The sequence below is a fragment of the Xenia sp. Carnegie-2017 genome, unplaced genomic scaffold (genome assembly GCF_021976095.1).
Source record: "Xenia sp. Carnegie-2017 unplaced genomic scaffold, XeniaSp_v1 HiC_scaffold_23, whole genome shotgun sequence".
In the NCBI taxonomy this organism is placed as follows: domain Eukaryota; kingdom Metazoa; phylum Cnidaria; class Anthozoa; order Malacalcyonacea; family Xeniidae; genus Xenia; species Xenia sp. Carnegie-2017.
The window spans coordinates 3,361,119-3,486,063 of record NW_025813486.1 but is presented as its reverse complement, the minus strand read 5'-3'; the positions used below and the strand labels follow the sequence as shown (position 1 = coordinate 3,486,063).

Sequence of the window (124,945 nt, the reverse complement as noted above, 5' to 3'; positions counted from 1 at the left end):
AAGAACAAAACTTTAATACCTGATTTCCAAATGTTTTCGTGGTCAGTCTGATTCAGGTGAATTTGTAGGTCTCCTCCTTTTTTTTTCACCGCGCAGTTTTTACGTGTATATCATAGAAATTTGTTGTAACATTCTTATTTTAGAATTCAATGAACCCTACTGGCAGCATTGCAAATTTCTTTATAAACGTTTGATGTAATTAGAAAAAGTGGCAAGTGAAAGCCAGATATTTTCTCAAAGCAAGTGACATTTTTTATTGACATTTTTTCCTAATTTGGGTGTTTTTCGTAATTAAGGCTCAAATTATAAAAATAGACCATCAGGATCCTTTTTAACTATCTCATGCAGTTACTCATACAGCATTTATCTACTGAACTTACAAACCACAAGACATGGATCGTGTTTTTCCATTCGCTTGTTTTCCATCTTTGTAGAACAGTCCAATCACGTCAATGTTTTGTTCATACGTACATATGCCATTATGCGATGTCCATTCAATATGTTTATACCATTTCATACACTAAGTAACCAAAATTTTAACCAATAAAGTAGCTTCTATATCATGAAACGCCATTTCGATCGTATACAATTTACAATGCACTCTTATTGTAACTTCGTGCGAAGGAAAAGGGACCACTTGAATACTCCAGTTATATTATCACTCAAAGAATGCTTAGTGCAGAGTTGATCTTCTGCGAGTATCAGTTGACCACCTTTAGGTGGGTTCATATAACAATGGGGCCCATCATCATTATATGATCAAACAACTGACATCAAGAAAGAAACCAAACTACAGATAAATATTCTTGGCCATGAATCACCATGACACATAAGTAATGACAAACTAGTAAGAGTAATCGAAGTGAATGACACAGGAGATAAAGAGACTTTCATAACTCCATCCATGTGGGATCTACAATATAAGAAAATACGAAACATATGTATGAGATTTCATGATGAATAACTCTACATAATACGATAGTTTGCGTTTTTAAATTTTTAATCAGATATATTGAGAATAAGAAAATTGTAATATGTTTTCTGTTAGACTATCCAAATGGTAGAACATTTACCTACATTGCACGAATAGCTTTAGTCAGTTGACTTTGAACGATGCAACAAGAAATTTCAAACAATTAAAGGCTTAACATCGCGATCGAAGCATTTTACAGTGAAAGCTTTCATATTTGGAATTCGAGGAAGACTAGTTGATTATTCCAAGTAACTCATACTTACTTTCTCAGTAAAAAAAAATTACCTTTCTTACGACAAAGTTAAAGTGACTAATTTTCCGTTGAAGTTGAAGTTAAAACACACGAATTTAAATATGTTAAAAATTTTTTAATTGACGTCATGACTAAAATTTTTTATTTTGACTGGCCCCTTTAGGAGCTTGTCACCTCTCTTAAAGACAATAAGTAATCCTTGAATGCGTTTAAATAAAAAAAGTTCATAAGAATTTTCAGATATTTCGCGTTTTAATGTCGTTATGCAAAATAACGAAACATGATGTGGTAGAGTGAGATTAATGACACGATAATGAATTTAGAAAGTACACTTTAATTTTGTCCAAGTATTCATTGAAACTTGCAGTCCTATACCTGGCTTAAGAGAAGATTTAAAGGCAATCTCTTTGCCATGAGGTTTCTCAACTGCTAAAAATATCGCAGGGAGTCGTAAAAAATTGATCAAAAGACAATTACGGCTTTTGTTCTTTGCAAGTCTACACCACAAGCTGTGAAAACTGTACCTCTGTGCACACAACCACATGGTGTGTTCGAGACAGATGGCAAATTTAGTGTATTTGTATTAATTGCATAGTAATGACCAATGTCACATTGAAAAATCAAACCAAAAATCAGTAGCATCAATAAAAACCATTGAGATATTTACGAGAACAATAGAGATAAATCGAAAAGCAAATAATCATTTATAAACTGACTAAATATAGCGAGGATTTTATAGGTGCATGTATGCAAAAACCATCGGTAACTGCTTGAAATATTGTCTGATAAACAGACATCCACATAAATTCGCTGATTTGAAAATACCGTCGTTGACAGTTTCGTGTATTTAGTGTAATATGAAATGTATTTCGTCTATGCATTTGGTTTTGTTTGGAATGTGTGATACAATCTCATCGAACCGGCGTGAGTAACCGTCCCCCGAGGCAATGTACCCTTGTGGCGCTGACTTATACCGATAGCGACCCCAAGGAGTGATAAAAGTGGTGAGGTGTCTATCGTCTAGGTGAAGGGGAACGCTGTGATAACCGTTCCAGCAGTGGAACACTGATTTCTTTTTGCCACTGGGGACAGAGCGGGCCTGGTGAAAAGGGCTCTGGGTGTGGTGGGTCTCCCTAGTGGCGTTTGCATTTAGGCCTGTAGGTCAACTGTTCGTCGTGGTTTACAGTTATTTTTCTTACTGGTCGTTACAATCACAACTTGAACTGATTCTGCAGGATAATACTGCTGCCCAGTATCTACTTAACCAACCTGTAAAGCATCATAATAATGATTTTATAACTGATGCCACGGATGGACATGTGTACAAAAAACTTAAGGAAGTTCATGGTTATGGACCAAATAATATTTCTTTGCTGTAGAATGCTGTTGGTATTCCTGTTTTTTGGTAGGTAATTTTCTTTGTTTAATTTGCATGGTTCTCTCGCTTTGCATTTAATTACATAATGCGTCTGTTGTATGAAGGAAAAGAATAATCCAAACTTCATAACGTAGTGATATTTGAAGCTAGTGATTTGAGCATTTGCAATTTATGTAAAATGTGCAAATCATTTATAGTGTATGAATAAATTTAATTAGTAAGTGCTTGATCTGCTTAGCTACCTTCAGATATGTTTAAATTGTCTTTGATGAGAAATTTCTAATAACTATTTTACGAATTGAAAATGTGCTAGCTATAATAAACTATTTTATTATCTCATAAAGACCATTTGCTATTTTTGTGTAAAAATTTTATTGCTTATTTTATGGGTCATCTAATAAAGATCTATGGCCAATACAGTGTATCATTTTAGAACTGCCAACAGATCTTCGTAAAAAGCATATAGTCATGCCAGCATTATGGTTTTCAAAGTGCAAATTAAACATGAATCATCTGCTGCAACATTTTGTTGAAGAAACTGAACAGCTGGCAACTAAAGTAACAACATCATGTGCATGTACAAGGTTCATTTAAATTTGGGCAGTTTAACAATATGTTAGACCAAATAAGCACAGCGCCAAAGAGGGAGCTTGATTGACCACTTCCCCCACTACTTTTTCTCTAAGGTAAAGTTCATTCTAACATTTATATATTTTAGCCTAACTTGATGCAAGGTATGACACAGTAAGTTTGTCTACAGTAAGTTTAGCCCTACAGGCTCACTTTTGTTGTGCCGTTTTTACCAAACTAGTGAAAGGTACTCGCCTCTTTATTAAATGAATCAAAAAGATTTATTTTCGTGGTTCTGATAAGTTCAATCCATGCTAAAAAACTGTATCAATTTGTCTTAGGATTCTTATTCCATGGTCATCGTATACGGGTTTTTGCCCCTATTTGCTCTGCTGATGCCCCTGCAAGACATAAACTGAAAAATACGAGGCAGTTTAATGGCGTTTGTGGGTGCGATTGGTCTCTCCATGCAGGTATACTGTGTTTTATTTTTATCATATGCGATTTAAACTGTGACATTTGATTCTAACCAAATCTGCAAGTTTACTCTCAACGACATTTCTCCCATAATCTTCCTTGTACAGACCCAGAAATGTTTGTCATTTGAGACGGCAAGGAAATTTATCGAGGAAAACTATTTAAGTAACATTCATTCTATGAAATTTGCCAAATACAGATACGGCTTAACTAGTTTCCTTTAGAACTTTCAGACAAATCTTGCCCTTTTCAACTAGTTTTGCCATTGCGAGAATGAATCAAATTGTGTGATGTGCACAGGCTCAAATGACTGACATTTCTGCGTAAGTCGTTGATTCAAAACTAGAGTTAAAGCCATGTGACTACATGTAATTTAATAAACAACTTGCAAGCAGGATTATGCTATGCATTGTATTCATATTATTTGGATACGTTTCGCGTTTTAGGAATACAAGTAGTGCGTGGTAGAGGGAGCACGCGAGTTTATCAATTTGACGCGAGGCTCAAAAACAACGCACCCCATCATGAAATGGAATTGTGGGTATTAGAAGCTTTGGAAAAGAAACTGTAATAATGGGTGTGAAAGGGCCAAGTATGTTTTCAAAGATTGGTCACTTTTACATGGTTGATGATTTTGTTCCTGACTTTTTACATTGTGCTCTACTTGGAGTGGCACGTCAACTTATACAGATGAGGTGGTGCACAAATTCACAATATATGATTGTGGAACTTTAGCTCGTTTTAGTTGAATAAGACAAAATAGGCGTTTGTCGCCTTTAATACAAATGGGAAAAGTAGATCTCATGCTTGGATATAAGATAATTATACATTACATGATGATCTAATAAACCAAATGGAGGGAAAGCTGATAGAGAATCCTTTGGTAAAAATTGCAATGATTTGTAGAGATCAAGTCCAATGTTTGGTTGTATGTCCATTGCTGTAATTGGATTAAATAATTAGTTTCTGATTAGTTGATTGACCTAATTTTAACCCAAGGAACCTCAAACGTGGCGGGACTAAATTAGTCAAGAACTGTAAACCAAACAGAATTTTTGTCTTATAGACATGCACACCACCATGTGGTTCAAAGCTCTGTTTTTTTTACAAACAAGGTTGTCGAAACGTCAGTCAACAACAACAAAAACAGTCCTTCTCAGGACTATACCAACCTGGACGATCTACATTTACAAACATGGAACGATACTCCCGGGTTCAAGCCATTTACTATGTATGTGAACTGTGAAGCGTCTGTTTTCGTACAAAGATGAAGCAGAAGTTATATGCAATAAGCAAAGAATCGTCGGTGACATAATCCTGTGAAAATTTTGTTATTTTGAGAAATATCTAGAAACATTACGACTCAAAAATTGACTTGTATAGAATTGCATGTTGCTATTTATTCGGAACTAAACAAAATTAGCACACCGATGTAGTTGTTCGAACAAATACAGTATTCATCGTTACGGAGAAAAGCGTTCTCTGAGCGACATCTAAGACACGTCAGAAAACGTTTTTAAAGTACAATCATAGAAAAAATGGTTTTCAGTGAAAAAAACCCTTTAAAAGTCGCAAGAAATCTAAATGACATTACTTTCCTTGTTGCGATTCTTGTGAGCACATGCATTTATGAGGCTTAGGTGCAATCTAAGGTAAAACGTTCAAAAAATGCAGAAATGGTTAAACACTTACTTAGTCATATAACTAAAATTAAAATTTAAATATTGAACGAATTTGGTGTAAATGATATTAAATATACAATTTTGTTTCAATTATTTTCATTAACCAACTTCATTTAGCCCTATTTACTTGATAGGCTACCTACGTGTACGCATTGCGCACCTATTTTTTATAGTCAATGATTACAAAAAGGTGTGAGTTTTGTTTGATATATTTGTTTCTCTCTTCTAATTTACTCTCTGCGAAGTTTCGTGAAGTTTTGTTCAAATTCTTTTATGGGCAATCAAATTGTCAAGTCAGGATTAAATCCATGAGTGGATAATCCATGATCTAAGAAAGAAACTTTTAAATTTGCAACGAGCAAACTGTTAATCGGATAGAAGATTATGGAATCAAGTAAAGATTAAGGATTACAAAGTAACCAAATCCCAGTCTCCCAACGCTCTCGTCTAAACAAAATAATTTGAAGCAATATTAAAAAAGCAAAGAAATGATTTTTGTTTTTATTAGTTGACTAAGTTAAAGGAAGCTTAGTGTTTTCCGTGTTTACAAAACCCATGTTCAGCGTTCATTAAACTACAGTGAAGTAAACATATTAAAAATTGCTCTTGAAAATACGGCCGATTTATCCGAGAAATACGAAGTAGTTATGGTTCTCAGTGGAGTGGGAGATGCTCTAGGTTATAAAAATGGTTTGTGGGAATTCTGTTACAGTGGTACTAAAATTCATGAAGAACTAGAAAAACTCGGAGGACTTGATAAAATTGACATTAAAGGATGGAGGGTTAGTGACGACACTGTACTACACATTGCTACAGCAGAAGCGTTGGTTTCTGAATGGGCAACAACGGAAGAGTTATTGTGCATTATGGCTACGAAGTACAAGAAGACATGTACTGTGGATATGTTTGAAAGAGCTCCTGGGCAGACCACAACTAAGGCATGTTTCATGTTACGACCTCTTGAGGAAAAAGGTTACATTATACCATTTAATGCACGAGGTGGTGGATGTGATGCAGCTATGAGATCCATGTGTATAGGTTGGATGTTTCCTTGTGAAGATCAAATTGAAATGTTAATTGAAATTACTGTTGAAAGTGGAAGGATGACTCACAATCACCCTACAGGTATTCACCATTGACTTCTATAAGACCAGGGGCTGTTACTGCAGCTTTATTTACAGCCTATGCTATACAGAAGATACCTCCGAAAAATGGGGTGCAGGACTTTTTAGTGTTTTACCCAAAGTTTGGGAATACATTGAGAAGGTTGGTCGTGATGTAGAAGAAAACAACAAAGCTTGGAGCTACTTTAAAAATAGTTGGGAGTCATGTCTTGAACTACGGGGATTAGCAAATGGAACCAGCGAACCAAAGTTTCCAGTGACATATAACATACCTGAACGTGATGCTTTTTATAAATCTGTGAGTTATGCAGGTTGGGGTGGATCCAGTGGTCATGATGCACCTATGATTGCTTACGATGCTTTGATGATGGCAAAGATTCTTGTTTTCAATTGTGTTCTTGTTCTATGTTTTATGGTGAAGATAGTGACAGCACAGGAATATTGGCTGCAACATGGTGGGGTGGTATGTATGGTATGAAAGGTGTACCCCTTGGAAATTATAGGAACCTGGAATATGGTCTTAGGCTTATGGAGCTGGGTAAAAACTACTGAATGCATCGAAAAATATGAAAATGACTGGATAATTTTTATCTAAAATAATTTATGTCATAAAATTCTGTCATCCCAATACACTTTAGTATGTTTGTGAATCATACAATAAAAATTACTACTTGGTTATAACATAAAAACAAATTACTTTAGAAATAAAATCTAAAGGAAAATGTCACATTCAGAGCTTGGGCAGTTCTAAGTTCTACTTAGGATGATTCCTGGGCTGTAGGGTAAGTTTATTGACTAGATATCAGGGAAACTATATATAGACAAGGACCGTTACATCTTTAGATTCATTTTACCTCACAAAATGCAAACTGCAAACGTTTTGTTCAGTACCAAAAATACCTTCTCAGGGAGAGGGGAGTTGACTTGGTAGGTGGAAGCCTTGCACCTACGGCCTATGTGTTAAAAATAGGCTTAACATAATTTGGAAGGTACAATTTTCTTTAAAACACGTAGCTACCAAAGTGTAACTGTCAAGCTTTGTTATATTCCCAAGTTTCATAATATATCACACCTAGATTGTTTAAAAGACTTAGCGACATCAACATGACTAGTTCCTGACGTTTTTTTGCGAATTTCCTTAGCTTTTTTATGGAATTCTATAGCTTTGTCTTAATTTCCAGTTTTATCAAACACCAAACCAATATTGTTTAAAAACGCAGCGACACTAATATGATTTGGACCTAACGATTGTTTTTTAATTTCCAGAGCCTTTTCGTAAAACTCTACAGCTTTGTCGTAATTTCCAGTTTTTTCAAACACATTACCAAGATTATTTAAAGACGAAGCGACATCAACATGATTTGGACCTAACGATTGTTTTCGAATTTCCAGAGCTTTTTCGCAAAACTCCATAGCTTTGTCGTAGTTTCCAGTTTCATGATACAGAGTACCAAGATTGTTTAAAGACGAAGCGACATCAAGATGGTTTGGACCTAACGATTGTTTTCGAATTTGCAGAGCTTTTTCATGAAACTCTATAGCTTTGTCGTAATTTCCAGTTTTATCAAACACGACACCAAGATTGTTTAAAGACATAGCGACATCAACATGATCTAGACCTAACGATAGTTTTTGAATTTCCAGAGCTTTTTCGCTAAACTCTATAGCTTTGTCGTAGTTTCCAGTTTTTTCAAACACATTACCAAGATTATTTAAAGACGAAGCGACATCAACATGATTTGGACCTAACGATTGTTTTCGAATTTCCAGAGCTTTTTCGCAAAACTCCATAGCTTTGTCGTAGTTTCCAGTTTCATGATACAGAGTACCAAGATTGTTTAAAGACGAAGCGACATCAAGATGGTTTGGACCTAACGATTGTTTTCGAATTTGCAGAGCTTTTTCATGAAACTCTATAGCTTTGTCGTAATTTCCAGTTTTATCAAACACGACACCAAGATTGTTTAAAGACATAGCGACATCAACATGATTTGGACCTAACGATAGTTTTTGAATTTCCAGAGCTTTTTCGCTAAACTCTATAGCTTTGTCGTAGTTTCCAGATTTAGTAAACACCTCACCAAGATTGGTAAAAGACGCAGCGACATCAACATGATTTGGACCTAACGACTGTTTTCGAATTTGCAGAGCTTTTTCATGAAATTCTATAGCTTTGTTGTAGTTTCCAGTATCATTATACACATTACCAAGATTGTTTAAAGACCCACCAACATCAACATGATTTGGACCTAACGATTGTTTTCGAATTTCCAGAGCTTTTTCATAAAGCTCTATAGCTTTGTCGTAGTTTCCAGTTTCATAATACACCGAGCCAAGATTATTTAAAGACAAGGCTACATCAACATGATTTGGACGTAACGATTGTTTTTTAATTTCCAGAGCTTTTTCATGAAATTCTATAGCTTTGTGGTAGTTTCCAGTATCATTATACACATTACCAAGATTGTTTAAAGACCCACCAACATCAACATGATTTGGACCTAACGATTGTTTTCGAATTTCCAGAGCTTTTTCATAAAACTCTATAGCTTTGTCGTAGTTTCCAGTTTCATAATACACCGAACCAAGATTGTTTAAAGACGCAGCGACATCAACATGATTTGGACCTAACGATTGTTTTCGAATTTCCAGAGCTTTTCGTAAAACTCTATAGCTTTGTCGTAGTTTCCAGTTATATAAAACATTACCAAGATTGTTTAAAGAGGCAGCGACATCAACATGATTTGGACCTAACGATTGTTTTCGAATTTCCAGAGCTTTTCCGTAAAACTCTATAGCTTTGTGGTAGTTACAAATATTATAATACACACTACCAAGATTGTTTAAAGACTGAGCGACATCAACATGATTTGGACCTAGCGATTGTTTTTGAATTTTCAGAGCCTTTTCATGATGATTTTTAGCTTTGCTAAACTTCCCGGTGTCTTCGTATAAAATACCGAGGATACTAAAATACCAAGCTTTGTCATAACTAGATTCTTCTGATTTAAATTTATCCAATAGTTCAAGAGCAAGATCGTATTTTCCAAAATGTCTTAATCTCTCAACAAAATATTCGAAAACTTGTAAAGTGTTCATGTTGATTTTGTCTTGTTGGTCTTTAATAATTGAACAATTTTTTCAAGATGTGGCATTAATTTGATTTCGTCGTCTCTCTCTTTAAACATGTAAAGTGCTTTTGATATTTGATCAACGTTAGTCTCCATTTCATGTTCTTCATTTGAATGTTCAGATTGATAAACAATAATTGCTTTGTGAACAATGCGATGTAGACTAATGTCATTATTTTCTGAATGCAAGAACAATGAGCAGTCCTTTAAACAAAGACATATATCTTCTTTTGAGTGTTTGGGATCAATTTCTTGAACATAAAAAACAATAATGTCTCGTAGTATAGGATCAAACGATATCACGGAAAAAAAGTTTATAACATTTGCCAATATTGAGGATTCTTCAGCATTTTGTTTGACAGCTAAAAGTGAAGCTTGTAACATACTTCTAGGATATACGGAGTTAAATTTAACAAAAGTGGCGTCCATGTTTTCTTCTTCTTGTGAAGATATTTTCTTTAAATATTGTCTCCAAGTAAATGAGCAGTTTGCTTTGTTTACACGACTGAAATAATAACCTGCAGCAGCCAAAGCCAGAGGTTGACGATCTAATGCGTGCGATACTTCATTCAACAATTGATCATCAGCATGTTCAATAGTGTAGTGCTTCAACAGTTGAAAACATTCTTCATCATTCATTCCACTTCCGATAGAAATATGTTTGTTAAACTCATCGTCTTGAGGTACGGCATCTGTGTTCTGGATAGTTACTATGATTTGTCCATTTATCCACATGGGATCACCAACTTGGGGAAGTAACGAAGAAATTTTGTTGAGCTGTACCACGTTGTCTACAATGATCAACCAATTTTGCCAGAATTTTATTCGGGTGGATACTAACGATCGCAATTTCTTCACTTTGTCTGTGGTGGAACAGTTTTCATTTTCAAATTTGTTAATCATATACTTGTCACAGTTTAAACCGTATCCAAGTTCAGAGTAAGTATTTAAAGAGATTCCTCATTTTTCCATCAAGAGTCATTACAAACGAAGTTCTATTTTTCCAATCACACGATAACTTTTCACAAACCTGTTTTGCAAGTTGCGATTTACCACAGCCAGGATTACCAGTGATGTAAAAATACGTCAGTTGATCATTGTTATCATTCCTTAATTTTTCAAGATCTTTTATAATTTTATCTCGTAGTTCAATGCGTTCAACGAAAAAATGATTAGGTTTTGAAGGAAGAACTTGGAATAAATCATAACTGTCACGATGATTTTTTGTTTTATTGATTTCATCGAGAGAAAATTTCAAATCTTGAAATGATTTTTCAATGATACTGACCATATCATCAAAATCATCATCTGAACATTCTCTTTCATACCAATGTGCGTATTTGTTTCTTTCACAACGAAGTGCATGAACAGCATCCTTTGTTTTTTTGTCAAGAAGCTTTCCAATTGAATTTGAAAAAAGTATAGCATCAAATAATATCGTACAGTCCCACTTACTGGTGTCTCCATCTTGATATTTGAACTGTAGTTTTTTATCCAACTTCCTACCTGATTCTAAAGTGCAAAATTTTTGCCACTATTTTCGTATCGTCCCATTCTCCATGCGTTGATTTGTAACGAGAGTTCCATTCTTTGATGAAAAATTGAGCAAGTTCCGTTTGTACCACATTAATTATTTGCTGAATGTAAGACAAATTTCTTGTTCCTCTTGATTCCATCTGTACACAAATTCAACATGATATGTCAACATGACTAAAATCAAGAAATTCTAAAAATTCAATATACAACATATGACATTTGAAATATACTTGTTTTGCAATAATTTGTAACAGATCACACATTGTCTTGATAGCACAATTGTGTTTTCCATTAGCTATGAAGATTGACTTGTAATGGCAAAAATTGTTTTTTAATTTTAAGAAACGATGAATTGTTTAATAAAACTTGTCAATTTAAGATAAATGATTAAGCATAAAATAAGATAAGCGATTAACTATATAAGTAATAAATTGTACGTGAAACGAAAGTTTTTACTTTGCATTGATGAAACAATGCGTTCCAGGAACGTAACAGGACAGTTTCCAGGAACGTAAAAACATAAATTGTTTTTTTTAAACGTACACCATGTTGAACACGATGGATATGGATTAAAACAAGTGCGTAGAAATTATTTTCTAAGAACAATAAAAGTGGTCATGAAGCGACATTATGAGAATGAAAGCCAGAAAAGAGAAGAAAGTAATATTGATGTTGTCGTATCTAAAAAAGAGCGAGCATTTAAAGGGCAAAATGAATCTAACTCTTGCTCAAATTAAGACAACTATAGAAAGTTTTCAAAACCATTTGGTAAATTTTATTCTTTTTTAGTGATTCCTTGCATGCCAGACTACTTGAATAAGAACGTGGTGATGCAGATGATGTTTTCAATAATGTATCAGGAGATGTGCTGAATATTTAGTTTAGATTGTCTACATTGACGAAGTTATTCAAGGTAAGATTGATGGGAAATCAGGGATTGCCCGTTTCTTTTTATTTAATGAGATAAAACTTTGCACGTGAATTAAATGACGTCACACAAAAAAGATCCGTCTTATTATTTTAACAGGTCACGGACTAGAAGGCTTGAATGCGTGTCTGGAGCGCGTTGTTATATGTACATTGAAGAGTATATTTTTTAAAATAAGCAGTTAGTATTTAGATTGGCCTTGTCGACGGATCTTTCGTGTTAAATACCGAAGTTCAAAAGAAAAAATAATAGAAATTGGGCAATTAATATGGGTTTGTTTCTGAAAATTATTAATTTAATTGACAATGTGGATGGATCACATGAAATCGTACCAGAAGACGCGTCTCTTTGGGTGAAGCGAGCATTTAGAATTGCTTCGAAGAAAGGATGGCCTTCCTTTTTTTTCATCATGCGGATGGGTCAGATGAAATCCTACCAGAAGACGCGTCTCATCGGGTGAAGCGAGCATTTAAAATTGCTTCAAAGAAAGGATGGACGTACATTGTTTGATCATGTGGATGGATCAGACGAAATCCTACCAAAGGACGCGTTTCATCAGGTGAAGCAAGCATTTAGAATTGCTTCAAAGAAAGGATGGACGTACATTTTTTTGGTCATGCGGATGGATCAGATGAAATCCTACCAGAAGACGCGTCTCATCGGGTGAAGCGAGCATTTAGAATTGCTTCAAAGAAAGGATGGACGTACATTGTTTGATCATGTGGATGGATCAGATGAAATCCTACCAGAAGACGCGTCTCATCAGGTGAAGCGAGAATTTAAAATTGCTTCAAAGAAAGGATGGACGTACATTGTTTGATTATGTGGATGGATCAGATGAAATCCTACCAGAAGACGCGTCTCATCAGGTGAAGCGAGCCTTTAAAATTGCTTCAAAAAAAGTATGGACGTACATTTTTTTGATAATGCAGATGGATCAGATGAAATCCTACCAGAAGACGCGTCTCATCAGGTAAAGCGAGAATTTAAAATTGCTTCAAAGAAAGGATGGACGTACATTTTTGAAATGGATGGATCAGATGAAATCCTACCAGAAGACGCGTCTCATCAGGTGAAGCGAGAATTTAGAATTTCAAACAAAGGATGGACGTACATTTGTTTGATCATGCGGATGGATCAGATAAAATCCTATCAGAAGACGCGTTTCATTGGGTGAAGCGAGCATTTAGAATTGCTTTGAAGAAAGGATGGACGCACATTTGTTTGATCATGCGGATGGATCAGATGAAATCCTACAAGAAGACGCGTCTCATCATGTGAAGCGAGAATTTAGAATTGCTTCAAAGAAAGGATGGACGTACATTTGTTTGATCATGCGGATGGATCAGATAAAATCCTATCAGAAGACGCGTTTCATTGGGTGAAGCGAGCATTTGGAATTGCTTCGAAGAATAGATAGACGTACATTTGTTTGGGAGACAAAAAGATCAAAAATTGTAAAAATAATTATCAAAAATTAGCAAAGACCCTTCTTCCCGGTTTGCCGGAAGACTACAAGCTGCTGATTATAGCTTTAGATACGATTGAAGAAAAATCTTATCAAAACGTTAAAGGTATTTTACTGAATGATGCAGATCTAATACTAAATACCAAAAAAGATGAAAAAATGCTACTCATTGATCATTCAAGGTGAAAGGAAATAAAGGACTACAGCAAAATTAAAGTGAACACCAGCATTCTTATATATGAATATGTCACTCATGAAGATATTTTACACGATATTGTCTACAAAGAAAGAACAATTTAATCTTTGATTTACACTACAAAGGAAAAAAGTCAGCACATTGTGCTAAAAAAGATAATCAAGAAAAAATTAATTAGGTGGCGTTTATCATAAATGTAAAGAGAATAGATTTGATTGCATAAATTATTCTGGTGCAATTTAGTATATGAAGTGTGAACATGACAATTTATCGGACTATGAAGAATTGAGAAAGCTAACGAAAGTAAATCTTGGCTATGAACGTGTAATATTGTCATATGGGAAAGAAAATTATCGTTTGACCACTGGTTAAATAAGTTACATCAACGTACAGCAATGAAAAACGTGCTCTATTTTCCCGAACTGAAGAGAAATTTGCCGTCTGTTCAAGCCAGGAGTAAAATTGGAGCAACTGTTGAGTTTAAAAAAAGTGAATACTGACAAGTTCTTCAAGAATTCTAAATTGTTGCGAGTTGGTGAGGTGTATGGAAAACTGTATATAGTCAAAGTCACTCAAACAGAGAAGGTGTACCCTGCAAAAGAAAGTCCAAATTTAGAACTATGGAATCAGAGGTTTGCAACCTAAAGAATGGACAACATTTCTAAATTACTAAAGATAGATATGATGGAAGGAATGGTCAGTGTAAAGGATGATGTACTGAAGCATGTGTAGATAGAAAAACTACTGAAGCATTTGTAGATAGAAAAACTACTGAAGAATGTGTAGATAGAAAAACTACTGAAGCATGTGTAGATAGAAAAACTACTGAAGCATGTGTAGATAGAAAAACTACTGAAGCATTTTTAATAGAAAAACTACATAAGCATGTGTACGTAGAAAAGCGACTGAAGCATGTGTAGATAGAAAAACTACTGAAGCATGTGTAGATAGAAAAACTACTGAAGCATGTGTAGATAGAAAAACTACTGAATGTGTAGATAGAAAAACTACTGAAGCATGTGTAAATAGAAAACTACTGAAGCATGTGTAAATAGAAAAACTACTGAAGCATGTGTAGGTAGAAAAACCATGGAAGCATGTGTAGATAGAAAAACTACTGAAGCATGTGTAGATAGATAAACTACTGAAGCATGTGTAGATAGAAAACTACTGAAGCATGTGTAATAGAAAACTACTGAAGCATGTGTAGATAGAAAACTACTGAAGCATGTGTAGATAGAAAAACTACTGAAGCATGTGTAGATAGAAAACTACTGAAGCATGTGTAGATAGAAAAACTACTGAAGCATGTGTAGATAGAAAACTACTGAAGCATGTGTAGATAGAAAAACTACTGAAGCATGTGTAGATAGAAAACTACTGAAGCATGTGTAGATAGAAAAACTACTGAAGCATGTGTAAATAGAAAACTACTGAAGCATGTGTAGATAGAAAAACTACTAAAGCATGTGTAGATAGAAAAACTACTGAAGCGTGTGTAAATAGAAAACTACTGAAGCATGTGTAGATAGAAAAACTACTGAAGCATGTGTAGATAGAAAACTACTGAAGCATGTGTAGATAGAAAAACTACTGAAGCATGTGTAGATAGAAAAACTACTGAAGCATGTGTAGATAGAAAACTACTGAAGCATGTGTAGATAGAAAACTACTGAAGCATGTGTAGATAGAAAACTACTGAAGCATGTGTAGATAAACTACTGAAGCATGTGTAGATAGAAAACTACTGAAGCATGTGTAGATAGAAAACTACTGAAGCATGTGTAGATAGAAAACTACTGAAGCATGTGTAGATAGAAAAACTACTGAAGCATGTGTAGATAGAAAAACTACTGAAGCATGTGTAGATAGAAAACTACTGAAGCATGTGTAGATAGAAAACTACTGAAGCATGTGTAGATAAAACTACTGAAGCATGTGTAGATAGAAAACTACTGAAGCATGTGTAGAGAAAACTACTGAAGCATGTGTAGATAGAAAAACTACTGAAGCATGTGTAGATAGAAAACTACTGAAGCATGTGTAGATAGAAAACTACTGAAGCATGTGTAGATAGAAAACTACTGAAGCATGTGTAGATAGAAAACTACTGAAGCATGTGTAGATAGAAAACTACTGAAGCATGTGTAGATAGAAAACTACTGAAGCATGTGTAAATAGAAAACTACTGAAGCATGTGTAAATAGAAAACTACTGAAGCATGTGTAGATAGAAAACTACTGAAGCATGTGTAGATAGAAAAACTACTGAAGCATGTGTAGATAGAAAACTACTGAAGCATGTGTAGATAGAAAACTACTGAAGCATGTGTAAATAGAAAACTACTGAAGCATGTGTAATAGAAAAACTACTGAATGTAGATAGAAAACTACTGAAGCATGTAGATAGAAAACTACTGAAGCATGTGTAGAGAGATAAACTACTGAAGCATGTGTAGATAGAAAACTACTGAAGCATGTGTAGATAGAAAACTACTGAAGCATGTGTAGATAGAAAAACTACTGAAGCATGTGTAGATAGAAAACTACTGAAGCATGTGTAGATAGAAAACTACTGAAGCATGTGTAGATAGAAAAACTACTGAAGCATGTGTAGATAGAAAAACTACTGAAGCATGTGTAATAGAAAACTACTGAAGCATGTGTAGATAGAAAACTACTGAAGCATGTGTAGATAGAAAAACTACTGAAGCATGTGTAGATAGAAAAACTACTGAAGCATGTGTAAATAGAAAACTACTGAAGCATGTGTAGATAGAAAAACTACTGAAGCATGTGTAAATAGAAAACTACTGAAGCATGTGTAAATAGAAAAACTACTGAAGCATGTGTAGGTAGAAAAATATGAAGCATGTGTAGAGAAAACTACTGAAGCATGTGTAGATAGAAAACTACTGAAGCATGTGTAGATAGAAAACTACTGAAGCATGTGTAGATAGAAAACTACTGAAGCATGTGATAGAAAAACTACTGAAGCATGTAGATAGAAAACTACTGAAGCATAGATAGAAAACTACTGAAGCATGTGTAGATAGAAAACTACTGAAGCATGTGGTAGATAAACTACTGAAGCATGTGTAGATAGAAAACTACTGAATGTGTAGATAGAAAACTACTGAAGCATGTGTAGATAGAAAAACTACTGAAGCATGTGTAAATAGAAAACTACTGAAGCATAGAAAACTACTGAAGCATGTGTAGATAGAAAACTACTGAAGCATGTGTAAATAGAAAACTACTGAAGCATGTGTGATAGAAAACTACTGAAGCATGTGTAGATAGAAAACTACTGAAGCATGTGTAGATAGAAAAACTACTGAAGCATGTGTAGATAGAAAACTACTGAAGCATGTGTAGATAGAAAACTACTGAAGCATGTGTAGATAGAAAACTACTGAAGCATGTGTAGATAGAAAACTACTGAAGCATGTGTAGATAGAAAACTACTGAAGCATGTGTAGATAGAAAACTACTGAAGCATGTGTAGATAGAAAACTACTGAAGCATGTGTAGATAGAAAACTACTGAAGCATGTGTAGATAGAAAAACTACTGAAGCATGTGTAGATAGAAAAACTACTGAAGCATGTGTAGATAGAAAACTACTGAAGCATGTGTAGATAGAAAACTACTGAAGCATGTGTAGATAGAAAACTACTGAAGCATGTGTAGATAGAAAACTACTGAAGCATGTGTAGATAGAAAAACTACTGAAGCATGTGTAGATAGAAAACTACTGAAGCATGTGTAGATAGAAAACTACTGAAGCATGTGTAGATAGAAAACTACTGAAGCATGTGTAGATAGAAAACTACTGAAGCATGTGTAGATAGAAAACTACTGAAGCATGTGTAGATAGAAAACTACTGAAGCATGTGTAGATAGAAAACTACTGAAGCATGTGTAGATAGAAAACTACTGAAGCATGTGTAGATAGAAAACTACTGAAGCATGTGTAGATAGAAAACTACTGAAGCATGTGTAGATAGAAAACTACTGATGTGTAGATAGAAAACTACTGAAGCATGTGTAGATAGAAAACTACTGAAGCATGTGTAGATAGAAAACTACTGAAGCATGTGTAGATAGAAAACTACTGAAGCATGTGTAGATAGAAAACTACTGAAGCATGTGTAGATAGAAAACTACTGAAGCATGTGTAGAGAAAAACTACTGAAGCATGTAGATAGAAAACTACTGAAGCATGTGTAGATAGAAAACTACTGAAGCATGTGTAGATAGAAAACTACTGAAGCATGTGTAGATAGAAAACTACTGAAGCATGTGTAGATAGAAAAACTACTGAAGCATGTAGATAGAAAACTACTGAAGCATGTGTAGATAGAAAACTACTGAAGCATGTAGATAGAAAAACTAGAAAACTACTGAAGCATGTGTAGATAGAAAACTACTGAAGCATGTGTAGATAGAAAACTACTGAAGCATGTGTAGATAGAAAACTACTGAAGCATGTGTAGATAGAAAAACTACTGAAGCATGTGTAGATAGAAAACTACTGAAGCATGTGTAGATAGAAAACTACTGAAGCATGTGTAGATAGAAAACTACTGAAGCATGTGTAGATAGAAAACTACTGAAGCATGTGTAGATAGAAAACTACTGAAGCATGTAGATAGAAAAACTACTGAAGCATGTGTAGATAGAAAACTACTGAAGCATGTGTAGATAGAAAACTACTGAAGCATGTGTAGGTAGAAAACTACTGAAGCATGTGTAGATAGAAAACTACTGAAGCATGTGTAGATAGAAAACTACTGAAGCATGTGTAGATAGAAAACTACTGAAGCATGTGTAATAGAAAACTACTGAAGCATGTGTGATAGAAAAACTACTGAAGCATGTGTAGATAGAAAACTACTGAAGCATGTGTAGATAGAAAACTACTGAAGCATGTAGATAGAAAACTACTGAAGCATGTGTAGATAGAAAACTACTGAAGCATGTGTAGATAGAAAACTACTGAAGCATGTGTAGATAGAAAACTACTGAAGCATGTGTAGATAGAAAACTACTGAAGCATGTGTAGATAGAAACTACTGAAGCATGTGTAGATAGAAAACTACTGAAGCATGTGTAGATAGAAAAACTACTGAAGCATGTGTAGATAGAAAACTACTGAAGCATGTAGATAGAAAACTACTGAAGCATGTGTAGATAGAAAACTACTGAAGCATGTGTAGATAGAAAACTACTGAAGCATGTGTAGATAGAAAAACTACTGAAGCATGTGTAGATAGAAAACTACTGAAGCATGTGTAGATAGAAAACTACTTAAGCATGTGTAGATAGAAAAACTACTGAAGCATGTGTAGATAGAAAAACTACTGAAGCATGTGTAGATAGAAAACTACTGAAGCATGTGTAGATAGAAAAACTACTGAAGCATGTGTAGATAGAAAACTACTGAAGCATGTGTAGATAGAAAACTACTGAAGCATGTGTAGATAGAAAACTACTGAAGCATGTAGATAGAAAAACTACTGAAGCATGTGTAGATATAAAATGTGTAGATAGAAAACTACTGAAGCATGTGTAGATAGAAAAACTACTGAAGCATGTGTAGATAGAAAAACTACTGAAGCATGTGTAGAGAAAACTACTGAAGCATGTGTAGATAGAAAACTACTGAAGCATGTGTAGATAGAAAACTACTGAAGCAAGTGTAGATAGAAAACTACTGAAGCATGTGTAGATAGAAAACTACTGAAGCATGTGTAGATAGAAAACTACTGAAGCATGTGTAGATAGAAAACTACTGAAGCATGTGTAGATAGAAAACTACTGAAGCATGTGTAGATAGATAAACTACTGAAGCATGTGTAGATAGAAAAACTACTGAAGCATGTGTAGATAGAAAAACTACTGAAGCATGTGTAGATAGAAAACTACTGAAGCATGTGTAGATAGAAAAACTACTGAAGCATGTGTAGATAGAAAAACTAATGAAGCATGTGTAGATAGAAAAACCATGAAGCATGTGTAGATAGAAAAACAACTGAAGCATGTGTACATAGAAAAACTACTGAAGCATGTGGAGATAGAAGAACTACTGAATTTAGTGTAATGAAGCTTGTCTGAATCATAGTTATGAGTTAGAAAGGACTGTGATGAGATGTACATTTGAGGAATTGTATCAAAATGAAATGATAGAAAAAGTTTCCTTTGTCAAACAAAATTCCTTTTTTCGCTTTGCATGCGCAGATAAGAGAGGCAAGTGTATGGTACCTTAAGCTTTACACAAAGTCGTCCATATTTGAATCACAAGTTTGCCATTTCTCAATGATGTCAGATAAAGTGTTTGTAGCAATAAAAGATGGTTTTATGAACCTAAATTAAATAAGAAAATGTGTTAATAAACAACAAAAACATTTGATACTTTTTTCACAGTGGCAGATCAAGGTAAGTCAGAATACAACATTATAGCACCTCATCATAGATTTAAAATATCATACCAATAATTCTGTTAGTTAAAGTTTCTAAAGAATATTTTGACGATAAATTTTTAACCAATTGAGTTGTTTATAAAGTATTTTGGTAGTTTAGAAAGAATACTTATATATTGAAAGGTGACATAAATATTCAATTTTAAAATAAATTTGTTTAATCAGGCATAAATGTGATTTAATACATCACAAAGTAAAAGAAATAACACATATATTTAACAAATAGACCGTCTTCATTGAACAACTAATAATTTATACCAGGTATTTAACTACTTTAACATACAAACACATCATCGTAAACATACCTGGCTTCAAATGACAGTGATTTGTTTTTAGTAAGCAATTGTTGTTGTTTGAATTTGTAACTTTGTTTGATTGATCTAAAACTACAGCATTACAAGTTGCTAAGGGTTATCTTTTATATAAAATTTATGGTATTAGGAAAGGGATGTTTAAACCTTGGGAGGGGTGGGGGAGGGGTTTGGGGGAGCTGAAGCTATTATTTTGAAGGTTTTAGTAAAATATTACAGTGGAACATATATAATTAAAGACTTAGCCTTTGCACTTCATACGTTGCTTCGTTGTAGGGTAAGACTAAATTTATAAAAAGTGTATAAATGACTTAACAGTTGGCGAACAATTTACATTTTAAAGTCACATTTATACACCGCGTAAACACGCATGATAATTCTTTGTTTTATGTCTTACAAACATTCAACTGTTCGACGGTTGAAACTTTCAGGTTCTGATATTTAACATTCTGGAAGTTGTATGAATAGATTGTTATGAAAAACAAAGAATGAAAGCAAAAGCGCATTAAATTGAGCACAATCGACATTGATAATGTTATGTCGTGACAATGTATAAAGATTACCAAAACTATTTTGCTGCATTGAAAATTAGGAACTTAAATTTAATAAGCGATGCTGTATATTTTAATGCAAAGATACACCGATTTCATCATTAAAATATTTGTATTTCTGCTTCTAAAACGACCTAAATATTTAACTATTCGATGATGACATGTTACAATTGCAATTTCAAGTAAATTTGCTTCCTCAAGCATGAATATAATAACAGATATTTTACAAATATAGCGACTGAACCGAACGACAAATAACTGCTATAATAAGCAATTTAACTTCCTTATATACAGACATATCAACACACATACCTTGTTGTAGATGGCAGTTATGTGTTTTTTGATAAGCAGATTGTTGTTGGAAATGTTGTTCGGATAAATTTTTAGGTTTTCATCTTTAACGTTCTGGAAAGCTAAGACTTCAGCAACATCATATGAACTTTTGAGTGGAGAAAGGTGAGAGTTTCAACAGTCGATACATGGCCAATATCCTATCCACTCTTGCGTGTCCACACTCGTGTACGGTGGCCGAGGAGTGCCAATAGAAATTAATGTATTTATTGTAGAAACTAAAGATCAATGAACAAGAATTGTATGTGTTCGTCAGTTCTTTGAAGGTTTCACAAAAAAATTAGCTGCTCATCGCTTTTGAGTTATGTAATAGTATATATATGTATCATGTGATTCGAGAAAAAGCTCATAATTAAAGGTAAAATTGGTTACAGTGACTATGTTAAAGTGGAACCCATTTGAGTTCAATCAATTAAATCAATCAAGTAAAGAGAATTTTCAAATCAATCATTAAAACATGGTACCTAAAAAACAAATATCTGTTTTGCACTTGTTATTTTATAAAAGGGAAAAAGATTTTTGACCTCCAGTCTTGAATTTGTACTCATCTGCTTTCAAGTTCCAACAAATATATCCTCGGTTTGTATAAACATACGCAAAGATGAAAGTAGTTTTTGCCATTGTTCATCTTCCTTTTGTCTCTACACTACAGCTGTCATAATCTTTGTCATAATGTTGCTATTATGTAAATAGGCTCATCATAATGTGAGAGATGTGAAATGAACAACTTTTAAAGATAATGATTTTGTCGTTAGATGGTCTAGGGGCTATTACTGCACCTTAATTTACAGCCTGTACTTTAAAAAAGGTACTTGCAAAAAGTTGGTTCAACCCTTACAAAAATAAACTATAGTTTTCAAGTCAAAACTATAGTTTTGAAAACTGTACTATTTTGGAACAAAAACTATAGTTGCGAAAACTATAGTTGTATGAATAAACTCTAGTTTTCGGAACTATAGTTTTGGGGATACTATAGTTATAGAAACTAAAGTTTTGGGAGAACTATAGTTTTACAATTTATAGTTTTGTTCCCAAACACTACAGTTTTCAAAACTATATTTTTCCTTGAACTACAGTTTTCCAATGAATCTATGTTATAATGTAGTTCATTAACTAAGGGTTTCATAAACGGAATTTAGCAAATTCCCTGTACAGGTTCTAGTAGTACACATTATTTTATACAGAATTCAACAAAACCATGAATCCACGATATTTTAATTATACATTGTATTTTAACCAGATAAAAATATTCACCAATTTTTTTCCTTTACAGAAAAATATCATTAAGTTGTATGGACAGAATTAATAGAAAAATATACTATAGACAGCTAATGTTACACTTTACAGGATTCGTGTTGTATTTTCCATGCTTGTTACTCGTTATTAAGTTTGAACTTTATAGCTTTTACAACATCTTCTTCTATAACCTGGCGTGGCATATTTGAATACTTCACACTCGTTGCATGCTCTAGAAAAAAGATAGAGGAATAATGTCCACCTCAACTCTAAAGGATATTTTCTGATAGATCATAACGTGGGAAGTCAGCGAAAAAGGTAATAAACTTGACTAAGTCTTCAATACAAACACAAAGTATCAAAACAACATAGTAGTTCACAGTAAGTTTAAAATATTAAAAATGCATTAAATTGTTGAGTCATGCTCATAAACCACAGAAACATGTTAAGGAAATAGTTTGTGCGTAGTTTGGTTTACCAATGTATCCGTTCCCACGGCTAAGAGCCAAGGAACAGTTATTGACGTTAGTTAAATTTCCTTATGTACCATATATAGCTTAAATAGAGGAACTATACCGACCAATAATAATATTTGTTATTTGTAATAAAGACTATAAATACTGCTCTGTAAAATAATAAAAATCAGTTCGATCATTAAGTTCACTCGTGGTTGTTACTGAAGGTATAGAGTATATTACGAAAAGAGATATGGCGAGTAACTCAAACTCAACATAAATTTTCATTATTACCACTTATTGTCCCATACAAGACATGGCACAGAGGATGTTTGAACAATATGCTATGTCTGCATAGGAGAACATGTAAAAAATAGATGTTTACGGCAGGTCAAACGTGCTTGAAAATGCAGAGTCTAAATATTTATACTGAAAAAAGTCCTTGAAATGTTTAAAGTTTAATTTCAACGGTACTCAGACTCAAATAACCATATATCTACTTACGAATTAAAGAAGTAGTGTATGTGGGATCAAGCCGAGGCTTCACCTGACCATTTTTCCCTTTTTGGCCCTTGTAGCTGTGGGTAGCCATGTGTTCACAGGATAAGGTTGCCCCCATTAAGTCAGCAACATATGATCCAACCTTCTTTGCAACGATTCTTTTAAAGACATGCATTTTGACAACCAAATTTCGTCCCAAATTGACCTGAAATAAATTGAAGAATAACAGCATGTGAAATTTATATTACTGGAGTTGCAAATGTTCCATCTCCAATTAAATGGAGCTATTTTATTTACTCAAAGTGTTCATGAAAAAGTAACCCTCAGTTACGATTCTAAAAACAAACGTAAATAATTTTAAAAAGGATTGCTGCACATTACAACTTGAATTATGTCCATTTGATGAGTCAGTTTTACATAATTAATTGATTCTAATAGATCTGTTTTAACTGCATGTTAGTTTATCAACCAAATCTAATGCTTAGTACCATTTAAAGCTAGGTACAGACAAAACACACCATTTCGGAGACAGAAGTATCTTCAGTTGTTGCATTTGAGCAATCCAGAGGGCTTTCTTCCAAAGTTTGGTTGGTTTCATTTGATAGTCAATTGATAGAGCTCTCAAACACAGCAGTTGTTATGGGGAAGGGTTTTCTTCTGGAAGATTTGAAAGGTTTGAGTAAGAGCTACTTCTCCCAGATGAAACTGGGGTGAATCTATTCTCCATCACAGGCAAACCTTTAATGAGTGAAAAAAAGATGTGGTGGACGGGGATTTACTGAGGGAAGTTCTGGTCAGAAATGATCTTTGTGGAAGTGACCTGGCGAAATCTTCCAAGGTACACACATATCTTCTTAACTTTTTTATGAAGTTCTTAAATCTATGAATTTTTAAATGATATATCATAAGCTTCTAAAGGTTGATGACACTACGTAATATTGAGTTGTTGTTTTTCCCAGAAATACTAAATTTCAAATCCAAAATATACTGTATAGAACAAGCAATTTACAAATTTCTCCATTTTGGAAGACAAAACTAAAAAGCATGGAAAGCATTGATTTGAAAATACAAATAAAGTAAATTTTCCTCAAGCTCACCATTGTCATTCTCAATTTTCTCATTAAGTCTTTTGATCTGATTTTCCAGCATTTTTACCCTCTCTTTGAGTTCCAAGGCTTTTTTATACTTGCATTTATCATTGCAAAGTGCACTACCTTCATCTGACTGACTCTCCTAAATAATCAACAAGAACTTAGGCAATATTTAACAATATTTTCCTTTTAGTACCAACTATTAAGGTGTACTTCACTAACAAGTACAATATATTATAATGATAATTCTCAATTTTTTAATTTCATAAGCCCCACTGATTGAAAATTCTTTTGTATGATTGCCCTATACAAGCCTTACACTGTACAATGTTTGCATTTTAAAAGATTTTTCACTTAGAAACAAGAAATGAATTTCAAATCAACAGCATTTTATGATTAACGGGAACATATCATACAGTATCAACTTTTTTAGCATTTAACCAAACAACATCCAAATTTTATTCTGAAAAATGACCTTAAATCCCAAGCATTACTTATTATTAATAAAATTGCGTAATTTAGAGATAAGAATAATTAGTGTTATCATTGTGTATAGTACATACCTTGGTTAATCACTCTTTTATAAGTGAAGCAAGACTGACTGAGCAGCAAGCCTCTGTTTTCTTTGCCCTGGATGTCTTTAGCTTTTTAGGAATACTGTGCTCCTGCTGGTAACAAGAACAACAATACAAAATTTCATACATGTTGTTTGAAAAGTTTGTTATTAGCTACTACTTCTAATTTAAATTCTTAGGCTCATAGCCTTGATCAGCAATGCAGACCTTCGAACATAGAATTAGTAGCGAATAACATTTGAATCATGAATACCATATGGAGTACTTAACAAATTTCCATGAATGCATCATCACATTAGTGACATGAGTGCTAACTATAGATGATGGCATCAATAATTGAGAAACATGCAGTAAACACCATATAAACAAAATGTGGTCAATGTAATATTTTGGGCAACTCACCACATCATCTGATTCAATATCACTTTCAATTTTAAACTTTGCTTTGTGAATTCTTTTGCAACACCCTTTGCCAGTATTTATAGAGAAAGTTTCTTCTTTACTCATTGTCTTGAGCAAATAATCTTTACTATCTGTTTATACAAAATAATGGATGACTATTTAACAACTATTAAAAAAAATAATTTTCAATTGGAAGCAGTAGCATGCCTGAAATTATAAGGAAACAACCTTATGCAAAGTTTGGCCTAATGTATTACTACATGTATTTAAAAGGAAACAAGTTAAAATCTGGGAAATAGACACATCCTTATTGTCAGTATTGTAATTGAACTATTGCTATGTAGAAGAAAGAACAACATTGGAGCAAAGGCTTTTTATCAGAAAGTATTTCCCTCCTAAAAAAGCAGTAAGTTGAATTAATAACAGCAACCTTCATATCAACTATGACTATTTCTACAAACAAGACAAAGAAATAAACAAATAGATTTTCACACAGAAATTTACAGATATATAGCAAAGCTAAGATGTTTCATGAAAGAAATGATAACAAAGAGAAGAGCTTGATGCACTAGCAATTAGCTTTTTGGCTGAATTATACAAGCTTTTAGAAACTTGACAAAAAATTCTACAACAGACTAAAAATACTAACCTGAAACCTCTATTATCTCTGCAGGAAATTTCCTCGACTTGCCGTTTCCCTTTGTTTTTCCATCGCCCCACATGACTAACGTTTTGAATCCTTTAAGTTCATCTTTGTCTTTCGACATATTTTTATCCTAAAAAATGATGTTAGAATATGGAATGATATCCCATGTATTTTCGTTGTAAAAATTCACCAATGCAAACGCCATATTTTCGAATATTATCGCTGAAAAAGCTTTTTCAACTCTTAACGTATCTTTGCAACAAGCAACATGTTAATCAGATTGAAGATCAAGGAATCCGGTAAAGATTAAGGATTTCAAAATAACAGTCCCAGTCTCCCAACGCTCTCGTCTAAATCTAAACAGAATAGTTTGAAACAATATTGAAACAAAGCAAAGAAAAGATTTTTGTTTTTATAAGTTGAGGTACGCCTGGTGTTTTCCGCGTTTCGAAAACCCATGTTAAGCCTTCATAAAAATGCCCTGAAGTAAACATTAAAAATCGCTTATGAAAATACGGTCGAATTATACCAGAAATACGAAGCAGTTATGGTTCTCAGTGGGGATGCTCTAGGTTATAAGAATGGTTTGTGGGAATTCTGTTACAGTGGTACTCAAATTCATGAAGAACTAGAAAAACTCGGAGGACTTGATAAAATTGACATTAAAGGATGGAGGCTTAGTGACGACACTGTACTACACATTGCTACAGCAGAAGCGTTGGTTTCTGAATGTACAACAACGGAAGAGTTATTGAGCATTATGGCTACAAAGTACAAGAAGACATGTGCTGAGGATATGTGGGAAAGAGCTCCTGGGCAAACCACAACAAAGGCATGTTTCATGTTACAACCTCTTAAGGAAAAAGGTTACATTATACCATTTAATGAACGTGGTGGCGGATGTGGTGCAGCTATGAGATCCATGTGTATAGGTTTGATGTTTCCTTGTGAAGATCAAATTGAAATGTTAATTGAAATTGCTGTTGAAAGTGGAAGTATGACTCATAATCACCCCACAGGTATTCACCTTTCATAATAAAACAACGATTTCAGATCGTGTCTCAATTATCAAGTCACTAATGTCAAGTGTTCTGTCTATCGACAAGTGTTGCTCAGTATACAGTTTGCTAGGTTTTCCTGTTATCTGCATTTGTTTTCATTTTGACACACCTTTATAGTAATTTAGCTTTTCAATTGTTTTCTTTTTCTTAGATGTTTAACCTTCAACTCTTCCTTCGATTACTTACTTGAACAAGCCATTACCATGAATGTTTCATATCCTTTTATCTATAATCAATTTATAAATGAAATAAAAGATAGTTGACCTTAGGTTTGCATAAGTCTATGCAATCCATCATTTTCAAGAATCACATCTCAAATCCCTCCATCCTTCTAATATTGCTTGCTATTAATGACCATATCTCTTTGATCCATTCTTTTTATCGCTTTTCCACATTTCCAAATTTCTGTCTTTTAAAAGCTGTATGAATTGCCATTGCAGTTCTTGCTTTTATATCTTCACTACTACAGCCATTGAATCCATGATCCATATCAAAATGCCGCTATTATGTAAATAAGGTCATCATAATGTAAGTGACCTGAAATTAGCAATCTTTAAAGATAATGATTTTAATTATAGGTTATCTAGGGGCTGTTACTGCAGCTTTATTTACAGCATATGCTATACAAAAGATACCTCCAAGAAGTTGGGGAGCAGGACTTTTAAGTGTTTTACCCAAAGTTTGGGAATACATTGAGAAGGTTGGTTGTGATGTAGAAGAAAACAAGAAATCTTGGGGCTACTTTAAAAATAGTTGGTAGTCATAACTACGGGAATTAACCAAAGGAAACAGTGAACCAAAGTTTACAGTGACATTACGTTTGCATAAGTCTATGCAATCCATCATTTTCTAGAACCACATCTCAAATGCCTTCATCCTTCTAACATTGCTCGCTTCAAATAACCATATCTTTGATCCATCCTTTTTATCGATTTTCCACATTTCCAAATTTCTGTCTCCTAAAAGCTGTTTGAATTGCCATTGCATTTCTTGCTTTTATATCTTCACTACTACGGCCATTGAATCCATGATCCATATCAAAATACTACTATTATGTAAATAAGGTCATCATAATGTAAGTGACCTGAAATTAGCAATCTTTAAAGATAAAGATTTTAATTATAGGTTATCTAGGGGCTGTTACTGCAGCTTTATTTACAGCCTATGCTAGACAGAAGATACCTCCAAAAAAATGAGGAGCAGAACTTTTAAGTGTTTTACCCAAACTTTGGGAATACATTGAGAAGGTTCGTCGTATATAGAAGAAAACAAGAAATCTTGGGGCTACTTTAAAGACAGTTGGGAGTCATATCTTGAACTACAGGAATCAACCAAATGGAAACAGTGAACCAAAGTTTCCAGTGACATATAACATACCTGAACGTGATGCTTTTTATAAATCTATGAGTTATGCAGGTTGGGGTGGATACAGTGGTCATGATGCACCAATGATTGCTTAAGATGCTTTGATGATGGCAAAAGATTCCTGGTTTCAATTGTGTTCTTGTTCTATGTTTCATGGTGGAGATAGTGACAGTACAGGAATATTGGCTGCAGCATGGTGGGGTGGCATGTATGGTATGAAAGTTGTACCCCTTGGAAATTATAAGAACCTGGAATATGGTCATAGGCTTATGGAACTGAGTAAAAAATTACTGAATATATCAAAGAATATGAAAAACTAACAGGATAGTATTTATTTAACAAAATTTATGTCATAAAATTCTGTCATCCCAATATACTTTAGTATGTTTGTGAATCATACAATAAAAATTACAACTTGGTTATAACATAACTGGGCTGTAGAGTAAGTTTATTGACTAGATATCAGTGAAACTTTGTATAGACAAGGACCATTACATCTTTAGGTTCATTTACCTCACAAAATGCAAACTGCAAACGTTTTGTTCATTACCAAAAATACCTTCTCAGGGAGAGGGGAGTTTACTTTAAAGTAGGCTTAACGTAATTTGGAAGGCACAATTTTCTTGAAACACGTAGCTACCAAAGAGTTACTGTAAAGCGTTGTATGTTCACCAGTTTCATAATACATCACACCTAGATTGTTTAAAAGACTTAGCGACATCAACCTGACTAGTTCCTAACGTTTTTTTGCGAATTTCCTTAGCTTTTTTGTGAAATTCTATAGCTTTTTCGTAATTTCCAGTTTTATCAAACACCAAACCAAGATTCTTTAAAGACATAGCGACATCAACATGATTTGGACCTAACGATTGTTTTCGAATTTCCAGAGCTTTTTCGTGAAACTCTATAGCTTTGTCGTAGTTTCCAATTTTAGAAAACACCACACCAAGATTGTTTAAAGACCCAGCGACATTAACATGATTTGGACCTAACGATTGTTTTTTAATTTCCAGAGCTCTTTCGTAAAACTCTATAGCTTTGTTGCAGTTTCCAGTTTCATATAACACCACACCAAGATTGTTTAAAGACGTAGCGACATCAACATGATTTGGACCTAACGATTGTTTTTTAATTTCCAGAGCTTTTTCGTGAAACTCTATAGCTTTGTCGTAGTTTCCAGTTTTTTTAAACACATTACCAAGATTGTATAAAGACCTAGCGACATCAACATGATTTGGACCTAACGATTGTTTTATAATTTCCAGAGCTTTTTCGTGAACCTCTATAGCTTTGTCGCAGTTTCCAGTTTCTTCAAGCACATTACCAAGATTATTTAAAGACCTAGCAACATCAACATGATTTGGACCTAACGATTGTTTTCGAATTTCCATAGCTTTTTCGTAAAACTCTATAGCTTTGTCGTAGTTTCCAGTTTTATGTAACACCATACCAAGATTGTTTAAAGACGCAGCGACATCAACATGATTTGGACCTAACGATTGTTTTCGAATTTCCAAAGCTTTTTCATGATGATTTTTAGCTTTGCTATATTTTCCGGTGTCGTGGTATAAAAGACCGAGGATACTAAAATACCAAGCTTTGTCATAACTAGATTCTTCTGATTTAAATTTATCCAATAGTTCAAGAGCAAGATCGTATTTTCCAAAATGTCCTAATCTGTCAACAAAATATTGGAAAACTTGAAATGTGTTCATGTTGATTTTTGTCTTGTTGGTCCTTAATAATTGAATAAGTTTTTCAAGATGTGGCATTAATTTGATTTCGTCGTCTCTCTCTTTAAACATGTAAAGTGCTTTGCATATATGATCAACGTTACTTTCCATTTCATGTTCTTCATTTGAATGTTCAAATTGATAAACAGTAATTGCTTTGTGAACAATGCGATGTAGACTAAGGTCATTATTTTTTGAATGCAAGAACAATGAGCAGTCCTTTAAAGAAAGACATATATCTTCCTTTGAGTGTTTAAGATCTATTTTTTGAACATAACAAATAATAATGTCTCGTGGTATAGGATCAAACGATATCACGGAAAACAAAATAATAACATTTGCCAATAATGACGATTCTTCAGCATTTTGTCTGACAGCTAAAAGTGAAGCTTGTAACATACTTCTAGGATATGCCGAGTTAAATTTAACAAAAGTGGCGTCCATGTTTTCTTCTTCTGAAGAAGAAATTTTCTTTAAATATTGACTCCAAGTAAATGAGCAGTTTGCTTTGTTTACACGACTGACATAATAACCAGCAGCAGCCAAAGCCAGCGGTTGACGATCTAATACGTGCGATACTTCATTCAACAATTGATCATCAGTATTTTCAACAGTGTAATGCCTCAACAGTTGAAGACATTCCCTGTCATTCATTCCACTTCTGATAGAAATATGTTTGTTAAACTCATCTTCTTGAGGTACGGCATCTGTGTTCTGGATGGTTAATATGATTTGTCCATTTATCCACATGCGATCACCAACTTGGGGAAGTAATGAAGAAATTTTGCTGAGCTGTTCCACGTTGTCTACAATGATCAACCAATTTTGCCAGAATTTTAATCGTGTGGATACTAACCATCGCAAATTCTTCACTTTGTCTGTGATGGAACAGTTTTCGTCTTTAAATTTTTTAATCATATGCTTGTCACAGTTTAAACGGTATCCAAGTTCACAGTAATTTTTTAAAAGAGATTCTTCATTTTTTCCATCGAAAGTCATTACAAACGAAGTCCTATTTTTCCAATCACACGATATTTTTTCACAAACCTGTCCTGCAAGTTGAGATTTGCCACTGCCAGGATTACCAGTGATGTAAAAATATGTCAGTTTATCATTGTTATCATTCTTTAATTGTTCAAGATCTTTTATAATTTTATCTCGTAGTTTTGTGCGTTCAACGAGAAAATGATTGGTTTTGAAGGAAGAACTTGAAATGAATTAAAATTGTTTCGATGAATTTTTATTTAATTGATTTCATCGAGAGAAAATTTTAAATCTTGAAATGACTTTTCAATGATATTGACTATTTTATCAAAATCATCATCTGAGTATTCACTTTCATACCAATGTGCGTCTTTGTTTCTTTCACCACGAAGTGCATGAACAGCATCCTTTGTTTTTTTGTCCAGATACTTTCCGATTGATTTTGAAAAAAGTATTGCATTAAATAATGTCGTACAGTCCCACTTACTGGTGTCTCCATTTTGATATTTTAACCGTAGTTCTTTATCCAACTTCCTACCCGATTCTAAATTGTAAAATTTGTTCCCACTGTTGTGTGTATCATCCCATTCTCCATGTGTTGATTTGTAACGAGAGTTCCATTCTTTGATAAAGAACTGAGCAAGTTCCGTTTGTACCACATTAATTACTCTTCTGATGTAAAATAGATTTCTGTTTTCTCTTGATTCCATCTAAAAAATTTGTTGTATCAACAAGACAAGTAAAAGCAAGCAATTCTAAAAATTTAATGTACAAAATAAATGTATCAGTTATCATGAAAGTCGAGAATTTTTACATTTTATGAAATCAAATATATTTACTCATACATACATTTATTTAGTTACTAATTTATTTAGCCAACTTCGCCTGCATCATGCTATAAATGCAAATGAACATAGGTAACTATTAAATAACTGGGTACGTGTACGAACTTTCGAAAAAGCCTGGCTCCTAGAGGGTTAATATAAGCAAATGCCACAAACAATAAAAACAACACGATATTTACAGCTCGCGTTTTCATTATTGTATCACTTGACGTCTTGAATAAGTTGATTGTGTGTATTCATGAAGCTATTAGATTGATGAGGAAACCGATGATTCTCAGTTTCTTTTTAATTAATGCAATGATACTTTGATTAACCACAAAGCAGCTTATTGATTTATTAAATCGTTTTTAAAATTTCAGCATTGATTACATTGCCAAAGGATTTTTACGTCGAGGCTCTTTATGCAAATTTTCATAAATATACATGTGCCATGTACTTAATAAAACATGGAGAACTTTCATGATTTAATTTTGAGGAAATTTATTTAAAGAGCGTAGTGGCTTAATTTATAGTGCAGATGATTAAAAAGAGTTGTTGTAGTAAAGTGTTTTTTTTTACAGCTGGTAATTTTATTTTAAAACTCATATTTAATGAGAAATATTATCATATTTTTATCATTCTCTTCATCTTACATTCACATAATATCCGGCTTTAAATACATATTAGGAAACATAAGAGCAATTGTATGATGAATTTGAAATTACTGAGATCAGATGTAGCTTTGACATGGGGATGAAAGCATTTTCTTTTGCCAAAAATTTGTTATAGAAGTATGAAAGACTATGAATTGCATCATTTTTTCCCTGACAATTCAAAAAAATCATAGAACATAGAATTTCTGCCTTTCTAAGTCACCTCAATTCAATATCAATGTCTCTGTCTACCCCTATTAAAAAGTCTAGACCATCAAAAGGAATGCCAGAGATTGTTGAACAAATCCTCTTTTGAAGTTAGAGTACTCTTTCCAGTTTTGAGGAAGTTCAGTCTTGTGTGGCGGTGACTAACACTAGTGAGAGACCAGAGGGTGGAACTGTGGAGGTGGTTAACACTAGTGAGTGAGCAGAAGGTGGAACTGTGAAGGTGGCTAATACTAGTAAGTGACCAGAAGGTGGAACTGTGACGGTGGCTAACACTAGTAAGAGACCAGAATGTTAAACTGTGACGGTGGCTAACACTAGTGAGAGACCAGAAGGTAGACTGTGCCGGTGGCTAACACTAGTGAGAGACCAGAAGGTGGAACTGTGGCGGTGGCTAACACTAGTGAGAGACCAGAAAAAGGAACTGTAGCAGTGGTTAACACTAACGAGAGACCAGAACGTGGTACTGTGGCGGTGGATAACACAAGTGAGAGACCACAAAGTGGAACTGTAACGGTGGCTATCACTAGTGAGAGACCAGTACGTGGAGCTGTGGCGGTGGCTAACATAAGTGAGAGACTAGAAGATGGAACTGTGGCAGTGGCCAACACTTGTGAGAGACCAGAAGGTGGAACTATGGCGGTGGCTAACACAAGTGAGAGACTAGAAGTTGGAACTGTGTCGGTGGCTAACACTTGTGAGAGACCAGAAGATGGAACTGTGGCGGGGGTTAACATTAGTAATCGTATCTTCATAAATATATGTGTATTTAATGAAACATGGGGAACCAAAACCTAAAGCAACTACTTTTCATAAGAAATATCATCGTCATAATATTTTTAATCTTTACAAAATCAGAGTCGAAATGATCCTATGGAAGGTGATCGATTTTGTTGAACAATAAATTTTAATATTTTATGCCTTAGGGGAGGATACGACATGGGTATATTGCAACAGGGAGAGGGTTATGAGTTATGACTCATTTTTAGCATGTAGAGCTTTCTAATAAAGAATTGTCCTGACATGATAATCTTTTGTTTACTGTTTCAATAGAATGATTTTACAGATCACAAAATAAAACTGCTATGTGAGCTTGATATGTGTCAACTTAAGAGTTAGCCTCGCAATCTCAAGCTAAAAAATAGTCTATAAACGTGAAGTCAAAATGGATCCCATTTACAATTATCGTGTATTAACAACAAACACCTTCCAACCCATCGAACAGAACTGTACTGCTGAATTTAAAGTGTTTTAAAAAAGACTTTCATTTATATTGTAATGTTCAGGAATTTCGTGTTTAATTTTAATAATCCATTATCTGTTACAAATATTTGCGGTCATCCTAAGCGAAGAAGCTTTGTTGTTGTTTTGACGAGCTTTTTACACTTGAACGAGTCCCCCACAATTGTTTCCGATTACATAGCGCAATGTAAAAGTTAAACATATAGTCTTGCCGTGCCTCTTGTATAACGACTTACCGATGCTGTATTTGTTTGCTGTTACATGTGTGTACCCGATTCCTAAGCTGGGTAAAAAATCAAACCAATGAAATTCTTTATTATCTTCGAACTAATCAATAATAATTCCGTTTCTAAGCCAACGTAGTGAAAATTAGAAGGAAACGTAGCAAAACCAAAAAGTAAAAAGGATAACTGGTGAAATTCTCCTTTTCACCGCTTTTCATAGAGTTCACTGCATAAAAGAACGTAACTTAGTTGACCATGGTTAACATTGCTAAATATTATTTTAATGATACATGAAATATGCATAAATTTTGAATATTTTCCGTTGCAGCGCTCGCCCATTTTGATGTACCTTAAAGAATTGTCCCTCGTTATGAGTTAAAAGTTACTGCGACAAGATGAAGAGCCTAACAAAATTTTTTTTGCTTCACAAGTTTGTAAGGCAAGTGCCTGGTATCATAAGCTTTGCACAAAGCCGTCTAAAATAAGTTCTCAATGATGTCAGATATTGTGTTTTTAGTATAAAGTCTGAAAGATTGTTTGGTATAAAATGGTATTTTTCAGGCACTTTAGAAAGCTGCATTTCTAAAGTAGTAGCATTATACTAAAAGTCAATGATCGCTCTATACTACGTACTTTACAGACTTGAATTAAATACGAAAAGCGATAATGAATACCAAAAACATTTGGCAGATTTCGACACGAGTTACAAGAACAAAGAGAAACGAAAGACTTGTATCGTTACAAAGATGAGCGACATTCTTTAGCTGCATAAAAAATCAGGAAATCTAAATTTAATGAGCGATATCATTTTAAAGATAAACCGATTTTAGGATCAAAATTTCTACATGTTAAACGACTTAAATATTTAAACAATTCAATGATGGCAAATGAGTCCATTTGTAATTTTGAAACGAATTTCCTTCATGAGTCATAAATGTCATTTATTAATATCAAACGGTGAATGGAATAACACATATTTGGCTAATAGACGGTGTGGACGCAACGAATAATATTTGCTTACAAAGGAATTGAAATTCCTTAACATACAAACATTATCATCATAAATACGCATTCTTTTGAAAGACAGTGATATTTGTTTTTGGTAAGTAAAAATTATTGTTGTTTGTCTTTGTAACTTTGTTTGATTGATTTGCAATTACAGGATTACAAACTTCTACACGCTACGTAAAAATATATAATTTATGGTGTTAGGGTGAGACTGAATTATTCAAAGTGTATAAATAATATGACGAGCAACTGATATTTAATGTTACATTTATACATCAAAAGCCCACAATGACATGTTGGTTATTTGTCTTTTTTTACAAACCTTTTACTCGTTAGTAGCTTGAAGTCTTGAACAGTTGAACTTTGAGATAAATTTAACATTTGGAAAAGTTAAGCGTCATGTGTCGTCGATACGTGGCCAAATGATTTTAATTATACAACGGAACTTAAATCATCTTACGAATATAGATTGTTATGCAAAGAAAAGATACGGTTTTATGATTTTTATTGTTTTTGTTCTAATGCTTGAATTTATTTTGGATGAAAATGATCAATAGAAATGAGAAGTGTAATTGTTAATAATTTACATCGTTTTCCAGGTGTTGTGACTGCCTAGTGTGTTTCTGCCGGGACTATTGAAATTTAGCGGACAACTTGGACGCTGACCCAAACTCTACCATATCATCCTAAATCAAAACAACCCGCGCTCCCCATACAAGCAATGTAAAAGTTAAACATATTGTCTTGAAGCGCCTTCTGTCATGCCTTGCCGATGCTGTAATTGTTTGTTGTACTAGATGACCTTGTTGCCTTGACGATTTCGCTAAGCTGGGCAAAGCAATTAAACCAACGAAATTCTTTGTTATATTCAAACTAATTAACGTCCTGTTTCTATGCTGATTTTGTGAGAATTAGCCATGAAATTAGCAGGAAACGCAGTAAAATGGTCGAAAAGCAAAAATGACAATAACCGCTGAAACTCTCTTTTTGACTGCTTTTCATTCAATATTCATTGTAAGATCTTGAAGCAGCGTTTAAAACTGGGAAAATAGAACAAAAATATCATAATGAATATAAAAATTACATAGTTGACTATGTTAACATTGTATAAGTATTATTTAAATCATACATGAAATATGCCTAAATTTTGAAAATTTTACGTGCAGCACTCGCCAGTTTTGCTGTACCTTAAATCATCGTCATTGGTTATGAGTTATAAGTGACTGCGATGAGATGAACAATTGAGCAATTGTACAAAAATGAAATAATAGAAAAATTTTCCACATATCGACGATACATGACGCTTAACTTGTCCAAATGTTAAATCTATCAAAGCTCAACTGTTCAAGACTTCAAACTGTTAACGAGTAAAAGGTTTGTAAAAAAAGACAAATAACTATCATGTGGGCCCTTGATATATAAGTGCAACATTCAATGTCAGCTGCTCGTCATATTATTTATACACTTTAAATAATTCATTCCCACCCTCACACCATAAATTATATAATTTTTTAGGTAGTCCGTAGAAGTTTGTAATCCCGTAATTGCTAATTATTTTTGCTATAAAAACATGCAAAGAATCCTGTGTAAAAGCCGAGTTTAAAATTAAAGACAATAAATAGTATTACACAATAAGTGATGCAACAAAAAGTAGATATGACTTTAATGTAACGTTACACATTTTTCAATTTTCAGTGAAACTTTATTAATTTAAATCTATGCTAGTGTGCAGTGTAATTATTGCAACAACATGCCATACAAGATAATGTGTATGAACTCTTAGCTTCTAACTATAATGTTGTTTGCTATAAATCTTACCTAAGAAAACAACAAGAAAAAATCTCTACATGCATTTGAGTTATCTATTTCTACATAAGTGCGTTTGTATATTGAGTTGTTCTCAAACCGTTAACCAACGAACGGCAAAAAAGCAACTGTGATTGTGATGATGAATTTAAAACCAATGTTTGGGGAAAACTTAGAAGATGCCGTATTACGTTCATTTGTACCTTCAACACAGACACTTGGATCACATTCTTTTGCTTTAATTTCAAATTCTGCTGAGTCACTGTTAGATGTCAGCGAGATGTAGATGGGTCGGAGATTTTCTTGACTTGATCGTTTTGATCGTCTCGTGGTGGCGCTTGCTGAAATCACACTAACTTTATCCTTCTGTGATGTTCGTTCAAATTTTAAATCGTTGTTGTAACGGTATGGATGTGGGGTCGTACGAGACACGTAAAGAATAGTACTGCCTAGGAGGTCTTTTACTTCTATTTTTAGGTTCAACTTAAGCTTGACTTTATAATTGAAGTATTTGTTTGCGCCTTTTTTAACATTGGCTCTAGTCGTTTCGTTATTTGCCACCACTCGAGGCTCGCAGCATGCAGACGACGTTATAGTGGAAATAAAAGCATTGAGATTTGAGAAAGAGCTCGATTTAAAGAAGTGTTGATTTGGTGAATTAATCTTCTTTAACTGTGTTATGTCGTGATTGGCAATCCCAATGGCATAAATAACAATTCATTATTTTTCACAATCTTTGCTGGTGCTGTGATGCTATCATGCGATTTTCCATCAGTTAGAACGATAAGTATTCGGGGTATTCCGTCTACCGTTGGACGAAGACCATGATTTGTTGTGAATTGATCGATTAAAATGCGCTGAAATGCTGCACCAAGAAACGTACTTCCACTACGATGAGCGATCGACGAAATTGCCCGACTATACTCCGATTGTGTAGTGTAATCGTTTAAGTGGAAGTGTGAAGAATAAACGAATGAAAAAGTTGATAAGCCAAATCTTGCACCGTTCTTTCCGGTTAAATTTTCATCGGGAAATGATTTGATAACATTTTTTACAAAGTCAAGACATTTCTGAAAGTTATTTTGTCCTACACTTCCTGATTCGTCAAGAAGAAAAACAAGATCCACCGGTTTACTGCAATTGGAAAACGTTGCTTCAATTAGGTCTGCTTCGTCGTCACGTCGGATCAAATCTCCACGTAATTGCGCATCGGAATTTTTATAAAAATTTCTTAGTTCCTTTACGGCTCCTTTCCAGTCATTTGTGGTCACGGCTTTCCAGAATTTTGGATAAGCTTGTGGATAACCAAATTGAAACCAGACGCTAACAATAGCTGTGCGAACACCACGAGGGAGAAAATCAAATGCTGTAGAATCAATGGTTTTATCTCGATCGTATCTACTCTTTGTTTCTTGCACAATCTTTGTCTTAATCACACTTGTTACATTCTTCGCCTGCTCTCGGGTAAGTTGGAAGGGATTTTCAATTCTGGTGCATGCTGCAGTGTCTTTTTACAAACCAAAATATGGCTGAAGTCTTGCTACATTTATTTAGTTAATTATTTTTTCATTCAACTTCGCCTGCATCATGCTATAAATGCAAATGAACATAGGTAACTATTAAATAGCAGGAAACATGCTACAGCTCTTGTTAATTAAAGCAGGCAAAATCACCAAACGAGACGTGTACGAACTTTTGAAAAGGCCTGGCTCCTAGAGGGTTAATTCAAACAAATGCCACAAACATTAAAAGCAAGACGATATTTACAGGATAGTTCACATTTTTTATCGTCATGAACAGCAAATATAGCTACCCTTTTAAGGATTGTTTAAAATGTTGTAATAGCCTTTTCTTGAATAGACTAAGGTTGACATTAATGCATTCTAGAGTCTAATGCACGTGTTTAAATACGACTTTTAAAATTCTTTTGTTTTGCAAACATTTGTAACAAAATGATAGATTATTTGGATAGCACTCAATCGTGTTTTTTATGGCTACGAAGATTGACAGTTTAATGGTCAAAATTCTTTATCAATTTTAAGACCATGAACTACTAATATCAGGCAAAAGTTTTTGTAGTCAATAAACTATTTTTATTGAATTTTACTTGAAATGAAAGTTTTTAATAAATGCTGAGGAAATAATGCCTCTGTTTTCGGGGGGGGGGGGTTAATTTATAAATCAGCCGCTGAATTTTTCCTTTTGAGGGTGCTCAAATTTTTAGGGCAACTATTTTAATTACTTTCAAAGTTTTTTAATTACTTTCAAAGTTTTCATCGTTTTATCTACAGTTTTATTACATTTAAAAATACAATTGCATCTCTAATCTGCAGAAAAAAAGAGCAAGATATATTAATTGTTTCTCAGCTTTTAATAAGGCTTTTTCATTGCACAAAATGCTAAAAAGCAGAATGCCGCAAGCCATGTAAAGTGCACGCTAAGACTTGAAATGAGAGATAGGAGGTTCTGATTATCTTGATAAGGGAAGAAATATTGTTTACGTATGTGTTTGTAAGGACAAATATCAGTAGTTAACTGCATGGTCATACTCCTTTCTGTTCGTGCGAATCCAAAACTTGGACAAACATTGAATGTATAAACAAGCATCATTTTTCTGATGATTTCAGGAAACATAAAATGAAATTTGTTTTTCAAATTTATAAAATGTTGAACTTGATGAACAGGGATTTTTACCAGTGTGTTGAAGTTTTATTTTCAAGAACAAAAAGAGACACGACATAATGAGGATAAAGGCATAATAGTAAGAAAAATGTAAATATAAATGAAGGTCAGGGGCGGATCTAGAGTATGTCAAATCCGTCGCGCGACTGATGTTTAAAACTCAAAAATTACCTGTTCATACTAATTAAAAATTCATTAATTATTCTTACTTTATTGTCGCATTTACTTCGTGATAAAAATCCAGCTTTATTTATCATTGAAAACTAATGACTAATCCAATGAATATCTCGTTGGTAACCAGATCAGTTGAATTTTAATTGATCTGGAATAACCGACTCATAAGCGGGGGGGCTTGCCTGGTTCGACTGATAATGGAGTCTATGAACGCCATAAACGCTTATTTCATTGGTCAATAGCCAGATAAGTGGACGATCTGGAATAATCTCGACCGATAAGCGGGGACCTATAAGGGAGTCCACTTGCTATGGTGTAATTGGTTCGCTTAAATTTTTGTCTTACTGTGATTGGTTTGACCGATTTCGACTGATAGCCAACTGAACTAACATAGTCAAGCTCAATGTCTGAATTGAATGTTTGATCGTTTCATAGTAATTTTCTAAAGCATGATAGAAACTAAATTACAATCAGATGGAATTTATGGAAATCTTATACAAATTCATAAATTGACATGAATGCTGCTGTCGAAACTGTGAATTTTTTCAAGAGGGTGAAAAATTTATGGATAAATTGTAAATGCTTGACAAAGACGATCTTGCGAGTGACCCCTTTTTTCCCCTTTTCAGTCATTGATGTTCAAAAGCAAGCCAAATTTGCTTTGAATTTTCTCAACAGAAATTTACATCCAATATCGCACCTAAAGGACAACTGAAGTGTATGCATGAATGTAATATATCAAAGTCAATTCATGCGAATGTGTGATGCGATTTATGTCAATATGGGCAATGGTAAGCAGATTGATGCTTCTAAAATTGTTGTTGCTGAAGGACTTTTAGCTATGATTTCTTTAGTGCTTGGGGAATTGTGTTCCGTTATATGGCAGCGAATTTGAAATCCTACATTCCTGCAAATATATTTCAATGGGCAAAAAATCTGTAGCCATAAGGCGCCATACTATCATTTACTTTATCATTAACAAATGTTTGGGGCTTTTCAGTTTATTATCATTGATCATTCAATCATTGGACAGTTATACAACATATTGTTTAAGATTTGAAAAAACTAACATTGATTACATGAGAAGCTGTTTACTATAACCTGTGATTTTGAGTCTTCTGATCCACGAAGCTTTTTATTTTGACAATTTGATTGGAATGGTGTTAAACCTGAGTATTCCACATACATGAAATGTTGTCCCATGTCACATATTGTCCCCTTTTCTAACTGAACACCTCATGTAGAGATGTAAAGGTGTGTTAATCTACGGCTCATACCAGATTGTTTGCCATAAATTCCAAAGGGCTATTGATGTATTAAAAGCATTTTCTATAAAGTAAAAATGTCTTCCTATGTATGCAGATAAACCTTGAAATTTGGCAAAACAGCAAAGTATTCTTCATGATGACTAGGTAATTTTTCTGATGATCATTAGGATTTCTAAACTAAATTAGTTCAGATTTACATTTAAACGAGTTTTGATCATATGAAAAGATATTTATCATAACCAGTAAGCATGACACATGAACCAATTTTAGTTAGAAGGGAAACATATTTATAATAATCACGGATTCAACATGACGGATGGTTCAGTTGCTGAGGAGAAGACATGAGCGTCAAAATCGAAGAAAAACATTACAAAAAAAGTCGCTTGTAATTTAAAAAATAATTTAAATTTCTTAACGCTTTTTGGCAATGATTAATATGGCAGGGAAACCTAGAGTCTCTAAAAGCGTTTGTTTTAAACGATCTACAAATGTCAGGTAGATGGTCGTCAGCACGTGGTGATACGCTACATTTTACAAATGCAGCGTATAGTCTAAAGTGGAATAGTTCTTCGGATAAAAAGCTCGTTGTAGTTGATGACGATGAGAATAATAAATTAGCAGCCACTCTTGCCAGCTTCGCATCAACGAATGCTCCTGTTCCGCTAACACTGACTCCGCTAAAATTGAGGCCAATCCGAAAACTATACTATCTAAAAAGAACATCAATTATGACGATGAACTTTTGAAATTAACGAATTCAATAAATGAACTAAAAACAAACCAAAAAGCAGAATGCCTCAAAGCGGAACAACGCACAAATGACTTGGAAAAAGTCGTTGCATCGCTGGTTGAAGACAAAAAGAATATGTTGGCGAAAATCGAAGCCCTTGAATAACTTGTAAAAGAGCTTACGGCAGAAAATACCACAATTAAAAATATTTTAGAAGTCAAACAAAATAATTGGATCAATGTACAATCAAGAAATATATCTGCGAACAAAAACATCTCGATCCCACGAGGAGATTCTAAACCGACCACTGATGGTACTTTAACTCTGTCGAATACGTTTCAAGTTCTCGCCAATGAGAATATATGTCCCTCTCCGGAGAAAGAAAGTCAGATTCAGAATAAAATTGCTGAATATAGATCTTTCCACAAATCCAAATTTGAAGTGATACAAAAGAAAAACCAAGGCGTAGAACATCCCATTTCATCAAAAAAGCCAACTTCAAAAGTAAAATTTAGAGCAATAAATAGGACCTTGATTATTGGGAACTCAATGGTGAAGCACATCAACCAGCCAAAGATTCAAAGAGCAGCGCGTGCACAGTCTACAGTACTGACAAACAGTGGAGCAAAAGTAGAGGACGTCCATACCAAAATGAACGAAACACTACAGAACGAAAACTATGATTCAATTATTATCCATATGGGTACCAACAATCTGGTAAATGAAGATGCTGAAAGTGCTACATCCAAAATGAAAGAGCTAATAATTGATGCCAAAAAACAAGTCAAAAGAGTTGCTGTATCAAGCGTAATTACAAGGTATGATGGCCGTGTTCAATCAAACAACGTGACTAAATTTAATAAATTGGTTAGTGATATGTGTATACAAGACAACCTAACATTTATAAATAATAACAACATTGATAAGAACCTGCTAAACAGGTCCAACCTTCATTTAAACATGGCTGGTGATAAAGCATTAGGGAGCGCATTTTGCACTTATCTCAAGTCAGCAAGATATGGCCAAAATAAGCATGTTTTAGACCAAAATTATCGGACAAAAAAGTGGAACGATTATCTGCAGTTTGTACGTCAAACATTGAGGCAGGTCTAACTATTGTAAAAGCAAATTCTATTGATGCAAATAGCAATTTTTCATATGATCTTAACAAGGTTTCTAGCAAAAGGTGTTTTAAAATGGTTTTCCTGAACATAGCCAGTCTCCCAAAAAATATTGATGAGATAAGGTGCTCCTTATCAAAGGGTCATATTGATTTAATAGCCTTTAACGAAACTAGGCTTGACTCAACCATTAACGATGGTTTGATGCATGTAACTGGAAATGATTTAATACCATCAGCTTACTCAATTAATCAATCATTCTACACGAAACACAAAATGCTCCAAAAGTCTGATTGACCACATAGTCACAAATACTCCTGAAAAACTATCTGAATCTGGAGTTATTCACCCAGGTATTAGTGACTATGATATGATTTTTGCAATTAGGAAAACTTCCATACCAAAAAGTAAAACATCATTGAAATAAGGAACATGAAAAACTTTAATGAGAAAAAGTTTCTTGATAAACTCAGGGAGCAACTATGGGATTTTATATATTTCTTCCCCTGTGATACTAATGCTATGTGGGAAATGTGGAAAGGTCTATTCCTTGAGATTTTTGACAAATATGCACCCATTCAAAATAAAAAGATTTGAGGAAAAAATTTTCCATGGATGACAAAGGACATAAAAGAACTAATGAAAAATCGAGACTATTTGAAGCACAACGCAATGAAAACAAATTTAGAAACAGACTGGCTGTTTTACAGGAAAAGCAGGAATAAAGTAAATATTAAACTAAAATATACAAAAAAAGAGTACTACTTTTCAAAGATTGTTGGTCAAAAACAAAACCCTAAACAGGCCTGGAAAACTATTAATAATTTATTGGGAAAACAAAAGAATGAAACAGTTATAAATGAAATGATTATCAATGACAATACTTTTACAACCTCAGAAAGCATAGCAGAGGGCCTTAATACATATTTTTCTAATATTGGCCCAAAACTTACTGAAGAAATAGACAACATAAAAACTAATTTTGAAAATTATGTAAATACAACTAAATCAGAGTTTGCTGCCTTTCAGCCAACTACTGTCCATAATGCATACCATCTCCTTTGTGGACTTTCTACAAGTAAAGCAACAGGTTGTGATGGAATTTCATGTAAAATTTTAAAACTAGCTGCACCTATCATATCTGAAATATTAACCTATATTTTCAATCAGTGCATAATTTTATCTGACTTCCCAGATGAATGGAAAACAGCAAGAATTATACCACTTTACAAAAATGGACACCATAAATTGCCTGGGAACTATAAACCAATTTCAATTCTTCCAGTTGTCATTATAATCATTGAACGTATACTTTACGATCAACTCTACAACTACTCTTCTAAATCTGAAATCCTAAGTGATTTCCAATTTGGTTTCAGAAAATCACATTCAACAACAACTGCCTTAATTGACTTACGAATTATTGGTGCACAAACATGGATAAAAGGTTGCTTGCTCAACCTTGTAGTCCAAATTGATCTAAAAAAGGCTTTTGATACTGTTGATCACAAAAATTTACTAAGAAAACTTGAGTTGTATGGAATTAAAGGACAAAGCCTACAAACTAATTGAATCCTATCTGTCAAAGTGAACTCAAAGATGCCAAATCAAAAATTTTATTTCATCCCAGCAACCCCTCACCTGTGGAGTTCCTCAGGGCTCTATTCTAGGTCCGTTATTTTTCTTAATATATATAAATGACTTACCCTCATGCTTAGAGCAATGTAAACCAAGAATGTTTGCTAATGATACTAGCATAACTACTTCAAATAATGATATAGTTGAACTAGAAAAGACAGTAAACTCTGACTTGAAAAATCTTGAAAAGTGGTTGATAGCAAACAAACTTAGTTTGAATTCAACCAAGACAGAATATTTGATCATAGGCTCTAAACAAATTATCAAGAATTTTTTGACTTCTAATTTACATATTGCAATTGGCAATTACGTTATAAATAGAATTTATGAGTACGAAAGTTTGGGTTCAATAATTGACCAACACTTATCTTGGAAGAGTCACACTGATAAAATTTGCAAAAAAAGAGCAGCCGGTATTTCTGCCCTTAGAAAATTAAAGGAATACACAGACAAACAAACACTTATCTCTATTTATAATGCCCTGGTACATCCTTACTTCACATATTGCTGTGAAGTTTGGGGTGTATTGGGGGAAACTCAGTCCAAAAGACTACAAAGCTTCAAAATAGAGCTGCAAAAATTATCATAAGCATGGGCAATGATGTCGATCATTGTAACGCATTACAAGAATTGAAGTGGGGACCTCTTGAAATACTTAGAAAAAAAGCTAAAGCCAAGCTGATGTTTAAATTATTAAAAAATGCAGGACCAAATTCACTTACTACATTGTTTACCTATAAAAAAGACATCACTGATTACAATCTACACAATATTACAAGTTGTCTGAATGTTCCTATGCCTAGTACTAACTCCTTGAAGAAAAGCTTTGCGTATGATGGGGCTTCTGTTTGGAATTCAATTCCACCAGAAATCAGAAATAGCAAAAGCGTGTCACTTTTGCTGCTTGCATTTTATGATTTAGTTTAATATGTAACTGATGAAATAAACTAAACTCTGTAAATATTTAAACTTATCTTTCTCTCCTATAGATTTTTTATTTCTTAGTAAATTTTGTAATTGTTTTTGAACAAAAGCACGCCCCTCGTGGAAATCAACCCTAGTTGACAAGGCCAGCGTGTCAAAATAAAGATTTTCATTCATTCATTCATTCATCGTGTCGGGGAAAAACGTTCTCTGAACGACCTCTAAGACAGTTCAGAAAGCTTTTGTAAAACACAATCATAGAAAAAACGGTTTTCAGTGAAAAAACCCTTTAAAATTCAAAAGAAATGTAAATGACGTTACTTTCTTTGGTGCGATTCAAGACCATTTCTTGTATCAAATGGTTGACGAGCCTACTCGTGGGAACAACATATTAGACTTAGTACTAACGACTAACATCGACCTGATAAATAACTTGGAAGTCTGTGAACCATTCTCCGATCATAATGCAATAACATTCATTGTAAACACTCTCCCCTACCAACAACGGTCTCAACTAAAGAAAATTATGCATTCAACAAGGCAAACTGGAATCATCTAAGATCTTTGTTCAGTTATTCACCCTGGTACTTTACAATAGAACAACAAGACATAAATGCTAACTGGGAAACATGGAAAGACCTTTATTTTGCAGCGGTAAACGAAAGTATTCCCAAGTACCGGCATAAAAGAAAAAACATCGCTCCATGGATTACGAAGGATTTAATTAAATTGTGCAGGAAAAAGAAACACGTTTATAAAAAAGCAAAAAAAACCAACAATGAAAATCACTGGGCCGCCTATCGTACTTTGAACAATTCTTTGAAAAAGAAATGTAACTCAGCCAAATGGAGACATCTTGAGGCACTCGCAGATAAATTGCAGGTAGAGAATAATTCCAAGCCTTTTTGGAACTACATGCGTTCAATAAGAAAAGGAACTAACGACCTATTGTTCCTAAAAGACGGAAGTGCAGAATCACTGGAGATCAGGAGATTGCACAACATATGAACGCATATTTTGCATCAGTATTTACACAAGAACAAAAGTCTCTTCCGGAATTTGATCATGTTCTCAATGATAAGTTGTGCAATGTATTATGTACACCTAGCGAAGTGGAAAAACATCTGAAAAACCTAAACATACACAAATCCCCAGGTCCTGATAACTTATCGCCTCGTATCCTAAAAGAAAGTGCACTGGAACTATCTACGTCACTTTGTAACTTATTTAACATGTCGTTCCAATCCGGCTCACTACCCAACGACTGGAAAATTGCACACGTTATTCCAATTTATAAAAAGGGACCAAAATATAGAAAGGAAAACTATCGCCAGGTCTCGCTAACATCTATCATTAGTAAAACGGCGGAGAAGATTGTGAAATCGAGAGGATTCTCATTTTGGACGGAACACCAACTACTAAACCCAAGCCAATTTGGATACCTGGAGGGCCGATCGACAGTGTCACAACTTTTAAGCTGTTATAATGACTGGTGTTTAACAAGAAATTCGTCTAAAGTGTCTGATGTAATATTTCTGGACCTGTCAAAAGCGTTCGACAGTGTCCCTCATGAGCGCCTACTTTTAAAACTTAATAGGTACGGGATAGATGGGCAGCTGCACCTGTGGTTCAAGAACTTCTTAACCAATCGAAAACAAAGAGTTATGGTACGTGGATCGTACTCGGATTGGTCACCAGTTACATCTGGTGTCCCTCAAGGCTCAGTACTGGGACCGGTTATGTTCCTTATTTATGTGAACGAAATACCTGGCATCATCACGTCTACTGCCAAATTATTTGCTGACGATACCAAAATCTACCGACAGATAAATAATATCGATGATTCTATTGCTTTGCAGATAGATCTGACAACCCTCGACCTATGGGCGGATCGTTGGCAGATGAAATTTAGTTCTACCAAATGTGAAGTCATGAGAATTACACATAACAGAGACAAAAAGTCCACGCGGTACAATATATCGAGTACAGTGTTGAGGAATGTATCTAATTACAAAGATCTTGGAGTTATTATGTCTAGTGATTTAAAATGGTCAAAACATGTTGAACAAATAGTTCACAAAGCAAATAAGGTTCTTGGCTTACTTAAACGCACAGTAGGCGGTAAAAACAAAGATATTTTTTCAAACTTGTACAAAACCTTGGTTCGTCCAATCTTGGAATACGCCTGCCCGGTGTGGTCACCACACCTCATGAAAGACATCGATGAAATTGAGAAGATACAAAGAAGAGCTTCGCGAATTGCCTTAGGCCAAAGAAGACAAGAGATGGCGTACACGGAGAGGTGTAAAATTCTTAAATGGAACTCTTTAGTACAAAGGAGAGATTTCCTTTCCTTAGTGGAATGTTACAAAACTGTATTCAATCTAAATGGATTGAATTTCAGCGAATATTTTGAACTTTGTAAAAACACTAAATCGAGATCTAACCACTCATATAAACTATAACTCAAACTCGCAAGACTGAACTGTTACAAAAATTCTTTCTTTGTCAGAATTATCAAACCCTGGAATAATCTTCCTAATAATTTATTTAATTTTTGTGACAGCCCTAACGTTCGTAAGTTTAAATCAAAATTGAAGAAACACATGAATATTTATTGAATCGTCAGTTAATAATTGATATTTAGCTGTTTCTTATTTGACATTTATTTATTTATTTATTATTTACTATTTATTTTTTTTTATTTATTATTTTTTTATTTTTTATTAACTAGTTCTGTAAGATTTTTTACATAAATAGGAGACCCTTGATATAGGGCTAACCTCTGGGTTTCCTTTTTCTTAATAATGATGTATTTACATGTTGTTCTGAAATAAAGTATTGTATTATAAGAGTAGATTGTTATACGAAAGAATGTTATATGCAGTGCAGTGTTTGAAATTAAATGAAGATATTATCTTCGCACTTTGCCGGGCAATTTAAGCAATTGTCTCATGATTTTTCAGGTTCATGAGACAATTAAGTAGATTGTTACGTAAAGCAAAGATACGGCCTTATGATTTTTATTGTTTTTGTTCATAAAATTGAATATAATTTGGAACAAAATGATCAATAGAAATGAGAAGTATAAATTTTACTAAATTATACCGTTTTCAAGATACTTTGGGAGTAAGTGGTGAAAAACCTCAACTCCTTACTCAAAAGTTCGCTTTATACAGATGATGTGGTACAAAAATTCACAATATCAAATTGTGGAACTTTAGCTCGTTTTAGTTGAATAAGACAAAATAGGCGTTTGTTTCCTTTAATACAAATGGGAAAAGTAGATCTCATTCTTGGATATAAGATAATTATACATTACATTATGATCTAATAAATAAAATGGAGGGAAAGCTGAAAGAGAATCCTTTAGTAGAAATTACAAAGATTTGTTGAGATCAAGTCCAATATTTGGTTGTATGTCCATTGCTGTAATTGGATTAAATTATTATTTCTAATTCGTTGATTGACCTAATTTTAACCCAAAGAGCCTGAAACGTGGCGGAACTAAATTCGTCAAGAACTGTAAACCAAACAGAATTTCTAATTTATAGACATATACACCACCATATGGTTTAAAAGCTCTGTTTTTTTACAACCAAGGTTGTCGAAACGTCAGTCAACAACAACAACAACAGTACTTCTCAGGACTATACCAACCTGGGCGATCTACATTTACAAACAAATAACGATACTCCCGGGTTCAAGCCATTTAATACATATGTGAATTGTGAAGCGTTTGTTTGCGTACAAAGATGAAGCAGAAGTTATATGCAATAAGCAAAGAATTGTCGGTGACATAATCCTGTGAAAATGTTGTTATTTTGAGATATATCTAGTAACATTACGACTCAAAAATTGGTTTGTATTATTTTGCGTGTTATTTTGCATTTTACATTCAGTCAAGCAGAACTAAACAAAAATAGCACTTCGATGTACTTGTTAGAACAAATACAGTATTCGTCATTACGGGGAAAAACGTTCTTTGAATGACATCTAAGACAGTTCAGAAAATGTTTTTAAAACACAATCATAGAAAAACTGGTTTTCAGTGACAAAAAAACTTTTAAAAGTCGCAAGAAATCTAAATGACGTTACTTTATTTGGTGCGATTTTTGTGAGCACATGCATTTATGAGGCTTAGGTGCAATCTAAGCTAAAACGCTCAAAAAATGCAAAAATGGTTAAACACTTACTTAGTCATATAACTAAAATGAATATTTAAATATTAAACGAGTTTGGTGAAAATGATATTAAATATACAATTTTATTTCAATTATGTTCAATTACCAACTTCATTTAGCCCTATTTACTTAATAGGCTACCCACGTGTACGCATTGCGTACCTATTTTTTAAAGCCAATGATTTAAAAAAAGTGGGAGTTTTGTTCAATATATATATATGTTTGTCATTTGTAATTTACTCTCTGCGTAAATTCGTGAGTTTGTTCAAATTCTTTTATGGGCAACCAAACTGTCAAGTCAGGATTAAATCCATAATTGGATAATCCATGATCTAAGGAAGGAACTTTTAAATTTGCAACAAGCAAACTGTTATTCGGGTTGAAGATCATGGAATCAGGTAAAGATTAAGGATTACAAAGTAACCAAATCTCAGTCTCCCAACGCTTTCGTCTAAACAAAATAGTTTAAAACATAATTGAAACAAAGCAAAAAATGATTTTTGTTTGTATTAGTTGGCTAAATTGAGGGAAGCTTGGTGTTTTCCGGGTTTCAAAAACCCACGTTAGGCATTCATTAAACTACGGTAAAGTAAACATATTAAAAATGGCTCTTGAAAGTACGGTCGAATTATCCGAGAAGTACGAAGCAGTTATGGCTCTCAGTGGAGTGGGGGATGCTCTAGGTTATAAGAATGGTTTGTTGGAACTCTGTGAAAGTGGTACTCAAATTCATGAAAAACTCGGAGGACTTAATAAATTTGACATTAAAGGATGGAGGGTTAGTGACGACACTGTACTACACATTGCTACAGCAGAAGCGTTGGTTTCTGAATGGGCAACAACGGAAGAGTTATTGTGCATTATGGCTACAAAGTACAAGAAGACATGCGCTGAGGATATGTGGGAAAGAGCTCCTGGGCAGACCACAACAAAGGCATGTTTCTTGTTACAACCTCTTGAGGAAAAAGGTTACATTATACCATTTAATGAACGAGGTGGCGGATGTGGTGCAGCTATGAGATCCATGTGTATAGGTTTGATGTTTCCTTGTGAAGATCAAATTGAAATGTTAATTGAAATTGCTGTTGAAAGTGGAAGGATGACTCATAATCAGCCCACAGGTATTTACATTCAGTTGCACTTCAGAACATCACAAAAAGGTTACTTAAAGTAATTTCTATACAATATTGTTTGTTTTTATTTACCAAACCTATGCAGACTTGAGTCTTTTTGAAATTTAATATGAAACTTAATTACAGAAAATCCGTAAACATCCAGAGATTTAATATTTACTATTTTAAAGAAACTAGTAAAAATCTTACAATTGTGGCGAAAAAAGCCATTGCCCATTGCATGAAAAGAAGCAAAATAGCAATGATAACAAATAAGCTGACTTCTCTCTCGTGAACCGTGGAGATGAACTATGTTTAATCTATGAACAGTTTAATCCGTCATACAAGTTTGACGCTGGTAAGAAAACGACGCACATCTGCATTCATACATGTGTAGCCGACATATAGCTCTTTCGTCGATAGTTATAAATGCATCCTCGTAGGAGCAGATATCTGACAACCACAATTGACTCGCTGTTATGAATTTAAGGTTTTTACCCTGATTGTCATCAAAAAATTGCTTGCCGAATCCCGAATACACACATACATTTTCCTTACTCTTTCCTCAGGAGGGAAATTGCGAAATTTTCGGAAAAGCGATCAATTTCGGTAAATCTCAGCGGCAACGGACGAAATCCGCCATTTTTTTGGCGGCATTAGATCAGAGAACTCGACATTTGAATAACTGGAATGATAACCGAAGCCAAAAATTGAAGTCAAAAAAATATTTGTCGTCATCATTCGTCATCACACGTCAGATTCTAGTCACTCGCGTGTTCATTTTATTTTTTTAAATCATTTGTCCCTTGGTAATGATAGAGTTCGGATCTTGATCAGAGCGTAAAAATAACAAAATTTTTGGAATCAAAAGATTCACGGAAATTGAATCAAAGTGATAAATCGAGAAGCAAGGTGAGGTGGACTTAGTCGATCTGCTCTTACGCTGCTGTTTTCCTTTAAAACATATCAAAGTCTTTAAGGATATTCAATTATTGATATCGAGATGAAAACCATTTAGTATTTCAAGCACTAACAAAATCGATGAAAAATACAATCGCTCTGTAAAAAGTAAAAATGCGAGTTATGGACTCAATATTTTTTATGAAACTGGATATTCAAATTTCTTTTTTCTTCGGAAAAATAGATCTTTAAATCCACTGAAATGACAAAAAAAGACAAACACTGTGTGACACCGTTTGAAAATTTACCTTCCGATGTAAGAAAATTTTTTGCTTGAATATTTTCTCGTCATACTTTCTTATTGTATTGTCTTTTTAGCATACAGTGTAATTTTCAGTAGGCTTTTCCTCGTTACAAGTTGTAAGTTACAATGAACTCACTGTAGTAAAGTTTCAGCTGTAAAAAATAACCTTTTGCGAAGAGTTGGCCTCGTGTGTTGTTTGTCGTGATGTTGTTTATATATTTATGCTATTGCAATTTGTATTCAAATTTATATTGGCCGTGTATGTTTGGCACTCAGGGGAATGAAACTAACGTACAAACCTTGTGAATATTTGACTTTGAAGGACTGGAACTGACGTACAAACCGCGCAAGAGACTTTGTACGTCAATTTTATATCTATAAAATGTATTGACGTTATCATTCCATATATATATATATATATATCAGTGGCGTGCGGTGACCGAATTTAATAGGCAAGCGCTGACAGTGATTCCACAATGCATTCAGTCATGTTGTACAGGTGTCGTGAAAATACCGAATGTAGAAGTAGAACATAAAAGGATGAAAATTCCTATGCTATATATTTTATAGGAACATCAATCTTATTTATACCTTACATCAGTTACATGATATCTACCGGATACAAATATCAAAACTACTACGCAAAAGGAAGCTCTTGTCAATATCATAATCTTGTATTACATGCTACAGATAATATCTTCTACATACATAAATTGCAAGACAATAGGCGCGACATGTATTGTAGCAGTCGTGATTATAACAATTAAGAACAGCCAGTTTCGCGCACAAAATTGGCACGGTGTGTTACAAACTGAGGCCATGGCGTTGTTTAATGTTTATATTTGGGATTTACTATTTTTACAGCAGTTCATGTCGTGACGTCACTTGTGCCGATTGCGTAATAACACGAAAACTACTTTTGAGCGATTAAATTAAGTCAATTTCAAGTTTATTTTTGCGCGATCATTTGCATAATGGCGGGTAATTTAAATCATGCAAACAATCGAGATATTCCACAGGTTATAAGCCGATATTTAAAAGAGGTCGTAGAGAATGGTGAATATTTCACAGGCTGGATTGATGGAGAGACTAACTTGAACGAGTTTTTACAAAAATACGAAGTTGCTGGATCGACATCTTTCAAGTTTCGTTCGTCTGCGCTACGAGGTTCGGCAAAGCGATATGGAAATGAAGGTACATAAATTAAACTGATACGACGTATTGCACTTGTAGTATTTTACACGTGAAAAATTGTATTGTTTCGACGAAAGTTCCACTTCTCACTCACTATAAAATTTGTTCATAACTCACGTTACTCATCAGTTGTTGTAAATATATAATTATAAATAAAATTATCAACATTTTTTGTAATAATTGTTGTTATTAAAGGTAGTTTGAGATGGAGCAGCAATGTTGGTGATCTATCCATACCATTTTTTGGCACTCCGTTTTGTATCAATAGAATACGGTTACTAGAGTGTATTTATGGACCCTGCAGGCCGACAAATAGAGATTCTGAGGAGGTACGTAGTCTTGAAACCTGAAATATTAAACTCTATAAACTCGAACCACACCTATAACGTAATTATAATAGATAACATACCCAACTACAATGACATACACAACTACCTGTAGCTTTATTAATCATGTTTGTTGTTTTATATATGGCAAAACTCTACTAATTATCTTAACACATTTTACTTTCTACTCACCATTTTCTAGAAACCATTGACTGGAGAGATGTTGATGAAAATTCCTGATTTTCGCCAATCATTCGATCATGCCGAGATATCAGCCATGCGAGGACGAGTCAAATCACTTTTGTCAACATTATAATTCTTGTATTTCGAACGATTTCTGAGCAAATCCTCTGTCGATAATTACTAATTTATCGCTAAATATACATGTTTATTTAAAAAAAGATATAAAAGTTATCTAAACAGTGTATTTTAAAATCAAGATACATTGTTTAGAGATTTGTTCACCCACTCATACTCATACTCATACACGCATATGATCTCTCAAAAGTAGTTTTCGTGTTATTACGCAATCGGCACAAGTGACGTCACGACATGAACTGCTGTACAAATAGTAAATCCCGTTTATATTTTGGTATAATGACGTCATGGCAACGTGTTCTCCCGTTCTTCAAAATGTGTCTGGCACTGACTCGTACGTTTCAGAATATCGGAGAGTCGTGTTTATTATTTAGTATCTTGTACCTTTTATTTTTAGTCATTAATTTACGAATTCAACGACACAAGACTGACAAGAGCATAATGTTTTGGTCATAATGCTAGTCATACTTTACCACAACACACGTTTGGGTGCATTTCGATAAACAAGCAGGGGCCGCAGACTGCGGCCCCTGCTTGTTTACGCATATTGTGCGCAGAAAATAATAAAATAACCAGTAAAGCACCTACTACTTTGAATTAGAAATCAGAACATTACCTTTCGCTCTCAGTCATCTTTTAATAAACGATAACATTAACGGCGTGAATAATTCGAATGTCCAATGTGTTGAATATACGAATATTATTCGTGCGCTGATATGTGTTTAAGATTGCGAGCGTACAAGACTGTTGACCAATCGCTATCAAGCGGCGCCCTTAGAAGCGCCGCTTGCCTTTTCTCGATATTCCTCGAATAAGAAGCCTACAAATCTAGATTAACGCATGCGCAAATGCTCAAATTGAGCTCTGAAGGCAAACGCGCTTGCCTTGGTTAATAAATAAGAAATTTTTAAGGTGTATTTAATCCACTTGACTCATCTTACAAGTGTAACAAAGTGAAACCGAAAACCACGACAGTAAATCGCGTATAAATAGCAAGCATTTCAACTGTAAAGACAATTTAACAAAAGATTACATTGACATTGTTTAGAACAGAAAAATTTAAACTGATTTTGCTCAGAGATTGATCCAAAAAATTTTTGTTCGGTAAAATGCTTAGGCAAGCGGCGCTTGCCTACGCTTGCATGACCGCACGCCACTGATATATATGGAGTTCACTGAATCAGATTCTCGTAACGTTGTAGCGCATTTTGATTTTGTTGTATTGATATATGAATTGGGCAAAATGCAAATAATCATCAAAACACTTATGCTTTCAATGGTGTTTATAATTCATTTGTAGTTTTAATACTTCTACCCTTCTTTTTCACTTTGTTTTGTTTTTTCTATATTTGTAATATAAGTGCACGATTTGAATGATTAACACAGTTTTCTCCTCAATAATAAATTTCATAAGCAGTTGGTAGTGCATTTTGTTCTCTGAGTGTCCACATCTGGTGTTTAGTTCATACAAGAATGATGAAGAGCAAGTAGATATGTCATAGCAAGGCAATAAAACCAAATGAATTAAATACCCATAGTGTACTTTTATGCTAGAAGCTTAAAAGCTTTTTAGAAACTATAAAGTTATTGGATTATATTACCTCTATACCATCAATCTCATGAAAAGAAATAAGAAGCAAAGAATTTGTAGAAAAGCTTTGAAAAGTGTAAAACTTTTCTTTAAAAAAGCAGCAATATTGCATATGCTAAATCTCCATTCTGTACTCTAATAGGTAAATAAGCTCAAACTGTTTCTTAAAGCAAAAACTGTAATGATGAATAAATATACAGAACAGTAACTTTAAAGGTTTCACCACTGAATCTTTAATGCTTCAGTATAGTGAATTACATTCAAACAACATTCAACTAAAATATTTTGATAAAGATATGACATGATTTAAACATTAAAATACATAAAACCCAATGGCTTATACAGTTTGAAGCTTCACATCTGCATCGAGTCATCATCAATCTTAGTACAACTGTTTACATAGACACAAACTTCATGGCCTTCCATTTTACATGTTTGTGAATTGACATTTCATTAAGCATCAAAACACACACAACCTTCTGGCCATCTTTCTTTGGATAATGAACTTTAACTTCAAAGCATACAAGGCACCCTTAGTGAATCCATTGTCTCCATCCATAGAATTTGACCACGATCAAATTAAATAACTCTGGATAGGGCAGATAATAAATCAATTATCTTTACAGCATTATCATTTTTTAAGACTCTGCCTGGTCAATAACATCTTCCAGTTATCTTTTCTCCTTGGTCTTCCCTTCATATTGTCAGCAAATAGAACATAACAAGCTCTGCTCCAAATCATGGGTACTGTTGGGGCTGATCATTTCTCTTTGATACTTTTCATGGAGTATCGGGTTGTGGTGGATCCAGTGGTCATGATGCACCAATGATTGTTTACGATGCTTTGATAATGGCAAAGGATTCCTGGTTTTAATTGTGTTCTTGTTCTATGTTTCAATGTAATATTTCGGGCAACTCACCCCATCATCTGATTCACTATCACTTTCATTTGTAAACTTTGCTTTGTGAATTCTTTTGTGACACCCTTTGCCAGTATTTATAGAGAAAGTTTCTTCTTTTATCATTGTCTTGAGGAAATAATCTTTACTACCTGTTTATACAAAATAATGGATGACTATTTAACTACTATTAAAAAATAATAATTTTCAATTGGAAGCAGTAGCATGCCTGAAATTATAAGGAAACGACCTTATACAAAGTTTGGCCTAATGTATTACTACATGTATTTAAGAGCAAGCAAGTTAAAATCTGGGAAATAGACACATCCTTATTGTCAGTATTGTAATTGAACTATTGCTATGTAGAAGAAAGAACAACATTTGAGCAAAGGCTTTTATCAGAAAGTACTTCCCTCCTAAAAAAGCAGTAAGTTGAATTGATAGCAGCAACCTTCATATCAACTATGATTATTTCTACAAACAAGACAGAGAAATAAACAAATAGATTTTCATACAGAAATTTACAGATATATAGCAAAGCTAAGATGTTTCATGAAAGAAATGATAACAAAGAGAAAGAGCTTGATTCACTAGCAATTAGCTTTTTGGCTGAATTATACAAGCTTTTAGAAATTTTACAAAAAATTCTACAACAGACTAAAAATACTAACCTGAAACCTCTATTATCTCTGCAGGAAATTCCCTCGACTTGCCGTTTCCCTTTGTTTTTGCATCGCCTCACATGACTAACGTTTTGAATCCTTTAAGTTCATCTTTGTCTTTCGACATATTTTTATCCTCAAAAATGATGTTAGAATATGGAATGATATCCATGTATTTTCGTTGTAAAAATTCACCAATGCAAACGCCATATTTTCGAATATTATCGCTGAAAAAGTTTTTTCAACTCTTAACGTATCTTTGCAACAAGCAACATGTTAATCAGATTGAAGATCATGGAATCGGGTAAAGATTAAGGATTACAAAATAACAGTCCCAGTCTCCCAACGCTCTCGTCTAAACCTAAACAGAATAGTTTGAAACAATATTGAAACAAAGCAAAGAAAAGTTTTTATAAGTTGAGGTAAGCCTGGTGTTTTCCGCGTTTCAAAAACCCATGTTAAGCGTTCATGAAAATACCCTGAAGTAAACATTAAAAATGGCTTATGAAAATCCGGTCGAATTATCAATTATCCGAGAAATACGAAGAAGTTATGGTTCTCAGTGGAGTGGGGGATGCTCTAGGTTATAAGAATGGTTTGTGGGAATTCTGTTACAGTGGTACTCAAATTCATGAAGAACTAGAAAAACTCGGAGGACTTGATAAAATTGACATTAAAGGATGGAGGGTTAGTGACGACACTGTACTACACATTGCTACAGCAGAAGCGTTGGTTTCTGAATGGGCAACAACGGAAGAGTTATTGAGCATTATGGCTACAAAGTACAAGAAGACATGTGCTGAGGATATGTGGGAAAGAGCTCCTGGACAGACCACAACAAAGGCATGTTTCATGTTACAACCTCTTGAGGAAAAAGGTTACATTATACCATTTAATGAACGTGGTGGCGGATGTGGTGCAGCTATGAGATCTATGTGTATAGGTTTGATGTTTCATTGTGAAGATCAAATTAAAATGTTAATTGAAATTGCTGTTGAAAGTGGAAGGATGACTCATAATCACCCCACAGGTATTTACCTTTCATAATAAAGCAATGATTTCAGATCATGTATCAATTATCAAGTCACTAATGTCTAGTGTTCTTTCTATTGACAAGTGTTGTTTTGTATAAAGTTTGCTAGGTTTTCCTGTTATCTGCATTTCTTTTCATTTTGACAAACCTTTATAGTAATTTAGCTTTTCATTCCTTTTGCTTTTCTTAGATGTTTTACCTTCAACTCTTCCTTCGATTACTTACTTGAACAAGCCATTACCATGAATGTTTCATATCCTTTTATCTAATATCAATTTATAAATGAAATAAAAGATGGTTGACCTTAGGTTTGCATAAGTTTATGTAATCCATCATTTTCCAGAACCACATCTCAAATCCTCCATCCTTCTAACATTGCTTGCTTTTAATCACCATATCTTTGATGCATCCTTTTTATCGCTTTTCCACATTTCCAAATTTCTGTTTTCCAAAAGCTGTATGAATTGCCATTGCTGTTCTTGCTTTTGTATCTTCACTACTACAGCCATTGAATCCATGATCCATATCAAAATGCTGCTATTATGTAAATAGGGTCATCATAATATAAGTGACCTGAAATTAGCAATCTTTAAAGATAATGATTTTAATTATAGGTTATCTAGGGGCTGTTACTGCAGCTTTATTTACAGCCTATGCTATACAGAAGATACCTCCAAAAAAATGGGGTGCAGGACTTTCAAGTGTTTTACCAAAAGTTTGGGAATACATTGAAAAGGTTGGTCGTGATGTAGAAGAAAACAAGAAATCTTGGGGCTACTTTAAAAATAGTTGGGAGTCATATCTTGAACTACGGGGATTAACCAAAGGAACCAGTGAACCAAAGTTTCCAGTGACATATAACATACCTGAACGTGATGCTTTTTATAAATCTGTAAGTTATGAAGGCTGGGGTGGATCCAGTGGTCATGATGCACCAATGATTGCTTACGATGCTTTGATGATGGCAAAAGATTCCTGGTTTCAATTATGTTCTTGTTCTATGTTTCATGGTGGAGATAGTGACATTACAGATATATTGGCTATAGGTTGGTGGGGTGGTATGTGTGGTATGAAAGGGGTATCCCTTGGAAATTGTAGGAATCTGGAATATGGTCTTAAGCTTATGGAGCTGGGTAAAAAATTACTGAATGTATCAAAGAATATGAACAACTAAAAGGATAGTATTTATTTAAAAAAATTTATGTCATAAAGTTCTGTCATCCCAATATAATTTAGTATGTTTATGAATCATACAATAAAAATTACTACTTGGTTATAACATAAAAGCAAATTACTTTAAAAATAAAGTTTAAAGGAAAATAATAGATTCAGTTCATGGGCAGTTCTAAGTTCTACTTAGATGATTCCGGCTGTAGAGTAAGTTTATTGACTAGATATCAGTGAAAATATTTATAGACAAGGACCATTACATATTTAGATTCATTTTATCTCACAAAATGCAAATTGCAAACATTTTATTCACTACCAAAAAATAACTTCTGAGGGAGACGGGAGATGACTTGGAAGGGGGAAGCCTTGCAACTACGGTCTATGTGTAAAAAATAGGATTAACATAATTTGAAATGCACAATTTTCTATAAAACACGTAGCTACCAAAGTTCAACTGTAAAGCTTTGTTATATTCCCGAGTTTCATAATACAACACACCTAGATTTTTTAAAAGACTTAACGACATCAACCTGACTAGATCCTAACGTTTTTTTGCGAATTTCCTTAGCTTTTTTGTGAAACTCTATAGCTTTGTCGTAGTTTCCAGTTTTTTCAAACACCAAACCAAGATTGTTTAAAGACGCAGCGACATCAACATGATATAGACCTAACAATTGTTTTCGAATTTCCAGAGCTTTTTCGTAAGACTCTATGGCTTTGCCGTAGTTTCCTCTTTTAGAATACACATTACCAAGATTGTTTAAAGACTTAGCGACATTGACATGATTTGTACCTAACGATTGTTTTCGAATTTCCAGAGCTTTTTCATGAAACTCTATAGCTTTGTCGTAGTTTCCAGTATCATTATACACATTACCAAGATTGTTTAAAGACGTAGCGACATCAACATGATTTGGACCTAACGATTGTTTTCGAATTTCCAGAGCTTTTTCATGAAACTCTATAGCTTTGTCGTAGTTTCCAGTTTCATGTAACACCTTACCAAGATTGTTTAAAGACCTAGCGACATCAACATGATTTGGACCTAACGATTGTTTTTTAATTTCCAGAGCTTTTTCATGAAACTCTATAGCTTTGTCGTAGTTTCCAGTTTCATTAAACACATTACCAAGATTGTTTAAAGACGCAGCGACATCAACATGATTTGGACCTAACGATTGTTTTCGAATTTCCAGAGCTTTTTCATGAAACTCTATAGCTTTGTCGTAGTTTCCAGTAGCACTATACACAATACCAAGATTGTTTAAAGACCTAGCAACATCAACATGATTTGGACCTAACGATTGTTTTTTAATTTCCAGAGCTTTTTCATGAAACTCTATAGCTTTGTCGTAGTTTCCAGTTTTATGTAACACCGTACCAAGATTGTTTAAAGACCTAGCGACATCAACATGATTTGGACCTAACGATTGTTTTGAATTTCCAGAGCTTTTTCATAAACTCTATAGCTTTGTCGTAGTTTCCAGTTTCATGTAACACAGTACCAAGATTGTTTAAAGACCCAGCAACATCAACATGATTTGGACCTAACGATTGTTTTTGAATTTCCAGAGCTTTTTCATGAAACTCTATAGCTTTGTCGTAGTTTCCAGTTTCATGTAACACAGTACCAAGATTGTTTAAAGACCCAGCAACATCAACATGATTTGGACCTAACGATTGTTTTCGAATTTCCAGAGATTTTTCATAAAACTCTATAGCTTTGTCGTAGTTTCCAGTATCACTATACACATTACCAAGATTGTTTAAAGACCTAGCGACATCAATATGATTTGGACCTAACGATTGTTTTTGAATTTCCAGAGCTTTTTCATGAAACGTTATAGCTTTGTCGTAGTTTCCAGTTTCATGTAACACAGTACCAAGATTATTTAAAGACCCAGCAACATCAACATGATGTTGACCTAACGATTGTTTTCGAATTTCCAGAGCTTTTTCATGAAACTCTATAGCTTTCTCGTATTTTCCAGTTTTATCAAGTACATTACCAAGATTGTTTAAAGACACAGCAACATCAATATGATTTGGACCTAACGATTGTTTTCGAATTTCCAGAGCTTTTTCGTGATGATTTTTAGCTTTGCTATATTCCCCGGTGTCATGGTATAAAAGACCGAGGATATTAAAATACCAAGCTTTGTCATAACTAGATTCTTCTGAATTAAATTTATCCAATAGTTCAAGAGCAAGATCGTATTTTCCAAAATGTCTTAATTTGTCAACAAAATATTGGAAAACTTGTAAAATGTTCATGTTGATTTTTGTCTTGTTGGTCTTTAATAATTGAACAATTTTTTCAAGATGTGGCATTAATTTGATTTCGTCGTCTCTCTCTTTAAACATGTAAAGTGCTTTAGATATTTGATCAACGTTAGTTTCCATTTCATGTTCTTCATTTGAATGTTCAAATTGATAAACAATAATTGCTTTGTGAACAATGCGATGTAGACTAATGTCATTATTTTCTGAATGCAAGAACAATGAGCAGTCCTTTAAACAAAGACATATATCTTCGTTTGAGTGTTTGGGATCAATTTTTTGAACATAACAAATAACAATGTCTCGTGGTATAGGATCAAACGATATCAAGGAAAAAAGTTAATAACATTTGCCAATATTGAGGATTCTTCAGCATTTTGTCTGACAGCTAAAAGTGAAGCTTGTAACATACTTCTAGGATATACCGAGTTAAATTTAACAAAAGTGGCGTTCATGTTTTCTTGTTCTTCTGAAGATATTTTCTTTAAATATTGACTCCAAGTAAATGAGCAGTTTGCTTTGTTTACACGACTGACATAATAACCAGCAGCAGCCAAAGCCAGCGGTTGACGATCTAATGCGTGTGATACTTCATTTAACAATTGATCATCAACTTGTCCAATGGTGTAATGCTTCAAAAGTTGAAAACATTCCCTATCATTTATTCCACTTCTGATAGAAATATGTTTGTTAAACTCATCGTCTTGAGGTACGGCATCTGTGTTTTGGATGGTTACTATGATTTGTCCATTTATCCACATGGGATCACCTACTTGGGGAAGTAACGAAGAAATTTTGCTGAGCTGTACCACGTTGTCTACAATGATCAACCACTTTTGCCAGAATTTTAATCGTGTGGATACTAACGATCGCAATTTTATCACTTTATCTGTGATGGAACAGTTTTCATCTTTAAATATTTTAGTCATATACTTGTCACAGTTTAAACGGTATCCAAGTTCACAGTAAGTTTTTAAAAGTGATTCCTCACTTTTTCCATCGAGAGTCATTACAAACGAAGTTTTGTTTTTCCAAGCACACGATATTTTTTCACAAACCTGTCTTGCAAGTTGTGATTTACCACTGCCAGGATTACCAGTGATGTAAAAATATGTCAGTTTATCATTGTTATCATTCCTTAATTTTTCAAGATCTTTTATAATTTTATCTCGTAATTCAGTGCGTTCAACGAAAAAATGATTAGATTTTGAAGGAAGAACTTGAAACGAATTAAAACAGTTTCGATGATTTTTTATTTCATTGATTCCATCGAGTGAAAATTTCAAATCTTGAAATGATTTTTCAATGATACTGACTATATCATCAAAATCATCATCTGAGTATTTGCTTTCATACCAATGTGCGTCTTTGTTTCTTTCACCACGAAGTGCATGAACAGCATTCTTTGTGTTTTTATCAAGATGTCTGCCAATCGATTTTGAAAAAAGTATAGCATCGAATAATATTGTGCAGTCCCATTTACTTGTGTCTCCATTTTTATATTTTAATTGTAGTTTTTTATCCAACTTCCTACCCGATTCTAAAGTGTAAAATTTTTTCCCACTGTTGTGTGTATCATCCCATTCTCCATGTGTTGATTTGTAACGAGAGTTCCATTCTTTGATGAAAAATTGAGCAAGTTCCGTTTGTACCACATTGATTACTCTTTTCATGTAAAATAGATTTCTGTTTTCTCTTGTATCCATCTAAAAAAATTATTGTATCACCAAGACAAGTAAAATCAAGCAATTCTAAAAATTTAATGTACAAGATAAATGTATTAGTTATCATGAAAGCCGAGAATTTTTCACATTTGATGAAATCAAATATATTTACTCACACATGCATTTATTTATTTACTAATTTATTTAGCCAACTTCGCCTGCATCATGCAATAATTGCAAATGAACATAAGTAACTATTAAATAACAGGGTACATGCTACATACATACATTTATTTAGTTAATTATTTATTTATTCAATTTCGCCTGTATCATGCTATAAATGCAAATGAACATAAGCAAATATTAAATAACTGGAAACATGCTACAGCTCTCGTCAATTAAAGCATCCTTAACCTTCTAGAGACCGTTGTTGCTCACAGGCAAAATCACCAAATGAGACGTGTACAAACTTTTGAAAAGACCCTGCTCCTAAAGGGTTAATCCAAACAAATGCCACAAACATTAAAAACAACACGATATTTACTGGATAGTTCACATTTTTTATCGTCATGAACAGCAAATATAGCTACTCTTTTTAAGGATTGTTTAAAATGTTGTAATGCCTTTTCTTGAATAGACTAAGGTTGATATTAATGCATTCTAGAGTCTAATGCACGTGTTTAAATATGACTTTTGAAATTTTTTTGTTTTGCAACCATTTGTAACAAATGATAGATGTTTTATGGCTGCAAAAATTGACAGTTTAATGGTCAAAATTCTTTATCAATTTTAAGACCATGAACTACTAATATCAGGCAAACGTTAAAGTAGTCAATAAACTATTTTTTTTGAATTTTACTTGAAATGTAAGTTTTCAATAAATGCTGATGAAATAATGCCTCTGTTTTCGGGGGAGGGGTTATAAATCAGCCGTTGAAGTTTTTTTTTGAGGGTGCTTAAATTTTTTAGGGCAACTATTTTCAACACTCTCAAAGTTCTCATCGCTTAAGCTACAGTTTTATGGAATTTAAAAATACAATTGCATCTCTAATCTGCAGATAAAAGAGCAAGATATATTAATTGTTTCTCAGCTTTTACAAAGGCTTTTTCTTTGCACAAAATGCTAAAAAGCAAAATGTCGCAAGCCATGCAAAGTGCACGCTAAGACTTGAAATGAGAGGCAGGAGATTCTGATCATCTAGATAAGGGAAGAAAGATTGTTTACATGTGTGTTTGTAAGGACAAAAATCAGTAGTTAACTGCATGGTCATACTCCTTGCTGCTTCGTGCAAATCCAAAACTTGGACAAACATTGAATGAATAAACAAGCATCATTTTTCTGACGGATTCAGGAAACATAAAATGAAATTTTGTTTTTCAAATTTATAAAATGTTGAACTTAATGAAAAGGGATTTTTCCCAGTGTGTTGAAGTTTTATTTTCAAGAACAAAAAGAGAAACGACATAATGAGGAAAAAGGCATAATAAGAAGAAAAGGTAAATATAAATGAAGGTTGTCTAACATTTGTCTAAAAAAGAGCTGGCATTCAGTGGACATGATGAATCAAGCTTTAGTTTGAATCAACACAATTATAAAAATTTTCCATTAATTTCTGTATTCTGTTTTTGACTTGCATGCAAGCAACCACTTCAGCAAGAAAGAACTGATGCAACTTGTGTTTTCATTATTGTATTATCTGATATCCTGAATAAGTTGATTGTCTGTATTCATGAAGCTATTAAATTGATGAGAAAACCGATCATTTTCAGTTTCATTTTAATTAATCCGATGATACTTTGCATATATTAACCACAAAACAGCTTATTGATTTATTAAATCGTTTTTAAAATTCCAGCATTGATTACATTGTTAAAGGATTTTACGTCGAGGCTCTTTATGCAGAATTTTCATAAATATACATGTATCATGTACTTAATAAAACATGGAGAACTTTCATTTTTGAGGAAATTTATTTAAGGAGCGTAGGGGCTTAATTTATAGTGCAGATGATTGAAAAGAGTTGTTGTAGTAAAGTGTTTTTTACTGCCGGTAATTTTATTTTAAACTATCATATTGCATGAGAAATATTATCATCATATTTTTATCATTCTCTTCACCATATCCTGCTTTAAATACATGTTAGGAAACATAAGGGCAATTTTATGATGAGTTTGAAATGACTGAGATCAGATGTAGCTTTGACATGGGATGAAACCATTTTCTTTTGCCAAAAATTTGTTATAGAAATGTGAAAGACTATGAATTGCATCATTTTTTCCATGACAATTCAAAAAAATCTTAGAACATAGAATTTCTGCCTTTCTAAGTCACCTCAATTCAATATCAATGTCTCTGTCTACCCCTATTAAAAAATCTAGACCATCAAAAAGGAATGCCAGAGGTTGTTGAACAAATCCTCTTTTGAAGTCAGAGTACTCTTTCCACTTTTGGGGAAATTCAGTCTTGTGTGGCGGTGACTAACAATAGTGAGAGACCAGAAGGTGGAACTGTAGCGGTGGTTAACACTAGTGAGTGAGCAGAAGGTGGAACTGTGAAGGTGGCTAATACTAGTAAGAGACCAGAAGGTGGAACTGTGACGGTGGCTAACACTAGTGAGAGACCAAAAGGTGGAAATGTGGCGGTGGTTAACACTAGTGAGAGACCAGAAGGTGGAACTATGGCGGTGGCTAACACTAGTGAGAGACTAGAAGTTGGAACTGTGTCGGTGGCTAACACTAGTGAGAGACCAGAAGATGGAACTGTGGGGGGGTTAACATTAGTAATCGTATCTTCATAAATATATGTGTATTTAATGAAACATGGGGAACCAAAACCTAGAGCAACTACATTTCATAAGAAATATCATCGTCATAATATTTTTAATCTATACAAAATCAGAGTCGAAATGATCCTATGGGAGGTGATCGATTTTGTTGAACAATAAATTTTAATATTTTATGCCTTAGGGGAGGATACTACATGGGTATATTGCATCGGGGAGAGGGTTATGAGTTATGAATCATTTTTAGCATGTAGAGCTTTTAAATAAAGAATTGTCCTGACATGATAATCTTTTGTTTACTGCTTCAATAGAATGATTTTACAGATCACAAAATAAAACTGCTATGTGAGCTTGATATGGGTCAACTTATGTGTTAATCTCGTAATCTCAAGCTAAAAAATAGTCTATGAACGTGAAGTCAAAATGAATCCCATTTTAAATTATTGCGTATTAACAACAAACACCTTCGAACCCATTGAACAGAACTGTACTGCTGAATTTTAAGTGTTTTAAAAAAGACTTTCATTTATATCGTGATGTTCAGGAGTTTCGTGTTTGGTTTAAATAGTCCATTATCTGTTACAAATATTTGCGGTAACCTTAAGCAAAGAAGCTTTGTTGTCGTTCTGTCGAGCTTTTTACACTTGAACGAATCCCCCACCAATTGTTATGGCGCGCCAAGATGGACAATATTACCAAAATCGAAAATATTTACAACGAAACACATTATCGTATGTCGAAAGTAATATACTGGCAACTTTTTCCATATTTGAAAAATTATAAAAGAAAACAAAAATTTGTTTACCATAATTTATCGTTTACACAACGAAATTTATTTTTCAAATTATGAAAATTATTTTTATAAAACGAAACTCATTTATATAAAACGAAATTGACATTCATAAAACGACATTTTTCTCGAACAAACGACATTTGTTACCGCGCCCTGCCACTGACATCAAAGAAAAAACGGCGTTTTATTTCGCGTTCCGTGAACACTGTCGACGACTCGTTATCTTGTTCCTTCCATCCTTTCTGTCTGCCTGTCCCTTCCATATTAAATATGGCAGAATATCGGGATGTTGTGGAATTCTTAGCGAGAGGCTCTAGTTTATTTGATGAACTACATCGCGAAACATTTTTACGAAAGATAATGTTACGGCTGAGGTGATAATAGCTCGTTCTGAAGAATACTTATGTGGCCTATGCCTACTATCTCGCTTTCAGGGATGGACTAATGAAATCGTGCATTTTTTCACAGATGTTATTATGGTTTTTTAAAATGAAATTGCAAAACTTTCAACTCAGTTTAACATTCATAACGGCAATGAATACGATCAATACGTATGCCCAATGGAAGAGAACGAAATGAGCTCTGCTGGAAGGCCACGATTTTTTATTACAAAAGAACAAATTGATGGACTGCGTAGCTTGCACTTTTCATGGAAGAAAATTGCAGCGATGCTTAATATTTTGTAAAGAACAATACGGTGACGAAGAAAAGAACTTCGCATGGAAATTGGGCAGGCTGTGACCTATAGCGACGTAAGTGATGAAGACCTTGACGCCTATGTAGAACATATCTTAAATCGTTCCGCAAATTCAGGAGAGAGAATGGTATTTGGTGCACTAAAAGGATTTGATTTAAAGGTCCACCTTGTAGAATTGACATGACCATAATTTCCCCTGCATATTTGTACAAGTTCTGTGTCAAAGCCATGATGCTTTCCAAAGGCATTCCTCCTTCATCAAACAGCCGCATCCTGAACAAAAGTAGTATTTCTAAAAAACATCATCATATTACAGGACATTAAAGGGTAAAACATTATGCACTAAATTTATTTTTTCTGTCTCATTACCAGAAAAAAATTCACGCCTTGGACCTCCATCATCAACGGCAGGTTCACCTATGAAGACGACCTTAATTTTGTTTTTTGGAGAAAACCAAGAACATTTTATCCTCCTATCCAAATAGTCGCTCAAAATACTAATCCTTTGCACATTTACACGATTTGTGGTTTGATCCAAATTTTTTTCTAGTCTTTTCAACTCCTCCAGCAATGAGAATTGTAGAAGTTCAGTATGCTCAGCTGCTGTATCGGACGACAAATGGTGATCCTGGTCATCTTTAGGTTGATTCTGGTTATCTTTACGTTTAAATTGAGACATTATATTGACATAGTGCTGTTCAGTGCCTTTTCAAGCACTTTCACAGCACAAATCAGTATGCTCTTCAATTTCATTAATTTTGAATTTCATATTACAAGTTGGACACAAAATTGATGAGGTTGTAGATGTGGCAGCCACACTTGACGTTTCATGAGAGATATCATCTGAGGAAAAAGAGTGCAACAAGGGAGGCAATGTTGATTTTAGATTGTCTCCCAAATTTTGTGATTAAAATGAGCTTGTGAATTGGTTCTCGAACTTGTTGTTTTCAAAATAATGTCATCATCTTTAGAGCTAATGTCATCACTGTTTTTGTTCTTTATTTTGACTAAACTATGCACTGACACACTTATGTCTTCCTTGGCCCGAATATATATTGGTCCTTGACCAGACACATGCTTTAAAATCCTACCGTCACATTTTAGACAGCCGTCAGTTTCAAGGGAAATCAGCTTGCTGTGTACAGCTCTCATAAATTCGAATTTGGGAGACTTCTTTGTATTCGAAAACTTCACTGCAAACTTGCTTTCTAATGCTGTTCTTATTCCTTCCTCATCCATGGAAGGGTCTAACTCAAACGTAGACTATAATCCAGCGGAAAAATTGCTTCTCTTTCCCGTCCACGTGGTACTTTAGTTTGCTTTGAATATGGTATCAAGACAACATCTTTTAGAGTTGTTCGAGCTTCGTTCAATTTCAGCTTCTTGCCGTTGTTATTTTTACTAGTCTTGGACCTTTTTGAGTTTTTTCCTCCCCCATAATTTACACTTGGGTTGAACAGTGGAGACGTGTGGTGCATTGAAGTATTAGCTGGTGTAGTCGCTGCTCCTCCGACTGTTGTGATTGTGGATGAACGACCATTTGCAGAAGGGAACAGAGTGCGTATCGTACTTTCAATATTGCTAGCGTTAGCATCGTTATTTCCTTCAAAAGTTCTTTCACAATTGTTGGAGCAATCACTTTCAGAGAGCTGAGTGATAGATGCAACAAGGTTTGTCAAGTTATGTAAGTTCCTTCGCGAAGACATCCTCAAAATTTTGTAGTGGATGGCTCTTTGCAGGCTACAAAATAATGGCCGCTAAAAAGCGGTAAAAAATGTCGTTTGTTCGAAGAAAACGTCGTTTTATGAACGTCAATTTCGTTTTATAGAAATGAGTTTCGTTTTATAAAAATAATTTTCATAATTTGAAAAATAAATTTCGTTGCGTATATATAAATTATGGTAAACGAATTTTTGTTTTCTTTTATATTTTTGCGTTTCGTTTTACGACTATTGAAAAAGTTGCCAGTATATTATTTTCGATATACGATAATGTGTTTCGTTGTACATATTTTCGATTTTGGTAATATTGTCCATCTTGGCGCGCCATAAGTTGTTGCCGATTATATAGCGCAATGTAAACGTTAAAATGCTTATATTACGAATTTTAGCCCCCCTTTTTTATGAGCTTAATTGAAAATTTTGATTATTTGAAGAACTATGACATGTCGCTGGACTTAAACAGATAAATATAAAATCCTTAATTTTGCCTCCAAAGTCGGGTACTATTTGCGAATTTTTTACGACGCCATATTGATACTTGTGACGTAGATAGTTGAACACGTCTGTTTCTGTCAATATAATATTATATTATAGGAGGTGATTTTGTTGTCGTTTTTCTTGTCTTAAAAACAAATAATGACAGTATTTTCAATAAAATATTAAAAAAAATGGAAGTTTGCCGGAAAGTATGGCCTCAAATCAGTGCTCAGATAATTCGAATTCGATGTCTGAATGCGTATCTGATTCGAGCTCGGAATCCCTGGGTTATGTTGAGCATTTAAACGACTTCGCATATGACGATAAACCGCTCGCAGGAGATGGTGATGAAGTACACAGAATATAGTTTTGCCGTGCATCTTGTATAAAGTCTTACCAATGCTGTATTTGTTTGCTGTAACATGTGTATACCTGATTCCTAAGCTGGGCAAACAATCAAACCAATGAAGTTCGTTGTTATATTCGAAATAATCAATAACAGCTCCCGTTTTTTAGCCGATTTTGTAATAATTAGAAGGAAACGCAGCAAAACCGAAAAGTAAAAATGATAACCGGTGAAACTCTCCTTTTCACCGCTTTTCATAGAGTTCACTGTATAAAAGTGGGAAAAAAAGCGTAATTTAGTTGACTATTGTTAACATTGCTATAAGTATTATTTTAATCATACATGAAATATGCATAAATTTTGAAAATTTTACTTGCAGCGCTCGTCCGTTTTACTCTACTCTAAATCCGTCAGTGGTTATGAGTTAAAAATGACTACGATGAGATGAGCAACTAAGCAATGGTACAAAAATGAAATAATAGAAAAAGTTTCATATGCCTAACAAAAAATTTTTTTGCATGACTTGTTTGTAAGGAGTGCCTGATATCATAAGCTTTATTTAATATTCATTATAAAATCTAGAAGCAGTGTTTAAAACTGGGAAAAAAGAACAAAATTTATCATGATGATCATAATGAATATGAAAATTGCATTAGTTAGCTATACATGAAATATGCATAAATTTTGGCAATTTTAAGTTGCAGCGCTTGCCCGTTTTGATGTACCTTAAATGATTGCCACTTGCTATGAACTTATGAGTTAAAAGTGACTGCAACAAGATGAACAATCAAGCAATTGTAAAAAAATGAAATAATAGAGAAAGTTTCCTATGCCTAGCAGTTTTTTTCCTTTGCATGACAAGTTTGTAAGGCAAGTGCCTGGTATCATAAGCTTTGCACAAAGCCGTCTATAACAAGTTCTCAATGATGTCCGATACTGTGTTTTTAATATAAAGTTTAAAAGATTGTTTGGTATAAATGGTATTTTTCAGGCACTTCAAAAAGCTACATTTCTAAAGTAGTACCATTATACTAAAACTCAAAGATCGCTCTATACTACGTACTTTACAGACTTGAATGAAATACGAAAAGCGATAATTAACACCAAAAACATTTGGCAGATTTCGACACTAGTTACTAGAACCAAGAGAAACGAAAGACTTGTAATGTTACAAAGATTAGCGACATTCTTTAGCTGCATAAAAAATCAAGAAATCTAAATTTAATGAGCGATATCATTTTAAAGATAAACCGATTTTAGGATGAAAATTTCTACATGTTAAACGACTTAAAAATTTAAACTATTCAATGTTGGCAAATGAGTCCATTTATAATTTTGAAACGAATATCCTTCATGAGTCATAAATGTCATTTATTAATATCAAACGGTGAATGAAATAACACATATTTGGCTAATAGACGGTGTGGAAGCAACGAATAATAATTGCTCACAAAAGAATTGAAATTCCTTAATATACAAACATTATCATCATAAATACGCAATCTTTTGAAAGACAGTGGTATTTGTTTTTGGTAAGTAAAAATTGTTGTTGTTTCTGAGTGTAACTTTGTTTGATTGATTTGCGATTACAGGATTACAAACTTCTACTGGCTACGTAAAAAAATATATAATTTATGGTGTTAGGGTGAGACTGAATTATTCAAAGTGCATAAATAATATGACGAGCAACTCATATCTAATGTTACATTTATACATCAAAAGCCCGCAATGACATGTTGGTTATTTGTCTTTTTTTACAAACCTTTTACACGCTAGCAGCTTGAAGTCTTGAACAGTTGAACTTTGAGATAGATTTAACATTTGGAAAAGTTAAGCATCATGTGTCGTCGATACGTGGCCAAATGATTTTAATCATACAACGGAATTTAAATCATCTTAAGAATAGGGATTGTTATGCAAAGAAAAGATACGGCTTTATGATTTTTATTGTTTTTGTTCAAATGCTTGAATTTATTTTGGATCAAAATGATCAATAAAAATGAGAAGTGTAATTGTTACTAATTTACACCGTTTTACAGGTGTTGTGACTGCCTAGTGTGTTTCAGCCGGGACTACTGCAGCTTAGCGGACACCTTGGACACTGACCCAAGCCCTACCATATATCCTAAGCCAAAACGAGCTCGCGCTCCCCATACAAGCACTTCGGGTGTCCGCTAAACTGCAGTCTAGCCAAAAAAACTGGCGGTCATCTTAAGCGAAGAAGCTTTGTTGTTGTTCTGACGAGCTTTTTGCACTTGAACGAATCCCCCACCAATTGTTGCCGATTATATAGCGCAATGTAAAAGTTAAACATATAATCTTGCCGTGCCTCTTGTATAACGTCTTACCGATGCTGTATTTGTTTGCTGTACTCGATGCCTTTGTTGCCTTGACGATTTCGATGAGCTCGGCAAAGCAATTAAACTAATTAAATTTTTTGTTAGATTCAAACTAAACAACATCCTGTTTCTATGCCGATTTTGTAAGAAGTAGCCATGAAATTAGCAGGAAACGCAGTAAAATGGTCCACATATCCACACATTACGCTTAACTTGTCCAAATGTTAAATCTATCACAAAGTTCAACTGTTCAAGACTTCAAACTGTTAACGAGCAAAAGGTTTGTAAAAAAAGACAAATAACCAACATGTCATTGTGGGCTTTTTATGTATAAATTTAACATTAAATATGAGTTGCTCATCATATTATTTATGCACTTTGAATAATTCAGTCCCACCCTAACAACATAAATTATATAATTTTTTACGTAGCCTGTAGAAGTTTGTAATCCTGTAATTGCTAGTTCTTTTTGCTATAAAAACATGCACAGAATCCTGTGTAAAAGCCGAGTTTAAAATTAAAGACAATAAATAATATTACACAATAAGTGATGTAACATAAAGTAGATATGACTTTAATGTAACTTTACATATTTCTCAATTTTCAGTGAAACTTTATCATGTTAAATCAATGCTTGTGTACAGTGTAAATATATCGACAACGTGCCATACAAGATAATATGTATGAACTCCTAGCTTTTAACTACAATGTGGTTGGCTATAAATCTTATCTAAGAAAACAACAAGAAAAAATCTCTACATGCAATTGAGTTATCTATTTCTACATAAGTGCGTCTGTTTATTGAGTTGTTCTTAAACCATTAACAAGCAAACGACAAAAAAGCAACTGTGATTGTAATGATGAATGTAAAACAAATGGTTTTTTTCAAAAAATTACGTTCATTTGTACCTTCAACACAGACACTTGGATCACATTCGTTTGCTTTAATTTCAAATTCTGCTGTGTCACTGTTAGACATCACCGAGATGTAGATTGGTCGGAGATTTTCTTGACTTGATCGCTTTGATCGTCTCGTGATGGCTCTTGCTGAAATCACAATAACTTTATCCTTCTGTGATGCTCGTTCAAATTTTAAATCGTAGTTATAACGATATGGATGTGGGGTGGTACGAGACACGTAAAGAATAGTACTGACCTGGAGGTCCTTTACATCTATTTTTAGGTTCAAATTAGGCTTGACTTTATAATTGAAGTATTTGTTTGCGACTTTTTTAACACTGGTTCTAATCGTTTCGTTATTTGCCACCACTCGAGGCTCGTAGCATGCTGACGACGTTATTGTGGAAATAAAAGCATTGAGATTTGAGAAAGAGCTCAATGTAAAGACGTGTTGATTTGGATGAAGCAATCTTCTTTAACTGTGCTATGTCGTAATTTGCAACTCCAATGGCAAAAAAGGCAATTTCATTATTTCTAATAATTTTTGCAGATCTTGTGACACTAACATACGATTTTCCGTCAGTTAGAACGATGAGTATTAGGGGTATTCCGTCTACGGTTGGACGAAGATCACGATGTGTTGTAAATGGTCGATTAAAATTTGCTGAAATGCTTTGCCAAGTTTTGTACTACTGCGCTTATAGGCGATTGACGAAATTGCCCGGATATCTTCCGATTGTGTAGTGTAGTCCTTCAAGTAGAAACGGTAAAAATAACTTCCTGCAAAAGTCGATAAACCAAATCTTGCACCGTTTTTCCCTGTTAACTTTTCCTCGGGAAAAGACTTGATAACATTTTTTACAAAGTTAGAACTTTTCTGAAAGTTAAAAAGTTTAATACTGCTTGATTTGTCAAGGTGGAAGACAATATCCACCGAACTATAGCATTTAGAAAACGTTGCTTCAATTAAGTCTGTTTCGTCGTTACGTCGTCTCAAATCTCCAATCTTTTGTGCTTTGGGATTTCTATAAAAATTTCTTAGTTCTTTTATGGCTCCTTTCTAGTCATTTGTGGTCAGAGCTGTCAAAAATCTTGGATATTTTGGATTGACATGTGGAGAACCAAATCGAAACCAAACGCTGACCATTGCCGCACGAACACCACGTGCAAAAGATTTGATCTCTGTTGACCAGTTGTTTCTATCTCGATCGTATCTTCCTTCAGGTTTTTGTACTATCGTGAACATGATCTTATATGTTACTTTGTTTGCCATTTTTTGGAGTTTCAAAGGATTTTCAATGATGGTGCATGCAGCGTCGTCTTTTTGCAAGCCAAAATACGGTTGCAGTTTTCCAACGACTTCATTCAGTGTTCCATTGAAAGATATCTGTGACTTACTTCCTGTCAAGTAATGCTCAATTAAAGGTGTCTGGGACTTACTTCCTGTCAAATAATGTTCCAGTGAAGGATGTCTGTGACGTACTTCCTGTCAAATAATTTAGATAGTATCGTTATATACTAATTTTTTACGTAATTTGATGGGTGATACTAGGGTACATAGCATGAGTCAACTTTTGCTTTTACTGTATGCTTCAGGAAGGTGATTCTTTTTCTTATATAATAAAACACCAAAAAAATTTCAATGCAGGGGCTTTTTCACCAGAAGCAACCACTGGATATAAGTAGCAAATGTGAAGCCTAAATACACAGACGACTAAATTTGATCTTGTGCTTTTCGTATAATATCCAGCTTAGGTAAAAAAATTTGATTCTTAACGCGTCTTCCGATTCTATTTTGACTCTGCGCTTTAGACGTAGACTTTAGGGTTCATAACTTCTTCTTACTATAGGATTTGCTATAGGATTTTATCTTTGCTAGCGGAAGTCATAAGAAAAATAGAGCTAGCGTTATTGCATTGTATTAGATGGCAAGCGTCACCTCCGGCTAAATGGCGCACTTTGATTGGCTAGGAAACATTTTTCCGGTCCATTATTTTCCCGTAATGGACCATGGTCCAAAACGCAAAATTCTGCAGTCAAATGTAAACAAATTTCGTAATGCAAACAGCAAAACGCAAAATAAACGAAGCTACGTTTCAGGTCGAATAATGCCATATAATAAACCTTTTAATAGCCTCGCTTTCTCAGTCTTCACTGAGAAATGTCGGAACTCTGTCCCTCGGTCCGTTAAAGGCTTAGTAATGTGACGTCTAGTTACCTCCATAATTAGAAACTACGTCATTTGGTGCGAATTTTGATATAAAAATCATACATATTCTAAGCGATTTAAGAGTGGACCGAGCTTTTGTATTTTGGAACATTTTACAATTTTTTGATCCCAGTCAACCAAATATATCTCTATCTTACAAAAAGTATTGCCTTTATTTTGTTATTTGTTTTTCTTTTTGACAAAACACACTATTAACAACAAATTTATCTACAAAACGCCGACTTTGGCTATAAAGTACGCTTTAGTATCGTTGCATCTTTGTTTATGCACAAGCGACTTTGCTAAAAAAAGGATTAGACCTGATTGAAAGCAAATGTTCCAGTTTATACTACAAGAGTTTAATAAGTTTTTTTTTGTGTTTGCACTTTCAAAACGGTCATATTTACATTAGCGGATCCAGGGAAGGTCAGACGACATTAATAAAAATATATTTCTAATTTTAAATAGTTTAGTGACAATCTGACTGGGAGAATTTTAGGTTTAATTCTTCTTTAAAAATTTCCAACCGAGAAAGTTGTTATAAAAGTTTTTTGAAGTTAAAATGAGTCTTTATAACTTATTTTGACCAGCACGAGATCCGCCACTAACATTTACTACAGTCTGAACGTTTATCGAAGTTACTTGTATCTAACTGTGGTTTGCCTATCTTGAAGATACCAAAACTTGGCAACAGGTCAAAAGAGACCACATGCATGTAAAACGTTTGCTGCCGACTTCAATTTAATACCACAAGAAGGAAAAGTCATATTGTCTTGTGATCAAACAGAACTTTTGTGGCTTTAAACTTGCTTTAATAACTTTAACAATGCAGTCCTCCCCCCTTCCCCCGGGACCCGTTAAGTTTTGTTTTTCAAAGGTTGAATACGTTCTTCAAAATCACGAGAAGACTGGGATAATGATGTATTCATCAGTATTTTTTGGATTGCAGTATTTTTGTTGGTTTGGGGTCAATTGGGGTGTCTTTGCAGCTTTTGGAATCAAACCATCTCTTTACAAATTTTTAGACTTTTAGCTGCTCGTTTATAAACCAAGTATGACTCTCATAGCATGAAGCTGCAATCTTGGGATTTATCCGACAAGCCTGCTTTTAATCACTATGTTTTCTTTTGTTTACAGCAAAATAAAATGTTAACATTGTTAATTCTCGTTTGGGGGGAGTCAAAACTTACAGCAAATATTGCAAAGACAGTCACTTTCACGATTTTCGTCAATTTCGTCAAATCGAATTAATTATGTACGCTACTGTATATACTTGAATAAGATTGTGGAACTTTTGCGCGTTTCAGTTGAATAGGAGAAAATAGGCGTTTGTTGGCTTATGTGTTAGTAAAAGTAGATCTAACGCTTGGTATAATGTAACTATACGTTACTATGTAATCTGATAAATCAAATGGAGAGGAAGCTGCTAAGAATCCTTGTTGTAGTCTTGTAGAAATTATAAAGATTTGTTAACATCAACTGCAATGTTTTGTTGTAGTTTTTAGGTGCGTTTACAAATTGTTTCTGGCAATCTGAGCTGATCCGTAAAACGTCAAATGTTAAATTTATTAAAAATCACAAGTCAAAACGATTCCACGCCCAGATTACAAAAATTTCCATTGCAGTAACTAAATTAAGCAATTAGTTTATAATTAGTCGATTGGCCTAATTTTAACTGAAAGAGCTTAAAATGTGTCGTATTGAGAATCTTTGGCGTAATTCTCATCCTAAAACAGTTTATTACTTGCATTAATTTTACTGTTTGACAAACCATTGGAAGTCTAACTACCTGTTTTCATCAATAGTTATTGCCATCCTTGCGCTGACGAATTTAGCGACTTTTCCTAACTGTTCATTTTTTTACTAGTAAGCCATCTATATATATTTCAAGTTTTCTATTTCTTCGTAAATTATTATTAACAAAAGCAGCAAAAAGAAAAACATTGCTCAATTTAACCTGAAAAATCTGAGCGTCGCAGAATGTCAGAAACTGATAAGGACATCATTTATCATTCGTTAGTAGCATGCACGAAATATCAGTAATGACGTCAAGAGTAGGGAATGATAGTTGAGAGAGAGTGAGAGAAGTGAGTGGAGAGAGAGTGGAGTGATAGTTGAGAGATAGTGAGAGAAGTGAGTGGAGAGAGAGTGGAGTGATAGTTGAGAGAGAGTGAGAGAAGTGAGTGGAGAGAGAGTGGAGTGATAGTTGAGAGAGAATGAGAGAAGCGAGTCAGTTGTATGACGTATGTGAGCGAAACGGAGTGTATTGTACAACATAGTAACGAACGCACTTATTGAGGGTTTTTTGCTTGTTCATATATCGAAACCCAGACCCACATCTCGATCTAAAATGTCTCCATCCTTCTAATATTTTTTGTTTTTAATGACCATGTCTTTGATCCATCTTTTTTTCCACTTTTCCAAAAGTTCTTTCCGTCTGGCGTATGGTGAAAGTTGAGTTTGCTATTGTTATTTTTTATTTTGTCTCTGCACTACAGCAGTCATAATCTGTATCATGTTGCTATTATGTAAATAGGCTCATCATAATGTGACAGATCTGAAATGAACGAATTTTTATTTTGTCTCTGCACTACAGTAGTCATAATCTGTATCATGTTGCTATTATGTAAATAGGCTCATCATAATGTGAGAGATCTGAAATGAACAATAGGGGCTGTTACTGCAGCGTTGTTTACAGCCCATGCTTTACAAACGATACTTGCAAAAAGTTGGGAAGCAGAACTTTTTAGTTTTTTAGCAAACGTTTGGAAATACATTGAGAAGGTTTGTGGGGATGTAGAACATTAATATCTGGAACTACTTTAAAGAGAGTTGGGAGTCATATCTTAAACTACGGGAATTCATGAATGGAAACAGTGAAGCAAAGTTTACAGAGACATATAACACACCTGAACGTGATGCTTTTTATAAATCAATGAGTTATGCAGGTTGGGGTGGATCCAGTGTTCATGATGCACCAATGATTGCTTACGATGCTTTGATGATGGCCAAAGATTCCTGGTTTCAATTAGGTTCTTGTTCTATGTTTCATGGTGGAGACAGTCACAGTACAGGAAAATTGGCTGCAGCATGGTGAGGCGGTATATATGGTAGGAAAGGGGTACCCTTGGAAATTATAAAAACCTGGAATATGGTCTTAGGCTTATGGAGCTTAGTAAAAAATTACTAAATGTATCAAAGAATATGAACAACTAACAGGATAGTATTTATTTAACAAAATTTATATCATAAAATTCTGTCATCCCAATATACTTTAGTACGTTTGTGAATCATACAATAAAAATTACTACTTGGTTATAAGATAAAAACGAATCACTTAAGAAATAAAGTCTAAAGGAGAATGTCAGATTCAAGGCATGGGCAGTTTTAAGTTCTACTTAGGATGATTCCTGGGCTGTAGAGTAAGTTCATTAACTAGATAACAGTGAAACTATATATAGACAAAGACCATTACATCTTTAGGTTCATTTTACCTCATAATATGCAAACTGAATTTGTTTTGTTCAGTACCAAAAATACCTTCTCAGGGGGAGGGGAGTTGACTTGGCAGGTGGAAGCCTTGCTCCTACGGTCTATGTGTTAAAAATAGGCTTAACACAATTTGGAAGGTTCAATTTTCTTTGAAACACGTAGCTACCAATGTGCAACTGTAAAGCTTTGTCATATTCCCGTGTTTCATAATACATCACACCTAGACTGTTTAAAAGACTTAGAGACATCAACCTGAGTAGTTCCTAACGTTTTTTTTGCGAATTTCCTTAGCTTTTTCGTGAAGCTCTATAGCTTTGTCATAGTTTCCAGTTTTTTTAAACACATTACCAAGATTGTTTAAAGATGTAGCGACACTAACATGATTTGGACGTAACGATTGTTTTCGAATTTCCAGAGCTTTTTCGTGAAATTCTATAGCTTTGTCGTACTTTCGAGTTTTATAAAACAGCAAACCAAGATTGCTTAAAGACACAGCGACACTAACATGATTTGGACCTAACGATTGTTTTTTCATTTCCAGAGCTTTTTCGTAAAACCCTATAGCTTTGTCATAGTTTCCAGTATTATAATACACACTACCAAGATTGTTTAAAGACTTAGCGACATCAACATGATTTGGACCTAACGTTTATTTTCGAATTTCCAGAACTTTTACGTAAAACTCTATAGCTTTGTCGTAGTTTCCAATATTATTATACACATTACCAAGACTGTTTAAAGACCAAGCAACATCAACATGATTTGGACCTAACGATTGTTTTTGAATTTCCAGAGCTTTTTCGTGAACCTCTATAGCTTTGTCGTAGTTTCCAGTTTTATGTAACACCGCACCAAGATTGTTTAAAGACGTAGCGACATCAACATGATTTGGACCTAACGATTGTTTTTTCATTTCCAGAGCTTTTTCGGAAAACTCTATAGCTTTGTCGTAGTTTCCAGTTTTACAATACACAGTACGAAGCTTGTTTAAAGACGCGGCGACATCAACATGATTTGGACCTAACGATTGTTTTTTCATTTCCAGAGCTTTTTCAAAAAACTCTATAGCTTTGTCGTAGTTTCCAGTTTCTTCAAACACTATACCAAGATTGTCTAAAGACCCAGCAACATCAACATGATTTGGACCTAAAGATTGTTTTTGAATTTCCAGAGCTTTTTCGTGAAACTCTATAGCTTTGTCGTAGTTTCCAGTTTTTTCAAACACCACACCAAGATTGTTTAAAGACATAGCGACATCAACATGATTTGGACCTAACGATTGTTTTTGAATTTCCAGAGCTTTTTCGAAAAACTCTATAGCTTTGTCGTAGTTTCCAGTTTTATGTAACACCGTACCAAGATTGTTTAAAGACGCAGCGACATCAACATGATTTGGACCTAACGATTGTTTTCGAATTGCCAGAGCTTTTTCATAAAACTGTATCGATTTTACGTAGTTTCCAATTTTATCAAACACCATTCCAAGATTGTTTAAAGACGCAGCGACATCAACATCAACATCATTTAGACCTAACGATTGTTTTTTAATTTCCAGAGCTTTTTCGAAAAGCTCTATAGCTTTGTCGTAGTTTCCAGTTTCATAAAACACCAAACCAAGATTGTTTAAAGACGCAGCAACATCAACATCAACATTATTTAGACCTAACGATTGTTTTTTAATTTCCAGAGCTTTTTCGTGAAAATCTATAGCTTTGTTGTAGTTTCCAGTATCATTATACACATTACCAAGATTGTTTAAAGACATAGCGACATCAACATGTTTTGGACCTAACGATTGTTTTCGAATTTCCAGAGCCTTTTCATGATGATTTTTAGCTTTGCTATACTTCCCGGTGTTATGGTATAAAAGACCAAGGATATTAAAATACCAAGCTTTGTCATAACTAGATTCTTCTGATTTAAATTTATCCAATAGTTCAAAAGCAAGATCGTATTTTCCAAAATGTCTTAATCTCTCAACAAAATATTGGAAAACTTGTAAAGTGTTCATGTTGATTTTTGTCTTGTTGGTCTTTAATAATTGAATAATTTTTTCAAGATGTGGTACTAATTTGATTTCGTCGTCTCTCTCTTTAAACATGTAAAGTGCTTTAGATATTTGATCAACGTTAGTTTCCCTTTCATGTTCTTCATTTGAATGTTCAGATTGATAAAAAGTAATTGCTTTGTGAACAATGCGATGTAGACTAATGTCATTATTTTCTGAATGCAAGAACAATGAGCAGTCCTTTAAACAAAGACATATATCTTCCTTTGAGTGTTTGGGATCAATTTCTTGAACATAAAAAACAATAATGTCTCGTGGTATAGGATCAAACGATATCACGGAAAAAAGGTTAATAACATTTGCCAATATTAAGGACTCTTCAGCATTTTGTCTGACAGCTAAAAGTGAAGCTTGTAACATACTTCTAGGATATACCGTGTTAAATTTAACAAAAGTGGCGTCCATGTTTTCTTCTTCTTCTGAATAAATTTTCTTTAAATATTGTTTCCAAGTAAATGAGCAGTTTGCTTTGACTGACATAATAACAGCAGCAGCCAAAGCTAGCGGTTGACGATCTAATGCGTGTGATACCTCATTCAACAATTGATCATCAGCATTTTCAATAGTGTAATGTTTCAACAGTTGAAAACATTCCCTATCATTCATTCCACTTTTAATAGAAATATGTTTATTAAACTCATCGTCTTGAGGTACGGCATCTGTGTTCTGGATGGTAACTATGATTTGTCCATTTATCCAAATGGGATCACCTACTTGGGGAAGTAACGAAGAAATTTTGTCAAGCTGTGCCACGTTGTCTACCAAGATCAACCAATTTTGCCAGAATTTTAATCGTGTGGATACTAAAGATCGCAAATTCTTCACTTTGTCAGTGATGGAACAATTTTCATCTTCAAATTTTTTAATCATATACTTGTCACAGTTTAAACGGTATCCAAGTTCACAGTAAGTTTTTAAAAGAGATTCCTTATTTTTTCCATCGAGAGTCATTACAAACGAAGTTCTATTTTTCCAATCACACGATATTTTTTCACAAACCTGTCTTGCAAGTTGTGATTTACCACTGCCAGGATTACCAGTGATGTAGAAGTAGGTCAGTTTATCATTGTTATCATTCCTTAATTTTTCAAGATCTTCTATGATTTTATCTCGTAATTCAGTGCGTTCAACGAAAAAATGATTAGGTTTTGAAGGAAGAACTTGGAACGAATAAAAACAGTTTCGATAATTTTTTATTTTATTGATTTCATCCAGGGAAAATTTCAAATCTTGAAATGATTTTTCAATGATATTGACTATTTTATCAAAATCATCATCTGAGCATTCCCCTTCATACCAATGTGCGTACTTGTTTCTTTCACCACGAAGTGCATGAACAGCATCCTTAGTGTTTTTATCAAGATGCTTTTTAATTGATTTTGAAAAAAGTATAGCATCAAATAATGTCGTACAGTCCCACTTACTGGTGTCTCCATCCTGATATTTTTTTCGTGTTTTTTGGTCTAATTTTCTTCCTGATTCAAAAGTGTAAAATTTTTTGCCACTTTTGTGTGTATCATCCCATTCTCCAAGAGACGATTTGTAAAGACAGTTCCATTGTTTGATGAAAAACGAAGCAAGTTCCTTTTGAACAACATTAATTATTTGCCTAATGTAAAATAGGTTTCTTTTTTCTCTTGATTCTATCTGCAAAAAATTGATGTATCAACAATATTGAACTCAAGCACTTTACTGGACAGTTCACGTGACTTTCCAAAAGACAGACATAGGAATTTAGATTTCTATAATCTTAGATCGTCATTTTTTGACGTCTTATATCTTTTAGACTGTTTCTAAGAATATGATAAAATGTTCTAGCTGATAGCCTTTTTTTGAATATACCATGTAACGCTTATGGTAATGCCAACCATAGTATATAATGCGTTTATTCAAACATAACTTTGTAAATGTATTTGTTTTGCAACATGCTGTAACACATTCTCGTTTTTATCTTTGGCTACGAGGATTGAATGGTAATCGTAGAAACTTTTTATCAATTTTTAGAAGACTATAAACTACTAAATTAATAATCTTAGCTATCTTTGATAAATTTTACTTGAAACGAAAGTTTTTAATTTATGTTGATAAAATAGTATTTTTTGGGAATCATTTACGTAAAATCAGTTGTTGAATGTTACTTTTCGGTTATGCTCAACTTTTTAAGATAAGTATTTTAAATACTCTTAAAAATTTTAGCATTTTAATCACAATTTTAATGCATTTACAATTGGAATTTTTAACATAAAAATAAGCAAAAGTCGCACCTGCATGTCAAAGAGCTACGTCATAAATCGTTTCTGAGCTTTTAGAAAAGCCTTTCCGTTTTCAAAATGCTATATATAGAGAGAAAAGAATGTTTGTGAGTCACACCAATGATATGCTCAAACTGAATACGCGAAAATGTTTCAGCGCTATTTCAATTTACTCGTTGATTGCGTGACATTTACTTTACATTTCTCTATGGTCTCTACCGATTTACGAATAACGTTTGTGCCATGAAAAATGTGAAGTTATTAAAATGCTTTTGTTAAAATATTCAAAAGATTTCAACGTCATTAGGTCCTGAGATATTGCTTCAAATGAATAGTCGTTTTGCTTCCATGTTTCATAAAAAGGTATAAAGTCGTTGCCTTCAAAATGTTTAACGAACTTTACTAGTCACTACACTTAAGATTATGTTTGTAAATTTCAAATACTGGAGAAAGATTTAATGCGAGCTATTTCGATTCACTCGCAAACAGCGAATTAATTTATCCACTCGCAAACAGCGAGTTATTTTGTTTACTCGCAAACTTCTCACACTCGAGAGTGCCTCGCAACTGCATCGCGAGTCACTCGCTCAATCGCAACTCGACACTCTCGAGTGACTCGCAATTGACTCGCGAGTAAAGTCATGTTACTCGAGGTCGGTACTGTAGTCAAGGTCACTGAAACAGAAAAGGTGTATGCAAAAGAATGTCCAAATTTAGAAATGGAATCAGAGGTTTGCAACCTAACGAATGGACAAAATTTCTAAATTTCTAAAGATAGATACAATGGAAGGAATGGTCAGTGTAAAGGATGATGTACTGAAGCATGTGCAGATAGAAAAACTACTTAAGCATGTGTAGATAGAAAAACTACTAAAACATGTATAGATAGAAAAACTACTGAAGCATGTGTTGATAGAAAAATTACTATAGCATGTGTAGAAAGAAAAACTACTGAAACATGTGTAGATAGAAAAACTACTGAAGCATGTGTAGATAGGAAATCTACTGAAGCATGTGTAGATAGATCAACTACTGAAGCATGTGTAGATAGAAAAACTACTGAAGCATGTGTAGATAGAAAAACTACTGAAGCATGTATAGAAAACTACTGAAGCATGTGTAGATAGAAAACTACTAAAGCATGTGTAAATAGAAAACTACTGAAGTGTAGATAGAAAACTACTGAAGCATGTACAGATAGAAAAACTACTGAAGCATGTGTAGATAGAAAAACTACTGAAGCATGTGTAGATAGAAAAACTACTGAAGCATGTACCTAGAGAAAAACTATCGAAGCATGTGTAGATAGAAAAACTACTGAAGCATGTGTAGATAGAAAAACTACTGAAGCATGTGTAGATAGAAAAACTACTGAAGCATGTGTAGATAGAAAACTACTGAAGCATGTGTAGATAGAAAACTACTGAAGCATGTGTAGATAGAAAACTAATGAAGCATGTGTAGATAAAAACTACTGAAGCATGTGTAGATAGATCAACTACTGAAGCATGTGTAGATAGAAAACTACTGAAGCATGTGTAGATAGAAAAACTACTGAAGCATGTGTAGATAGAAAACTACTGAAGCATGTGTAGATAGAAAAACTAATGAAGCATGTGTAGATAGAAAAACTACTGAAGCATGTAGATAGATCAACTACTGAAGCATGTGTAGATAGAAAACTACTGAAGCATGTGTAGATAGAAAACTACTGAAGCATGTAGATAGAGTAAAACTATCGGCATGTAGATAGAAAACTACTGAAGCATGTGTAGATAGAAAAACTACTGAAGCATGTGTAGATAGAAAACTACTGAAGCATGTGTAGATAGAAAACTACTGAAGCATGTGTAGATAGAAAACTACTGAAGCATGTGTAGATAGAAAACTAATGAAGCATGTGTAGATAAAACTACTGAAGCATGTGTAGATAGATCAACTACTGAAGCATGTAGATAGAAAAACTACTGAAGCATGTGATAGATAAAAACTACTGAAGCATGTGTAGATAGAAAAACTACTGAAGCATGTGTAGATAGAAAACTAATGAAGCATGTGTAGATAGAAAACTACTGAAGCATGTGTAGATAGATCAACTACTGAAGCATGTGTAGATAGAAAACTACTGAAGCATGTGTAGATAGAAAACTACTGAAGCATGTGTAGATAGAAAAACTACTGAAGCATGTGTAGATAGATCAACTACTGAAGCATGTGTAAATAGAAAACTACTGAAGCATGTGTAGATAGATCAACTACTGAAGCATGTGTAAATAGAAAAACTACTGAAGCATGTGTAGATTGATTAACTACTGAAACACGTGTAGATAGAAAAACTACTGAAGCATGTATAGATAGAAAACTACTGAAGCATGTGTAGATAGAAAACTACTGAAGCATGTGTAGATAGATCAACTACTGAAGCATGTGTAAATAGAAAAACTACTGAAGCATGTGAAGATTAGATCAACTACTGAAGCATGTGTAAATAGAAAACTACTGAAGCATGTGTAGATTGATTAACTACTGAAGCATGTGTAGATAGAAAACTACTGAAGCATGTGTAGATAGAAAAACTACTGAAGCATGTGTAGATTGATCAACTACTGAAGCATGTGTAAATAGAAAACTATTGAAGCATGTGTAGATAGAAAACTACTGAAGCATGTGTAGATAGAAAACTACTGAAGCATGTGTAGATAGAAAAACTAATGAAGCATGTGTAGATAGAAAAACTACTGAAGCATGTGTAGATAGATCAACTACTGAAGCATGTGTAGATAGAAAAACTACAGAAGCATGTGTAGATAGAAAACTACTTAAGTATGTGTAGATAGAAAACTACTGAAGCATGTATAGATAGAAAACTACTGAAACATGTGTAGATAGAAAACTACTGAAGCATGTGTAGATAGATCAACTACTGAAGCATGTGTAAATAGAAAACTACTGAAGCATGTGTAGATTGATCAACTACTGAAGCATGTGTAAATAGAAAACTACTGAAGCATGTGTAGATTGATTAACTACTGAAGCACGTGTAGATAGAAAACTACTGAAGCATGTGTAGATAGAAAACTACTGAAGCATGTGTAGATTGATCAACTACTGAAGCATGTGTAAATAGAAAAACTATTGAAGCATGGGTAGATTGAAAAACTACTGAAGCATGTGTAATGAAGCATGTATTAACCAGTTGTAACATTTAACTTTGAACACATGACATGAATGATATCACATATACATGCTCTATTCCACTGTGTTTTTCATGTACTTAACTTCACAATATTTTATATTGAAATCCTTCATATCTGCCTTAGTGTACATATTTGGATCAAGGGGAGAAGGTTATAAGTTAGTAATGACTGTGATGAGATGTAAATTTGAGCAATTGTATCAAAATAAAATGATCAAGATTGTGTAGATAGAAAAACTACTGAAGCATGTGTAGAAAGAAAACTACTGAAACATGTGTAGATAGAAAACTACTGAAGCATGTGTAGATAGAAAACTACTGAAGCATGTGTAGATAGAAAACTACTGAAGCATGTGTAGATAGAAAACTACTGAAGCATGTATAGAGAAAACTATGAAGCATGTGTAGGTAGAAAACTACTGAAGCATGTGTAGATAGAAAAACTACTGAAGCATGTGTAGATAGAAAACTACTGAAGCATGTGTAGATAGAAAACTACTGAAGTATGTGTAGATAGAAAACTACTGAAGCATGTGTAGATAGAAAACTAATGAAGCATGTGTAGATAAAAACTACTGAAGCATGTGTAGATAGATCAACTACTGAAGCATGTGTAGATAGAAAACTACTGAAGCATGTGTAGATAGAAAACTACTGAAGCATGTGTAGATAGAAAAACTACTGAAGCATGTGTAGATAGAAAACTAATGAAGCATGTGTAGATAGAAAACTACTGAAGCATGTGTAGATAGATCAACTACTGAAGCATGTGTAGATAGAAAACTACTGAAGCATGTGTAGATAGAAAACTACTGAAGCATGTAATTAGAGAAAACTATCGAAGCATGTGTAGATAGAAAAACTACTGAAGCATGTGTAGATAGAAAAACTAGTGAAGCATGTGTAGATAGAAAACTACTGAAGCATGTGTAGATAGAAAACTACTGAAGTATGTGTAGATAGAAAACTACTGAAGCATGTGTAGATAGAAAACTAATGAAGCATGTGTAGATAAAAACTACTGAAGCATGTGTAGATAGATCAACTACTGAAGCATGTGTAGATAGAAAACTACTGAAGCATGTGTAGATAGAAAAACTACTGAAGCATGTGTAGATAGAAAACTACTGAAGCATGTGTAGATAGAAAAACTACTGAAGCATGTGTAGATAGAAAACTACTGAAGCATGTGTAGATAGATCAACTACTGAAGCATGTGTAGATAGAAAACTACTGAAGCATGTGTAGATAGAAAACTACTGAAGCATGTGTAGATAGAAAACTACTGAAGCATGTGTAGATAGATCAACTACTGAAGCATGTGTAAATAGAAAACTACTGAAGCATGTGTAGATTGATCAACTACTGAAGCATGTGAATAGAAAAACTACTGAAGCATGTGTAGATTGATTAACTACTGAAGCACGTGTAGATAGAAAAACTACTGAAGCATGTATAAATAGAAAACTACTGAAGCATGTGTAGATAGAAAAACTACTGAAGCATGTGTAGATAGATCAACTACTGAAGCATGTGTAAATAGAAAACTACTGAAGCATGTGAAGATTGATCAACTACTGAAGCATGTGTAAATAGAAAACTAGTGAAGCATGTGTAGATTGATTAACTACTGAAGCATGTAGATAGAAAACTACTGAAGCATGTGTAGATAGAAAAACTACTGAAGCATGTGTAGATTGATCAACTACTGAAGCATGTGTAGAAAACTAGAAAAGCATGTGTAGATAGAAAAACTACTGAAGTATGTGTAGATAGAAAACTACTGAAGCATGTGTAGATAGAAAAACTAATGAAGCATGTGTAGATAAAAAACTACTGAAGCATGTGTAGATAGATCAACTACTGAAGCATGTGTAGATAGAAAAACTACTGAAGCATGTGTAGATAGAAAACTACTGAAGCATGTAGATAGAAAACTACTGAAGCATGTGTAGATAGAAAACTACTGAAACATGTGTAGATAGAAAACTAATGAAGCATGTGTAGATAGAAAACTACTGAAGCATGTGTAGATAGATCAACTACTGAAGCATGTGTGTAGACTACTGAAACGTGTAGATAGAAAACTACTGAAGCATGTGTAGATAGAAAAACTACTGAAGCATGTGTAGATAGAAAAACTACTGAAGCATGTATAGATAGAAAAACTACTGAAACATGTGTAGATAGAAAAACTAATGAAGCATGTGTAGATAGAAAAACTACTGAAGCATGTGTAGATAGAAAAACTACTGAAGTATGTGTAGATAGAAAACTACTGAAGCATGTGTAGATAGAAAAACTAATGAAGCATGTGTAGATAAAAACTACTGAAGCATGTGTAGATAGATCAACTACTGAAGCATGTGTAGATAGAAAACTACTGAAGCATGTGTAGATAGAAAACTACTGAAGCATGTAGATAGAAAACTACTGAAGCATGTGTAGATAGAAAAACTAATGAAGCATGTGTAGATAGAAAAACTACTGAAGCATGTGTAGATAGATCAACTACTGAAGCATGTGTAGATAGAAAAACTACTGAAGCATGTGTAGATAGAAAAACTACTGAAGCATGTGTAGATAGAAAACTACTGAAGCATGTGTAGATAGATCAACTACTGAAGCATGTAAATAGAAAACTACTGAAGCATGTGTAGATTGATCAACTACTGAAGCATGTGTAAATAGAAAAACTACTGAAGCATGTGTAGATTGATTAACTACTGAAGCACGTGTAGATAGAAAAATTACTGAAGCATGTATAGATAGAAAAACTACTGAAGCATGTGTAGATAGAAAAACTACTGAAGCATGTGTAGATAGATCAACTACTGAAGCATGTGTAAATAGAAAAACTACTGAAGCATGTGAAGATTGATCAACTACTGAAGCATGTGTAAATAGAAAAACTACTGAAGCATGTGTAGATTGATTAACTACTGAAGCACGTGTAGATAGAAAAACTACTGAAGCATGTGTAGATAGAAAACTACTGAAGCATGTGTAGATTGATCAACTACTGAAGCATGTGTAAATAGAAAACTATTGAAGCATGTGTAGATAGAAAAACTACTGAAGCATGTGTAGATAGAAAAACTACTGAAGCATGTGTAGATAGAAAAACTAATGAAGCATGTGTAGATAGAAAACTACTGAAGCATGTGTAGATAGATCAACTACTGAAGCATGTGTAGATAGAAAAACTACTGAAGCATGTGTAGATAAAAACTACTGAAGCATGTGTAGATAGAAAAACTACTGAAGCATGTATAGATAGAAAAACTACTGAAACATGTGTAGATAGAAAAACTACTGAAGCATGTGTAGATAGATCAACTACTGAAGCATGTGTAAATAGAAAAACTACTGAAGCATGTGTAGATTGATCAACTACTGAAGCATGTGTAAATAGAAAAACTACTGAAGCATGTGTAGATTGATTAACTACTGAAGCATGTGTAGATAGAAAAACTACTGAAGCATGTGTAGATAGAAAAACTACTGAAGCATGTGTAGATTGATCAACTACTGAAGCATGTGTAAATAGAAAAACTATTGAAGCATGGGTAGATTGAAAAACTACTGAAGCATGTGTAATGAAGCATGTATTAACCAGTTGTAACATTTAACTTTGAACACATGACATGAATGATATCACATATACATGCTCTATTCCACTGTGTTTTTCATGTACTTAACTTCACAATATTTTATATTGAAATCCTTCATATCTGCCTTAGTGTACATATTTGGATCAAGGGGAGAAGGTTATAAGTTAGTAATGACTGTGATGAGATGTAAATTTGAGCAATTGTATCAAAATAAAATGATCAAGATTGTGTAGATAGAAAAACTACTGAAGCATGTGTAGAAAGAAAAACTACTGAAACATGTGTAGATAGAAAAACTACTGAAGCATGTGTAGATAGAAAAACTACTGAAGCATGTGTAGATAGAAAAACTACTGAAGCATGTACAGATAGAAAAACTACTGAAGCATGTGTAGATAGAAAAACTACTAAAGCATGTGTAAATAGAAAAACTAGTGAAGCATGGGTAGATAGAAAAACTACTGAAGCATGTACAGATAGAAAAACTACTGAAGCATGTGTAGATAGAAAAACTACTAAAGCATGTGTAGATAGAAAAACTACTGAAGAATGTACCTAGAGAAAAACTATCGAAGCATGTGTAGATAGAAAAACTACTGAAGCATGTGTAGATAGAAGAACTACTGAAGTATGTGTAGATAGAAAAACTACTGAAGCATGTGTACAGTACCGCTCGCGTATTTGTTAACATAATTTTGCGTATGATACGCGTATCATACGCGTATCGTTCTCGTATCATACGCGTATCGTTCTCTTATCATACGCGTATCTTTCTCGTATCATACGCGTATCATTCTCGTATCATACGCGTATCCTTCTCGTATCATACGCGTATCATTCTCGTATCATACGCGTATCGTTGTCGTATCATACGCGTATCGTTCTCGTATCATACGCGTATCGTTCTCGTATCATACGCGTATCATTCTCGTATCATACGCGTATCCTTCTCGTATCATACGCGTATCATTCTCGTATCATACGCGTATCGTTCTCGTATCATACGCGTATCGTTCTCGTATCATACGCGTATCATTCTCGTATCATACGCGTATCCTTCTCGTATCATACGCGTATCGTTCTCGTATCATACGCGTATCCTTTTCGTATGATACGCGTATCGTTCTCGTATGATACGCGTATGTTTTTCGTATGATACGCGTATCATACGTGTAGCGTATGTTAACAAATACGCGAGCGGTAGGGTAGATAGAAAAACTACTGAAGTATGTGTAGATAGAAAAACTACTGAAGCATGTGTAGATAGAAAAACTAATGAAGCATGTGTAGATAGAAAAACTACTGAAGCATGTGTAGATAGATCAACTACTGAAGCATGTGTAGATTGAAAAACTACTGAAGCATGTGTAGATAGAAAAACTACTGAAGCATGTGTAGATAGAAAACTACTGAAGCATGTGTAGATAGAAAACTAATGAAGCATGTGTAGATAGAAAACTACTGAAGCATGTGTAGATAGATCAACTACTGAAGCATGTGTAGATAGAAAAACTACTGAAGCATGTGTAGATAGAAAAACTACTGAAGCATGTGTAGATAGAAAACTACTGAAGCATGTATAGATAGAAAAACTACTGAAGCATGTGTAGATAGAAAACTACTGAAGCATGTGTAGATAGATCAACTACTGAAGCATGTGTAAATAGAAAAACTACTGAAGCATGTGTAGATTGATCAACTACTGAAGCATGTGTAAATGGAAAAACTACTGAAGCATGTGTAGATTGATCAACTACTGAAGCATGTGTAGATAGAAAAACTACTGAAGCATGTGTAGATAGAAAAACTACTGAAGCATGTGTAGATTGATCAACTACTGAAGCATGTGTAAATAGAAAAACTATTGAAGCATGTGTAGATTGAAAAACTACTGAAGCATGTGTAATGAAGCATGTATTAACCAGTTGTAACATTTAACTTTGAACACATGACATGAATGATATCACATATACATGCTCTATTCCACTGTGTTTTTCATGTAGTTAACTTCACAATATTTTATATTGAAATCCTTCATATCTGCCTTAGTGTACATATTTGGGTCAAGGGGAGAAGGTTATAAGTTAGTAATGACTGTGATGAGATGTACATTTGAGCAATTGTATCAAAATAAAATGATCAAGATTGTGTAGATAGAAAAACTACTGAAGCATGTGTAGAAAGAAAAACTACTGAAACATGTACAGATAGAAAAACTACTGAAGCATGTGTAGATAGATCAACTACTGAAGCATGTGTAGATAGAAAAACTACTGAAGCATGTGTAGATAGAAAAACTACTGAAGCATGTGTAGATAGAAAAACTACTGAAGCATGTATAGATAGAAAAACTACTGAAGCATGTGTAGATAGAAAAACTACTGAAGCATGTGTAGATAGATCAACTACTGAAGCATGTGTAAATAGAAAAACTACTGAAGCATGTGTAGATTGATCAACTACTGAAGCATGTGTAAATGGAAAAACTACTGAAGCATGTGTAGATTGATCAACTACTGAAGCATGTGTAGATAGAAAAACTACTGAAGCATGTGTAGATAGAAAACTACTGAAGCATGTGTAGATTGATCAACTACTGAAGCATGTGTAAATAGAAAAACTATTGAAGCATGTGTAGATTGAAAAACTACTGAAGCATGTGTAATGAAGCATGTATTAACCAGTTGTAACATTTAACTTTGAACACATGACATGAATGATATCACATATACATGCTCTATTCCACTGTGTTTTTCATGTAGTTAACTTCACAATATTTTATATTGAAATCCTTCATATCTGCCTTAGTGTACATATTTGGGTCAAGGGGAGAAGGTTATAAGTTAGTAATGACTGTGATGAGATGTACATTTGAGCAATTGTATCAAAATAAAATGATCAAGATTGTGTAGATAGAAAAACTACTGAAGCATGTGTAGATAGAAAAACTACTGAAGCATGTGTAGATAGAAAAACTACTGAAGCATGTGTAGATAGAAAAACTACTGAAGCATGTGTAGATAGAAAAGCTAATGAAGCATGTGTAGATAGAAAAACTACTGAAACATGTGTAGATAGATCAACTACTGAAGCATGTGTAGATAGAAAACTACTGAAGCATGTGTAGATAGAAAAACTACTGAAGCATGTGTAGATAGAAAAACTACTGAAGCATGTATAGATAGAAAAACTACTGAAGCATGTGTAGATAGAAAAACTACTGAAGCATGTGTAGATAGATCAACTACTGAAGCATGTGTAAATAGAAAAACTACTGAAGCATGTGTAGATTGATCAACTACTGAAGCATGTGTAAATGGAAAACTACTGAAGCATGTGTAGATTGATCAACTACTGAAGCATGTGTAGATAGAAAACTACTGAACATGTGTAGATAGAAAACTACTGAAGCATGTGTAGATTGATCAACTACTGAAGCATGTGTAAATAGAAAAACTATTGAAGCATGTGTAGATTGAAAAACTACTGAAGCATGTGTAATGAAGCATGTATTAACCAGTTGTAACATTTAACTTTGAACACATGACATGAATGATATCACATATACATGCTCTATTCCACTGTGTTTTTCATGTAGTTAACTTCACAATATTTTATATTGAAATCCTTCATATCTGCCTTAGTGTACATATTTGGGTCAAGGGGAGAAGGTTATAAGTTAGTAATGACTGTGATGAGATGTACATTTGAGCAATTGTATCAAAATAAAATGATCAAGATTGTGTAGATAGAAAAACTACTGAAGCATGTGTAGAAAGAAAACTACTGAAACATGTGATAGAAAAACTACTGAAGCATGTGTAGATAGATCAACTACTGAAGCATGTGTAGATAGAAAACTACTGAAGCATGTGTAGATAGAAAAACTACTGAAGCATGTGTAGATAGAAAACTACTGAAGCATGTATAGATAGAAAACTACTGAAGCATGTGTAGATAGAAAAACTACTGAAGCATGTGTAGATAGATCAACTACTGAAGCATGTGTAAATAGAAAAACTACTGAAGCATGTGTAGATTGATCAACTACTGAAGCATGTGTAAATGGAAAACTACTGAAGCATGTGTAGAGATCAACTACTGAAGCATGTGTAGATAGAAAAACTACTGAAGCATGTGTAGATAGAAAAACTACTGAAGCATGTGTAGATTGATCAACTACTGAAGCATGTGTAAATAGAAAAACTATTGAAGCATGTGTAGATTGAAAACTACTGAAGCATGTGTAATGAAGCATGTATTAACCAGTTGTAACATTTAACTTTGAACACATGACATGAATGATATCACATATACATGCTCTATTCCACTGTGTTTTCATGTAGTTAACTTCACAATATTTTATATTGAAATCCTTCATATCTGCCTTAGTGTACATATTTGGGTCAAGGGGAGAAGGTTATAAGTTAGTAATGACTGTGATGAGATGTACATTTGAGCAATTGTATCAAAATAAAATGATCAAGATTGTGTAGATAGAAAAACTACTGAAGCATGTGTAGATAGAAAAACTACTGAAGCATGTGTAGATAGAAAACTACTGAAGCATGTGTAGATATGAAAACTGCTGAAGCATGTGTAGATAGAAAACTAATGAACTTAATGTAATGAAGCTTGTATCAAAATGAAATGATAGAAAAAGTTTCCTTTGTCAAACAAAATTCCATTTTTTTCACTTTGCATTTACAAATAAGAAAGGCATGTGTATGGTACCTTAAGCTTTACACAAAGTTGTCCATATTTGAATCACAAGTTTGCCATTTCTCAATGATGTCAGATAAAGGGTTTGTAGCAATAAAGCATGTTTTTTACGGACCTAAATTAAATAAGAAAACATGTTACATTAAAAACAAAAACATTTTACACATTTTTTTTTACAAAATAGAGGCAGATCTAGGTTAAGACAGAACACATTATATAGCACCTAATTATAGATTTAAAATACAATATCAATAATTTTGTGGGTTGAAAATTTTTAAAGAATATTTTGAAACTAAACTTTTACTGATAGAGTTTTAAAAAGTGCTTTGAATTTTAAATACATATTTTTTAATACATACAAACCAAAAGAAACAAAACACATTTGCAATGTTGCAAAAAATATTTGCGAAATTCTTTAGCTGTTTAAAAAAACTGGAACTTAAATATAATAAGTGATACTAGTTTATTGCAGATATAAAGCAATTTAATTATGAAAATTTCCATACTTCTTAAACAACTATTGATTCATAAATGTTATTTAATATCAAGACAAAGTTATAGAAATAACACACATATTTTACAAAGATAAACATACCTTCTTTGAAACGACAGTGATTTGTCTTTGGTAAGCAAATTGTTGTTGTTTTGATTGGTAACTTTGTTTGATTGGTCTATAATTACAGAATTACAATTTCTAAAGGTTATCTATAATATATAATTTATGGTATTTTGGCGGGGTTGTTGGAGCCAAGAGGTTAATTGTGGGAAGCTTTAGTTATTATTTTGAAGGGTATTTTAAGACATTACGGTAGAATGAATTAATGAATGAATAATTTATTTCAACACGCGAACCATTGTAAACAGGCGAGTTGTTTTCCATATGGGGCGTGCGCAAATTTTACAGAAACAAATTTAACAAGAAAACTAAATTACGCATTTAATAAAAACGACAATTTTTTTCGACATCTCATGACAAAGACATGTTTCGACATCTCATGATGCCACCTTCAGTATAAGTGAAATAATAAGTGATACAAGGTTTATATAAAAGTAATATGATACATAAATTACAACAATAATAAGGAAATAAAATAAATTAATGGGGAGCGTCCGAAAGGCATCATGTGATGTCGAAACATGTCTATTTTAAAAAAATTTGTCGTTTTTCTTAAATGCGCAATATCAATAGTGCTTTTACTCAGTTGCGATAATACTAAATTAACAAAGTACAGTTCCTAAAACATTAAATTACATTCTATAGACTACAAACGTAGCTAAGTATTTACATTTAAATATTACGACATTATTTGGGAAAGTGAGCAGCGATTCTGTTTTAAATAGACATTAGAGAACGACTCTTTGAGTGCAATAGGTAATGAATGAGACTAAAATTTATTCAAAATGTAAAATGACTTAACACTTGGCGAACAATTTAAAAACGTCACATTTATGTATCGTAAACACGCATGATAATTCTTTGTCTTTTGTTTTACAAACCTTTTACTGGTCGACGGTTGAAACTTTCTGGTTTTGATATTTAGCGTACTGGAAGTTAAGTGTCATATGAATAGATTGCCATTCTATTCACTAAGATTGCTATGTCAAACAGTTTAACAAGGAATGAAAGCGAAGACGTGTGTTAAATTGGACACCACAATCAACCAAGGCAATCCAACACCGTATCATATTTTCAACATTACATTCAACTAAATGTTATCGCTTAAAATGACAAATACGAGTATGTTGTCTCTCTTGTGGTAATACAAAATGAAATTAAACAACTTCAGATAATTGTACAATAAAATTGATTACGTTTTAAAAATATTCCTAAAATTTGCCATAGTAAAAGCAACTGTGGAGTCACACAACCATTGTGAGCGCTCCGTTAATCAATAATTGGTGACCCCTCCTTGACCTTGCTAGATATGGTCTGAATGATCGCATTTATTAATTTATAGTACTTATACATAAATCAATTTCATTTACAGATTTAAATTGAGAAAAATCTGAACACCACACAAAAAGAAAATTCCCCTCTTGATGAATTTATAATAACTGCTAAATGAATGAAACTCTGCAAACTCTAAAATGCCAATTGCGATTGCCCTGTTTTGATGCGATAAATGGGTAGTCTTTAAACTGATTAACACCTATAAAATAATGTTGCTGAATACTTGCTGAAATTGATTACAACACTTTTTAATAATCAATTCAGAATTGGATTTTTTTTCACTGCAAAACACGTCCATCTTAAAAGCGTAAAGGACTCTATTCTTCACTTGGCATTTAGCAAGTCTAATTTTTGCTGTGTTTAATTACCTGGAATTTATTAAATTAGATTTTATAACAGTAAATTTTTGGAGGAAGTTTCTTTTTGTATGTTGTTTATATCAGTTAATTAGTTGAGAGTACATCTCAAAAACATTTCTAAACACACAAAATATTTCTGTTTTATTGACAATAACTAAAATCATAAAGTTGTATCACAATCACTAGTTCGTAAATTGATTTTCAATAAATATAATTTAATTACAAAAAGAATTCATGATAATTTTTACAGGGAGCCTAAAGCTCTAGGGTAACCGTCACTTAATACTCAAACTTTCCCCAGTGGCCAGTTACGATATTAATAAGCAATAAAAAACTTTATCAAAATAAAAAATTGAAGCAACTTACACAACCTTCACAAAAAAGAAGTTCCTGACCTGTTATTTAGACATACAGAAATTTAAGGAGTTTTTGGAAGAGGTTGTACTAAGTTGATTCAGTTTACCAGACCCTTATTGTGAAGATTTCTAACATTTTAGACTCCTGTACAAACGCAGTACTAGGAGTAAGTTCAGAAATTTTTATTATTTAGTTACACTTCATTACAAAACGTTTGCGAGAACTCTCGAGCATGTGCAACCCCAGACCTTCGGTCTCGGGCTTGCACTGATCTGCTCTCGAGTACTCCCAAAGGTCTTCTCGGTTTGCATTAGCCTGTGCAAACACAGTTAACATCTTTTATTTCTTAATTAAAGTTGAGAATTTACATAACGAAATCAATATTATTTACTTTTTATTTATTTATTTATTCAACTTGCTATGAATACAACACATACATAACTAAATGAAAGGAAACATACTACAGCTTTTGGAGGCCAACATGATGTCACAAACATTAAAAAAAACAATATTCCACTGGACAGTTGACGTGTCTTGTCACAAGATAGAAATATAGTTTTCCATGTTCTTGAACCGTCAATGTCATCATGTATTGTTTCTAAGGATAATTTATAACATACTCATAGCTTTTCCTTGAATTGACCAAAGCTGATCTTGTTGTCATACATTTAAATTGTTTAGTAATGCATTCTTGAGTCTAGTGGACCTGTTTAGAAACGACTTTTGCACTGTACTTGTTTTGTAACAATTAGTAACAAATGACAAATGGTTTGGATAGCACATAACCGTGTTTTACATTGGCTTAAAGATTTGTTTGTAGCGGTAATATTTCTTTATATAATATAATTATAAGTATTTAAATAGTTCATTTACTTTTAGTTGAAACGAGATCTTTACTCTATAATGATATGGAATGGTCAGACTGAAAACGAGAGGTAGCGACTTCTAACCTTCTTGATAATAAAAGAAAAATTGGTTGTGTGCTAGTGTGTTTAACAATGACAATTTAGTAAAAAAAGCATTAGCAATGCTATCTCAAACACCTTTTTGACTGCATCATTTTGCATCATTGATCCTTCGTCATTTTATTGAGGACTGATGGTGTGATCTTTGAGTCTCTTGATGCTCTATTTATTGGACGAAGGAAAAAAGCTGGGCAGTGTCTTGGAAAACCTCTATTTGGACAACTGATGTTCCATGATCAGAAACACGTTGATCAATTTGTTGCCATTTATACCACACTTACATCAAACAAGGTCAATGTAGCTTTAATATACTTTATTCTAATAAAAATTCAAGATGAAGGCATGGAAGTCACAGTGCTTTGAATAGATTTCACTTTTTTACATTCTTTACCACATAGTTTTTATTTTCAATAAATTTTTGCCATGGGCTTTAGGAAATAAAGCTCTTGTATACTTTTTGTTTATTACATATTGATACTTATAGGAATGTCAATATTTTCTTGCTGGGACTGCTGTTTGATCTATGAATCGCTACAGAGCTCTTGATGAAACAGCAATCTTTGGGCAAGGCTATCGACATGAGTTTCCTAAAAAATTCTTAAATTTGAAACATGGAGAGAGGTTGTTACACACATTTTCGTCTATTTTTACCTAAATGTTCTTGGTTTGAAAGAGGTGGTTAGGATGCATGCATTTGATGGTGTAAATGTATTTTTTTCAGCTGGTTTGCTACTTTTAATGCTTTGTGCAAGTGCTGAAGCATTTTTCATACATGTGGTTTCATTATTTAAAAAATATTCTACATATTTTATAGATTGAGCGATGCAGTTTATGTTCTCCAAGAATTAGAGAAAGATAATGCTGATAATCCTGCACTCAAAATAAACATATTGTATGATGTTGCATGCATGTTGGTGAAACACTTACAGGTAATATTCAATTGACAATAGTTGCTTTGTTACCTGTTTCCTTAGTCAGTAACTTCCCCTCAACACTTTTTTTCTTTGAAAAGGTAGTCTTTCACATGTTTTTCTTTATTTTGTTTTTTACAAAAAGAATTTGGAGGATCCGATTGTTGACATTTTTCAATTTTCAATTCCAATTTTTTACTGCTATGTGTATGTTGGACGATGCCAAGTTAGTTGTTATTGATTTTATTTTTCATACATATTAGCAGATTGTGATACCTATGCTGTCATAACTAATGGTATTGTAGATGATAAAATGATAAAAATTCAATAATTGTTTACTAAATCTTTCTTGTAAAAGGTTAAATTTAGTCCCCGTCGTAAAGAAGGATTTGGCCTAACTGACGGTGAGATGTTGGAGAGATTGTGGTCTTACATTCGCAAATTTAACAGAATGACTAAAGAAATGCGTCCAAGTTACAGAGTTAATGTACTCAGTGATGCTCTTTTACATCATGGAAAGAAAACTAAGATTAATTTAGGTATAGCTAGTTTTTCTTTCTTTGTTTGAACATATACATAGCTAACATGTCATCATATTATGTAACAAAAGGTATGAATTAAATTTTGTTTTTTGAGGCAATTTGCTGATGGCAATGATGAAGCGAGCTGTTGAAGTGGAAGAAACTGCAAAATCAGATATTGAAAAGTTATGCAGGTGCTTTCCGTGTGAGTATATGTTTGTATTTGTTGTGAGATTATATTTGACTCTGATTTTGGATATGAACTATTTACGACTCACATGAAAGCATGAATGTTTTATGCAGTGCGGTGTTTGAAATTAAATGAAGATATGATCTTCGCACTTTGCTGGACAATTTAAGCAATCGTCTCAGGAACCTGAAAAAATCAGGTGACTCAAAGAATGAGTTGTAGATTTGGTGGATTGGCGCGAAGTTTCGTTAATGTATCGGAATTATTCAATTGAATTCATATACCACCATAGATTTAAATGAATCAGGGATTGTGTCTTTAAATCTATGGTGGTATATGAATTCAATTGCGCGGGATGTAATTCCCGATACATTGGCGAAACTTCGCGCCATTTATCCACCAGAATCAGGGAACATACCACAACAGACAAAAACTCTCATATCTACTGACACCTTCTTAAATCTCACTCATGCAAAACCAACTATTCACCCTCTTGTTTCAAAATCATCGACACTGCCGACACCTCATTCACCCTTAAAATCAAAGAAGCACTTCACATTAACAAAACTAACCCTGACCTCAATGTCCAAGTTTTTAAATTCAATACAAATATTTAGTTTATAATACGCTCGGACGCTCCTCATTAATTTATCTTATTTCCTTTTTATTGTTGTAATTTATGTATCATATTACTTTTATATAAACCCTGTACCACCTATCATTTCACTCATACTGAAGATGGCATCATGAGATGTCAAAACATGTCTATTTTCAAAAACGTTGTCGTTTATATTAAATGTGATTTGGTATTTAGTGTTTAGAATTGACGAGCAGTTGAAGATCATGGAAAGGGAAAACTCAATTTCTGCACGCTGGCAAAATACTGACTCAGAGTACGAAAATGCAAAACGCGAGGTTGCGTCTAGGAAAGAAAAATGTGTTTTGTCTCCAGTGAGAAAAAATGTTGTTGAAAGATGGTTTCTCCTAAATCTTAAGTCTAAATACTGTGGTAACTATACGTATCTCATAATTGTTCCATACCACTTGCAATGTTTGTAAATTACTTTACATGTTGCCTTCTTTGTAATGTTCTCTGTATGTTTGTAAATGTTTCTGTATGTTTGTTCTGTTTTTCAGATGGTCAAGCGTTGGCATCCAGACTTTCGAAGCAAATTACTCGAGTAACAAAGGATGTCAATAAAGATATCGCAGCTTATAACGAGGCAAAAGAATCACATTCTAATCATTTACATACCGCATTAACATTCGATGCTGACAATGATTTTTGGTGTGAATATCTAGCTGCACCTACTGATGAAGATTGTTCAGTTCCATTTACTGTTAAACGGAAGGCTATAGATTTATGCCATTTGCTTGACAGATCCAAGGAAGAGCAAATCTTATTGAAGTAAGAAATGGAAAATACGTGGAGTCACTACTTTCAGCAGCACGGCAAGATTACTGACTTTTTGAATAGTTTTATTAACCATGAAAACGTACTTGATGTTGAATATGGTAAAGCGATATTTTTACACACGACTATGAAAGCACCAGCGATGATGTATAACAGGTTTGTGCAGTCACTTCAAGCTCTTGAAAATCCTTTAATTAGAAAATTAATTTACTTAAAGGGCACTTGAAAAGTTGTTACGAAATCAAAATCAAAGAAAGCACTTAAAAAGTGCTTATTAATCACAAAATTAAAACGAAATCTACTCAGTATTATTTCATATAAAGCTGAAGAGAATTGAATGTTTTTGAGTTGCTAAATGGTGAAGTTTTTCAAAAATCTATTAATTATTATTTCGATTCATTGGAAGCCAAAAAAACCGTATGCCAACGGAAGCAGAAACGCCAAGGTTGTGTAATATTAGTAACTACCTCTAAAAGCACCAGCGATGATGTATAACAGGTTTGTGCAGGCATTTAAAGCTCTTGAAAATCCTTTTATTAGAAAATCAATTTACGTAAAGGACACTTGAAAAGGTGTTAAGAAATCATGTATAATAGCCGCCCAACGTACGTATGCTTATAAATGCTTTGAAAAAAGGTTATTGTTCAATAAATACTTGTTGAACTGTCGTATGCAACTTTTTGGTAGTTATACAATGTAGTATATGGTGAAAATTGATGTTTTATATACATGGGTAATAGCCGCCCAACGTACGTACGCTGGATAATAAAAGTGTTGAAAAAAACTTTTTGTTGAATAAATACTTTTTGAACAGTCATATGTAACTTTTTGGTAGTTATACAATGTAGTATATGGTGAAAATTGATGTTTTATATACATGGGTAATAGCCGCCCAACGTACGTTCGCTGGATGATAAAAGTGTTGAAAAAAACTTTTTGTTGAATAAATACTTTTTGAACAGTCATATGTAACTTTTTGGTAGTTATACAATGTAGTATACGGTGAAAATTGATGTTTTATATACATGGGTAATAACCGCCCAACGTACGTTCGCTGGATAATAAAAGTGTTGAAAAAAACTTTTTGTTAAATAAATACTTTTTGAACAGTCATATGTAACTTTTTGATAGTTATACAATGTAGTATATGGTGAAAATTGATGTTTTATATACGTGGGTAATAGCCGCCCAAAGTACGTACGCTGGATAATAAAGGTGTTGAAAAAAACTTTTTGTTGAATAAATACTTTTTGAACAGTCATATATAACTTTTTGATAGTTATACAATGTAGTATATGGTGAAAATTGATGTTTTATATACGTGGGTAATAGCCGCCCAAAGTACGTACGCTGGATAATAAAGGTGTTGAAAAAGCTTTTTGTTGAATAAATACTTTTTGAACAGTCATATGTAACTTTTTGGTAGTTATACAATGTAGTATATGGTGAAAATTGATGTTTTATATACATGGGTAATAGCCGCCCAACGTACGTACGCTGGATAATAACAGTGATGAAAAAGTGGAGGTTTTTTTGAATAAATACATTTTGTCCATCAAAACACATATGTAACAACTGTTATGTTATCTAAACAGCTAATGGAGTTTATAGCGTTGCATGGTGGTGAAAAGATTTACTTGTGTTTTTGAGGTAACTATTTTGATTCATAGCTAACTTTGATATGAAATATATCTATAAATTGGCCCATCTTAGGGCCTGTTCATATGAGCCCGGGTAGCCGGGATTCAGCGGAGCGTTTAATCATTTTAGCAAATGGAAAAGATTAATTCCTTCACAACAAAAAACCTATTTAAGCAATTTCTCTATGTTCGGAATTTGCAAATTCACAAAACCTTTAAAATGAAAACAAATAATTTGGCCAGGTTTGAAAATTACAACTAGAATGTCTCATGACTTATAAGAAAGGTTGTAAGTTTTGCGTTTAAAGTTTTTACTCCTTTCAATACCTCAAAATCATTTCACGTCTCGCTGAATCCCGGTTAGCTGGGCTCATGTGAACAGCCCCTTAGTCACCAGTTCAATTAATCGTTAACTTGACTCTGTTTGACATATTTTTTTCTGCTTCTTGTAGTTGTAACTAAAGCATCTTTTATTTTAACTATAGAAAAAATTGAAGTATACTTGTTTCCTGTACAAGAATTCATTATTTTTTGATAAAGTAGTAGAACTTAGCTAAAAAAGAAAATCTTATTCAGTAAACCTAAACGAAAAACAGCGCTAGCTCATCGTCAATAGTATGTTTAGACGACATTGAGTCATAAGAGTAAATCAGTATGATACATTGTCAAGTCACCTCAAATTTTTACAAGATCCACTACAGCTTTCAGGTTTTTCGGTAGACAACAAGGTTAGTCACTTTCAGAGTCTGCACCGTCTTGAACTCCACTCGCACAATTATAAAATTTTTTCAGCGTTATTTCGGAGACAACGCTCAATTTTTTGTATACAATATATGCAGGCCTATATAAAATATCATAGTTTCACTGTCACATAGCTTTCACAACAAAAAAAACGTCTTGGAATTTGGCGTTAGATGAACAACAAACCTCAGGGAATAAAACGTTATACATGTAGTTGATGTTCATTGAATTTGTTTCATCAAAGGATCGAAAAATATCTGTGACTATTTCTTTGACTACATTCAACAGATCTTTTGCCTATATATACAAAAATGACGAGTTAAGACACCAGTGGGGCTCTATTTCTAACAGAGAATATGTTTTTATACTTGAGTTCGAGTTAAAGGACACGTCATGTAGAGATCGGTGAGTTCAGTCTGAGCTTGATTTCGCCCATGGATCATTTGCTTAAATAACCTGTGGCGTTTACTGGGTATGGCACCGTTGACGATTTTTGTTAAATGTGTCTAAAATTCAATGTTAAAATATTATAGGTATGTTTATCTGCAACTGATATTAAATAATTTAAATTCTAGCATAACCTTTAATCCTCTGAATGAGGGATTTCCCTTTATATTTATGTCAAATATTTTCGCAGATCTGTCAAGGAAAAGATAAAAGAAATGAAATATATTTATTCGTGTGTGTTCAAGAAACTCACATTTTAGAAATAAAACATTTAAGAGCACGAGGAACGTATTAATAACTATTATGAATACGTATGTAAATAAATCGGTGATGCGCAAAAATGAACAGGCTAACAGTTCGTAGTTTAGAAAAAGTGGATGTATAATTTACCCATGAGTAAAGTAAGATACATTGCATCCGCAATCAAATTTTCCTTTCGGCTTCGTCGTAATGCCAACGCAATCCCAATGGTACCATTGTTACAAACATCACACAACACCCAATCCACCATTCCATTATCTTTGGAAGAAGGTTCTTGACAAAGAAAGGCTTTACATTTGTCATAGGATGTCAAATGACTAGCTCTTTTCTTTGTATAAGACACACATTTTCTGTCACTGGACTTTGCCTCTTCTCTTTTTCTTTTGTTGTTACTTCTTCCCTTCCTGTGTTCTTTATCAACTTTCTTAGGCTCAGCGTTTTGTGTAACAAGGCGCCCGTCACCTTCATTAACTGTTCCGTCTCGTCCACAAAATACATTCCCAGAATTACCATCATCATCGCCATCATTATTTACAGCATCTTCTCTATCGCCGGGAACATCACCATTTTCACAACCATTATCAACATTATCAATTCTTTGTCCATGGCCAACATCATATTCGTCGGAAACGTTGTTAACAAGTTCGCCATGACTATTATCATCATTCTCACCGCTAACTTCAACAACTTCTTGGATGTGGCCGCCATTGCCTTGCTCTTTGTCACATTCCTCAACATTTTCTGCATGAAGAACATCATTTCCTTACACAATCTCCCTTTCTACATATGTAAGCTCATTTGATTTTTCAATAAATAAATCCAATGCTGCTTCTCCCATAGTCGATGGATCCCGTAATGATGCGTGTTTTGGAATTCCACATAATACATATTTGAAATCCCCTTTCAAAAGAGAAGTGTATGGCACTTTTGCTTTTTCCATTCCAGTTGCTTCACCTAGAATGTTTTTTTTTGAAACTAGTATAAGCTATTCTTACTGAAATTGCCGCAGGATTGTGTGCAACTCCTTTTATTAATCATTGCTTCTAATATTACAAATTTTCATTCAGAAGTAACTGTACTTACTTCAAAAAAATATTGACCAAGAACAACCTTTTCATATTCCATCTAAATGTTTTACAATTAGTTACAAGTTCATACTTACAGTATTTCTGATTTAAAATATCACGCAAAGATTTTCTCTTCTGTTTCAATCTTGCCATGCGATTCTCGGTAACAGTTTAAACGTTGTCGGTTGACTTAATTGCTACAACCAAAAAAGTTTGTATTAGATTATAATATTAAATAAGAAACAAAATTCACAAGTTCTCAGTTGTCCTGAGAAGAAAAATGTATTTCGTCACAGGCATGATATAAAGTGACGACCACAAACCTCTAGAGCTGTTTACAAAAGTAAAATGAAGCGGAGATGCTCTTTCTTTTGCAGTATTGTAAGACAGACTTTGAGCCATGCACTTCAACATCCACGTCAGCCACGAAAAAGTAATCAATGTTCAACCCTTTCAAAACATCCAACTAAACAATGGCACCGATAGCATTAAAAAAGGTACTTGCAAAAAGTTGGTTCAACCCTTACAAAAATAAACTATAGTTTTGAAAACTTTAGTATTTTGAAACAAAAACTGTAGTTCCGAAAACTATAGTTGTATGAATAAACTATAGTTTTCGGAACTATAGATTTGGGGATACTATAGATATAGAAACTAAAGTTTTGGGAGAAATGTAGTTTAACAATTGATAGTTTTGTTCCCAAACACTACAGTTTTCAAAACTACAGTTTTCCAATGAATCCATGTTATAATGTAGTTCATTAACTAAGGGTTACATAAACACAATTTAGCAAATTCCCCGTACAGATTCTAGTAGTACACATTATTTTATACAGAATTCAATAAAACATGAATCCACGATACAATTCCGGGAGCATTGTTACATGTTTGTAAATGTAGATCGTCCAGATTGGTAAAGTCCTGAGAAGGACTGTTTTTGTTGCTGTTGACTGACGTTTCGACAACCTTAGCGGTAGTCATCTTCAGAGTCAAATAAGTAGTAAACGTCAGGTTAGCCGTATTTGTTATATGGTTCTTACGTCATTGTATTGTGTGTACAGGAAATGTGTATTGTCATTGTGAATTAGTGTGAAGTGTAATGTTTTTAGTTAATCGTTTGTTTGTATTGTGAATAAGTCTTTTGTAAGGTGCCGGTAATTGCTGTGATCTGTTCAGGGGGGGGGTTTGTTCCAAGTTGGTATACCAACTTTCTAATGTAAGCCGTTGTCTATAGTCAGTACTGTAAGTAATGCATTTTGCCGAGTCCCAGTCAATGTTGTGATTTGTGATTCGGTGATGTTCGGCAATGTGATTAGTTTTGTCTTGTTTCTTAGTAGCTCGTTTGTGTTCAGTTAGTCTTATGTTTTAATTCCTGCCAGTTTCTCCGATATAGGAGGCGTGGCAGTCGGAGCAGTTTATTTTGTAAACTGCACCTTGTCGTTCGTTGCGTTGTTCTTTGTCCTTTATGTTCGTTAGTACTTGTCGTAACGTTGTGATTGGTTTACATACGTTGTATGGTCGTAAGATAGGCAAGATAGTCTCAAACGTACCTTTAATGTAAGGTATCGTTGCTGTTGTCACTGAGTTGTTTGTTTCGTTGGGTTCGTTGGGTTAATAAGTTTTGCGTTTGATAAAATCAGAGTTATAGTTGTTTTTGTGAAAACACGTTTGAGATAGTTGTTTTTGTTGTGTAGAGCGTCCGGTGAATCACATATGATTTGTGCACGTCTTGTTAATGTTCTGATTGTGGTGGCTTTGTGTGATGTAGGGTTGTAAGATGATTGGTCTAGTAGTCAGTCAGTATGTGTTGGCTTGCGATAAACTGTTGTTCGTAGTTTTTGATTGTCATGTTTTACCAAACAGTCGAGAAAAGGAAGAGTTCCGTTTTCTTCAACATCTTTGGTAAATTGTATTTGGCTGTTCTGTTTGTTGATATGAGTGAGAAAGTCATCAATCTCGTCTGCATGTAGTGCTGTGATTGTGTCATCTACGTAGCGGAACCAAAAAGGTAGTGCATGTTTGTAAGTCGTGAGCGCCCGTTCCTCTATAGATTGCATTACAATTTCAGCAACTACAACAGAAACGGGTGAGCCCATTGCTGTTCCATGTAATTGTTTGTAGTGTGTACCTTTGTACTGGAAGTAAGTCGAGGTGAGGCAGAGCTCCAGTAGCTCCATAATGTCTTCTGTCGGTAATGGCAGTACGTCCGTGGTGTTTGTAATGAGGAATTTTGTACAAGTAAGTGCCAGATTAAGTGGAATACTGGTGAACAGTGATTTCACATCAAAAGACACTAGTATATAGTTGTCCGGTATTTGTATAGTGCTCAGTTTTTTAATGAAACTTTCAGTGGATTGCAGCTTGTGCTTGGATTTGTTTGTAAGTGGTTGCAGTATGTCAGTCAAGTACTTTGAGAGTTCGTAAGTGGGCGAACCACAGAATGATACAATTGGTCGCATGGGTATTTGTGGTTTGTGAAGTTTTGGTAGTCCGTATAGTCTGGGTGGTCGTGGTACTGAACATCTAAGTCGATAGTAAATACGTTCAGATATAATGTTAGATTTTCTCATCGAGAAGATCTTGCTGTTTAGTTTGCGTACTAGTGATGGTGTTGGGTCTCGTTTGAGATGTTGGTACGTTTGTCTGTCGTTAACAAGGGTGACCATTTTGTTGAAGTAATCGTTCTTGTCCCTGACCACAGTCACGCGTCCTTTGTCTGCTGGTAAAATGACGATGTTGTTGTTGTGTTTTAGTCGTTTGAGTGCTTGTTGTTCGTTCTTTGTCAAGTTGTTGTCACGTATAGAGGACGATTTTAAAGTGGAGGCTATCCTGCTTCTGATCTCGTCTTTGGTTGTCTCTGACAAGTCTCTTTGATACGCTATTTCACATTTCCTGTACACAAAATACAATGACGTAAGAACCAGATAACAAATACGGCTAACCTGACGTTTACTCCTCATTTGACCCTGAAGATGACTACCGCTAAGCTTGTCGAAACGTCGTCAGTCAACAACAACAAAAACAGTCCTTCTTAGGACTATACCAACCTGGACGATTTACATTTACAAACATGAAGTTCTAAATCTATAAATTTAAAACGATGTATCATAAGCTTCTAAAGGTTGATGACACTACGTAATATTGAGTTGTTGCTTTTCACCCAAATACTAAATTTCAAATCCAAAATATACTTAATAGAACAAGCAATTTACAAATTTCTCCATTTTGGAAGAGAAAAGTGAAAAGCAAAGAAAGCATTGATTTGAAAATACAAATGAAGTTAATTTTCCTCAAGCTCACCATTGCCATTGTCAATTTGCTCATTAAGTCTTTTGATCTGATTTTCCAGCATTTTTACTCTCTCTTTGAGTTCCAAGGCTTCTTTTTTATACTTGCATTTATCATTGCAAAGTGCACTACCTTCATCTGACTGACTCTCCTAAATAATCAACAAGAACTTAGGCAATATTTAACAATATTTTCCTTTTAGTACCAACTATCAAGGTGTACTTTACTAACAACAAGTACAATATATTATAATGATAAATCTCAATTTTTTAATTTCATAAGCCACACTGATTGAAAATTCTTTTGTATGATTGCCCTGTACAAGCCTTACACTGTACAATGTTTGCATTTTAAAAGATTTTTCACTTAGAAACAAGAAATGAATTTCAAAATAATAGCATTTTATGATTAACGGGAACATATCATACAGTATTAACTTTTTTAGCATTTAATCAAACAACATCCAAATTTTATTCTGAAAAATGACCTTAACTCCCTAGCATTCCTCATTAAAAATTAAAATTGCATAATTTAGAGATAAGAATAATTAGTGTTATCATTGTGTATAGTACATACCTTGGTTAATCCTTTTTTAAAAGTGAAGCAAGGCTTGCTGAGCAGCAAGCCTCTGTTTTCTTTGCCCAGGATGCCTTTAGCTTTTAGGAATACTGTGCTCCTGCTGGTAACAAGAACAACAATACAAAATTTTATACATGTTGTTTGAAAGTTTGTTATTAGCTACTACTTCTCATTTAAATTCTTAGGCTCATAGCCTTGTTCAGCAATGCAGACCTTCGAAAATAGAATTAGTAGCTAATAACATTTGAATCATGAATACCATATGGAGTACTTAACAAATTTCCATGAATGCATCATCACATTAGTGACATGAGTGCTAACTATAGATGATGGCAGCAATAATTGAGAAACATGCAGTAAACACCATTTAAACAAAATGTGGTCAATGTAATATTTCGGCAACTCACCACATCATCTGATTCACTATCACTTTCAATTGTAAACTTTGCTTTGTGAATTCTTTTGTGACACCCTTTGCCAGTATTTATAGAGAAAGTTTCTTCTTTTCTCATTGTCTTGAGTAAATAATCTTTACTATCTGTTTATACAAAATAATGGATGACTATTTAACAACTATTAAAAAATAATAATTTTCAATTGGAAGCAGTAGCATGCCTGAAATTATAAGGAAACAACCTTATGCAAAGTTTGGCCTAATGTATTACTACATGTATTTAAGAGCAAACAAGTTAAAATCTGGGAAATAGACACATCCTTATTGTCAGTATTGTAATTGAACTATTGCTATGTAGAAGAAAGAACAACATTTGAGCAAAGGCTTTTATCAGAAAGTATTTCCTCCTAAAAAGCAGTAAGTTGAATTGATAACAGCAACCTTCATATCAGCTATGACTATTTCTACAAACAAGACAGAGAAACAAACAAATAGATTTTCACACAGAAATTTACAGATATATAGCAAAGCTAAGATGCTTCATGAAAGAAATGATAACAAAGAGAAATAGCTTGATGCACTAGGAATTAGCTTTTTGGCTGAATTATACAAGCTTTTAGAAATTTTACAAAAAATTCTACAACAGACTAAAAATACTAACCTGAAACATTTATTATCTCTGCAGTAAATTTCCTCGACTTGCCGTTTCCCTTTGTTTTTCCAATGCCCCACATGTCTAAAGTTTTGAATCCTTTAAGTTCATCTTTGTCTTTCGACACATTTTCATCCTCAAAAATAATGTTAGAATATGGAATGATATCCATAAATTCACCAAAGCAAACGCCATATTTTCGAATATTATCGCTGAAAAAGTTTTATCAACTCTTAACGTATCTTTGCAACAAGCAACATGTTAATCAGATTGAAGATCATGGAATCGGGTAAAGATTAAGGATTACAAAATAACAGTCCCAGTCTCCCAACGCTCTCGTCTAAACCTAAACAGAATAGTTTGAAACAATATTGAAACAAAGCAAAGAAAAGTTTTTATAAGTTGAGGTAAGCCTGGTGTTTTCCGCGTTTCAAAAACCCATGTTAAGCGTTCATGAAAATACCCTGAAGTAAACATTAAAAATGGCTTATGAAAATCCGGTCGAATTATCAATTATCCGAGAAATACGAAGAAGTTATGGTTCTCAGTGGAGTGGGGGATGCTCTAGGTTATAAGAATGGTTTGTGGGAATTCTGTTACAGTGGTACTCAAATTCATGAAGAACTAGAAAAACTCGGAGGACTTGATAAAATTGACATTAAAGGATGGAGGGTTAGTGACGACACTGTACTACACATTGCTACAGCAGAAGCGTTGGTTTCTGAATGGGCAACAACGGAAGAGTTATTGAGCATTATGGCTACAAAGTACAAGAAGACATGTGCTGAGGATATGTGGGAAAGAGCTCCTGGTCAGACCACAACAAAGGCATGTTTCATGTTACGACCTCTTGAGGAAAAAGGTTACATTATACCATTTAATGAACGAGGTGGCGGATGTGGTGCAGCTATGAGATCCATGTGTATAGGTTTGATGTTTCCTTGTGAAGATCAAATTAAAATGTTAATTGAAATTGCTGTTGAAAGTGGAAGGATGACTCATAATCACCCCACAGGTATTCACCTTACATAATAAAGCAACGATTTCAGATCATGTATCAATTATCAAGTCACTAATGTCTAGTGTTCTTTCTATTGACAAGTGTCGCTTTGTATAAAGTTTGCTAGGTTTTCCTGTTATCTGCATTGCTTTTCATTTTAACAAACCTTTATAGTAATTTAGCTTTTCAATCCTTTTGCTTTTCTTAGATGTTTTGTACCATCAACTCTTCCTTCGATTACTTACTTGATCAAGCCATTACCATGAATGTTTCATATCCTTTTTTCTAATATCAATTTATAAATGAAATAAAAGAAGGTTGACCTTAGGTTTGCATAAGTCTATGCAATCCATCATTTTCCAGAACCACATCTCAAATGCCTCCATCCTTCTAACATTGCTTGCTTTTAATCACCATATCTTTGATCCATCCTTTTATCGCTTTTCCACATTTCCAAGTTTCTGTCTTCTAAAATCTGTATGAATTGCCATTACTGTTTTGCTTTAATATGTTCATTACTACAGTCATTGAATTTATGATCCATATCAAAATGCTGCTATTATGTAAATAGGGTCATCATAATGTAAGTGACCTGAAATTAGCAATCTTTAAAGATAATGATTTTAATTATAGTTTATCTAGGGGCTGTTACTGCAGCTTTATTTACAGCCTATGCTATACAGAAGATACCTCCAAAAAAATGGGGTGCAGGACTTTCAAGTGTTTTACCAAAAGTTTGGGAATACATTGAAAAGGTTGGTCGTGATGTAGAAGAAAACAAGAAATCTTGGGGCTACTTTAAAAATAGTTGGGAGTCATATCTTGAACTACGGGGATTAACCAAAGGAACCAGTGAACCAAAGTTTCCAGTGACATATAACATACCTGAACGTGATGCTTTTTATAAATCTGTAAGTTATGAAGGCTGGGGTGGATCCAGTGGTCATGATGCACCAATGATTGCTTACGATGCTTTGATGATGGCAAAAGATTCCTGGTTTCAATTATGTTCTTGTTCTATGTTTCATGGTGGAGATAGTGACAGTACAGGAATATTGGGTGCAGCTTGGTGGGGTGGTATGTATGGTATGAAAGGGGTACCCCCTGGAAACTATAGGAACCTGGAATATGGTCTTAGGCTTATGGAGCTGGGTAAAAAATTACTGAATGCATCGAAAAAATAGGAAAATGACTGGACAATTTTTATCTAACATAATTTATGTCAAAAAATTCTGTCATCCCAATATACTTTAGTAAGTTTGTGAATCATACAATAAAAATTCCTACTTGGTTATAACATAAAACAAATTACTTTAGAAATAAAGTCTAAAGGAAAATGTCAGAATCAGGGCACGGGCAGTTCTAAGTTTTACTTAGGATGATTCCTGGGCTGTAGAGTAAGTTTATTGACTAGATATCAGTGAAACAATTTATAGACAAGGACCATTACATCTTTTAGTTCATTTTACCTCACAAAATGCAAATTGGAAATCTTTTATTCACTACCAAAAATACCTTCTGAGGGAGAGGGAGTTAACTTGACAGGTGGAAGCCTTGCTCCTACGGTCTATGTGTTAAAAATAGGATTAACATAATTTGGAAGGTACAATTTTCTTTGAAACAGGTAGCTACCAAAGTTCAACTGTAAAGCTTGGTCATCTTCCCAAGTTTCATGATACAACACAACTAGATTTTTTAAAAGACTTAACGACATCAACCTGACTAGTTCCTAACGTGTTTTTTTTGCGAATTTTCTTAGCTTTTTTGTGAAGCTCTATAGCTTTGTCCTAGTTTCCAGTTTTTTTAAACACCAAACCAAGATTGTTTAAAGACGCAGCAACATCAACATGATTTGGACCTAACGATTGTTTTTGAATTTCCAGAGCTTTTTCATGAAACCCTATCGCTTTGTGGTAGTTTCCTGTATCAATATACACTTTACCAAGACTGTTTAAAGACCCAGCAACATCAACATGATTTGGACCTAACGATTGTTTGAATTTCCAGAGCTTTTTTGTGAAGCTCTAGAGCTTTGTCGTAGTTTCCATTTCATGTAATACCGTACCAAGATTGTTTAAAGACGAAGCGACATCAACATGATTTGAACCTAACGCTTGTTTTCGAATTTCCAGAGCCTTTTCATGAAGTTCTATCGCTTTGTCGTAATTTCCAATTTTATTAAACACCAAACCAAGATTATTTCAAGACGTTGAGAAATAAACATGATGTGAACCTAACGATTGTTTTTTAATTTCCAGAGCTTTTTTGTGAAACTCTATAGCTTTGTCGTAATTTCCAGTTTTTTCAAACACATTCCCAAGATTGTTCAAAGACGCAGCAACATAAATATGATTTGGACCTAACAGTTGTTGATGAATTTCCAGAGCTTTTTCGTGAACCTCAATAGCTTTGTAGTAATTTCCAGTTTTATAAAAGACCAGACCAAGATTATTTAAAGACGCAGCTACATCAACATGATTTGGACCTAACGATTGTTTTTGAATTTCCAGAGCTTTTTCGTAAACCTCTATAGCTTTGTCGTAATTTCTAGTTTCATAAAACACTATACCGAGATTGTTTAAAGACCCAGCAACATCAACATGATTTGGACCTAACGATTGTTTTTGAATTTCCAGAGCTTTTTCGTAAAACTCTATAGCTTTGTCGTAGTTTCCAGTTTCATGTAACACCGTACCAAGATTGTTTAAAGACGTAGCGACATCAACGTGATTTGGACCTAACGATTGTTTTCGAATTTTCAGAGCTTTTTCGTGAACCTCTATAGCTTTGTCGTAATTTCCAGTTTTATGAAACACAATACCAAGATTGTTTAAAGACACCGCAATATCAACATGATTTGGACCTAACGTTTGTTTTTTAATTTCCAGAGCTTTTTCGTGAACCTCTATAGCTTTGTGGTAGTTTCCAGTATCAAAATACACCAAACCAAGATTGTTTAAAGACCCAGCAACACCAACATGATTTGGACCTAACGATTGTTTTTTAATTTCCAGAGCTTTTTCTTGAAACTCTATAGCTTTGTTGTAAATTCCAATATTTTCATACACAATACCAAGATTGTTTAAAGATCGAGCAATATCAACATGATTTGGACCTAGTGTGTGTTTTAGAATTTCCAGAGCTCTTTCGTGAACCTCTATAGCTTTGTCGTACTTTCCACTTCTTTCAAGCACAATACCAACATTGTTTAAAGACCCCGCAACATCAACATGATTTGGACCTAACGATTGCTTTTTAATTTCCAGAGCTTTTTCGTGAACCTCTATAGCTTTATCGTAGTTTCCAGTTTTTTCAAGCACATTACCAAGATTGTTTAAAGGCCCAACAACATCAACATGATTTGGACCTAACGATTGTTTTAGAATTTCCAGAGCCTTTTCATGATGATTTTTAGCTTTGCTATACTTCCCGGTGTCATAGTATAAAAGACCGAGGATACTAAAATACCAAGCTTTGACATAACTAGATTCTTCTGATTTAAATTTATTCAATAGTTCAAGAGCAAGATCGTATTTTCCAAAATGTCTTAATCTGTCAACAAAATATTGGAAAACTTGTAAAGTATTCATGTTGATTTTTGTCTTGTTGGTCTTTAATATTTGAAGAATTTTTTCAAGATGTGGCATCAATTTGATTTCGTCGTCTCTCTGTTTAAACATGTAAAGTGCTTGAGCTATTTGGTCAACATTTGATTAGTTTCCATTTCATTTTCTTCATTCAACTGTTCAGATTGATAAACAATGGTTGCTTTGTGAACAATGCGATGTAGACTAATGTCATTATTTTCTGAATGCAAGAACAATGAGCAGTCCTTTAAACAAAGACATATATCTTCCTTTGAGTGTTTGGGATCAATTTTTTGAACATAAAAAACAATAATCTCTCGTGGTATAGGATCAAACGATATCACGGAAAAAAAGTTAATAACATTTGCCAATATTGAAGACTCTTCAGCATTTTGTCTGACAGCTAAAAGTAAAGCTTGTAACATACTTCTAGGATAAACCGAGTTAAATTTAACAAAAGTGGCGTCCATGTTTTCTTCTTCTTCTGAATAAAATTTCTCTAAATATTGTTTCCAAGTAAATGAGCAGTTTGCTTTGTTTACACGACTGACATAATAACAAGCAGCAGCCAAAGCCAGCGGTTGACGATCTAATGCGTGTGATACTTCATTTAACAATTGATCATCAGCATTTTCAATTGTGTAATGCTTCAACAGTTGAAAACATTCCCTATCATTCATTCCATTTCTGATAGAAATATGTTTGTTAAACTCATCATCTTGAGGTGCGGCATCTGTGTTCTGGATGGTTACTATGATTTGTCCATTTATCCACATGGGATCACCAACTTGGGGAAGTAACGAAGAAATTTTGCCAAGCTGTACCACGTTGTCTACAATGATCAACCAATTTTGCCAGAATTTTAATCGTGTGGATACTAACCATCGCAAATTCTTCACTTTGTCTGTAATGGAACAGTTTTCATCTTCAAATTTTTTTATCATATACTTGTCACAGTTTAAATGGTATCCAAGTTCACAGTAAGATTTTAAAAGAGATTCCTCATTTTTTCCATCGAGAGTCATTACAAACGAAGTTCTTTTTTTCCAATCACACGATAATTTTTCACAAACCTGTCTTGCAAGTTGTGATTTACCACTGCCAGGATTACCAGTGATGTAAAAATATGTCAGTTTATCATTGTTATCATTCCTTAATTTTTCAAGATCTTTTATAACTTTATCTCGTAATTCAGTGCGTTCAACGAAAAAATGATTAGGTTTTGAAGGAAGAACTTGGAATGAATTAAAACAGTGACGATGATTTTTTATTTCATTGATTTCATCAGGCGAAAATTTCAAATCTTGAAATGATTTTTCAATGATATTGACTATTTCATCAAAATCATCATCTGAGCATTCCCCTTCATACCAATGTGCGTACTTGTTTCTTTCACAACGAAGTGCATGAACAGCATCCTTTGTGTTTTTATCAAGATGCTTTTAATTGAATTTGAAAAAGTATAGCATCAAATAATATCGTACAGTCCCACTTACTGGTGTCTCCATCCTGATATTTTTGAAGTGTTTTTTGGTCTAACTTTCTTCCTGATTCAAAAGTGTAAAATTTGTTGCCACTTTTGGGTGTATCATCCCATTCTCCATGAGATGATTTGTAATGAAAGTTCCATTGTTTGATGAAAAACGAAGCAAGTTCTTTTTGAACAACATTAATTATTTGCAAAATGTAAAATAGGTTTCTTTTTTCTCTTGATTCTATCTGCAAAAAATTGATGTATCAACAATATTAAAATCAAGTATTTTACTGGACAGTTCACGTGACTTTCCAAACGACAGACATAGGAATTTAGACTTCTATAATCTTAGATCGTCATTTTTTGACGTCTTATATCTTTTAGACTGTTTCTAAGAATATGATATAATGTTCTAGCTGATAGCCTTTTCTTGAATATACCATGTAACGCTTATGGTAATGCTAACCATAGACTATAATGCGTTTATTCAATCATAAGTTAGTAAATGTATTTGTTTTGCAACATGCTGTAACACATTATAGTTTTTTCTTTGGCTACGAAAATTCAATGGTAATCGTAGAAACTTGTCATCAATTTTTAGAAGACCTAAACTACTAAATCAATAATCTTAGCTGTCTTTGATAAATTTTACTAGAAACGAAAGTTTATAATTTATGTTGATAAAATAGTATTTTTTGGGAATCATTTACGTAAAATCAGTTGCTAAATATTACTTTTCGGTTATGCTCAACTTTTTAAGATGAGTATTTTAAATACTCTTAAAAACTTTAGCATTTTAATCACAATTTTATTGCATTTACAATTGTAATTTTTAACATAAAAATAATCAAAAGTCGCACCTGCATGTCAAAGAACTACGTCATAAATCGTTTCTGAGCTTTTAGAAAAGACTTTCCGTTTTCAAAATGCTATATATAGAGAGAGAAGAATGTTTGTGAGTTACCCCAATGATATGCTCAAACTCAATACGCGAAAATGTTCGAGCGCTATTTCAATTTACTCGTTGATTGCATGCCGTTTACTTTACATTTCTCTATGGTCTCCACCAATTTACGAATAACGTTTGTGCCATGAAAAATGTGAAGTTATTAAAATGCTTTTGTAAAAAAATTATAAAGATTTTAACGTCATTAAGTCCCAAGATATTGCTTCAAATGAATAGTCGTTTTGCTTCAATGTTTCACAAAAAGATATTAAACTGTTGCCTTTAAATGTTCAACGAATTTTACTTGCACTACACTTAAGATTATGTTTGCCGATTTCAAATATTAGAGAAAGAACTTTTTGCGAGTTATTTCGATTCACTCGCAAACAACAAATAAAGTTATCAACTCGCAAACAGCGAGTTATTTTATTCACTCGCAAATTTCTCACACCTGAGAGTGCCTTGCAACTGAATCGCGAGTCACTCGCTCACTCGCCATTCGATACTCGCGATTCAAGTCATGTTACTCGAGGTCGGTACTGTAGTCAAGGTCGCTAAAACAGAGAAGGTGTATGCTGCAAAACAATGTCCAAATTTAGATGTATGGAATCAGAGGTTTGCAACCTAAAGAATGGACAAAATTTCTAAATTTCTAAAGATAGATAAAATGGAAGGAATGGTCAGTGTAAAGGATGATGTACTACTGAAGCATGTGTAGATAGAAAAAACTACTGAAGCATGTAGATAGAAAAACTACTGAAACATGTGTAGATAGAAAAACTACTGAAGCATGTGTAGATAGAAAACTACTGAAGCATGTGTAGATAGAAAAACTAAGAAGTAGATAAAAACTACTGAAGCATGTGTAGATAGAAAACTACTAAAGCATGTGTAGATAGAAAACTACTAAAGTGTAGATAGAAAAACTGGAAGCAAAAACTACTGATAGAAAACTACTGAAGCATGTGTAATAAAAAACTGAAGCATGTGTAGAAAAAACTACTGAAACATGTGTAGACTAGCATGTGTAGATATAAAAACTACTTAAGCATGTGCAGATAGATCAACTACTGAAGCATGTGTGGATAGAAAAACTACTAAAGCATGTGTAGATAGAAAAACTACTTAAGCATGTGTAGATAGATCAACTACTTAAGCATGTGTAGACAAATCAACTACTGAAGCATGTGTGGATAGAAAAACTATTGAAGCATGTGTAGATAGAAAAACTACTGAAGCATGTGTAGATAGAAAAACTACTGAAGGATGTGTAGATAGAAAACTATTAAAGCATGTGTAGATAGATCAACTACTGAAGCATTTGTAGATAGAAAATCTACTGAAATATGTATAGATAGAAAAACTACTGAAGCATGTGTAGATAGAAAAACTACTGAAGCATGTGCAGATAGATCAACTACTGAAGCATGTGTAGATAGAAAACTACTAAAGCATGTGTAGATAGAAAAACTACTGAAGCATGTGTAAACAGAAAAACTACTGAAAAATGTGTAGATAGAAAAAATACTGAAGCATGTGTAGATAGATCAACTACTGAAGCATGTGTAGATAGAAAAACTACTGAAGCATGTGTATATAGAAAAACTACTGAAGCATGTGTAGATAGATCAACTACTGAAGCATGTGTAGATAGAAAACTACTGAAGCATGTGTAGATAGAAAAACTACTGAAGCATGTGTAGATAGATCAACTACTGAAGCATGTGTAAACAGAAAAACTACTGAAGCATATGTAGATAGAAAAAATACTGAAGCATGTGTAGATAGACCAACTACTGAAGCATGTTTAGATAGAAAAATTACTGAAGCATGTGTAGATAGAAAATCTACTGAAGCATGTGTAGATAGAAAAACTACTGAAGCATGTGTAGATAGATCAACTACTGAAGCATGTGTAGATAGAAAGCTATTAAAGCATGTGTAGATAGATCAACTACTGAAGCATTTGTAGATAGAAAATCTACTGAAACATGTATAGATAGAAATACTACTGAAGCATGTGTAGATTGAAAAACTACTGAAGCATGTGTAGATAGATTAACTACTGAAGCATGTGTAGATAGAAAACTACTAAAGCATGTGTAGATAGAAAAACTACTAAAGCATGTGTAGATAGATCAACTACTGAACCATGTGTAGATAGAAAACTACTGAAGCATGTGTAGATAGAAAAACTACTGAAGCATGTGTAGATAGAAAAAATACTGAAGCATGTGTAGATAGATCAACTACTGAAGCATGTGTAGATAGAAAACTACTGAAGCATGTGTAGATAGGAAAACTACTGAAGCATGTGTAGATAGATCAACTACTGAAGCATGTGTAGATAGAAAAACTACTGAAGCATGTGTAGATAGAAAACTACTGAAGCATGTGTAGATAGATCAACTACTGAAGCATCTGTAGATAGAAAAACTACTGAAGCATGTGTAGATAGAAAAACTACTGAAGCATGTGTAGATATAAAACTATTAAAGCATGTGTAGATAGATCAACTACTGAAGCATTTACAGATAGAAAATATACTGAAACATGTATAGATAGAAAAACTACTGAAGCATGTGTAGATAGAAAACCTACTGAAGCATGTGTAGATAAATCAACTACTGAAGCATGTGTAGATAGAAAACTACTAAAGCATGTGTAGATAGAAAAACTACTGAAGCATGTGTAGATAGAAAAAATACTCAAGCATGTGTAGATAGAAAAACTACTAAAGCATGTGTAGATAGATCAACTACTGAAGCATGTGTAGATAGATCAACTACTGAAGCATGTGTAGATAGAAAACTATTAATGCATGTGTAGATAGATCAACTACTGAAGCATTTGTAGATAGAAAATCTACTGAAACATGTATAGATAGAAAAACTACTGAAGCATGTGTAGATAGATAAACTACTGAAGCATGTGTAGATAGAAAACTACTGAAGCATGTGTAGATAGAAAAACTACTGAAGCACGTGTAGATAGAAAAACTACTGAAGCATGTGTAGATAGGAAAACTACTGAAGCATGTGTAGATAGAAAAACTACTGAAACATGTGTAGATAGAAAATCTACTGAAACATGTGTAGATAGAAAAACTACTGAAGCATGTGTAGATAGAACATCTACTAAAGCATGTGTAGATAGATCAACTATTAAAGCATGTGTAGATAGAAAAACTACTGAAGCATGTGTAGATAGAAAAACTACTGAAGCATGTGTAGATAGATCAACTACTGAAGCATGTGTAGATAGAACAACTACCGAAGCATGTGTAGATAGATCAACTACTGAAGCATGTGTAGATAGAAAACTACTGAAGCATGTGTAGATAGAAAAACTACTGAAGCATGTGTAGATAGAAAAAATACTGAAGCATGTGTAGATAGATCAACTACTGAAGCATGTGTAGATAGAAAAACTACTGAAGCATGTGTAGATAGGAAATCTACTGAAGCATGTGTAGATAGATCAACTACTGAAGAGTGTGTAGATAGAAAAACTACTGAAGCACGTGTAGATAGAAAAACTACTGAAGCATGTGTAGATAGAAAAACTACTGAAGCATGTGTAGATAGAAAAACTACTGAAACATGTGTAGATAGAAAATCTACTGAAACATGTGTAGATAGAAAAACTACTGAAGCATGTGTAGATAGAAAAACTACTGAAGCATGTGTAGATAGATCAACTACTGAAGCATGTGTAGATAGAAAACTACTGAAGCATGTGTAGATAGAAAACTACTGAAGCATGTGTAGATAGATCAACTACTGAAGCATGTGTAGATAGAAAAACTACTGAAGCATGTGTAGAAAGATCAACTACTGAAGCATTTGTAGATAGAAAATCTACTGAAACATGTATAGATAGAAAAACTACTGAAGCATGTGTAGATAGAACATCTACTGAAGCATGTGTAGATAGATCAACTACTGAAGCATGTGTAGATAGAAAAACTACTGAAGCATGTGTAGATAGAAAAACTACTGAAGCATGTGTAGATAGATCAACTACTGAAGCATGTGTAGATAGAAAACTACTGAAGCATGTGTAGATAGAAATACTACTGAAGCATGTGTAGATAGAAAAACTACTGAAGCATGTGTAGATAGAAAAACTACTGAAGCATGTGTAGATAGAAAAACTACTGGAACATGTGTAGATAGAAAATCTACTGAAACATGTGTAGATAGAAAAACTACTGAAGCATGTGTAGATAGAAAATCTACTGAAGCATGTGTAGATAGATCAACTACTGAAGCATGTGTAGATAGAAAAACTACTGAAGCATGTGTAGATAAATCAACTACTGAAGCATGTGTAGATAGAAAACTATTAAAGCATGTGTAGAAAGATCAACTACTGAAGCATTTGTAGATAGAAAATCTACTGAAACATGTATAGATAGAAAAACTACTGAAGCATGTGTAGATAGATAAACTACTGAAGCATGTGTAGATAGTTCAACTACTGAAGCATGTGTAGATAGAAAACTACTGAAGCATGTGTAGATAGAAAAACTACTGAAGCACGTGTAGATAGAAAAACTATTGAAGGATGTGTAGATAGAAAAACTATTGAAGCATGTGTAGATAGAAAAACTATTGAAGCATTTGTATATAGAAAAACTAGTGAAGCATGTGTAGATTGAAAAACATTAGAGAGAGCGATTCTTTGAGTGCAGTAGGTAATGAATGAGACTAAAATTTTATTCAAATCGTAAAATGTCATAACAGTTATTGAATAATTTAAAAAAGTCACATTCATATATCGTAAACACGCATGATAATTCTTTGTTTTTTGTTTTACAAACCTTTTACTGGTTTTCGGTTGAAATTTTCAGGTTTTGATATTTAACGTACTGGAATTTAAGTGTGATATGAATAGATTGCCAATGTATTCACTAAGATTGCTATGTACGGTGGAAGTGAAACGCAATAAACAAAACTTCACGGTGGAAGTGAAATATACTAGACATTATACAATATGTTTGTAAACATATACAATAGGCCGCCAAAAAATCAAATTCAAAATGGCATCAAACAATCGTTTGATTCAGAACTCTTTTATTTCATTTTTACCAATTTATTATTGAGTTCACTGATTCAGACTAGTTGCACGAAGATTTTTCCCTTGAAAGACTTATCTTGTTTAATTTCTATAAAGGATTTATGTTTGAAGAAATTCGTATGTTTTTAAGAAAATACCATGAAATACAGTATGTTAAGCATTTAGAATTGCTTTAATTAAATGGCTAATGGCCAGTTTTAAGCAAAAAAAACGCGAAATATTGACTACAACTATGATGACCTTAAGAGATAAATTAGAGAGTTCGTTGACGCACATGTTTGACTAAAAGCATAAATTTCAGTTAAACACAAGTGTACCCATATAAGTTCCTAAACATGCTGTGCTGTCAATTTTGCGAGAAATTGACAAAGAAGGAACCTAAGGAAAAAAGAGTCGCCGACTTAAAAGAAGAACTTGCTATAATCCGTGATGGATACCAGTAACGTGATGGATACCAGTAACGGATCTAGCAATGCGTCAGGCGCAATGTATAGAATTGTTTTCGTGTAATCGAGTACGTTATTTTGATGGGATACTATAATGGGCCCTGGCTGAAACTTAGCCTGGGCTGAAATTTCTTCATGTAATCGGTCCTTTACTTAGCTAAAACTTCTGTCAGCCATTTTTTTTTTTTTTTGTTACAATAACTTGAAGTGTTTTATTCGAATATTTGTGCTAAGATTGATTAAATAATGTACACTTACAATACAGTAATAATTAGGGGAATTAAAGCACATATATCAGCGAATGGGGAACAAAGTAAAAGGTTTAAAATGAACCAAACAAAAAACTTCCTTTACATCAAAACAAATGTGCTTCTTTACAGCTTCCCTTTTCACTATTGGTTCGCATGTCTGTATTTTTCATTTAGTAACCGACATGGCGAACAACTCATCCTGTTGGTGGCCATTGCTTGCGCGAGCAATAATCACGAAACGAAACTTAATTGATAAAATATCTGGCCCCAAGAAAGTCACAACACGATGCTACACACATTATGTGTGTCCGCCTAAAAGTTTGTCAATCTTGAGTTGAGTAAAGCAGACCGCATGAAGTAGTTATATTATGATGCATTTCACTACATATGGCACTGAGAGAGTTAAGTACAAGTTTCGGTTAATAGAAAGTATTTAACACTAACAGGGATCTGTTATGACTCACATCACAACAGTTTTTCTCTATAAATCCCATGTCTGAAAATAGTGACATTTAAAACGGAACGAATCTTATCCTTTGAGAATAGACGAACTTAGTAGTTATCATAAGAGCAACAAGAATTACTTTGGCAATATCGCCAGTATATTTTTGAACGCTTTGTTAGTCATTTATCAGACATCAGAAACCAAACAATTAAAAAAAATTGTTCTTTGAACAAACGTCTCTGCTTATATATGGCAAAATTCGTGTAAATCAGACGTACCTGTATCGAGAAGTGAAGAGCTTGTTTAAATCAGAAATTTGTCACTATACCGTAAAAGTCTTGAGAAAAATGATGCTATCTGTTTCAATGCGATTGCTTTTAGAATTTGTGAAGCTCCTTATCATAGCAGACGTAGAGTCGCAGTCAAACACTGCAGGTTGCTAAGATAGAAGGAATGTTGATGAAATTGAACGAATCTTATTCGTTGGCAAATAATTAGTTATGCTACTAGCAACTGTTGCTACCATGCAAGAAAATTTTTTAATTAAAAACAGTGGATTTCAGTAAATGGACAGCTGTTTTTACATTTGTAGTTCACCCATTTGATCTAAACTCTCCGAAATTATGTCCTCTCATTTGTATTTAGCATTTCTTTGACATATAGAATTATAGCATATTTTATAAACTTAAATAGTCTGCAAGTGAAGAATGTCAAGCCACGAGAAAACTTTTACACACATAAATTATTCGTA

The 124,945-nt window shown here is 33.7% G+C and overlaps 9 protein-coding genes, 5 long non-coding RNA genes and 1 pseudogene across 15 annotated transcripts; 6 read left to right on the top strand and 9 right to left on the bottom strand.

Annotated features, from left to right (window-relative positions):
* The first annotated feature begins 5,837 nt into the window (after nt 1–5,837).
* On the top strand, nt 5,838–13,229 carry LOC124448145 (protein ADP-ribosylarginine hydrolase-like). Its single transcript, XM_046999156.1, has 4 exons — nt 5,838–6,458; nt 6,529–6,768; nt 6,879–6,995; nt 12,985–13,229. The coding sequence occupies exons 1-4, from the start codon at nt 5,981–5,983 to the stop codon at nt 13,227–13,229; spliced, it is 1,080 nt and encodes a 359-aa protein (XP_046855112.1). The 5' UTR covers nt 5,838–5,980.
* Nucleotides 13,230–19,916: 6,687 nt separating this feature from the next.
* Nucleotides 19,917–21,722, bottom strand: LOC124448870. Its single transcript, XR_006949288.1, has 4 exons — nt 21,374–21,722; nt 20,912–20,959; nt 20,505–20,614; nt 19,917–20,083 (listed from the first exon to the last, which is right to left on the bottom strand). It is a non-coding gene; the product is annotated as an uncharacterized LOC124448870 (long non-coding RNA).
* A 902-nt stretch (nt 21,723–22,624) lies between these two features.
* Nucleotides 22,625–24,367, bottom strand: LOC124448866. The gene is made up of 2 exons (XR_006949284.1): nt 23,608–24,367; nt 22,625–22,880 (listed from the first exon to the last, which is right to left on the bottom strand). It is a non-coding gene; the product is annotated as an uncharacterized LOC124448866 (long non-coding RNA).
* A 412-nt stretch (nt 24,368–24,779) lies between these two features.
* On the bottom strand, nt 24,780–26,588 carry LOC124448861. Its single transcript, XM_046999843.1, has 4 exons — nt 26,322–26,588; nt 25,673–25,803; nt 25,259–25,363; nt 24,780–24,837 (listed from the first exon to the last, which is right to left on the bottom strand). The coding sequence occupies exons 1-3, from the start codon at nt 26,437–26,439 to the stop codon at nt 25,268–25,270; spliced, it is 345 nt and encodes a 114-aa protein (XP_046855799.1). The 5' UTR covers nt 26,440–26,588; the 3' UTR covers nt 24,780–24,837; nt 25,259–25,267.
* Nucleotides 26,456–28,140, top strand: LOC124448144 (protein ADP-ribosylarginine hydrolase-like). The gene is made up of 3 exons (XM_046999155.1): nt 26,456–26,485; nt 26,851–27,337; nt 27,958–28,140. The coding sequence occupies exons 1-3, from the start codon at nt 26,456–26,458 to the stop codon at nt 28,137–28,139; spliced, it is 699 nt and encodes a 232-aa protein (XP_046855111.1). The 3' UTR covers nt 28,140.
* Nucleotides 28,141–37,545: 9,405 nt separating this feature from the next.
* LOC124448143 (collagen alpha-1(XII) chain-like) lies at nt 37,546–45,130 on the bottom strand. The gene is given in 3 exon segments (XM_046999153.1): nt 37,546–38,162; nt 38,165–38,897; nt 45,125–45,130. Coding segments are annotated over 3 exon segments (1,356 nt in total).
* A 2,531-nt stretch (nt 45,131–47,661) lies between these two features.
* LOC124448862 lies at nt 47,662–48,445 on the top strand. The gene has a single exon (XM_046999844.1). The coding sequence runs from the start codon at nt 47,720–47,722 to the stop codon at nt 48,443–48,445; it is 726 nt and encodes a 241-aa protein (XP_046855800.1). The 5' UTR covers nt 47,662–47,719.
* Nucleotides 48,446–57,838: 9,393 nt separating this feature from the next.
* LOC124448139 (protein ADP-ribosylarginine hydrolase-like) lies at nt 57,839–59,677 on the top strand. Its single transcript, XM_046999150.1, has 2 exons — nt 57,839–58,500; nt 59,118–59,677. The coding sequence occupies exons 1-2, from the start codon at nt 57,975–57,977 to the stop codon at nt 59,675–59,677; spliced, it is 1,086 nt and encodes a 361-aa protein (XP_046855106.1). The 5' UTR covers nt 57,839–57,974.
* Nucleotides 59,678–59,953: 276 nt separating this feature from the next.
* On the bottom strand, nt 59,954–72,280 carry LOC124448138. The gene is made up of 3 exons (XM_046999149.1): nt 72,197–72,280; nt 62,481–63,659; nt 59,954–60,052 (listed from the first exon to the last, which is right to left on the bottom strand). Exons 2-3 carry the CDS (start codon nt 63,657–63,659, stop codon nt 59,954–59,956), a joined length of 1,278 nt encoding a protein of 425 aa, XP_046855105.1. The 5' UTR covers nt 72,197–72,280.
* Nucleotides 72,281–73,321: 1,041 nt separating this feature from the next.
* LOC124448849 lies at nt 73,322–75,130 on the bottom strand (annotated as a pseudogene).
* A 7,412-nt stretch (nt 75,131–82,542) lies between these two features.
* Nucleotides 82,543–96,876, bottom strand: LOC124448865. Its single transcript, XR_006949283.1, has 5 exons — nt 96,724–96,876; nt 95,822–95,897; nt 95,239–95,341; nt 83,707–83,775; nt 82,543–83,089 (listed from the first exon to the last, which is right to left on the bottom strand). It is a non-coding gene; the product is annotated as an uncharacterized LOC124448865 (long non-coding RNA).
* A 4,427-nt stretch (nt 96,877–101,303) lies between these two features.
* LOC124448889 lies at nt 101,304–101,699 on the top strand. Of its 2 annotated transcripts, none has more exons than XR_006949310.1 (2): nt 101,304–101,373; nt 101,618–101,699. It is a non-coding gene; the product is annotated as an uncharacterized LOC124448889 (long non-coding RNA). The 2 variants fall into 2 exon arrangements; XR_006949311.1 differs by lacking the exon at nt 101,304–101,373 and adding an exon at nt 101,439–101,489.
* Nucleotides 101,700–101,941: 242 nt separating this feature from the next.
* On the bottom strand, nt 101,942–104,839 carry LOC124448873. Its single transcript, XR_006949292.1, has 4 exons — nt 104,644–104,839; nt 104,462–104,572; nt 104,209–104,375; nt 101,942–102,082 (listed from the first exon to the last, which is right to left on the bottom strand). It is a non-coding gene; the product is annotated as an uncharacterized LOC124448873 (long non-coding RNA).
* Nucleotides 104,840–111,316: 6,477 nt separating this feature from the next.
* On the top strand, nt 111,317–113,257 carry LOC124448855 (protein ADP-ribosylarginine hydrolase-like). The gene is made up of 2 exons (XM_046999833.1): nt 111,317–111,978; nt 112,597–113,257. Exons 1-2 carry the CDS (start codon nt 111,453–111,455, stop codon nt 113,145–113,147), a joined length of 1,077 nt encoding a protein of 358 aa, XP_046855789.1. The 5' UTR covers nt 111,317–111,452; the 3' UTR covers nt 113,148–113,257.
* A 97-nt stretch (nt 113,258–113,354) lies between these two features.
* LOC124448127 (kinesin light chain 4-like) lies at nt 113,355–116,494 on the bottom strand. The gene is made up of 3 exons (XM_046999137.1): nt 115,978–116,494; nt 114,197–114,568; nt 113,355–113,947 (listed from the first exon to the last, which is right to left on the bottom strand). The coding sequence occupies exons 1-3, from the start codon at nt 116,492–116,494 to the stop codon at nt 113,751–113,753; spliced, it is 1,086 nt and encodes a 361-aa protein (XP_046855093.1). The 3' UTR covers nt 113,355–113,750.
* Nucleotides 116,495–124,945: the final 8,451 nt, after the last annotated feature.

Excerpts from the sequence above, each read along its gene's own strand:
- LOC124448145 (XM_046999156.1), top strand. The coding sequence starts at position 5,981 with ATGGTTCTCAGTGGAGTGGGAGATGCTCTAGGTTATAAAAATGGTTTG. Across the intron at positions 6,459-6,528 it reads GACTCACAATCACCCTACAG|AAGATACCTCCGAAAAATGG; the intron begins GTATTCACCATT and ends TATGCTATACAG. Across the intron at positions 6,769-6,878 it reads TAAATCTGTGAGTTATGCAG|ATAGTGACAGCACAGGAATA; the intron begins GTTGGGGTGGAT and ends TTTATGGTGAAG.
- LOC124448861 (XM_046999843.1), bottom strand. The coding sequence starts at position 26,439 with ATGTCGAAAGACAAAGATGAACTTAAAGGATTCAAAACGTTAGTCATG. Across the intron at positions 25,804-26,321 it reads AGAGATAATAGAGGTTTCAG|ATAGTAAAGATTATTTGCTC; the intron begins GTTAGTATTTTT and ends TTGTATAAACAG. Across the intron at positions 25,364-25,672 it reads ATATTGAATCAGATGATGTG|CAGGAGCACAGTATTCCTAA; the intron begins GTGAGTTGCCCA and ends TCTTGTTACCAG.
- LOC124448144 (XM_046999155.1), top strand. The coding sequence starts at position 26,456 with ATGATGTTAGAATATGGAATGATATCCCAT. Across the intron at positions 26,486-26,850 it reads AATATGGAATGATATCCCAT|AAATACGAAGCAGTTATGGT; the intron begins GTATTTTCGTTG and ends GAATTATACCAG. Across the intron at positions 27,338-27,957 it reads GACTCATAATCACCCCACAG|GTTATCTAGGGGCTGTTACT; the intron begins GTATTCACCTTT and ends TTTTAATTATAG.
- LOC124448862 (XM_046999844.1), top strand. The coding sequence starts at position 47,720 with ATGTTCCTTATTTATGTGAACGAAATACCTGGCATCATCACGTCTACT.
- LOC124448139 (XM_046999150.1), top strand. The coding sequence starts at position 57,975 with ATGAAAATCCGGTCGAATTATCAATTATCCGAGAAATACGAAGAAGTT. Across the intron at positions 58,501-59,117 it reads GACTCATAATCACCCCACAG|GTTATCTAGGGGCTGTTACT; the intron begins GTATTTACCTTT and ends TTTTAATTATAG.
- LOC124448138 (XM_046999149.1), bottom strand. The coding sequence starts at position 63,659 with ATGGATACAAGAGAAAACAGAAATCTATTTTACATGAAAAGAGTAATC. Across the intron at positions 60,053-62,480 it reads CTGGTTATTATGTCAGTCGT|ACCGTAGTTGCAAGGCTTCC; the intron begins GTAAACAAAGCA and ends TTTTACACATAG.
- LOC124448855 (XM_046999833.1), top strand. The coding sequence starts at position 111,453 with ATGAAAATCCGGTCGAATTATCAATTATCCGAGAAATACGAAGAAGTT. Across the intron at positions 111,979-112,596 it reads GACTCATAATCACCCCACAG|TTTATCTAGGGGCTGTTACT; the intron begins GTATTCACCTTA and ends TTTTAATTATAG.
- LOC124448127 (XM_046999137.1), bottom strand. The coding sequence starts at position 116,494 with ATGATAAAAAAATTTGAAGATGAAAACTGTTCCATTACAGACAAAGTG. Across the intron at positions 114,569-115,977 it reads TAACTCGGTTTATCCTAGAA|ATCATGTTGATGTTGCTGGG; the intron begins GTATGTTACAAG and ends CGTTAGGTCCAA. Across the intron at positions 113,948-114,196 it reads AATTAAAAAACAATCGTTAG|GTCCAAATCATGTTGATGTT; the intron begins GTTCACATCATG and ends AACAATCGTTAG.